This window comes from Antennarius striatus, chromosome 12 (assembly GCF_040054535.1).
Source record: "Antennarius striatus isolate MH-2024 chromosome 12, ASM4005453v1, whole genome shotgun sequence".
NCBI classification, from domain to species: domain Eukaryota; kingdom Metazoa; phylum Chordata; class Actinopteri; order Lophiiformes; family Antennariidae; genus Antennarius; species Antennarius striatus.
Genome location: NC_090787.1, coordinates 15,857,505 through 16,001,683, shown reverse-complemented (window position 1 = coordinate 16,001,683; position 144,179 = coordinate 15,857,505). Strand labels below are relative to the sequence as shown.

The 144,179-nt window shown below is 40.5% G+C and overlaps 4 protein-coding genes across 7 annotated transcripts in view; 1 reads left to right on the top strand and 3 right to left on the bottom strand.

The window, feature by feature from the left end:
- The window catches only part of myo16 (myosin XVI), a 64,866-nt gene extending 62,845 nt beyond the window's left edge, over positions 1-2,021 (bottom strand). Inside the window, exon 1 of the mRNA XM_068329845.1 lies at positions 1,958-2,021. Within this exon, the coding sequence (XP_068185946.1) occupies positions 1,958-1,985 (28 nt within the window). The 5' untranslated portion in view covers positions 1,986-2,021. The remainder of the gene's footprint in view (positions 1-1,957) is intronic.
- A 21,574-nt stretch (positions 2,022-23,595) lies between these two features.
- Positions 23,596-26,470, bottom strand: tnfsf13b (TNF superfamily member 13b). 2 transcript variants are annotated; one of them, XM_068329315.1, is made up of 6 exons: positions 26,070-26,470; positions 25,886-25,997; positions 25,393-25,449; positions 25,173-25,297; positions 24,762-24,912; positions 23,596-24,641 (listed from the first exon to the last, which is right to left on the bottom strand). In XM_068329315.1, exons 1-6 carry the CDS (start codon positions 26,292-26,294, stop codon positions 24,529-24,531), a joined length of 783 nt encoding a protein of 260 aa, XP_068185416.1. In that variant the 5' UTR covers positions 26,295-26,470; the 3' UTR covers positions 23,596-24,528. The 2 variants fall into 2 exon arrangements, with proteins under 2 accessions (XP_068185416.1, XP_068185415.1); XM_068329314.1 differs by having other exon boundaries at positions 25,886-26,470.
- A 303-nt stretch (positions 26,471-26,773) lies between these two features.
- Positions 26,774-32,164, bottom strand: abhd13 (abhydrolase domain containing 13). Of its 3 annotated transcripts, none has more exons than XM_068329491.1 (2): positions 32,001-32,164; positions 26,774-30,431 (listed from the first exon to the last, which is right to left on the bottom strand). In XM_068329491.1, exon 2 carries the CDS (start codon positions 30,395-30,397, stop codon positions 29,342-29,344), a length of 1,056 nt encoding a protein of 351 aa, XP_068185592.1. In that variant the 5' UTR covers positions 30,398-30,431; positions 32,001-32,164; the 3' UTR covers positions 26,774-29,341. The 3 variants fall into 3 exon arrangements, with proteins under 3 accessions (XP_068185592.1, XP_068185594.1, XP_068185593.1); XM_068329493.1 differs by lacking the exon at positions 32,001-32,164 and adding an exon at positions 31,901-31,979; XM_068329492.1 differs by lacking the exon at positions 32,001-32,164 and adding an exon at positions 31,897-31,957.
- A 16,618-nt stretch (positions 32,165-48,782) lies between these two features.
- Positions 48,783-124,090, top strand: LOC137605292 (NALCN channel auxiliary factor 1). Its single transcript, XM_068329853.1, has 3 exons — positions 48,783-49,511; positions 121,327-121,498; positions 123,440-124,090. Exons 1-3 carry the CDS (start codon positions 48,783-48,785, stop codon positions 123,739-123,741), a joined length of 1,203 nt encoding a protein of 400 aa, XP_068185954.1. The 3' UTR covers positions 123,742-124,090.
- The last annotated feature ends 20,089 nt before the right edge of the window (positions 124,091-144,179 follow it).

The following is a 144,179-nucleotide window of genomic DNA, read 5'->3' as shown; positions in this document are numbered from 1 at the left end:
TCAAGTCTACGGTCACACCAGCTTGTGAACTCCCAGCACATAAAACACACATAGACATATCTTAAGATGTTTATACCTTCAGGTATTGAAAATATATACATGAAGTGACTCAGATCTGCACCTCTAATTAAATAGATGATGGTAAATGCTGAAAGGGTTAAAGATCTGCTCTGCAGTCTGTGCAAGATTCTAAATATTGTGGCATGTTGTGAATATGAATCAGATCCTAATGACTCGTCAGATTCTCCAGGTTGAAGTTTCCTTTGTCTTTTGTGTTAAGATTAAAAAAAAATAACATCAACTATATTAACACGGCAGCAGCGGCAGCACAGATCAATAGGAGTTTGACCTCAATCAATAAACACCAGAATTTCCATTCATCACTAAATATATATAAATATTTAATTCTAATGATTTTTTTTAACATACATTTAAACCCAAATGACCATTTGGAAGAAGTAATATCACCTAATTTCCACAGCAAACAGTCATACATAATAATGTAGGTATTTGCTCCAGTGTGACAAATTGTTTCTGAGCAGATTGATGGAATGTGAACGAGAGAAGGAAATAACAGTAGGAGGGAGTCTGATGGGAAATAGACAGAATGAATCAGAGAGAGATGTATTAAATGGAGATGGAGGGAGAGAAAGGGAGGGAGAGAGAGAGAGAGAGAGTGAGAGGAGAATAAAAAGCAGGACTTTCTTCTCCTGTCATCCAATCTCTGGGCTATCAGTTATTGATTGACTGTGAAATATCCCATGCAGGCTCAAGCTAATAACACAGACTGCACTGCAGGAGATTGTAAATTAGACCAGGCTCATGGACGCCTCCACCAACCACTCACATTACAGTTTACATCCATGTCTGTCCAGACTTCCATTCTTCCATGCAAATTACCTTATCGACCACCATTTTTTAATGGGTCAAGTACATTTTCAACAGTTAACCATTGGCACCCCAGTTATGGCATTGGATGACGATTAGAAAAGTTTTTTGTTTTGTTTTTTATAACTGAATTGACCACATTGAAATAAAGTCATTACTGAGCATTCCTGAGGTGTATGCAGGGGAATGGGTGCGACATGTGTTTGTCATCACCCTTTTACCAATGGGATCGAAATCTCATAGTTCAAACAAAGTGGATGTCGGATCAGTTTTGAAGAAATCCCCTCAAGGCGTTCCTGCATTGCTTGGCTGAAGAGAATAAAACAGACAGTATCCATAAAAAAAATAGCACACAAAATAGACACACACACAGCCTCCAGACTGCAGACACCATATGTATACGCAGAATAACCGTAGAAAGGAAAGATTTGGAGAGAGACAGATGGGATTGGGAGACTCAAGGACAGACTTTATGACAGTCTGCATTGCCACTACATTATTCCACTATCTATCTATTTGCTGTTCTCTCCACAACATCAGCAACACAATCCCTCCTTCCTGCTCGACATTCTTTGCACCACTTCTGCATCCCTCATATGTCACTCATCCATCACCACCATCTTTACATTTCCCCATCACGCCATTCCCTCCATCTCTCCTAACGCTCCTCTAAAGAGCCTTCAGTTTCTCTCTCTGTCTGTGTCACTGTGTCACAAATATGCCAGATGCTCATGGGATCTGCATCCTAATATATGCTGTATCATTTTTCCCTCTTCCTTTGCTTGCTACCTGCCGCATTTACTGGTCAACTTCACACATCTGCAGCAAATCTCTGCAGCAAGCTCACACACCCACTTAATGCACACACACAGACACACACAAGGACAAAAAAAAAAAAAAAAAAAAGCACCTGAAGTTCATATTGTGTAGCTGTGTGCAGCTGGTGACCTGAATCCTTAAACATTCACAGTATGATGCAGCACATATGTAGTATAAATCCATTCCCAGGATAGAGGCGTTTCACACATGCTTGCATGCACAGATAAAGAGGTGATGGATGGTTACTTACAGCATTTGATGAAATGGTAGTGAGACATTTTCAGAGTAAATCAGACAGTCCTTAATCAGGCATAGAGGTGGACAAGGAGTCAGTGTCAGGCTGACAGGAGGCAGCCACAGGTTCCAGAATAAAAGAACTAACTAACGCAAAAGCTCACAACCCGACAGAGTGCATTATTGATCGGTCTCCCTCCATGCTATCCAAATTCCCTTGTCTGTATTATTCAGCAGCCGCTCCAGTTGCAGCCCCGTGCAGCATCTACACGCACACAGACTCGCATCCAGTCACACAAGCATACACACACACACACACGCGCACACACACACACACACCAGACACTCACTTCCCCTGATCAACCCTTCGGCGAGGAGAGCTGCAGCTCTTTGCAGCTCGCCTACAGTCAGACAGGAGCCACGCAACGGCTTCTCAGCCATGACCGGCGCACGTGTTCCAATGACGTCACTGACTGACAGCCAGCTCGGCCCACCTTCCACTCAACACACCCCCAATGACGCAATGCTGTTCACCTCCCCACACACACACATACACACACACACGGATGATTCATAGCTCTTGGAACATCCTTAACCTATCTGACAAAAAAGATTTTTACAAAATGTGATTCCCTGTGAATAAAATGGGGGGAGTCATACAGAAGGAGAGCGTAAAAGAGGTCACTGGGGGGGAAAAAAAGAGGGATGGAGATTGGGCTAGGAAAGGAGGGAATAAATTGCCAAAGTACAAAAAAGACGGTAAGAAAAAAGGAGAGGGGCAGCATTAAATTGGAAAGAAGGACATTTAGAGAGAGAAATAATGAGGAGATGGAGAGTGAAAGGGGAGAAAGGGAGAGAGGGAGAAGAAGAAAGAGACAGGGAAGCTGCTGCAGTGCGGCTTTTGGTGCGCTGACAGTTGTAGTGATCATTGAAGTCCATAAATTGACCACAGATAGGTGTAGATCACTAGAAAGATAAGGCTTCAGATTAACATTAATACATGCTAAAATGTGTTTGCATTTATACAGCACACACACACACACACACACACACACACACACACACACACACACACACACACACACACACACACACTCACACACACACACAGATGGGGTGTAACATGCAGCTTGTGTTTTGCAGTGGCAGTGTGTCTGTGGGGCAGCTTGTGTGATTTGCATATGGATACCTCAACTCTGCAAAGGGGAGAGTGGAGAGGGATGAAAGCAGCAGACTACCAGGGAAGAAAAAAAGATTAAGTGAGATAGAAGCTGCACACACATGTAAGAGCAAAACGGGGTGTGCGATGTGTGACTAAAGAAGGATTGTGACACACATTTAAGAAATGTACCACAGCACTCCTAGATCTGCTGCTTACATGCAGTGTGCAGATTTATCTGAGGGAGGTTTAGCGCTCTTATCTCACATCATTGTCAAATCTGTGGTGGTGGGATAAAGAAACATCAGAGGCAGGTGAGATTCATTTTGTGAGGGTATTGAATGATGAGCAGCAGAGAAAGTTGAAAGGGAAAGAGAGGAAGGCACAGATTGTGTGTGTATGAGTGTGTCGAGCTGAATGCTTGAGTAATGCCTGTCAAAGGAAATCAGGTCACTGAAATACCATGCTGCATATTCTGCAAAACACAGCAACCATCATCTACCCATAGGTAAACTATGATGCCAGGTCTGTGTCTGTATCTTTCTATATTAATGCAATGTGTTGCCTATTTAATAAATCAAACACACATTCACACTTCTGCTGTCTTCCATGGATGGATAGTGTATTGTTTTGTCAAGGACAACATAAGGTCTACCCCATTACCCCTATACCCATGACATCCAGACCTCATAGCAGTAGATCTGTCAGAGAAATGTCATGCTTTTTCATCCAAATGATGTGCAGCATTAATGGATTGTGCAAAATCTTGACTTTTCTGCCTGCAGCGGTAGATATGAAACAGGCTGTATCAGGGAGCAGCGATGCGCTGGAACATTGGAAAAGAAATAATACAAGTTGTCCATGTGGGACACCCTGCCAGAAGGTAAATGAACTCGTCTCCAGTAGAGCATTGACACAATAATGATTTAGAGGGTAGTCAATGAGGTCAAGCACCCGCACTTGAGGAGCCATGTACCTACGATGGATGTTCATCTATTGTAACAGAATAATGCTGGATAACATAAAAAAGTTTCAAGTTCAAATGCACCTAAAAATGTAAAAATATGCACACCTTTAGATGCCTACAAAGCATGTATGAAATTCAAATGCAAATAAAACTTTTGAGATGTGGACACCCGCCACAGCTGAAATAACCTTTGTTGCACTGATATGGACAGACCATGATCTCAATCAAATTAGATTGATAGCAGAATCAAATAAAAACAACTGATTTGACTGTATAGGGCAGCTTACTGTGTCCATTGGAGGCATTAAAATAAGCCCCTTCTGAAGAAATAACGATTTGAGAATCCTCTCAACTGTTTCTTATTGTGTTCCTTACGTGATCTACAAATTGACCAATACACATTCAAAAAATATCAGATATAACTGGACTCAACCCTCCCAGCTTCCATACACCAGTGACAAACTCTCATTATGACAGTATTTGTCCCCTTGGAGATGGAACATTTCATTCCCTTTGACAGAGTTGTCATCTTGCCACCATAATACCAAGAGTGTGTGCTCTGTCTGGTGATCTGAAGGATGTAGGAACTGCAGGAACTGCACCCAATTAAAGCAACGGTGATAAGATCTCCCTGGGTTAATTATTTATTATGTGATTATTTACACTTACTATTTATTTTACCAGATGACTGTGATAGTATTTATGTATGACGGATTCCTTAATGTTGCCATGCAAATGAAGAAGATGTGTATCGAATGCACCAGACGTGCAACAAAGGAGCCTTAACCAGAACCCAGATCCCTGAGTACCACTGTATTCTTTAGAAAGGCTTTGTCTCTGACACACACGCGCACACGCGCACACACGCACACGCACACTCCACACGCACACGCACACACACACACACACACACACACACACACACACACACACACACACACACACACACACACACACACACACACACACACACACACGATCACTCAAGTTAATCCTGTGCCTTTCAGTAGATTACTTTATCTCTCATACTCGTCTTTCATTCCCTCTCCTCAACACTTACATGTTCAAAGTCATTCGATCATCCTGCATTTTTCACAACACAACTTTACATTATATTGCTCTGCAGTGGGACTCATGTACTATGTGTACTGTAGTACCTTAGTTGTTTAGTTAAGGTTGCCGCTTGTGTGGGTTTAATTGTCACATTTCCACACGCTGTTATTTTCTTTTTTATTATTCATGCTAGTGATGAACCACTATTATAGGGTCCAGTATGTATTTTATATATATATTTTCTTTATAGACAACTTTATGCAGGTTTGTCTTTATTTATTAGGCTTTAATCAGTTTGAAAGGAACAAGAAGCTATATTGTGAATCATTACAACCACATGTTATCAAACTGGAATGCTGTGAGTCATTTCTGATGGCAGTAATATATTATGGCCTCTCCGTTTTGTAAGCTTCACTTAATACACATGTATGTCGTCAGCATTCATTTTACCACACTGTCAACCACATGACTGTTATTTTGTAGGAGGACTTTAACCATACTGTAAGTTAGGTCTCATAGCAACCAGTCATTACAAGGGCGTTGACAGCGTGCACGATGAGTTAGACCCCAGTGGATATTTAGTAAGCTATTGAGGAAGAGGAAATGCAAGAATCAACCGCAAGTGTGAAATATTAATGATCCAAATGCAGCGTTCCTTTGGCAATACAAATGCCGACATTACAATAAAGGCAGATTCTGTGTCCTATTTAATTGCTCTAGTGTACTATGTATTTAATCTAATGACTGTGAAGGAAATTAGCCTTCTGACTGCTATACTAATATCCTGCTGGTTTTCGTGATATGCTGAAGGTTTTTTGGGACCGGCATGCTGATGTCCCACCTGGCTGTTGCACAAGGTTGATTAACTGATTTATTCAAATTGATTCAGTGATATTTTTAACTCAAATGTTCCTGACATTTCCACAAAAATGCAATGAAAGGTAAAAAGTAAATTGAAATGCCATAAGTTGTGTTTGTTGGAGGATATTTGATCACATTCATCAGGAATAGATTTAATGCAATAAACCATGTGTTAAATCTATTTATAATCTGGTTATCAACATTTGAGCTGTGTAACATTTTAATACAAGCATTTTGCTTCCAAAACATCCTAGGTTAAAACTGAGCAGCACGGATTGTATTTAATATTCATAATACTAGTTAATGAGCCGCCAGCAGTATTGGTCAATTCCATGGTGGATAGTTGCCTGCAAGGGGAGGATTTAAATGATTTTCTGCAGTATTCTGCAAAGCAGTAAGCACTCCATTGAATCAAACATACTATAGGTTCACGTGCCTTTTGGTCAAGTCCACATAGTCAGTAACATCAGCTCCATCAGGTAATTCAAAAACATACAGAGGAAGACAAACTTCTAGCTAACAGCTCAATACGATAAGCCTTGACACATTATTATATGATGGAGTTATAATAAAAAATGTCTCCGACTTACAAAATCAGGCAAACAAAGAAACATTCATCACACTGGAGTCTGAAACTTCTGTGACTGCAAAATCAGTGGCATTCACAAAGAAAAAATTTAATGCATTAGTGATGAAACATGTTGTACAAAAGGTAGAGGGATAGCAAATACTAGCATCTATAAAATAAACCTCATTCTTTCCGTCTGTGCAAGGATAAAATCAAATAACAAGCTTTACTTTCAGCATCTTACAGGTTAAGGCAGAACAGGCATGGGTGATGCGTGACAAATGTTCTCTCATGATACGCGACGGGAGAAATCACTTCAGTTTTTGAAAGAAGAACAAGTTTGGATAAAAACCTCATGAGTATCTGATATCAAATACGTTTGTATCCTTATTTCATTTTTAAAATTGTATTTCCTGATTATTCACAATATTAGTGATTTCATACAGGATTTTTACTTGGCAATCATTTTTAATGGGTACCAGTGTCAAGACATTTAGGAGATAACTATTTCTTTTTAAAAATAGTTGAAAAAATTATTTTGAAGAAACTTGTTTTGGTATTGTACATGATAGAAAATGTCATGTGGTAAAATTGCTGAGAAATGTCACATTTTGTACTGACATAGGAGTATAAAACTACCTTTCAGCTTGTGCTGTTAGGAGTCGCCTGTCATCCTTTTCCCCTTCTAAATGAATGCTCATATTTGTTTGGTAGTTTTTTATGCTGGATTCCCTTTCTGCCATAACCTTTTACATTTATCCAGGCTTGGGACCGGCCTACAGTTGACACTAGCTTGTGCTCCCGTAGGGCTGCAGATGCTGGGGATTGAACCCGGGGCAACATACAGGAGAAGTGTGCATTCTACCACTGAACTACATCCCCGACACTGATATAAGAGTATCATGTGAGACTTTTCTTTTCTTGTTTTAGTGTGTTGAGTTTATCATAATATAAATCAGATTTCTTCTTGCTAGCACTGAGCATGGTATAAGTATTGTATTCTGTTAATTTATTATCAATTCCTGGAGTTCTGCAGAGATTCGAAAAATCTCTGCCGAAAATAGAGGTTGAGAGTTTAGAGACAAAAAAACCAGAATACGGACCATTTAACAAAGAATTAAATAAATTAGTCGATGACAAAGGAAACACACGATTGAGGAGAGCTATAATAATTAATAACTTATGAGCCAGTTTCTGTCTCCTCATACATTTCCATGCTGAAGGCATGGAAATGCCTATAATTATGTTCTGCCTCTCTATTGTAATCAGTTCCTTTCCTCTCATCAGCTCCAATCTACCTCAAACTATAAGTGATTGCACTCCTCTCCCTGCTTTTGTCTGTCTTTCCTTCCCTCTCCCCTAGGTCTCAGCTCCATAACGGACAACATAGAAACACAAGGATTGGATGCTAGCTTCAGCGAGAGACAATCAATAACCAGACAAAAGAGCAGAGCAGGCCACTGAACGGGGAGCACTCAATTTAAGAGGCGCCCTCCTCTCTTACTTTCTGTTATTGGCTGTCTAGACTGAAAACCAAGACTTCTGACTGACACACAGCATAAGAGACACTGAGAAAAAATATCCTGTCAATACATGTATCTAACTTGGACTGAAGTTGGAACAATACTCACATTGTTTGTGCACACATCAGCAAGTTTGGACAAACACACTGTGTACTTTGCAGATATTCCTAAATAGAGGGATTAGACGTAATTCATGTTTTTAGTCTAGCTAAAGACCTACAGTACAGTAGTAGTAGGCACACACACACACACACACACACACACACACACACACACACACACACACACACACACACACACACACACACACACACACACACACACACACACACACACACACACACACACACACACACACACACAGGAATGGTTCTTGGTCAACCTGACTGTGTTATCACCCACCTAACACCAGGAGGAGGAAGGACCGACTGCATGCTCATAAACACATAAGCCAATGTCACCTTGGTGTAAACTCCTCACGTTGCTAAGCAACATCCTTAAAAATCTTCCTCCTTCTTTATTTTATTTATTCAGTTTATTTTCTTCTTTCCAGACATGTTACTACAACAGATTTCACTTTCATCAGTGTTGAAACATCAGCAACAACATCCGAAAAGAAAAAAAAGGGTTGACGGGTGTAAGCCATTGGCTTATTGGTTTCCGTCCCCTAAATCACCAACATCTCTCTCATTGCAGCACATAGTCAACCAATTCATACTTAGCATGTCACAAATCGATTTCAATTATTTTATTCTGGTAAATTGTTGTTTTAATCCGTCCATTTAGTCCAATAGTCATGCATCTTTGCACACCTCTTTGTCACTTCTTAAGAAGAGTCCAAATTTTGTTACTGTTCATGTTGTTATCCTTTTCCAGTGTCATGAGTAGCAAAGACACACGTAGAATGAGGAGGGTAGCAGAATAAAACGCAGATGATTTTTAGATCCAATCACCCAATGAGGTGGAAGCAGATGCTCAGAATGAATAATTCTTCTTCAGAAAATTCACTTATAGCTTCTTCTTCTTCTCTTCTTCTTCTGAAGCGACTGGTCTCTTCTCATGGCCTGGTGGATGTGTGGAGGAGGATGCATCCAGACTGCCGACAGTACACTTGGTCCCACCTGACAGAAGGTAGGGTGTCTTTAGCCAGGCTGGATTGTTTTTACTGTTTTAAACACCACTTCAAAGTTTTTAGGGACTGTAATATAATGCCAGCTGTTTTTACTGATCATTCTTTGGTTTTATGTCACATTGTGATAAGAAATATTTTACCTAAGAGTGCTTACTGGCATTTTAATTCAACTTTAGCTTTAGACAGAGGCTTCAGAGAGACCTTCAGTTATTTTTGGAGCACTTTTAGACTTAGAAAAGCTGATTTTACTTCTCTTAGGCAGTGGTGGGACTATTGCAAAACGGAGATAAAACTCCTGTGCCAACAGTATACTCTGACGTCACACGTGACATCTGCCGGTCTATGAAAGACCTGGAGGCTGAGATTGTGGAGTTAGAGACAAGCGCTTCCACAGGAAATGAGAGGTGTATTGACATCCAAAAGAATGGCTTTAGCCAACCTGTTGGATACTAAATTACAGGGTGCACTGGTCCGATCCAGGGTGCAAAACATCACAGAGATGGATGCTCCCTCTAGCTTCTTCTTCGGCCTGGAGAGGAAGCATGGACAGACCAACGTGATCCACTCTGCTGTCAGGTCCATGATAGACAATGTCTACCTAATTCGAGATGTTTTGGAGGTTTCCAGATCATTGGGTATAAATGCTGGTCTTGTTTCATTAGATCAGGAAAAGGCATTTGACCGTGTTGAGCACAGCTTCCTCTGGAGAACTATGGAGAAGTTTGGGTTCAGCACCGGTTTTATTGCCAAGATCCGGGTGTTGTACAGTGATGTTGAGAGTATACTGAAGTTTAAGGGCAGTTTGTGTGCCCCCTTCAGGGTGCACCGGGGCATCCGGCAGGGCTGTGCTCTGTCTGGGATGCTCTATGCACTCTTTCTGGAACCCCTCTTCTGTGAAGTCCGCAAAAGCATCAACAGTTTGATTTTATGTGGTTTTAGAGAGAGCTTTATTTTATCTGCCTATGCCGATGATGTTGTTGTTCTTATCAAAAACCAGAGGGATGTTGATGTTTTAGTGGTTTCATCAAATTTATTCAATGTTTTAACTGCTGCAAAAGTAAACTGGAGCAAAAGTGAAGCCCTTGCTGTTGGTGAGTGGCATGGCAACCTCCCGGTTCTTCCTCAAAACTTGTGTTGGAAGACTGATGGTCTCAAATATCTCGGTGTGTACCTGGGAAATGAGACAACAACCAGGAAGAACTGGGAGGGCGTCATTGACAAAATAGAAGGGAAACTTAAAAAATGGAAATGGTTGCTTTGATATGGTTGCACTTTAGTTGACGATTAACTCACTCTTGCAAATTTCCTGATATAATGCACTGATTTTTAAATTTTATTTCTTTTTATTGGTTTTTAGTATTTTTGAAGCACTTTAGCACTTTTATCTAATGTAAAATTGTAAAATGTTTGAGTGCGATTTAAGTGTTTTTGCAAAAATCAAGAACAAAAAAATCTTCTTCTTCTTCATTTTTTAAAAGTTGCGTTTTTGTTCCGGATATCTGCGTTGTCGTGTGGACGGAAGGCATAAACGCAACATAAGAGTTGCGTTTTCAAAAATCCGTCATTGTGTGGACGAGGCCTTAATCACCCTAACCTGCTGCACGTCCTTCCCTCCTGTCTACTCCTGTCTACTCTCCTCAATCCTCTCAGTGTCCTACTTCTTAGCTAACCTCTTTCTCTGCATACACTCCTGTACCTCCTCATTCCACCACCAAGTCTCCTTATCTACTTTCCTTCCAGATGACACACCAAGTACTCTCCTAAACTGTCTCCCTGATCACATTAGCTGTAGTTGTCCAGTCATCTGGAAGCACCTCCTGACCACCCAAAGCCTGTCTTAACTCCTTCCTGAAAGTCATGCAACACTCTTCGTTTTTCAGCTTCCACCATTTCATCGTCTGCTCCGTCTTTGCCCTCTTCATCTTCCTCACCACCAGAGTCATCCTACACACCACCATTTTATGCTGTTTGGCTACACTCTTGCCCACCACTACTTTACAGTCACTGATCTCCTTCAGATTACACCGTCTGCACAAGATTTAGTCTATCTGTGTGCTCCTACCTCCATTCTTATAGGTCACCCTATGTTCCTGCCTCTTCTGGAAGAAAGCATTCACTACAGCCATTTCCATCCTTTTTGCAAAGTCAACCACCATCTGTCCTTCTGCATTCCTCTCCTGGATACCAAGCCTGCCCATCACCACCTCATCAGCTCTGTTTCCTGCACCAAAATGTCCATTGAAGTCTGCCCCAATGACAACTCTCTCACTTCTACGTAATCTCTGCATCATCAAAGTCCGACCAGAATTTCTCCTTCTCCTCCAGCTCACATCCTACCTGTGGAGCATATCCACTAACAACATTCAACATCACACCTTCGATTTCTAGCTTCAGACTCATCACTCAATCCGACGATCTTTTTACCTCCAGGACATTCCTAACAAACTCCTCCTTCAAGATAACTCCTACTCCATTTCTCTTCCCATTTACACCATGATAGCACAACTTGAACCCTGTTCCTAAACTTCTAGCCTTGCTACCTTTCCACCTGGTCTCTTAGACACACACTATGTCTACCTTCTTCCTCTGCATCATGTCAACCAACTCTCTATCTTTTGCTGTCATAGTTCCAACATTCAATGTCGCTACTCTCAATCCTATACTCTTCGCGTTCCTCTTCTCTGTCTTCCTACAAACACACATTTCTCCTCTCCGTCTTCGACCAACAGTAGGCCTATTTCCACCGACACCCTGTAGGTGAACAGCACTGATGGCAGTCGTTGTTAACCCAGGCCTCAACCTATCTGGCATGGAAGTCATAGATTGGATTCGCATGTTTGATTTAGCAAAAGTTTTTCATCGGATGCCCTTCCCGACACAACCCTCTATATTTATTCGGCCTTGGGACTGGCACAGTAAGACACTTGTGCCCTCTTGCGGCTACATTAGATTATTCACTTATAGCATTGTAGAAAATAACACAACACTTGTCTCGATTCACCTGTTCACTGCATGGACAGATCTGTTTTCAAAGCAGAGCCAGAGAGAGATTGGAGCTGGCATGGCTTTATACTACTGACCCAACTGTGACCCCAAACATGCCATCCAAAGAGATGGCAGACTCAGAGCATTCAGTCAGCTGAGCTTTTAAAAGATTTAAAGACACGTGAGCACTTGATCTTTCTACAGCCGGAAAGCGAACCATGTTGACGTCCTCACATAAGGCTGGAGTCACTCACTCTAAACATTTACCTTATTTAATAATATTTCAAATCTGAATCATGTCACTCTCATAAGTGTATTGAAGTCCAATGTCAGATTTATTCATGGCCATGCAACATGAATGTAATCAGAGTAAAGACCTGTCATCGTCACCCTGTACAGGGAAAACAAAATGACCAGAGAGGAGGGATGAGAACTTTATTAACTTATCAATGTATGCATGTCTGTCATCAGAGTATGAGCTCATATTGAGTTTTATACAGGTTGCTTGTAATTATGAACATAGACTACAAAAAAGCTATAAAAAAATCATATATGAATAAAGAGGTTCAAAGTGTAATGGGAGCCTTAGGACCTATTAATGCTCCCTCTATGTATGTGAATGGATACATCTGTATATGTATGTTTATCGGACAACGCCTTCATAGTTCCATATATCCTTCACATCAACATTGAACTTCAAGAGTGCAGCGAATTTTGTAAAAGTTCAACAACAGCAAATAGGGTGGTGGGGAGAGGGTGGGAAGCTGTACTCAGCAAATAGAAGACCAAACCAGATATACTGGCCGGTGGATTCTGAGGCCGTTGGGTACATTGGGACTGGAAGATGGAGTTTCTGTTTAGCAGTTTAATTTCTTATTTTTTTTCTATGTGTCCATAAACATTTTTCAAACCTTTCTAGAATGGTACATTACTACACTGCCCAAAACTATTAAAATATTGTTAGTCAGTTTCATTTATATCTCATATCTCTAAGCTTCTTTATAACATCCCCAATTTGCTTATAGAATTATTGCAGAAGACATACGGAATGCTCCACTCATGTCTGACTGAAATGGATATCATATATGGACCTTTCCTCCTTCGACCAAAATGTCACATTTGCTGATAAATGTGCTACACATAATGCCTTTACCATGCTAAATGACAACATTCAAATGTCAATTAAACTCTTGTCCACTTTCATATTTTCCCAGGAACCAGACAGCACTGCTCTCATGTGCCAGTCAAATGTTTCTCAGGACAGCTAGTGGTGCAGCATGCTTGGAAATGGAACGTTCTATTAGACGACACAGAAGTTTTGGATGTGGCTGCGAATGTGGAGCGAAAATAAACCAAGTGTGCTAATTGGCTGCACTTTGACCTCTAGCCCTAACTGTCTGGCCCTTGTGGGTCAGTGCAGGTCAACGTCATCATTAATCACGCAGCTAGATGAATGGCACGGGCTTTGCCAATGAACTCACAGCAGGGCAGCGCTTAGCAGAGGAAGACCACCATTTAACCAGCAAGCCACTTTTAAGCTTTGGTGTTGGTCTTCTGTGGCAAAGTCTACTAGTTTGAATGAAGCTTTTTATTAGGGTCCTTCATTATTCCTATGGACAGGCACAAGGGACAAAACAGCTACTCTAAGTTACCAGAGATCAGCACATGATAACTGGAACCACCGGCGCACCAAGTTGTTCACAGCAATGCTGGACTATAAGTGTGTCACTAACACACAAACACACTACACCAAAATAGTGTAACTATCCATAGATGGGTAAGAATTCAAATTACAGGAGGATATCTGACAGCACATTGAACTAATTCTTACACAACCAGCTGTTCATTCCTGCACTCTGAGCATCCGATGGTATATTTATACTCGCGACAACTGCACAGCACATCTGACTTTACGTTCCCAGTGGCAAGCCGGGAGCAACACATGACATCCATACACATTTCACACATGACTTCTCTCTACATTTTGCATGCTGTCAAGCTCTGAAAACATCCATGAGAGTGAAAATCACACCTAGACTTCTTGTCTTTCTCAGAAACAGCCTTCTGGGGGAGGAGGAAAGAGAAACAAGGCGAGCCTTACCGATGAGAGCTCCTCCACAGGAGACGCCAGGCTACGGAGGGGGAAGAAATGTGTCTGCCCAACCAAACCCCAACTACAGACGCCTCCCCGCGCTCCACCACCAAATCAATTTCACACTCTCTCACCTCGCCACCACTGTGATGTCACTCATTCATCCGTTTTCCCGTAACCATGGCAACTCTGCTGCTTGGAGCTGCTCATTCTTTTACAGCTGTCTTCCTCTCTCCCTCTGTGATCCTCCCCCTCTCCAGACCTGAGTGAACCCAGCCCACTTACTCCAATCTGAAGGGGTACAGTTACACCCCCAGCAGCCTCACAAGCATCCACCCCCCTCTCCTCTATTATTAGATTGTGGGGCAGTTGTATAAAATGAGTAGGAGGGCATAAAACACAACAAGGGGGAGGCGCCAGGATTCACCTCTTGTAGCAGAAACGCCCCCAGGACTTTGTGGTCAAACAGGCATACTTTTGTCAAGGTTACACATGAAGCCATCTGGTAGACAAAGAGATCTGGCAGACCAGCGATGCACAATCAGCCTGGATGTGTGTGCATAGTGATCTCTTGTTGGAGATGAGCCAGCTGTGTGATTTACACAGACATAACAAAACAATGCAAAACGGAGCCTAAATGTTCAGATGCTCAGATGTGTGTGTGTGTGTGTGTGTGTGTGTGTGTGTGTGTGTGTGTGTGTGTATGTGTGTGTGTCTGTGTGTGTGTATGTGTGTGTGTGAAACTCCTTGACATACTAACACACACAAATGTCTTGGCCCCATGGTGTGGTTTGAGGTGATAACCAGTTAATGACCACCATCATCACAACAGCGTGCAGCATTGACCTTGGTAAAAGGGGGAGGAAAATCTGATCACTGTGAGACAAATCAAACAAAGACCTACACAATCACCCTGTCTGAACCACCAGCTTTATTCATTTATGAGGCACTTTCTCCCCAAGTGCACATTTTTTTAGCTTCTCTTTGGAGATTCCAGCATCTTAAGACAATCATCATCTCCTCATATAGAGCATCTCATCCTGCACCTGCGACCAGGTGCAGGATGAGATGCCTTTTTCTTACTTCAAGTATTGCTTCAACATCTTCCCTTCCCTACCTCCAATTTTGCCCGCAGGACTGACAAAACTACAGTTTGAGGAAGAGAAGCAGACCAATAGATGTAAATCTATTAGGGGTAAAAAAGTTATGAGTGAATCACCCAGGATCTCCTCCTTATCATGTTTCCTCAAACATCATGATTTCTCAAACAGATCTCCCATTCTAATCCCTCTGCATTTAAAACCTTCATATGTCACACGACTGCAGGGATGATTCAAGGACAATTTTTTTTTTAAAATTTAAAAAGACCGTTATCCCACTGTTGCATTCATACAGTTTGTGCATTAATAAATCCAGGTGAGTTCAAGCCCCTGTCTTCATCAGGAACCAGGAAATATGAGATGAAGGAGTGGAAGTGTGAGGCGGGGAGAAAGTTAAAACAGGTGGGAGATGTTCATTGGTTAGACTGTATTGAATTTTCGGTTCGAGGTCCATCTATTCACACAGGGGGATATAACCTTCAATTTCCTTCATGCCTGCAAGTTAACCTTACCCAAACACTATCCCTCTCTTCAGACGCCTTATCTCTACTTAAAGAAATAAGCAGAGAATATGACAAAATGACAGGCCCATTCCGTTATCCTCCATTTCGCCTTACCTTCTCCTCACCATTTGGATTAATTTTCACCTTGGGTTCTCTCTTCTCCTTCACTATGCTCCATTAATCCTGCTATTGTATTCTTCCCAACTGTTTACTTCATACACATTGCCTTTTGCGTCACTCTCTCATCCATTTATCATTCATCTCTGCATTACTGTTGTCCACACGAGTTTGACTGGAGATTAGCATTACACTTACGTACATCAGCACACAGGAGCATCTCATAGGATCATCATGGGTATTTTGGCCCGTGAGACATTGAGCTAAATGATTTGGTTTGAATGTTAGTGGATATTATCCAAACCAAGAACAGCTAGATGTTATCTTTTATCTTTGCATCATTTGCACAGCCAGATCGTGGATTTATCAAAGCAGCTTACAAAATGAATGCTTAACTAATCATGCTCAATTGTTAGCATGCCTTGAATACTGGGATCAGATTATAATAGTCAATGTCTAGCTGCAGGCAAGAAAACCCTGCAGGTGAGCAAGAGTTAATATGTAATGGGGTCATATTTATGCATGTGCATGTAGCTCTCAGACATTGAGTTAGATATCCGAGGTGCTGTACTTGGTATCCACATGTGAACATTGCCTCCAAAAAAACCCCTGCATGATGGCCAACAGCTCTCATCAAGGACTGTACATTTACAAAAAAACCCACAATTGCTTAATGCACAAAAACTCTCTTTTTCTATCCCACTTGTTGTTTCTCCTCGCCCACATCTGTCCCCTTCCATAGAAAGACCTGCCTCATTTTCCTTTGTCCTCATTCTGTCGATGTTAAACAGTCTCAAAACCTGAAGCGGGGGGTTGTGTTTTATGGTTCAATTTTCAGGATCTCATTGCAATTCTGGGTAAAAAAGGTACAATCGTGTACGTGCCACACAAAGACACACAAATGTTGAAGAAGCAAGTCAAGCCCAGATCCCGACCCTGACATTGATGTTCCTTGCATAAAGGTCATCCAATAATAGCTTAGGAGAGGGAAACAAAGTCTAGAAGGCCACCAATTGTATGTCAGCAACAGTAGGCCTGCATTTACAAGAGGGAAACTATAGAGGGATGAGGTGACATCAGATGCTGACTCCCCCTTCACTGACTAACACTACTATTATTATGGGCTTGGCCAACCTTTGTGTCAGCGACTGTACAGGTTAACTCTGAACCCATGAATGCCATCTTACTACAGCCGTACTGTTCAATCAGATGTGGAAAAATTCCAACCAAAGGTTTGGATTGAATCACAGTCTGATGGCAGGGTTCCAGTCCCAGATAAGATGCTGCTGCCAGCAGTGCTTCCCCACCACCTGTCCTCAGCACTGACTAGCGTCTGAGTCGGCCAACTGTCCAGTCCCATGGGTCCCACTTATTAGAAAAGTCTACATCTCAGGATCTTTTTTATTTTTTTAACTCCGTGGATAACAGTGTTACAAAGGAAGGAGGAAGCAGATGGATAAGGTTATTGGATGAATATTATGCATATCATCCCTGTAAGTCTTGACAAATTTTAGAGGGATGATATTATGGATGTTGCACATTTCCAGTCATGAATAATCAACATCTCAATTTTAACATATATTGACGTGGATTCCAATATTCATTAATCAGCCTTGTGGTCTACCTCAGATGAAGAGGGAACCCCCCATCCCCCCTTTTAATTCCACCCCCCCATCTCTGTCTGCCCATTCAGCTGCCTGCCTCCTGATGTCAGCCACATGGAATGAATCTATATCTGCGTATGCATGGTTTTTTTTTTCTTTCTTAGGGGTTTAAAGGGTGGGGTGTCCACCAGATGAGATGCAAAGGAAATCCAGTAGGCTTGCTAACTAGTCGGACCCATCTAAGAATAGATCAGTTGGAGTTGACGGATTGGTGGGCAGGAATGTTCCGGATAACAGGTGTCAGCCACATTTTCTAGCTTTTCCCCTCTGAACCTTAAGCAGTTTTGACTTTTTGACCAAACCGTAAAACATGTATTCCCTGTAGACACCTCTGTGACAGCAGTAGATTCATCAAAAAGCTCTCTCGCAAAGAAATGACTTTACATCATCCTCCTCCTCTTACTCTTCATCATTTTCACCTCTTGCTCATAAATCAAACCATGATTTCGAGGGGAAGGGTGGTGACTAAGACTTGAGGCCTTGTGGCTCAACAGCTGAGTCCAGCACATGGACTGGGCTACGTCCTGCCACAGACCGACAGACCACAGCTTTCAATCATTAGTTCTTTGCTGGCTACACCCTCAGACCAAAGCAGCCTTGTTCCACAGAAGAGAAATATGAAAGTGGAAAGAAAACCAGAAGTGAGCTGATAAAAAGTGACCTGGTGGAGCAGTGGAGCTAACATCACCGCTTCTTACAGAGAATGATCCCTCCATGTCATGCTGGCAGACACAGAAGCTCACAATCTGGTTGAGCAGGAGGACAGATGGGTGTACACACACACACACACACACACACACACACACACACACACACACACACACACACACACACACACACACACACACACACACACACACACACACACACACACAAACACACACACCCTGTTGAAAGAAACACTGAAATGGCCGGTCCTTGGTGTACATGAAATTACTGTAATTTTTTATACCTCTCCTAACAGTTATTATTCACAGGTTTTACACACACACACACACACACACACACACACACACACACACACACACACACACACACACACACACACACACACACACAGACTCTCATGTACATGAATGAGTCCATCTGTGAGCCCCTGCGAAACAAAAGCAGACCTTTATGTCTTGACACAGGCAGAGTTATGTTCCTCTCTCGGCTACGTTTTGTTACAGCAAGTTCAAAAAGTTTCACAAAGAATAAAATTTATTTCCCTCCTGTCTCTTCGCTCCTTTCTGTCTACCCTTGACATGCTTCTATCGGTGTCACTGTTTCCACCCTGTCCTTATTTCTGTTACTTTCCTTTTTTTTTTTTTTTTGTCCCTCCTTGTTTGACTGTCTGTCTAAACACTGACACGCAGCCAGACACTGAACATAACACACATAAACACTACACACACATTTGAGTGAAAGCTGCTCTGAAACTAGAACGATTCCCAGCTGACGTCCCCTACCCCCAAAAGCTTTTTTTTTGGAGAAGTGTATTTGTGTATTTGTGTGTGGAGGGAACAAGCCAACAAACCTGTTTTCCTTCTTTCTGCATGGCCAGACGGCACACATGGAACATCTCAGGGCAAACAACGGCATAAAGGCAGAAAAAAAGAAAGAAACAAAGGCCGGTCCACAGGCAGTGAACAAAGACTTTTTGCTATTAACAAAGATAAAATGTCTTTTTGTTGGAAAATATACAAATCACAGTGGATACAGGAAGAGAGGTAGACAATTCACTGGTTTTGAAATGCATGTTCTGATCGACCACATACAAAAAGAATAAAGCATTCAAATCAGAGTGAAAAGAAAGTATAGAGTGACAGATTATTTTGCCAGCAGGCATGGTTGTAAACATACAAAGTCACACAATGACAAACAGGAGACAAGCAGAGCCATACCTCACGAAAAACATCTCCCTTCAGTTATTCATGCTGTATTAATATCATCCAGAGACAATCCGGTCTCAGCTGCAGAGATCACACACTCCAACAGAATCAGAGAGACTGAGGCAGAAATCAACTCCCAGCTCTGCCTACATCTGCACCCATAGGTTAGAATCCTCCACTGCCATCCCATCAGAGAGGCAGGGAGACGGGGAGACAGAGAGGGGAGTGTGCCAGTTTTGGATGAATAAGTGGGGGAGTAATAGGACGGGAGAGCGAGCTTGAGTCAGTGATAGAGAGAGAGAGAGATTTATGAGTTTGTCAGGGAGTGAGCATGTGTTTGTAAAAGAGGGAAACAGACAGCGAGTGAGACGAGAGTTGAAATCTCTAATTACGACAGCTTATCACAAGACTGCAAGCAGCTGGTGGGAATGACTTCATACGTGTCGCATGCTTGTGTGTGTGTGTGTTTGTGTGTGTGTGTGCTCTATTTGTGATCATGTGCAGTGTAATGCAGATGTGCAGAGCAGAAGACCAACTTCCGTTTACGTCTTTCACCCCTCTTTGCTTTGAATCCTTGAGCTCCAGGGATTGCAAAGTCAGGACAACACTTTGATCAGGATTAAAATACTTTTACAAAGATTCCTTTTCAAGAAAGTCTACAATATGATTTATGACATTTTAGTGGACGCAGGATTTAATGCTTAGGACCACTGAAAAGAATGTTCTTTGTTTAATTCTGATGAAGGCGTTGTTGACTGTTTAGACACCCCACCTAACTGGTAATTACTTAATCTGAAAAAAATTATCACACATGAGGAAAATCTTCATGAATGAATTGATAGTGTTTTTCTTGATGATCAATATGTAGCACAGGACAAAAATAAAAACAAACAAACAAACAAACAAACAGAAAGTTAAATTCCATTTGCAAAAGGTAGCATGCTAATCTGCTACAGTAAGTTCTGGCGTTAGCACTTTGCTTAGAATTTGTGGGTGTGTTCATTCTTTTGAAGATGGGTTCGGAGGTGTGTCCTGTGTATGTGTGTGTGTGTGTGTGTTTTTCTATGAGATGATAAAGGTGCTGTGGGCAAAAAGATTGCATGGGTATAAACATACAGCTTATATTATAAAAGTATTTTCAGTGTAAACTAAATATGTGTAGGGATGGTGGAGTGTCTCAGTATTCTGAATCAGCCCTGGATAAATGTTGCTGGTATTGTGTATATAAAAGCCCATCATAGAGTGTGGGAGTCAGGAGATGGGGAGAGGAAGAGAGGCCAAGGTGTGGCAAACCAAAAGCCTCCCTTCCTTCCAGTTTATTAGTTTTTCCCCTCTCCTCTGTAATAGATTTCCTTGAGAAAATGAAAAAAAAAAAAAGCAACAACATCCTCATCAAGATGACCTTGAACAGAAAAAAACAAGGAGTCTACCTTTTTTTCCCCTGCACTTTTGTTGTGGAGATGCAGATTTCAAACTGAGCATTTCATCATGATTTGATTCCAGACAGAAGCAGAACTGCATGAATTATAGATCAGCTTATATTCCTGCAGATCCTATGCAGTCAGGAGGAGAAAAAAACAACAACTGAATGTTGCTGCTTCTCTAAACAAACAGAGCTCTTCTTCTGTTGAGTCTGTGACATTTTTTCAGATCAAAAACAATTAATTTACTGTCTGAATCGATAAAGGATCTGCAGTAAAGCAGCACAGAAGGCGGTGTTTAGACTTTAGAGTAACGGGTGGCACAATCTGGTCTGTTGATCGACCAAATCCACGCTTAAATGACGAATCCACACGATGCTGCTGCCAGTTCGACTCTGGATCAGCCTGATTATTTGGGGCTGAGTGCGGCAGATCAGAGTAATCCCCAAACACTACAGAAAGACAGGGGAAAACAGTCCTCGAAGCATAAGGAGAATGAAAAGTTCCTGTCTTTATGAGTATCCAGGTTTCTATGCCTTCTTGCAAATGCTGCAGTGCATCCTGGGACGGTTTGCAGCAGAGCAGTCTGGGCTTTATAATCAGGCTTCAGGGATCACCTTTAACCCCCGTAATCTGTCAGACCTGTCCTAACAATCCCAAACCAGGCAAAGGAGGGAGAGGGGAGGAAATGAGAGGAAAGATGAAAACAAAGAGATGCAAAGATCTAAGTTTAAGAGAGGAAGACAGTGAGGCCCTCAGAACAAGAACTGGTAGTTCATCCCTTACTGATATCAAACAAAAATAGATGTTGAATCTTGCTGTGAAATTTTCCTGCTTGCTTTCTGTTTGAAAAATAAAGATTTAAAAATAATGTTTTAAATATCAAGAGTTTAAACCACGTCGTCACTTTTGCCATCAGAAAGCAAACTGATTCATTGTGAGTATTGTGCCTCAGTCTGTCCCTTTGTTGTGTGTATGTCTGCTTCTTTGTATGCTTAATAGTGTGACTGTGTGTGAATACAACATGTGTGTGTGTGTGTGTGTGTGTGTGTGTGTGTGTGTGTGTGTGTGTGTGTGTGTGTGTGTGTGTGTGTGTGTGTGTGTGTGTGTGTGTGTGTGTGTGTGTGTGTGTGTGTGTGTGTGAACTACACACAGTGCCAGCATGTGTACTCAGCAGGTCTCATTTCCTGATTCCCAGGTCAGATGCTGGTTTTTCTTTTGAGAGCCGAGCCCACAATGACATCAGCTTCCGCCAACACGCCAGCCGTCACCATGGCACCACACAAAGACATCTCTGGTCCAGAGGGAGGGGATGCATCACGCTTGACACATTTAAAGGAGAGGTCTCTGTTCCTCTCTTCTCTCCTGATGCCCTCCCCCCACTTTCTTTTTCCTTTCTCCGGTAGTGTTTGTACAGTCCCTTTCTCTGTTTACCAAATACTCTTAAAACTATTCTGTGGTTGTAGCGTTGTGGGTCTGCTTTCTGTATCAGCGTTAGTCACAGAGCTTCTCTCTCCTTCACAAGTTAATGACTGCCATCCACTAATTCTACTTTAAATATTTGTTTTTTTCAGCTTTCTATTTTAGGATTTCTTCCATCCTCATTTTGGTCTTTCTGCCTGTCGGATGGAGCCGTGAGGGCAAAAACCCTGGTGGCCAAATGACCACCCAGTGAGCTTTGTCTAACTCTTCACCCTTACTGACAGAGGGCCTCTGTGTGTGTGTGTGTGTGTGTGTGTGTGTGTGTGTGTGTGTGTGTGTGTGTGTGTGTGTGTGTGTGTGTGTGTGTGTGTGTGTGTGTGTGTGTGTGTGTGTGTGTGTATGTGTGCGTGTTGCAGGTACAGTACGTGGGAGAACACCAAACCCTTTAGAATATTGTCAGTTTAGTGGAGATCTTGTGATATTGAGAGACTCTGAGATTTCTATGTTTTAAACAGACAAAAATCTTTCTATAAAATATTTTATATGGATTTCATGCGGTTCAGCTTTAAAGGATTTCCGTTTCATATCCATACTAATGTTTGCCAAGGATGTCCTTTGACCATTTTGCTCCAAATCCCTCTGCCATGCTTTTTCCTTAATGGAATTATTTTACAATTCTACAATTTGAAAGCTTTGTATAATGAGAAAAAATCATTCTCCTGTTTTCAAATTATCACTACCCCTAGCAAATGTATGGAATCACCAGTCTTGGACGAGCACTCACTCTAACATTTTATTATGTAGAACAAATAAAAAGCATGAAAAAGTAATGATTATTTTCAAAAGTGCAACTCCTTGGCATTCAGAAACACTAAAATAAATGAAGAAAAAAACATTGTGGTGGTCAGTAAATGTTACTTTTATAGAGCAAGTGCAGTGAAATAAATATGGAATCACTCACTTCTGAGGAAAAAAATATGGAATCACTCCATTTTGAGTAGAAAATTAGGACACACCCAGTCAGTTTCCTTTCCTTAATTTGGCACCTACCTCAGATTACATCTGCTCATCAGTCAGCAGTGAAAAACAGTGCAGTTATCACACCTTGGAGGGCTGCTGGACCAAGTGGACTGGCAAGAATCATGGCTCCAACACAATGTTTTTTCTTCATTTCTTTTATTGTTTCTGAATGCCAAAGAGTTGCACTTTTGTAAAAAATTCATTATTTTTTCATGTTCTTTAGTTTGTTCTACATAGTAAAATGTCGGAGTGAGTGTTCATCCAAGACTGGTGATTCCATACTTTTTGCTAGGGGAAGTATAAATAAATGTACTATAACCATTCCAGTATCAGCTGTTGGTATCAGGCAGCACCCTGCCCTTTACTTGGTATGTTGAGGACTGTCTACACTCCTGAGATCAACAAATAAGATTAATATTTTATTGATAGCGGCGTAACGCTGCCTCTGCCTCTAGCCTGACGTAAAATCCCACACTGAGGACATTTCAGGTCTCCTCTTGGGTCCTCATCAGGCATTACAAATTCACTGAGCGGCGCTCCTCTGACTTCATCTACTTACACAATTTTGCTTCAGTCTAAAAATAGACACTTTCTCCTGATTGCCTGAGTTGCTGTTCAGCCTCAGCTCGATCTGTGCTGCGTGACGGGATGATCTGCCTCATGGGAATATTTCCTTGTTCCGGTCAACCAGGGAATAGCAATCACTCAGGTGATATCATTTCTTTTCTGCCACTGTATTACATTTGGACGTTCAAACAGTTCTACATATAGAGGTCAATTTATTTCAAATGATAGTGTCCAGATGACAAATCAGCCATTCAGATATCTAAAAAAATAAGCATAAGCGAAGCGCTGTTTCAGTGGTGTAATAATGCTCAAGGAAGGGTTGTTGATTCATACGGTTGGTAGCAGATTTTGTCTCAGTGCACCGGTAGAAGGGAATAACAGCTGTAGCAGGGAGGTGTTATTCCTATATTCAAAGACTTCTGGCTTCTGCTGCTCACGTCCCCTCTGGTTGCCTTCAAATATGGTTCTCACAACACCCAAAGTCAGACAAGGTCATCAGATCTGTGCTTCAATTAATCCCACAGAAACATCCCTCAGGTTCAGAATGTCGTCACACCCTTTAAGCCAGTTTGATGGCACCCAGGAAGGTGCAGTCTCCATCCAAGGACACGTTGGCTGCAGAACGAGGGATCAGCAGCTCCAGGTGATCCCCCACTTCCAGCTTCACAACGCCTAAAGTAATGAAACACACACACACACATGAATGAACAGGAAAATACATTGTCTGACCTTTCGTGACAGCTGCCGTGACATAAAGGTTGACATAGCCAGACAGATTGATGACAGGTTCACCTCCTGTGTAGCAAGTGTTATACGGGTAGACGGGGTTCATATTTTGGATGCAGCGGAAGAGAGTCACATCCGGAGCCTCATCTCCCACCACGTTCCTCTTCCTCCGTATCACCACATGACCCATTGCGAAGGTGCTGTCCCTGTAGTAGACCTGAGCACACCAGATATACTGGGTCAGATCAAGGAGGTATATACTGTATATGACAGGGCTTTGAGCTGAAATCAGTCAAGTGGCCTCTAAACACAATCCTCTTGATTTTTCCTTTCCTGGAGGACTGTTAAACATCTTCATCCTTTAATTTTTTTAAAGTCTGAAGACACCTTGCATGTAAGAATGTAAATTCTGGTGATCAGTAAATAAACGAACACTGCCCCCCTGTGGACAGACTGTGAAATGACAAACAGACCAACCTGGCTGTAGACGAAGTAGAAGCCCTCCTCTCGGACCAGCATGCTGTCTCCATCCACCTCTAGGGCAGAACCACTCTTCAACCCAGACTGCCAGGGGATGCCTGTGTGCGGCCCTGAGGGCAGTTCTGATTCAAGAGTCAGAAAGTATTAGAAAACACTTCAAAGCAGCGACAGAAACTAGCACACAAAGAAAAAATAACCCGAGCCAGACATAGTGTACCTTTCCTGAAGGGTTTCCTGCTACTGTTTGCCAGCATCTGCAGACACGGTTGAGAAACTGTGACAACACGAGAGAAATTTAGACATGTTTAAATTGGTCACATTCTCATACAATCAGGAAATAAAAATTTGGAGGGCTGTCTTTCGTTTTGTTTCTGTTACCTCAGAAATTTGGCTGAAATGGTGTAAACACGCTGTCTACTTTGAGCTGGTGGCAGCAACATTCACCAGCGATGACTAATAGATGGTAGCCTCAATGAAAAGCATCATAGTTTTCATTTTGTGAATCAGTTTTGTGATTTTAAGCTCTATTTAGAAACCCTGACTTGAGATGGTATGAAACATCTAACAGCATAACCTATCATAGACTTAATGGACATGACCCAGTCTTTCTACAACTGGATTGATTTGTCAACTGAGAGTTGGACTGCAAGCAGACACTAAGAACTAATAGCTGCATCTCGTGCATTAGCGGTAAGCCTGTCACGTCTTACCTGATGCATCTGATGAGACTTGTCTTCTCCTCCTTGTCAGGGGGAGAACTTGTCGAAACGTGGGCTGATGCAGCGGTTCTTGGCTGCTCCTCCTGCTGCAGATATTCTCAGTCTGAACACACACATTAAACTCCTTGATGAATACACACCTGCTGGTCAAATTCTGGTATGTTTTGTTCAGTACCTGGTCTCCATGCTTGACTGCTTGTCCTTCTTCTCTCCGGCGACAGACTTCTGATTTAAGTGTGTTTACCTCAGCTCTGAGAGCTACCAGTTGGTACAGGGACAACGCTGAAAGAGAGGAGGAGGTGACAGCAGCTAAGGTCAGCAGGAAAACAGGCCAGGACAACCTCCCTTCACCAGCTCCTTGTCCAGCCCCATGCTCCACGCTTTCCAAAACTACCATCATGGGTCCCACGCAAGCTCCAAAGAGCTCAAACTGGCAGCATGATGGGTCCCCCACCTGATCTATGCTCTAGATGTATGTTCAGACTGATGGATATCAGTTTTTCTCATCCGTATATTCCCTGGAGACCCCAGTTTTACCATCGTTCCTCTCGACAGTCTCCACTGACTTCCTTAACTTTCTCTTTCGTACTTTAAAAAGTTCCAGCATACTCTGAGGGATGACGCAGTGCATAAAGTAGAAAAAAAGGACAGTCTTGCTTCCTCTTTATTGTTCCGCTCAGCTAATAACAGTTACAGCTTCCTGTCTGGGTTCCTTGAAAACTATAAAATATTCACATTCTAATAAATAACCTGCATGGTTTTTTTTTTCAGAGCAGAAACAGGAAGAAGTGTCAGAGCATTGTGGTGTGAAAAGAGGAGAGGTGTCAGTAAGGACATTAACTCTGACAACAATTAATATATTATAAAATAAAGAGGGAACTGAGGCAATGCATACATATACCATATTTACACACATATTTGGAAGTGTAGAATTAAAAAAGTTGATAACTAAAACAGGACAGGATGAGAAAGATTAATGTATCAATTTATTGCATGTTACAGTACAGAAAATAGGAAGTGAAAATGTGTCCTTACAAAAGAAGTCCACTGTTAGAAAAGAAACATTAGAAATGGAAAATGCCTGAAACTGATCATACTAAAGACAGATACGAATCATTCAACTGTCTGAGTGTTCAGATATCCAGATTACTCTTCAAGCAGTGGTAGATGTACACAATTAATGTCAACACTGTGCAGGTTCATTCCAGAAACTTGACTCATTGTAATCACATGCCAGAATGCAAAAAAAAAGCCAATTTCAATCATGCCGACACTTTCACATCATTCAGCCCATTCTATGCGCAATCATGTGAACATATAAAACATTATACAGTGCATTTGAACAATACCTGGTAAATCAATTTCTTTATAGAAAAGAAAAATGAACATTCCGTTAGATTCCGCCTGCCTTCTTCAGCAGCGAAGTTGGACGGTGACAGAATAAAAAGCCGACATTCTAGTGGTTCATCTTACTTAAGATCAGCCACCGAAGCAGCAAATCAAGCGAATTGTGAGTTCCTGGATCTGTTCTTGAATGAAGAGATGACACAGTGTAATAAAAGGTTAAAAAAAAACAACAACTAAGAACCGACAGGTGCTCAATGAAGTGAATTGAGCTAAATGAGAGTATGGACTCAAAGGGTTCTACTAACATAGAATACAATTAATTAAACCACTTCCATCAAGTGAAGATGATGGAACTGATATCATTGCGATGTGTCTGGAAAAGTGACAGAAAAAAAAACAAACACAGGGAGAAAAAATATCCATACATTTCTTATAAAGCAAATCTTTACATTCATAGTAGCCTTTAGATATATATACTTTTTAATTCTAACATTAACATGAACAAATTTTGTCTTCAGATGTTTGTTAAATTTTGCCGACCACTGTTTCAGACAGTTTTAGTATGGCTGAGGACGTGTGTACTCTAATGGCTTTGACACCACTGCAGTGCAGCAGGCTGAATTTGGAAAGCAAGAGCAGATAAGAGTGTCATCTGCGTCTGGAAGACTTGCAGGAAAGGTTGATTAGATCCTGAAAAGCCCCCCCAGCTGACTAAAGGCATTTTACGAGGCAAGCAAAGGGCTGGACAAAAAAAAGTAGGATGGTAAAATAATCAATTATGTGGTGGGTGGTGATAGCTCAAAATATCACATTAGATTACTTATTTTTGGTTATTATAAGGTATTTTTTTGAGACTATCTTCATACGACACACGTCCATATAGATGTAAACTGGGTCATTAATGAAACCATTCTTCTTGTCTGTACTGTCACTGAGATATTTACCTAGTGCAAACACTGTATTAAGAGAATCCAGTCTTTAGCTTACTGGAACGTACAATGGATAACATTCAGAGTCATTTTCACACCAAATGTCTCCAGGAATGGGCCGGACCTTTCTTGTTGCAGGATGAGTAACAAAAAGGAACGTGATACTCAGTGCTGGGAAATATCTATTTGTTTTTCTCACAAATCTGTTGGCTTCAGCTCAACACTTGATGACTTATTTTTTTATTGCAGGGACTTTAATTTAATTTAACCTCCTAGATAACAATGGACATTATTCTTTCACATTATTGTGGTGTTGCACCAAGATGAAATCTGAAGCCACCCTTTGATAACAAGCACACAGCCCATTTAAAATTGAGGATTATCGTGTGCATCTCCCAATCAAACTGAAACAGGAGCAGTTTGAAAATGATTTCTTGATAATGTATCCTTAGTCAGAACAAAACAGAAATGTGAACGTCCTGTTTCGTCTCAGCAAACACGTTTTCTGGCTGGATGTGAGAATTCAGCACCACAATTTACAGTGATACTGTGTCAGATGTTCTTAATGGAATATTGATCAGTATGAAGTCATGTCAAGGAAAGCTGCTGCAAGAGCTCTAAATGTTACTCAAGAGGGGAGAGAAACAAATCTGTGTAAATCTGAACAAAAACATGCATTTATTAACAAAAACTAAAATATATATGTACAGTTTAGGCCTACATGCTGTCAAGATCTGACTTTGTAAATCACATGTCTGATTTTAAAGTTTCCACTGCAACAACGTTGATTCTCATATGGTCGTTACAATAGACAAACCTTCAATTCATTGATGAGAATTCATTCTTTGTGATTTTGATTTTCATGTGAGCATGAAAGCCCTGGCTTCATTCGTATAAAAGATCAGAATCACATTTATTCATCGCTGCAACATAAGACATAAAAAAAAGAAAACACAAGGGCATCCTTATCCTCTCTTCAAACACTGCAAAAGTGAAATAATCTATGTCAGATTTACAGAAAAGGGAAAACACTGGGGTAAAACCCCAGACAAAATATCATAACGATACATTTATTTTCAAAAATCAAATAATTCAACCCAATCAATTTCTGTGGTGTTTTTTCCCAATTTGTTCAGCCTACAAATTGCATCCAATCCCAGCATACTCTTTTTCAGATAATGGTGACGCTAGCTGAAGGCTGAGCGCTCTCCTCGTGGGCGTGGTTCTTCAGCAGGTCCTTCATGAACTGCTCCAAAGCGGCGAAGTAACCCTGACACTGCCACGTGTCGTTGTGCGTTCCCTCTGGAAAGATAGCCAGCCGTTTAGTCCGGGCAGGAGACAACTCGTACAGTTGTTTCATCATGACTGGTGGGATGAGCTGGTCCGAAAGACCGGACACGAATAGTGAGGGCATGCGGCACAGCGCCACCTGCCGATAGGAGAGGAACTGATTCCTGTAGCACCACAGGGGCAGCAGACGCATTGGCATGAAGGAGAAGAGAGTCGCTGCCATGTGGGGGATGCTGAGGAAGGTGTTTTCAACAATAATGGCTGCTACACGGTGCGGGTTCACTGATGCCAAGCGCACAGCCACAGCCCCCCCGAGTGAGCGACCAAATAGTACAACCTTTGTCTTATCCAGGTCAGGACGTGTCATGACGTAGTCCAGGGTGGCCTCGGCATCCAGGTACAGCCCATCCTCACTGGGCTCACCCTCACTCTTTCCATAGCCACGGTAGTCCACCAGCACCACGTTGGCTTTCAGATTGACCAGCATCAGGAGGGCGTTTGGCACTCTGTGTCCAATATTACCTGCATTACCATGAAAATATAGGATGGTAGGAGGGGCAGAAGAAGCAGGGTTACTTTGATTTCCGGGGGCCACGCTGGTAGGCATGTCCCCTCCTGTGTAGCGAAGCAGGATGAGGTTAAGCTTCACACCATCCTTTGTGCGAATGTACACATTCTCATGTGGGATCCCTGTTGGCATGGGAACGTACAGGCGAGAGGAAGAAGGCTGGTCAGGGAAGTAGAGGAGCACATCTTGAAATTTGTAGAGTATGCCTGCCACAGAGGCAAGGATGAGAGCGAGAAGAAAGAATCCTCCGTATAGATGAAAGGTGAGGATGAGGGCTAAAAGAGAAACTCGGCAGGCACCCCAGGACCAGGAGACCAGAGTCAGCGCACAGCGTTCCATTGCCCCCCACAGCCGCCAGGGCTTCTCCATGTCTGCACAAGAGCTGAGTCACACGACACACACACTGCGAGAACAGGAAACAAAAAGCAAAGTATGTTAATCTTATTAAATATTATCTACAATGTTCAACTAGTTAGCCGCGTTTTAGCTCAGTCACAAGCTGTGATACTACAGCAGGTTGTTTAAGTACTTATAGAGCAATTAGTACTTATCCACAAAAAGGATCAGCTGTAAACACAGAAAAATATGAAGAGTAGTATAACTTTAACTTAATTTATATCACATTTAAAACTTATTGATTACTTTTAAAAGCTAAAGTTCAGTAGTCCCTGAGTCACCACAGACAAAAAAAAATTGTGCAAAGCTTATTTATATTGAATTACCTTTTGATAATCTGATTTGCATGCATAACTCAAACACACAGTACTAGAGAAACTGGCTTGTGGTGCACAAATGGCTGATGCATGCATATTGCACCTTGTATGGGTCTTTAGGCTAGCCCGCTCTACGCCAGAGTAGAAGAACCTCTGTTGCCCTTTATGAGCAAGGTATAGTTAAATTTTAGTATCCTACAACTATGGAACCACATCCGCCCGTCAGCTTCTTTAACAAACCTCCAGGCTGCACACTGTGTTTGGGAAAACGTTTCCTTCTGTACTCACTGGGTTTGGAATTCGCAGCAGCATATAATCTCCTCAGATGAACTCCCTTCTCTGAATATGTTCAAATATCTTATACAAATATACTGGTCTGATGGAAACATGTGTCATACAGTACAGTATAACTCCGAGCTGTCAGACAGTGTAATATTTGTCATAGCCTGTTTGGTTCTCTTCTTTCATCATTAACATCTCTTAGCAATGCTGCCAGTTTGACCAGAATTCCCCCACAAGAAGAGACCCAGTATATCTGGAACCTTCCTGATGAACAAAAAAAAAGTGTAAATAAAATAAAATCTGTACTAAATTTTCACACACTTTGGTGAAAGGAGCTGGTGGTGGCCACTGCAGGTCCGGATAACCCCACTGAATCCTTACCAGCTTATACCTACTGAATGAAGTGGCTTCAGTTCAAAGGCAGGTGATCACCAGATGTTTATGTTAAAACCCTGATTTCACCTGATGCAGCGTGGACCGAGACAAACATGGGGCTCACATGTATGCAGTAGCACCAGTGGAATTACCACTACTGATGGAGGCAACCGATGTCAAATGAAGATTAACTCAAACTGATGATCAGCTGTCAAATATTGAACTTAGTTGACTGTTAGGTGTCTGGACCCCACCCATGAGGGAGGAACGATGACAACATCTGTTAGCCCGGCAAAACGCTCCCACGACTTCATAATGCTAGTGTTTTGACAGTTAGCATTAGCCTGCTAACGTTTTCTGATCAATCCTTAGTTATGTGCGAACACCATCTTTCTATACTGTCAGAACATGGCGTCAAACACGACAGTGCTCCACAAATTGTAGGTGTTACCGATAACAAAAGACTTTAAAGACAACGCCAGCAGGTTAGCTCCGTACATACGTGGCAGCCATCGACCTGTTGTTGTGCTGTCAGGACTGGAACACCGTTTTAAATTCGCTATCTCTGTCGTCAGACGTCGGGAATGAAGCCGCAAACTCACCCTTCTCTCATCTTCAGCACCTCAGCTGCACAAAATGTTGGTCTAACAGATGGGCAGCATAGATTTTGTCCTTTGTCTTTCAGTCCAGGTGGAGTTAACACCCGCTGAATTTGTTATGAATAATAAAAACTGTGGAGCAACTGTATGCAGGCACCGGTAAGGCTAGCTACTTAGCATTGCGAATGGTGTAACCAACAAAAGTTCCGTGTTGATTTCAATACAGGAAATAGTTCCGCATTAATGGACGGTATTACAGTACTGTATCGTTATTACAGGCAGACCTCAAACGATCTACTGGTCATATGTACAATTGGAAGCAACATTATTCAACCAACATTGATACATTTATTAGTTTGATTGGCAAATACAATATTTATTATCTTTTTGTAATAACTAAGTGAAAGCAGCATTTTGTATTGAAAGCAAAAAAATAGGACAAATGAAAAACAAACAAAAACAAAAAACTGAAAATTCACATCAGTTATCAAGGTTCATCAACAGCATTTTGCCAATTAATGATAGCTGAATAATTTTGTATTTAACAGTATATTAATGATGCAAAATCAGCTCCTAGTCCAAAATGATAGATGACTTTTTGTGTTTAATTAGTTCTTTGCTGTGATCGTCTGGAGTCAAAACATGATCAAAACTCAATTAGCTTTAAGTAGTACAACATAGAAGAAATATTGTGATCAAGAGAGCAGCAACCACTGCCAATATCTGCTGTAAATGACATGGTACTTTTAATGCTGTAAATACACAACATGGTACTGCTGTTGAAAATGAAATAGTAGAACTGGAGCAGCGGGATGTTAATAAAGTTAGATGTAGATTCAGGCCTGAGTAAGAATGCATGTATGGGATGAAGCTAAATGTAGAATAGGTTTGGTACACAGGCAAATAATCAAAATCTGTCATGTGAGATGGAAAAACCCTAAAACAAAACAAATCAGAAATAGAAAAAGCACTTGTCATAAACTTACAGAAAACAATAAAAAGACACTGGGAGCGCATAAAAAAACCCTGGAAAGCATGAATGGTGATGCTGAAATGAAGTACAGTACACCTTTCGAGTGTCTCTTTAGACTCACTGCCTACACATAGCGCTCGACAACACAAACCAGTGTTCACCCATTCACACAAACACAGAAAGGCCAGAGACTGTAGGGGCTGCTGATCCAATCACCACACTGTATGTAAGCAACACATTTAAGCAACAAGGAAGAGGAAACACACAAACCAGGGATCATGGGATAATGATCCACAGGTGGGAACTAAACACAGACAATCACATTCATGGGAAAACACAAAATGTAAAAGGACAACCAGGGGAAACAGGCTTTCACATATCAGACAGGAAACAATGAACAACAAAAAAATCATAAAAGACACGAGGTAATAAATAAGAGACAACAAAAAAAAAATCACAAATATGACACTGATCTCATTATGAGTGCTATTTGGGTTTCGCCCACCAGGTGCTGCTCTTAGAAAACAATCTGTTCATCCGTTTTCTGTAACTCCCCTCTGTGGTGTGATGTGGATGGAGTCACAGGTCCGCTCACCTGTATTACATGTTCACATGACCGAGAGAGCAGAGAAGGAACTCAAACAGAAAAGTCCTGAAACTGGTGAATGCAGATATGAGCAAATAGCTACGACTTAGAAAGAATATGAGGCAGATAATTAAAAAAAGTATTCAAAAAGTATTCAAAAAAAAATATATATATATATACAAAATTATATATATATACAAAATTTTATATATATATATAGGGGCGGCAGTGGCTCAGTGGTAAAGCAGGCGGTAGAGCGGGTCGTCCTATGATTTCAAGATCGGCGGTTCGATTCCCGCTCCCGCCCAAAAAAAATACCCGGAGGTGAGCTGACAGTGGGAGGTGTCAGCTCACCTCTGGAGCACTGCCGAGGCGCCCTTGAGCAAGGTGCCGTCCCCTTTACAAATTGCTCATTTAAGGCACACCAAGATGGAGCTGCCTGCCACTCTACCTCCCCTGCATGCCTACAGGCCCCCTTGTGTATGTGTGTGTGTGCTACAGGGGCCTGTACACACTAATATATATATGCATGCGTTTGAATCAGTAGCTAGAGTGTGCATTCTTAATTTCCCTTCGGGGATCAAAACAGTATATAAAATTAAAAATTAAAAAAATAAATATATATATATATAAAATTCATTTTTTAAATGTATTATATATGTACATATCAGAACTACCTGTTTGGTTTTAATATACACAAACTAGCAGAGACATTTAAACTCTGATATTTGAAACTAATTAATAAAATAAAAGCATGAAACACCATGAAAGGCCTGTAATTACACATTCCTTGGTTGTGTATTGATACTGCTCTATCTGACATCTTGCACACACTCAGGTCGACCTTGGAGGAAACAGACAGATAATTGCAGACTCCCCAGCTGTGGGTTGTTCAGGGTCTGTCCTTGAAGTGTGTTTGATTCTGTGTTGTCAAATATCAGAAAGATATCAAAGGTTACCAGAAGCCCATGAAAACCTCAAATATAATCACATGTCAACACATGTGTGTCACTGATTGAGTCAGAGCTGCTGACACTGCAAAAAAAGAACCTTACAACTGGAGGATGAAATTCCTGAAAGTGGCAACAGAAAACAACACAGTCCCCCTTTTTTAACTTAAACAGATTGACCTTAATAAAATGTCAACAATTAAACTCCATTATTACTTTTTCCAAAAAGAAAAAGAAACTAATAATGAAGAATCAAAGTGCTGTGACCTTTGCACCCTGCCTAGAAGAAAGTGCCCCTGGTTTACAACAAGTGACACACACACACACACACACACACACACACACACACACACACACACACACACACACACACACACACAGACACGCACGCACGCACGCGCATGCGCACGCACGCACACACACACACACACACACACACACACACACACACACACACACACACACAAACACAGGGTACAGTGAGCCCTGAATTCTGATGGATCGAAACTTAAAATAGCTGACGGCTGGCAAGTTCACTTTCTCACTTTCTCCTACCAACGACCCAATTACCTTTGACATGTCAGTCAAAACATCCACTACACACACACACACACACACACACACACACACACACACACACACACACACACACACACACACACACACACACACACACACACACATATACTAGCACACTCTGTGACTCCACTCTCGTATTCCCACACTCAATTACTTGATATATGGCTCTCTAAACAGCTGGAGGGCTTGAGCTGAATAATACAAAGTTGGAGTGGCAACAGGACGCGGCGTGACTGTGGTGACCCGACTGAGAATATCATATCATCAGACCGAGGGACACGTTTATCATTCCCCTCATGCCATGTGCCCAGTGGTCAAGCTATTGATATACTGTTGATTTTTCTGTCAGTCAGCATCTTTTATGACTGGTCATTGTGACTTAATCCCTTCCTGTGTAAAAGCTCTTATCATCACCAGGCTGATGAGAGACATGGCTGAGCTCATTTGACATCATCATGACTGATGCATCTCTCATTTGCATGTCACTGAAAGCGTGATAGATGTGGCATCCATGGCTACAATGTAAATGCGTTGTCACCTTGGAGACAGGGCTTTGCTTTTGAGTCAGAGAGGGGCAGTTTCTAATGGTAACTTTTTATTTTAAAACACATCACAGAGGAGGAGGCAAATACAGGCAGAAGTTACCTATCAGTCCAGTGAAACATCCGTAATTGCAACATAATAAAAGCCGGAGCTGCTGCGACTCTAACGGCTCCATTCTAGTGTCAATCATCAGGGTTTAATGAGATTGCATATTGTACAGTGATGGCCTAATTAGATAAGTGAAATAGGCAGGCCTATGTGGCATTATCCAGACACCAAAGGGTGCCCAGTACATGACGCCTGCCGGGAATGAACCGGGTGGAAACTGTTGCATTTCCCTGGCAGCAATTAGACGGCTTCCTGTGGGGAAGAGACACATTTTTAATAAAGGCTACATTTCCTTCATTTCTTCTGCAAATAGACCTGCTGTCACACCTATAATGATATCTATCACTTTAATTAAACTGCATATATAGGTTTGTGCCTACGTGGGTCTAAGTGTGTGTCCTCCCGTTTGAAATTTTTCATTGAAGATTCTAAGATTAAATTGTAAAAAAAAAAAAAAGTGAGCCAAAGGAGTAATTACATGTTGACTAGGTACGTTTTCATGTCGCATTGGATTTAAATGAGGTCCTGGGTTTTGTAAAATGATTTCGATTTTGCAAGACTAGTCGGCTCCTTCTGTTTATACCTCTCAGTTTAACAGCTCATGTTCACCATTTAAATATAGCGTAAATTTGACTGTAGGTGTAAATGAGCATGGATGGTTGATTTCCTCTGTACGCCTTCACGGGCGTCCAATGTAATCTGGGACAGGCTCTAACAAAACCCAGCAAAGGAGAAGTGGTTACAGGCAACTGATCGTCTTTCTAAAAATGATGTCTGGTCACCAATTTACTCTAAGATCCTCAAATTATATCAGCAGAAACATCATGAAGTACATTTTATTAAAATAAGGATCAAAACACAAAGAAGACTGCAATTAGCTCCTCACACACCAGTGCATCATTTACTGAATCTGCTACATCAAACAGACTTGTTCCTTTAAACCTGCTGCTACGTCATAGAAATTAAAGGACAAGTTTGATATTTATGAACTTTGCTTAGAATGAAAAGTCAGCTCATTGATTAACATGATGAGCATCACTTCTTCATTCGTTACCAACAGCAAACTACAAAACGAACTGCAATCAAAAGTGAAGTTAGTTTTTTAACCTCATGGTGAGAAATTATTTAATAACATCCTTTCTGATCCAGGACTCACTGGAGAAAGAGATCTTGTACGTATCTCACTTGTGCATTCCTAGATAAAGAAAGGATGAATAAAAATTAAAATATTGAACTGACCACTGATTAGTTAGAAATAGTAACACAGTAAAGCTACAAACAAACAACCCACAATGGGTTCATATCTGCATATGTGGATTATTGCATTGGAATAGAGGTAAGATAGCTCTTAATTCTAGTGGCAATGCTAGGCTAACCATATGCTTTTCCAGCTGCAGGTATGATTGGTATTGATCTTCTGATCCAACTCTTAACCTGATTGTAGAGTCATATGTCACATAATGTAAACTATTCTTCTGAGGCAATAAAAACTTCACATCCACGACCAGCGTGATCATAACGCTCACCCTTATTATCATGATGATCGCCATCATTTTTGTGGTTGCAGTCATTTATTAACATCTACTTGGTGCCCAGAGCTCATCACATTGAGATTAGTCAAAACATGTCTCTGTGAAGGTTAGTTCCTTTTTCAAAGTGGTAGAGCCATGAAATATCAAGGGCACGCTGTAATTACAATGTGTTCAATTTAGCCGGTGGAGACTTCAGCCTCTGCAGAGAACTAGTACCCAATATCCTTGAAGAATTCAGCCACGTTGCCCGAGTGAAGTCGAGACATGTCTAAAGGTGGGGTAAACTGTTGGAATGTGAGTGCTTTAAAGTTCATGATGGGCGACTCGCGGTTTTGTTTTGTTTTTTTGTCTTTCTTTTAAGAGCAGATCAACTCAGTTCAGAGAGAAGGATCACTTACTTTGTGAAGGTCAGTCCAACACAGAATAAGTAATTCTTTGATTTGTTTTGGGAGGTCACTCTAGACTGAGCGGATACCAAGGGAAAAGTAGATTCTATTCACCAGAAACATACAGGGTGGAGGTTTGGAAGAAAAGTGCCTGTTTTATTCTATTTGGACAGGAAAGCCATCTTTCACATCTCGTTTAATTTAGGTGTTTTGTATGTTTTGAGTTTTAAAGGTTCTGTATTTTCTGTTCCCTATTTTATTATGAAAATTGGGTTCTCCATGTAGTATTTTTGTATTGTTACATTTCCTGTTTTCTTATTTTGTGATCTATTTCGACCTTTTGTTTCCCATCTCAGAGTTTGTCTTCTGTTTTATGCTCTGGTTTGTTCCCACTCCCTCTGTCTTTGCAGGTCTCATCTCTCGCGTAGGTTCATCATTGTGTTTTCTCCTTGAACAGTGTGATCTTCTGATTTCCTCCTACTCCATGCAGCACAAGTGTCATTGTCCGGTTCCTTTGTACACACTTTGTGTGTTTTCCTGCTATCATTGTCAGGTTGTCTGCATTCCTTGATTATTTCCTTTTTTCTCACTTATAATTCTTCTCATGCTTCCTTGCCAGTTCACTCCTTTGACTCTCTTTGATTATTTGTATTTGGTTTATTTTGGCCTTACTGGACTTACTATTTATATTATTAGTATTAAAAGGAAATATTTGCATTGAAATTTCTGCTTTTCGCGTTTGGGTCCATTTTTGAACTTTAACCTAACAGTGTTAGCTTGTGTAGTTTTAGGAAAGACCAAAAATCATGTAATACTGTAGTAGATAATAGATAATTATAAACAGTCATGTTTGTCTTTAATATGAAGATTACAATTGGATTATGACTGATTATAAATTATGCACACACACATACACATACACACACACTGTCATGGACTATTTTTACACTTTGTTGTGACATAAGGCTTTAGTGGAAGAGGAAGATTCTTATTCATCAGAAAGTGTCAGTGAGTCATGTTTTAAACAGAGCCTGCAGCAGTGTGGTGCAAATAAAGACTAATAGCCCAGTTGAGGGCTAATAAGTCCCTTAACACCAACACACAGCTTCTAAGATACGACAGATATAAAACTATCTGTCCAATTAGGATCTTGTTATGAATACTGAACTGACTGACCCGTGCTGCCATTCATCCTGAACATCAGGCAGCTGCACAGCAGATTTTTTTGGTATAAAAAAGACCAAAGTGGTATGAGACTTTATACAATATGATATACTTTTTTTATTCATGCACACTCAGTACTCCAGGTCGAAACCATGGTGTAAAGAAAAGGGACCAAAATGAGGATGAGGGACCAGGAATAGTTAAGACGAAGAGCTACCGTACAGGTTAATGCATACAAAGCTCTAAGAATCTTTCCCTTTTTAGTCCTTTGACCCCGTGGCAAGTCAATGTGAGAGCCATCGCTCAAAGAACCTCATGATTTAAAGAGGATCATCAACCTGTGAGCCTACATGATATATCACTGCTTCCTCTCCTCGTCCTCCCATCTTTATCCACCCTTGGTTCTTAATTGTTGTGTAAAAACCAAGAGTCATTCTAAACACAGACAGGGAGACACGCTTCCTTCACTCCTCAGGCTTATACAGAAAGAACTTAATGAAGAGAGACTTTACACAGTCAGAAGTCCACAAGGGAGGATATCTTTAAAAGTCAACGTGAATTAGCAGAGAGCAAGGTGTTTGCATGTGAATGTATGTGGCCTGATGACACTGTATGATACATGGATAAATGATTTATAGCTCTGTGTGTGTCAGAGAGAGTGCACACATGCATGTTAGTCGACCAAACACCAGTGCATCATGGCCGTTCATGCGAGTGATTTATGCTCCCCGGGCCTTGGCTCTCTGGACCCTGGCTTCATCACAGTGTATGATTGCAGCTCTAGCCGTGACCTCACTCTGACCCTATAAGTTAGCCCTGCTGCATGACAGGAGCTTACGGAATCAGATGATACTGATCTCCCGGGGCTGACTGATTTAACTATAGCCATAATTTCAGCATATCATTTATTCTCCCCTAGTCTCCTCCCTGTAAATTGAGCATCACTGTGGTGCAATGCATCACAGCTTCAGCAAGCCCAGAGGACCACAGCAAAAAGGATTGATGTTTTTCCATGGTTCATTGCTGTGAGGGTCTGCCTAATGTTTGCAGCAATGGGTTAGATGCTCGAAGAAAGGTGTCTAAAAAAAACGAAGCCAGATCGGATCACATTGCTGCTGTCTTATAATCTCAGCTGATGAAATCGCTGATATAATGAGATGAAACACTGGCTGATGTCTCTAACTCTGGTTTTATGTTGGTACACAGGAGGCAGACTCAGTGCAAAAAATGGATCACTCTTGACCTTTCTCTGAACTTTTTTGGATGGCAGATACTCAGAGTCTCAAAGAAATGGGCATGACTGATGGAGAAAGAAAAGAAGACAAAAGAGAATGGTTGTTGAAGGAAGGAGGTCATGAGTGTGTGCTGTATCTTGCTGCCGGAGACGAGGCAAACCTCCCCTCACATCAAAGAGGCTTTTAGGGAGCAAGTGTCTGAGCTGCAAATAAGCGGATAACGCAATTAAGTGAGACACGATCTTTACATTCAACATGTTCACAGGTTAACTGAATATACACTGTGTCATCTAAAAAACACAACTTGTGAACATCCGCTAATGGATTTCACTCCTTCTTTGATTGTCTCACTTAAACACAGATTTTAGATTTCGAGGAGGAGCACAGACATGTGCTTTTATCAGAAGTAGAACAAGCTACCACAGGGAAAGAGGGAGAGATCTGCACGTGACTGGTAGACTGCAGAGAGTGTCTGCAAAGTCATCTGAGGTCAGTCGGTCTGTGTGATGAGATGGATGATGCAGAGTAAGGAGTACAGCACAGTGCCACACAGGCTCCATGTCAAACACAGAACACCCCACTTTGCATCGAGAGTGTGACGGAGCCTCGGCTTTATCTGCAAACAAGAAAAACACACAGAGAGTGTTAAGAGACTAACTGCTGTATGAAAACAGGGTTGCGACCCAAGACAGACGCCACTATGCTAACTTGGTCACATGGACAATGCTAGCATTAGCTGGGAGAATCTCTTCATAGCCCGAGCTGGTGGAGATGTGTATCATACTTTTTCTCCCCCTAAACTACAGCTTCATGAAGAGTAAAAAATAAATAAACAAATGATGATTGAATAAAATTATTTTTAATTTAGTTCTCTGGTCATTTATATTGATCTTCTTTTTGAATCCAATAATGTTCGTGAGTTCAAAATTGCTTAATTTGCATATTGAAGTGAGATAGCGAGCAGCCTTACCTCACCCTGGACTGAACAAGCCCTCACCAACTGGGCTGAGGCTTGGAATTAGCATGTGCTTGTTTCTGTCTCTCTTCACGTCTACAACATAAGGTTCAGAGACACTTTTAATAATATACACTCTAATTTTCCATTCAGGCTGAGGTGTGTTACATACTGTATTTCGTTTTGCTGATCGCTTAAAAACACAGAGAAAAGCGCAAGGTGGGGTAAACAGTGCACAGTTACAGTCCATTCATTGTAAAGATTTTGTTCTAAATGAAAGCCAAACATGAAAGATATTATATCTAACCTAAAAAATTTCTCAAACTAGACTATCAATTGGAATAGGATCTAATTGGACAAAGGAGACCAATCACTGAGCTTCAAGATTTGCTTCAAACTGACCCCTATGTCAGTTCCTCACCAGCCATGAACCTCACCGTACACTGACCCATATTTAAGGAGGAATAAATCAATGTAGATTGCATATATAACCTATATCATTCTGTGACATTCGATTTTATGAAACAATGACAAAGTGATGAAATGAGTTGGACAGAGCCTGGAGAGAAGACAATCCGATAGATCTGTGTGATTAGGCCTGTGAGCTGTGTTTTAACACACTTCCTGGTGTTATTTGAAGGATCACAATGAGCAGAAGCAAGGATGACAGGGAAGGAGAGATGAGGCTTGGAGACCCTGTTCTCTTTCCGACCCCATTCCAGCACACCCAAAGTAGTAGCTGCATCTTTATTCCTATCACCACATCGCTCCCACAGGATGAGAGGTGTCTGGATCTCAGGTTCCATATTAGCCGGGATTTGACTTCACTCCCAGCTCTTCAAAGGCTTCAGTTTGCATTTATCCCCCACTTTCCTGTTGGATCCAGGGGCAGACATATCCCTTTCATCAGGAGGTACTTTTCTCTGACAGTGCAGATTAGTGAGAGGCAAACACGTTTAGAAACGCCAGCTCATTTCCTATTGCTCAGACACTGAGCCTTTACCTTGCTTTGCTTTAATGGTTAATTCAAAATCTTCATTCTGTTGTCCCATTAAGTTAAGCATTAGGAGCTTTTTTTTTTAAAATAAGTCACATGAGGATATACCAAATTCAAACAGGAGCATGTAAGGACAGAGGATTCAGAGATGAGGACGGACAGAGGTAGGGAATAAAGTTCATCATGACACAGGGATGCTTGGTGACAAAATAAAAACCTGTGAGCTTGGTATTGGTACTGTCTGCTGCGGTGTGAAATCAACCCTGTACTTTTTACACCAAAGAATAGAAAGGGTAATACTGGGAATTCAGGAGCTTCCAACTGGAGAACGAAGGACCAGCTTCTGGTGCTGATGAAGACGGGCTTTGACTTCTAAACCTACAGACATGCGAACATACCACTGATTTCCTTGGGTCTTTTTCAGTCCATATTAGGAGTAAAGTTATTTTTTGTAGGCTTTTGTGACACAATTTGGATATCATCATCATTTTGGACACTGAACTCTGTGTAGCCTCCAATTTCTTGTCCCCCCACCAGGGAGAAACAGCGTTTCCAGAGAAGCATTCTCCATCTGCAACAAATTTGTAGAATATTTCCCCTTTCCTGCTGATGTGCTCTCCTGGCAGCGCCAAATTACATAAAAGACACTTTAAGGAACCTCTGAATGTTTATGAAAGTGTTTATTTTCTATTTTTTTGGTCCATATGACTGCGCCTGTCAAACCTTGACACTGAACATGTCAAGTCAAAGAGTGTTCAAGATAAAAAAAACAAAATTATTCTTTACAAACTCAGTGAATGCACTTGAACAACAACAGAATTGTTGGTTTGTGTGCCACCTTATGATTGGTTACTATGGCTTACTGTTGAGGTGAAGTCCAGTTAAAGCTTTCAAAAGCAGGGCTGCTTCTTCTATTACCACGTCTGCTATTTTGGGCATTCAAAATGAATACGCCAGGTTATTTCACCTCAATGCCCAATTTGAAATGACGCCTTAAATGTGATACATTTATATATTTTTTATTAGATGAATTTTAACAGAATTTTAAAAATTCTGACGAAATAGTCCCCTCTGCGGTTTAATGGACTAGACCATTCACCAACCTCCAGCCATATTAGCAGCACTGTGAGGCTCTCCTTTGACCTGGTTGGTCTTTTAGAGAGAAAGTTGTCAGAAAGAGAACAGTCAGAGTTATAAAAGTACCTCTCTTCTGGTCCTATTGATGTGTGAGAGATCACATTGAGGCTGCGAGAGCATCTGGATTCAGATTCAGGCCATCAGTGAGGTAACATCAGGGAAAGAGACAAGGCAAACACACCCTCACACACAAAACCCATGTAACAATTTTATGCCTGCATTCACAGCGTTTCATAAAACATGTAACGATTGTTGAATGTCAACACCTGTGACTGAAGGATATTCTCAACTAAAAAAAAAATTGTTATTTTGAATATTTAAAATTGTATGTGCATGATGAGAAGTAACATAAATCAGATGTTGAGGTTACAAATCAAACAAATAATTCTACTGCATATAATCACGTGTTTTGTTCTATGTTTTTGGATCCTGTTTGTTTTCTTGGCCGGGTAAACGCTGTCAGAAAACATTTTCCGTTCAAGCTAGAGGCTGGTTGAATGCATAGATCCAGATAGCACAGTGGGAAGGAACCCACGATCATGGGTACGGGAAAAGAAAATGTCCTTGGGAAAGTCAGCCATGTTGATAAGCTACTGAGGGATTCCTGGAATGGAAATGGGGTGAGTCGATCGATCATGAGAATAAACCCCTCAGGCAAAGCAGAGGTGGTGCTGGGTGGGGAGCTGAACTGCATGATGGTATCTCCATCATCCACCTAATCCCCCTTGATTCCAGTGGCCAACTGAGCACTGTGAACAGTACATCTGTTTCACTGCTCACCTTGTAGATACACAAGGACCACAGTGCATAGTTTCTTGTATTTAAAGTCATTTATGCTAAATGAATGGTACTTTATATTGTGCAGTGCTGACAAGCCTTTACATTGATTTTTTTTCCCCTTCCAGGAAGATATTGGTCTCCATTTCTTTCTGAGAGGTCAGTGAAAAATGATTGACAGACTCTTGGGTGTTTCTTATGAGCAGCTGCTTCCAAGGAAGAGCAGTCGTCAACGAAGAAGGTCGACACTGGCTCCAGAACAAAATGTCCTTGGGCAGGATACCGAACCCCAGACTGCCTACGGAGGCTCTTGAGTGTAGAATAGATCGCTCCTGATGATCAGACGGCATGCTGCATGCTAGTCATCGCTAGTAGCATGTGAATGTATGTGTGTTGTGAAGTGTTTTGAGTGAATGCATGTAAATACAGTGGATTGACAGTTTCCTCATTTAGATCTGTGGCAGTGATTAATCCCAGATGTTATTAAGACAAGAACAAGGTCAGCAAAACTTCAATTCAATTTCATGCCATCCATCAATCCATCTTCAATCGCTTATCCAGGGCGGGGGCAACAGTCTCAGGAGAGATGCCCATACTTCCCTCTCCCCAGACACTCTTCCAGCTCCTCCAGGGGGATCCCGAGGCGTTCCCAGACCAGCCGAGAGACATAATCCCTCATGTATGTCCTAGGTCTTCCCCCTGGTCTCCTCCCGGTATGACGTGCTCGGAAAACCCCCCCAGGAGGCATCCGGAACAGATGCCCGAGCCACCTCAGCCGGCTCCGCTCGAGGTGGAGGAGCAGTGGCTCTACTCCAAGCTCCTCCCTGATGACTGAGCTCCTCACCCTATCTCTAAAGGTACACCCAGCCATAGAGTGGCTGGGTGATTTGAAGCTCTTGATTTACCGGTCGGTCTACATCAATTTACCGGACAATATCAAGGACCGTGACGTCACCCAGTATGGCACAACCGGGGCCCCACTCTGGAGCCAGGCCAGAGTGGTGGGAGAGGGCCGGGCTCAGCCCGAAAGGACAATGTGGGCCCAACCTCCGGTGGGCTCACCACCTGCCGAGGAAACTGTAGGGGATGCGTGCTGTGTGGATTAGGTGACAGTCGTCAGCATGGGGCTCGACGACCCAATGCCCAGACAAAGAATTTCATACCATAAATGGATAAATACAAATCAGTCGCTGCCTGAAAAGTGACACAAATCATGTAATGTACTTAAATTCTAATACTATATAGAATAATTTGCAGACATTTGAAACTGACAAAAGACACACACACACACATATACTGTAGAAGCTATCATGTGTATATTCTAAATTGCTAACTGGAACAAGACCAAATTTCCATCTTATATTTTCATCTTATGTGATGACAACTGCGAAAACTCATTTACTGATGAGACTGTGAGATGTGTTTGAGTGCAAATCGACCTGGTGTTAATGTGATTTTGTCAAACTACCACGCCTAACGTCATGAATAAACTTTCACCTTTAAATAATAATTACATTAACACTGTAACACACACACATACACGCACGCACACACTCACGCACGCACACACACACACACACACGCACGCACGCATGCACGCACGCATGCACGCACGCACACACACACACACACAAACACACACATTAAGACATTAGCGTGTACACAGGCATGAGTTCACACCTGTTCACATGTGAATACTGGTTCCCTGCTGGGATAATGCATTCATCTTATACAGTATGATGCATTTATCTGAGAAGGGAAAACCAGAGCTGGGGTTGTCCTTCCTAACCAATCACAGACGCTGATCCCGTATGCCTGTCATCTCTGATATCAGAGGGTTGAAATCATACAAGAAGAGTGAGACTGAAATACAGAGGAAAACGTGGTGGTGGTGAGTGAAAGCTTAAGGTAGTATGATAAGAGTGAAGGAGGGTCAGCTCAGTGTGAGAGAAAGGGTAAAGAGTCAGCAGCTGTAAGAAAAAGCAAAAAATGATATAGAGAAAAAAAAATAAAGATTATATATCTTAAATCCAGCAAGATATGGAAGGAGATATTTTGTATTTTGACAGATTGACAAGAATAAGGGTAATTTGTACACTGACTCAGTGCGTAGGAAGTGTGAAGGTTCTGTATCTGACATTAGATGGCACAGTTGGATGATGTCACCTCTCGTTTCACCCCATTCTTCTCTTCCTCTTTTGGTAGGTCTAGTTTGGAAGCCACCAGTCTCATTGTCCTTGTCATTGATGAAACAGAGAATATTTAGGTGCATAAAGGTCTTGACATTATAACTAAAAATGCTCCTGATAATGGGCTTTTTAAAGAATTTTTTTTTAGAACCTACAAAGTCAGCATTGGTTAAAGCTTTTTGTATGACTCAGTAGAAACGATAAAGGACAAAATTTCTTTTTAGAAAATGAGTGATTTAAAGACTTCAACAGGACTGCAAACACAACAAACCCCTCACAGGGTTATTTTTGATTTGTTTATGAAGTTATTTTTATCAAGGTATTTATAAATAGTTGAGCTTTATCTGAATGAAACAAAGGCACTCTTTAAGTGCCTGTGACAATAAATGACAATGAGTGTAATGGGAAAAAAAAAAAAAAGTAAAAATAGAATTAAAGAGGTTTTTGATATTGAATGTCATACCTATTATGTGTTCCCTATTTCTTTTAGATGTTTAGCTAAACCTGCATTTCTGCAAGAGCTGCTGGAGCAGTACAGATAATATTAGCAATTGTACACATGCATGTAGAAATGGAGGACATTACTGTATGTTATGTTTCAGGAGCTGACTTTCAGCTCAGACTTTCAGACTTTCAGTTTGAAATATGCAAATTTATGCTGGTGTGGTATGAGGGTCCTGGTCAGGTTAGAGCATCCATGTGTCGACCAAAAGAGCCCAGCGGAGAAAGGGGGAGTACAGCTAGAGACAGACAAGACAATCCCAGCTGAAGTAGGACATCTATCACCGCGAGGCATTATCACAGCATCCCGCAGTGACATAATATGTTAGAACAATGAGTGATAAATGACGAGCATTCAAGCATCCCTAGCACTGACACAACAGATGTTTGTCAAAACACCGTCTGCGCTTTTAAATCCAGTTGATGCTTCCACTGAAATTTAGGTCCTCCACGGTAAACCTTCAGTCCCCATCAGTCATGATCAGGGATCAAGGGGGGGCGGGGAGGTTCAAAACAGCGAACTGGATTTCTGTCTGTGAGTACTTGCTGATATTTGGTGAAATTCAGCAATTTATATCACCGACCAGCCTTGTTCCTGGACAAACAACCAAATACAACTGGCACATGAGTGACTTTGTGTTTGCTTTAGCAAACAACGAAACACATTTCTTTCTGCTGCTTTTGAAGTTGGTTTACATTCAGAAGCTTTGCAGTCAGCTCTGATCAATCGGAGGATCCAAAATTAATGACATAATATATTTTTATGGTATAGAAGTCCTGGCTGCACAAAAAAAAATGTTTGACTGGAGTTCCATGAACATTTTCCCCCCTGCAACAACAAATTGCATAATAACCGGCCTTCAGCATAAATTAATCAGGTAATCATCTCCTGTTGTATCCCAATATGAAGTCTTTAATGCGAAACAATACTCTCATTGGTATCCCTCCAAGCCACACACGCTGACAATGATTAGTAGCTTTGAGAACGAGGATAAATGCTGTAATTTACTTCTACTACCCCAAAAGCCACTACCGCTTCCCCTTCTCTCTCTGTTTGTCTCTCTGATTCTAAGCGCTGTGCTTGTTTTAAACACGCTGTCCAAACGAACCACTAATGATTAGATAATACCCACTGACAGAGAACAGGTACGTGCGCACTGCTGGTAATCCTAAAAACACAAACCTTGTGTTCAACTGCTTTATTAATTTCAATTCTGGTATGATTAAAAAACTCTGATCTGTGACGATTTGTATTAGGCCTACAGTGGTGTATGAAACAGGCCATATCAATGACTTTTAATGTCTTAATGTCTCAGCTGCATTGATGTTGTGAATGGCAGATCGCATCTATCCTGCGCCAAAAAGCAAGATGTCGACTAGTGCGCCTTATCAAATATTTGTCGACTGTCATTCATTCAAAACACCTTTAACCACCTTTGTGCTCCCTCCCCCTCCCTGTATGTGAGAGTGTGTTCGTGTGTGTTTGTGTGTGTGTGTGTTCGTGCGTGTGTGTGTGTGTGTGTGTGTGTGTGTGTGCGCGCGAGTGTGCACCATTGGTAATAAGCTGCTCCGCCACTGCGCAACGATGGAGCTATCGCAGCGATGGAGATGACGCAAACAGACTCAGCTCTCCGAAAAAGTGTTTCAAGGCGAACATGGCGGCAACTTAACCGCGGTTCAAGATGACAATAGCCAAAGGGAGAAATTATTCTAGGCTTTTCGCCCAGCTACGAGACAGAGAAAGATGCACGGTTGCATCGAGAGGACTGGTTGCACTCCTTTAAGTAAATCTGCAAACTGAACGCGGCAGACGCGCAGCATCAGTACCGAGAGGCTCGCAACAGCTGGTCTCCCTGCGTCCCCCGACGAGAGAAACAAGCCCGGGGAGAGGGACGGTAGGGAAGAGGGAGTCATGCGGTCAAAGAGGACGCCGTTTCCTCCAGGAGAGCCATGGAGAACCGGGATGCGGCAGCGCGAAGCATAATCTGTACGGACGCGCTAATTGAATCGGAATAGCACCGACTGTTGCGGGCGCCCTGGACCGGCGAAGGTACGGCACCCCACCGTTACGGAGGAGGAGAACCAACCGGAGTCCATCTCCCCTCAAGTCAATGAGTATTGTGGCAAAGCAGCCCCTGCGGTGGAGTCGGCCAGGGCAGCACTTTCCTAAAATATGACCAGGGGTGCTTGGATGCGTCGGCAGCATGATGAAGGTTTAAAATTCTGGTTTGCACCCCGAGAGAACGAGAAGCCATTTACCGAGTCGGAGCGGGCCCAGAGATGGCGACTATCGCTGGCATCTCTCCTGTTCATCACCGTCCTGCTCTCTGATCACTTGTGGTTCTGCGCCGAGGCGAAACTGACGCGGACCCGAGACAAGCGATCGGACGAGGAGCCTGCAATTACGGACATGGCGGAGTACCTAAACTCCCTCCACCGACCACATATCCCAACATCACCCGACCCCCACCACCACCTCGCCAGAGAGCAAGATGTTATTTTTCTAGGGAATTCTACTCTATGGCGAATGGACACCTGTCACCCCGACAGCCTGTCCAAAGACTGCTTTACATTCACGGACGCGCACACCGTGTGCCTCGGCCTCTCCGGCGGATGGGACAAGGGGACGCAGTTGGCGTACGTGAATCTGAGCGATTTATACCTTTCTTTTTGTAATTCCTACTCACTTTTGGATTTGTTTTACGGGTTTACGAGTCCGGGCGTTTTGAATTGCACCCTGAATACGACCACGGGGGTGGATCAGCAAGGATGCAGGAAGTGCGTCCGGGCTTATCAGCATCTGGACCAGGATGCGGAAAAGAAGTACCGGGAGTTTGAATTGCTGGTTCAGAAATACGAGACGGATGCATACTCTGTTCGGACATGCATGGAGGAATGCAAGGTAAGACTGACGAGGCCGTGCCGCGCACGCGCACACACACACACACACACACACACACACACACGCATGCCAAGTGCATTCAAGAGGGTGGGTTCTCAGTCGTCATGGCAACCGTTGGGCATATCTGTCAGTCTATAGTATTTTTTTTTTTTTTTTTTTAGAATCCATACTAGAGGATAAAGCCTCTGTCATATCAGCTCCTCTTGTTGGTTTTGTAAGATGCTGGCACCTGTAGACCTTCATCACCCTCTTCTTAATCCTTCCCCTTCTTTCCCACTCTGATTCTAGCCCATCTGATATGAACTACTTCACCAACTGCGACTGTGGAGGTGATGTTTGGCATTTGGAGTAAGATCCAGGCTTGTGCTGCCGCTCTATGAAATGAAGGCAGAGAGGGCTCTGATTGGTGCTTATTTCAGTGTTATTAATAGCACAAGTGATTCCTGCACCTAATCCAGGCTTTGTATCGTCCCCAGTTTGCTTGTTGTTCAAAATGACATGGCAGCATTACTGAACAGACTGTGGAGTACACGTTGCGCATGTCAACAGCGTTGTATGCTCGAAGTCTACATCACCGATACACACAGAAGCATACACACACACACACACACACACACACACACACACACACACACACACACACACACAGACAGAAGACACTTCTTTTTTGTACTACCCATAGGCATAAAAAGTTACCTGTAAATTGCAACATGATGGGGATTCATCGGTTGGATTGCTCTTCAATCTGTTTGATTTGTTGTGCAGTGTACTGTTGCAGAGGCTTGCAGCTCTCCATGTGCTGCGTGGCTTCTGCTTGCTGTCCGTGGTGCTGAAAAGAAGGCCCCGTCCGAGGCCTCTCCGGAAGCACGTTCGTTCCTTCAGCCGTCTAAACTGTTATCTGTTATTTTTAATTACCGGTATTCTGATTTGACTAGTTGCATAGTGTGTTTCATTGAAACAAACACCATAACAACATGTCCTTCATTTTTCCTACCCTATTACTGAAATTCAGCTCAGCTCATGAAACCACCTGATGAAGTCAAGAAATGCAGAGTCGAGGTCTTTCAGCGTCAAACACATATATTTGCTGGTATGGAACTTGATTAATGACTCTGGGGATGTGAGACATGTGTTCAGGGATAATTTTAGTTTAACTTGCTAGATGTTCTCTATTTCGAGGCATTATTTTTGCTCAGCAGCTAAAATGTGAACTGCAGCACCATGAGTTTATTATCCTTATTGTCAATGATGTCAGACATTGTAAAGGCAGTTCTTATCAGACTAGTCTAAAGCAGGTGAACCTGCAGAATCACCATAACAGCAGTACAACACCTGCTACACAGTGACCCTCTCAAAGCAGGAAGTCTCTCCTTAGAACTGACCTCACGATGATACCGCAGCCCAAACTTATCTCTACAAGATATATGGTGCACACAGGCAGACAGCCAGCGTGCTGGGCGGTGAGTGCTGACCATCTATGTGCGTGTGAGGAAAAATAAAAACCAGTGGGAGGATATACTGAGGATAAACCTTCATCACAGTGGTATCATGTGTTTATTTAGTGTGAGTCACACCTTATTGCTATGCCTGTGTCAGAGACTGTATGCATTGTGTAGTTGCTTCCTTCTTGCTTCCATCTAATCAGTTGTGTGCATTTGCACTCCTACTCTTTGCTAATGTAATCAGACTCAGGCAGGGCTACAGTAGCCTTTTAGCCCCTTCAATCCAATCTGAATTGCTAATCTGCTTCAGCGTTCATATGACCTTTGTGAAAGCACAGCACCTCAGGCCTGCATCACAAACCAGTGCTCCTTGAAGAATCACTCTGTAGGACAATAAAAAAGACTTTAGACAGCCTGAAACAACAATTAGCGCCTTTCACGCTTATCTTTCTCATTCTTCTCACCTCAGACCACTCTGCTCCAGTAAATTCTTGATCCACAATTTCAACAACTGCTCAGGGTTTCAGTTCAAATGGTTTAAATGTAAATGTAACAAAGCCCGATCTTTGTGTATGCTGCAGCAGTCTGCCTTGTTGATGTTTGAGTGAGCAGATAAGCTTGTGAGATAATATGGATGAGGAAAGAATAATGGAAGATGTCAGGTAAGATTAACAAGTGAATTCAAAGTATGTGACAGACAAGGAGGAGACCAGTTCAGCACAGACATTCTTCTCATATTAAAAAAAAAACATAACTAGTCTTCTAATCTTTAGGGGAAAAGATGTAAACCATTGTTGTTTATATATTCCACTCAAGTCCTCCAGTTAGCTAAGGTCCATCCATCCATCCGTTCATCCGTCCATCCATCCATCCATCCATCCATCCATCCATCCATCCATCCATCCATCTATCCATCCATCCATCCATCCATCCATCCATCCATCCATCCATCCATCCATCCATCCATCCATCCATCCATCCAACAAATCATGGAGCAGAATACAGTTTATGAATTTGTGTATGGATTTGTAAGTGGGTTTTCATTAATTATATACTCTTAATGTTTTTTTTAACATACTTGAGAACAATATAAAAGTAATGAATCACAAAGTCATACAAAAACCATCATAAAAATAAATCCTACTCTACATTTCCTCTGTCAATAAGCCTTTGGGCTCAGTTTGACTGACTTTTCCCTATGTTGTTTATTCAAACATACATACTAAGAAGAAAAAGGCTCAGACAGAGACTATAATCAGGTGAGAGCTTTGTCTTCATCTGCAATTAGAAAATAATATGTATTGTGATGTGCTGTGAACCTGCCTGGATATCCTTAGGCAGAATGTTGTTGTCACACAGCTGGCTTCCCAAGGATCTTGGATGGAGAGGGAAGGTGAGATGCTAGAATGCTTTTTATTTTGTACATGTGGGAGTAAAAAAACAAACAAAAGACACTGAGAAGAAAACAAACAACACCGTGGAAAGTAGTCAAAATCACAATAATAGTCAAAACAATAATGACATGAATCTCACATGTCCAATAAGGAGTAAAGTGAAGCATAAGCTTTTAAACCTACCCTTTCTCATCTGGAGTACTTAGTTAACAATCAGTCATCCGGATCATATATAGTTACAGATAAATATTTACAAGAAAAGTAGAAAAACAGGTAGCGAAAATAAACAAATACTTAAATCATTTATGAAAAAACCTGTTTGTTAAAGCCCTCTTCCCTCCTGTACCTGCTGAACACCAGCTGATGTTGGTGAACTGTTGACTATAATGTATGACGGGTGTTTAAGAAGACGTGTTGTTACAGCGGATTGATGTATTCTAAAAGAGAACTGCTGACGAAAGGTAAACATTTTATACCTGCCCGATAGGGGTAGTATCTGAGAGATGATGGTTTACGTGAAGAAATTATTAGGGGGAAAAAATGATGATGGTCAGTGGATGAAAACCAGCCTACACATTAATTCTATCTTCAATCTGGTTACAAGGGTCCTGCTCTGTATTAAACAAATACAATTTTGTCATGAATTAAGGTAATATTTCAGTATGTGATATTTTCAAAAATACTGTGTTTAGCTTTTTAAATTATGAAATGGAAGAATGATGATGAATGTTTGTCATCTTTTTTTTAAACAACACACTGTGTGCATGAGCACAGGCTTGTCAGGACAAACAGAGAATAATTATATGCAAAGAGATATAAAACATTAACTAACAAACTGAAAAAAGCTGTTGTATGATAAAATTATTCGATGCGTATTTAGTAAAAATGAATACAACTAATGTGTCCCTCCTGTTCTGTTTTCTTTATTCTTTTCTATTTGTGTTCTTTACACGTTTTGATGTCAGTATGCACTTGTTTATAACACAAATACACGCACGTACGGACACACACACACACACACACACACACACACACACACACACACACACACACACACACACACACACACACACACACACACACACACACACACACACACACACACACACAAGGAGCCCCATGTGCAGTGTATCCTGCAGGTCCAGACCTGACTGTCCTTTCCGGTGTAATTTAATTTGCACTCCCATAATTCTCTTCTTCTCTGGTGGTTGTGTCTCTGGGGTTGTATCTCAACATGTTGATCTCCTCTATCCTTCCATCCGTCATTGTCTTTAGCTTCCTTTCACATCCTCTCTCTTTTGTCTTGATCCCATCTGTGTTGGTGAACCGAGGAACCAACATCCCACGAGCACGCGTCCACTATTTGCATCACCTCCACCGTCTTCCTCCTCCTTATGGACTTACTTCCCATCGGGGGCTTTGTTACCTCCCTTCTTTCCTAATTCTGGCTGTGTGGGTTTTGATCTCTCTTTTCCTACCGGAGTGATAGATACTGATCTAGGATAAGGCTGTTTCCTTCCCTTCAATTACAGGCCTGTCCACACAGATTCCTCTGTGTGCTCACCCAGCCAATCTGGCCCCTCTGCTAATACAATCACATTTCTCTTCTTTTACTCTCTATTTCCACAAGACGATTCAGTCCCTATTTAATCTGACTGTTAAGCTTTATGTTTTAACTCTACAGTGAAGATAAGCTGATTTTCTTTGCATTAAATGAAGCAGAATTAACAAATATACATGGTAAGGCAAGGAGGAACGGTAAACTAAATTATATACCAGCATGTTAACATGGTAACAATAACTATTCTAATGTGTTGGTATTTAGATTTACGCTATACTGATCTCCTTGTTCATTGTAGCACCATGCTAACATTGCCGGATAACACTAAACACAGGCACATGACTGAAGCTAATGGCAGTGTTGTTAAATATTTAAACATAAACCAAGCTATCAGACAAATTACAATTGTGATAACCTCAAGTGATTCTAATTATCCTGAAGTAACATTAAACTTTTATCTGATGTCACAGTAGTTTTTCCAACACTTAAAGCTGAATGTTCATTTTTGGTCCTAGAAACAACTGGACAATTACAATCCCACCACTTGTACTTGTAACAGTTGCGGGCCTCTCAATCGTGTTACACGTTCTTCCGTTTGGAAGTAGGTTGTCCAATTATAATGGAATTGTAAATGTTTAAATCTCTTTTTTCCGAGGTCATGTTGCTCATTTTCTCTTAAAAGCTGAGATTGTGTATTACTATTGAAAGTGCCAGATCAGCCACCACAGAAATGTTTTTTTTTTTTTTTCAGTACAATAAAATTGTGCAAATATTCCACTCACAACTATAAACCTGCTGGTGGCACTAGGTGCAAAAAGAGACAATCAGCATAGTCACTGGTAAACATATATGGAGACTATAAATGTCAGTGCAAAAGTTATTGCTGCCTTACCACGAGTTGTAGAGATAACAACAATCATCAGACTGACGTCATCCATAGAGACCTTCTGTTAAACTATCAATAGCAAATCCGAGCTTCATAAATGTAAAACAATAGATCCTCTTGTTTCAGCTCAAATGAACAATCAAATAAAATAGCATCTTTTACGTACGTTTTGACAGTAACATCATAAAGAAATGTACTCATGCTCGCATTTTACTTTACTACTAAACTTTGTTCTGTTAAGTTACTCATTTCTTGAAACTGATGCCTTTATTATTTAAATTAAATGGAATTATTCTTGTACATGGTACAGAATGTACAGATTGCTTTGCTATCAACACATACAGCATGGCCCTACTACCAGGCCTTTTCTCTCTCTCTCAAATTCAATTAGAGCTCTGTTGCTACTCTATGCAGATCAAATAGATCCAGGGAAACTCCCCTTCATATGAGCTGCCAGTGTTTGTTTCTCCGCAGGCAGGAGATAAGGGAATGTATCTGTTAGAGAAGAACACAGCAGCACTCCCATAGAAACGCCTTTTCGTCGTCCTCTATTACCAGTCTAAGCGGCACAATGAGACAGTGCAGCTTCCTTGTTTGCTGCCTTCAGCCTCGGATCTATCAACACATCCACACCCATTTCTTTCTCTCCATATAATTTCCGTCTTCCCTGTCGGCCACTACTCTTAACAAGAGCTATTTTCCTCATTTAGTTAATGTATTGTGAAGTACCATCCTGTTTGCTTATTGCCTGGTTTAGGTCAGCTGAGACAGTCTGACACAACATTACATGTTTGTGTTTGTGACTGTGTGCTAAATGAAACTGAAGTATCCTGCCATTCATCGTAGGCCACAGCTTCACTGAGAAACAGGTCCTTTAAATGCATCCAGTTCAACTAAAACATTCGACATTATCAAATTATTATTTTCACAAATGCATACTTGTTCTCTGTGTCATCGCTCCTCAGTCTCACTGCTACAGTGAGTTGAATGATTTGATGAGTGGGTGATGTGTGAGGTCAGACTTTCTAAGAGAAAGTGAGGAAAGAGCGGGCTAGAGAGACAGGAAATGGCTGCTCTTGATAACTGACTACTGAATTAAACACTGAAGATATCAAATTGGTTAACATGAGACTTTCATTTGTTTAAGGTATTGATTTAAGGTGGTAAACATGTGTTTAAAACACATGTTTACCACTTATCCACAGAAACCAGTAGATTCTTTACTTCTGTACAGAATTTAACCGACACCTGTCATTCCAGTTTTATGCATTATTACTTAATACACACACACACACACACACACACACACACACACACACACACACACACACACACACACACACACACACACACACACACACACACACACACACACACACATTCGTGGTTTTAAATCCTCTCTAGTGTTAAAACGCCTTCATTCACTTCTTTTTCTGCCATATTTGGAAGGAATAGAAAATTGCTTGTCAATAGAGTGCACCATTGATAAAAATGGAAACTACTTAAACAGAAGTTCACCGAAGCAGCTCTTTTGAAGCTATTTATATCGCAAAAGAGTGCATGCCTGTTATTTTGGGACTCCTTTCACTAAAAGCTGTAAACTATTTAATGGTGTTCATACTGAATGAAAAACGCCACGGACAGCACATCACATTTATTATAAGACTTCCCCTCAGAGGTGAAGACACCTGAATAATTAATTATTTTTAGCAAATAAATCCTCCAAAATAGTTCATTGAAGGAGAGTTAGAAAATAAAACTCAGTCATTATCACTGCAGGTGCAGTTACACAACTTTACAGGTTTTGGAGACCATTACGGACATTTTGATGTGACTACAACTTTTTCATCCCCTCAAGCATCAGTCACCAGATGATCATCTGAAATATGGATATTCTATCAGATCTTCACCCTGGTTTCATATATAAATAGCAGCGTAGCTAATTCCCTGAAGTTGGGTTTTCAGGCAGCACTAAGACTTATTACTTTTATTTTTTAGTGATGCTCATAGAAAATGCTGACCACCAAAAGTAGTCTCACTGAGGATTAGCATGGGAATTATCAAAGAAAATTCCCCAGATCTGATCTGAGCACAGCCCCTTTAATACCACAATGTTATTGTGGTCAGTGTTCTTTTTGTGCGAGATGGTTTCAGATGCAGTTGGTGATAATACTGGTTATACTGGAAGGAAAACACCCCAAAACCACAAACCAAAAAAGTCAAAGTGAAAGCATCAACAGCAGATTGAATATGTTGCTTAGGCAAAGTTTCCAAGACCAGCGCAATAAAGAGCTGTAATCTGTCACCAAGGTTAAACAGAATGTGACAAAATTATACGTGTTACTAAAAAGACTATTATCAAGATGATTTTCATCTCATCCTTGATGGATGGAGAAAAGCGCAGTCTGAAGAAATCTGGAAACAAAACCACTCATAATATAGTTTTCCAATTTGCTTAACTAATTGCAGTAATTTGAAAGCAGTGGTTCAGTCATTGAACCATTGGTGCTGATTTGGAGTTCTACTGGCTGCCCTGGTTTGAGAGTTCAGCGGTGAAGCGTGTGTGTGAGGTGTGTGTGTGTGTGTGTGTGTGTGTGTGTGTGTGTGTGTGTGTGTGCAGCATATGCTCTGAAATGTTTTTAATTTATTAATTAACATATCTACTACTAGAACTATTGCTAGTGCACCATACTACTATAGGTTTGTGTTTGCATGTAGATTGTTCTGTTTTATAGTATTCAAGCAAAGCCAGTTTCCTTTAGTCTATTCTATATGATCCTAGAGGTTCAGAATGCAGCGCTGCTGAGAGGCCCAAAGGTAAAGTCAAAGGTTATTGGAACTCAGAAGTCAAAAGTTTAACTTGTTTAACGTTGGTTTGTAACTTTTATATTTGACATGATTATAACATCTATAACATAAGATATTGAAATCGCAGCCATTTAAATTTGCAAAATTCCCATCTGGTGTGCACACACACATTCTGATTAGAATGTGATTAATGGGAAGGAACAACCGTCCCTTAATACAATCTATGAAAGAACCATTATCAAACATACACACAAAAATCCCATGGGAGCCCTCTCACATTTTATTCTTGGAATATGCACTATTACCTGCAGACATTACAGAGCCAGCAAATGTAAAGAGCAACCATTTTAAACTTTATTCCAACTCTTAACTCCAATTAACCAGCTCAGCCCTGACTCTTAAAGTGTCTACCACAGTGGATTGAGATCTACGATAATGATCTCACAATCCTTTTTTCATTACTTGTACTATTATAGTCATTACAACTGTTTATGCAATGTTAGTAGATAGTGGGCTATTATGCTAACATGCAATATGCAGTACAGACACACACACACACACACACAAACCCCTTGAATGTATGAATGTCTGCTGTATGTATGTTTTCATTTGATAGCTTAAAGGCACGTATTTATTTGACCGGTATATTGGTGTTGCCACAGGGCAATGCAAATAGGTAAATTTTCTTTCAGGCACTTGTGTATTTGTACGAGGGAACAGATGGTTCAACCAGAAGAGACTGATGAAGTAAAGACAGTATATTGTTGTATATTGCTGTTGATGATATGTGACAGTAATGCTAGAAGATCTTTCTAACACTGACTCTTCAGAAAATCTAGATTAAAGGACCTCTGAGCAGTAGCAAGACACCAGTGGCGGTGGTGGCTGATGACTCTGCTGAGACTCATGAGGATGAAGAGGCTAAAAAAAATTAAGAAGTTGGTGACCTGAGGTGACAGGAACTGAAGGACATATACAGTATACCAGCCACATGAATGAACAAGAGACACTGACAGAATCATATTTATAAAGACAGTACCAAGGCTGTGAAAGAATGTCACTGTGCTATTGGATAGATGTGACCAGCTGGTGCGAACAGCTGACATCTCAATTGACAGTTCAGATACTGACAGGGAATTAGGAATGAGTATGTGTGAGAGGTGTGAATGATGGTATGGTATAAGAAAAAATAATAATACAGGCCTCACCATGCAGTGGAACGGTCTCCCTGACTGACTTTAGCCCAAGCCTTAGTGCTCGGCTAGCTGCCTAGCTAATATATTAATGCTGGGACAACAGAAGTGAAGTGTATTTTCTTCCTCTGGTGTTTTTTGAGCAACTTTGGATCTGTTGCCAATGAGTGAACGGACACATCCCTCATTCTGCTTTAGCACATAGTCTGAGTAGTCCTGGAAATACAATCAGACTAGGGATCATTATAACAGTAACACACTGATGGAATATTCATTAAGTCGCACCTGCATTTTAGCCACATATAGAAGACACTTGAACTGGCAAGAAAATTGAAGAACACAAAGATACTGACAGCATCAGTACTCAAAGAAGTGTAGTTACAGCTTGAGCATCACTGGCAGAAGGACAAAAAACAGTTCCCAGACTGATGACATTCTCACATTCCTGAGTCATGAGCATCATCAGCTGCTCACAGCATGTCCTGATTCAGAGAGAGGTGAGCAGAAGAGCGAAGGCAGACACGTACACGGCGTCTACAGACGTACGCAGTTTACTTTGGCATAAGCAAGAGCACCACAGACATCAGAGAAACACACGCACAACAATCATGTGATGGATGTAAAGCAGAGGTGAAGAGGACAGGGAGATTGACAAACAAATACCCGGTAATGTGTTCAGCATGATAGGCTTTTGTCAGATCCCTCGACATACTGCATTTTGTTCTGCATTTTGTCATTTCATTTGAGCACCTTGTCTTAATCCCCTCATTTTTAATCAGGCTACTGTGTCTGCTTGTGTTTGTTGAGTGAAGGAAACTGCCTGCAATTGTAAGTGCAAGGATTGTTGGAATATTTCAGTCATTTTGTTTTTTATTTTTATTTTCAGGAGGCATGAAGAATAAGCAACAGTCTGACATTTAAGAAAAATCTTCTCGCTGAAAGTTCAGTGCCACTCTTAAGATCAATACCACTTTTATGTGTTCCCAAGAAATGATATAGCCAGGAGACTGAAAGCGGGGGGGGCATTTTTCCAGTAAAATGTTTTATTGTTTAAACAAATAACAAGTGAATTGTTATTTAAAATTTGGCCTAACAGTCTAAGCAAGGCTAACTGACTGACCGATGGGGATAGATTCATAATTATGTTTGCTGAATCATATTTTGTTTCCACTTTATCGGTCGCAAATAACAAGTATTTGTATTTTCAATTCTTCAATTAATTATTTGTTTATAAAATGTTGGAAAATAATGGAAAATGCCCATTATAATTACTGTCAGCCTAAGGCAAAATGATGATTTATTCTAATAGAAATACAAGCCGGAAGAAGTCAATTTATCATAATATATGCCAAGCAAACTGTTTCTTAATTAACCTAAATAAATATTTTTTTGTCAGTTGCACCATTAAACAAACTTTTATTAATTGTTTCTTCCCTTGTACAATGTCCTGACAGTCATTAAACCAATGATCATGTTCGGGGGAAAAAGTGCTGAGAGTTGCTGATGCAGCTTTATGTTTTTAGTCATGATGGATGGTTTCATCCCCATCTTGGACAGAAATCAAGTCCTCCACATTTCATTTTTTTCATGTGTGTATTCAGGGCTGCATGATGGAAAGTTGTACTGAGGGTACAGTGCGATACAGACTAAAATATATTATATATATGTTTTTATCCAATATATCCAAATATATCCTAAAAGAGCAGTCCACATCATTTCTCTATTGGCACTTTTAACTGAGGAGCCTTTCTTCCATACATGCTCAAAGCATTTCAGGCATCCAAAATTCATGTTAGTCCAAGAGAGGACATCCAATTTCTCAGTCTTCCTCCAGTCCATCACAGGGATGTGATTGTGGGCGGAGCATGAAGAGATGAGATAACGGTTATTGATGGCTACAGATAGAACATGGAAGAGAAACCATGTGAGACAGAAGAGAGACGAGGGTGAGCTTGAACTGGTGATGAGGGTCTTATCGGCCCCTCTTTTTCATAGCTTGTCACCTGTAATGTGTGTGTGTGTGTGCTTGTGTGTGTGTGTGTGTGTGCGCGCATATACTGTATATGTGTGGATGGATGGATGGTGGAGGGGCCAGTGTTGTTTTTCACCTGCTGAATTTTCCCCCTGAGTTGAAAACCAGTTTGTCCATTTGTCCTCATCCCCCCATCTGTCAACTGCAGCCGCATCATTCTTTCTTCATCCTTGAACTCCATCTTTGCGACTGTCTGACTTTCAGTCTTTTTATTCCACCCTTTCCCTCCTTGGAAACTACCCTTATATCATAGATGGTGCTCTATCTTGTCCAGTTCTGTCTCTTATTTTGTTATCTTTTTTTTGTGCAGCTTTGCAGTGAGTGGCGGCAATTCTTTCTAAATTATTCATCTGTCATTGAGTTTTGAAAAGCACTGAAGAAGAACTGGAAGACTCCTCTCCCTTGCTTCCACACCCCTGTGACACTGTTGCACCTTGCTTTTTGTCAAAGCAAATACACACAAGCACACACACACACACACACACACACACACACACACACACACACACACACACACACACACACACACACACACACACACACACACACACACACACACACACACACACACACACACACCAAACAGTGAACACAGGGAAAGTAGACATAAGGTTTCTTTCTTGGATATCCTCATAGGAGTCAGTTTAATTGTAGGAATTTTCTCTGGAACGTTTTCAGGCACTCAAAAACAATTTAGGCTATTCAGCATCAGCAGATTTGCTCTGAAAATCTTGATGTAATATTTCTTCATAACAAGAAAATCCTTGTGTTAAGTACTAATTCTTGCTGACAACTGCAGAATACCTACAGAGCATTCTCTAGATGGTGACATCAGCAGGACTCCTCCTTTATGGTCAGCACTATTGTTCTCTATGTCCGTTTGTTGTGGTTTGAATTGAAATCTTTGTATGATACAGTGTGTGCGTGTGCGTGCTTGTGTGTGTGTGTGTGTGTGTGTTGTATTGCCTATTTAGTAGGAAAGAATCAAATAGAGGTGTCAATTGAGAGATCTTCTAAATATTTAAGATAAAACATTTTACCATTTGCTTGTATTTTAATGTCAGTGTGTGTGGGATATGAGGAAGAGATATGATAGCGTGAATGAGCACAAAGAGTGAAACTATTCACAAGCTGAGTTCCCATTTGAAACCGGGGGCGAGGTTACAGATGAGAAGAATCAGGAGGTGGAGTACTCTAGAAAAAGACATAAGTGGGAAGAAATCAAAGAGAAGGGGGTGTGTGCCAAATGGACACATAATATTGATGATGTTTGTAAGCTGGAAACACATGTAATAGGAGACTGGACAAACAGGAGGTGTGACTGGGACTATGGGGGCATGACCTTACCCCCCGTCACCAAATGAGATTGATGCTTTCAGAGAAGGGACACAGATGCTGGTGGCACATCTTTGGCATGGGAAATGATGATTGATTTGTATGTGGTGCGATGAGGGTCATATCCTGTACAGAGGACAGCTGGACGGTCACTGACAGGATTACTTTGTCTATCTCGTTCTGTCTTTTATCACTTCCTCTGCCTTCATTAGCTCTGTGTTCACCACCCCCAACCTACCATTAACACGAGGTGTTCTTCCTGCACGCTGGGACAACTCAACCTTTCTCTCTCACTCAGTTCTACTTCCACTGATGATAACAAACTGTATTCCCAATTCCAATTCCTCTTTTTAAACTCACTCTTCATGTTTTGACAATGATTTATTTGTACCTCTTGTATTATTCTTATTATTATGGAATAAATTTAATATATATGCAAATCTTGTGTAGGTTCGTTCATTTGAGCTGCCTGTTCAAAAAGTTTCCTGGGATTTCGTACCACTATCTTCTACCCCTCAATTTTGAGTCAGCATCTAAAACCACTTCATTTGAAGTGTCCTCTGTAGGCCAAGTGGCCACCACCCCTTCATCCCCTATATGAGAGTGTTAAGTGGAAGCTAATGTGTACTGTCATTATGAATACCTTCAGAACAGCAGTAAAGATCATCAACATGGGTTTTGAGGTCTGATATATATTTTATTGATCCTGAAGGAAATTTGAGTCACAAATTTAGAAGACAGTAACAGAGGTAGTCACAAAAACCACAGATAGGGTAGAAAGAACAATAAAAATAAATATAACAAATCTCAGAATATCAACATTAAATGACTGTGGAGTCCTAACAAGGCTAGGTTACCACTTTCTTGTGGGGATTCTCAATTATGCAGATTATTGTAATCCATGAAGTTTGAATAGTTTGAATAGAATTGACTTTAAAAAAAAAAGTAAAGGGTTATGAAGAAAAGAGAAATGCCTAAAACATACACAGTTTATGCTGTAAAGTAACTGCTGCTCTGAGCAGCAGGGATCAGTGTTGGTGGCATGCTCAGTGTTTCTGTGTCCACACAGAAAAGTCTTCCCTCAGCATAATTACATAATCATAGCTTCTACATCTCCTTGACAAACCACTTCACCTTTAAGTGGCTTGCCTTTTCCTCCCCAGACTAGTTAGGTAACTCCTAGTTATTGTCAACAGTTCCAGTTTCACAATAAAACCACCCTGTTGTTAAAATACATGGGGAAGCCAGGGGTGACCATCAGTAGTATCCTTATGTGCTGTAGCTCATCCTCTAAACAAATCATGTGGATCATGATTTTTTGCCAATACCTGATCTGATCCAAATGTTCATAGAGAATCTTCACCTCACTGTGTGTCTTCATTCCCTCTCTCACTTCTGGCCTCTCTCTGTTCATCTTGGTCTTGCATGAAAGCGAAGGAATAAAAAGCAGAAAGAAGTTTGCGGTAGGAGCACACAATGCTTTTACAAGTCTTTGCTTGTGAAAGCTCAGCCCCATTTGTGTGTGTTTGCTGACGTGTGGGATCTGGCCATGTATGTGGTGTGTAACATGTGTGTGCTTATCATTGTGTTCCTGTGTGTTCTTGGGGCTCAGTGTAATCTCAGTTCTAATCTGTCTGCCAGGAATCTGTGTGGCTCATTAGCACTGTAACTCAGCACCAATGTCACTGTGAAGACACCAACGACACATCCACTGCAAGAAATCTACCCACCATGTTCAGTGTGTGTGTGTGTGTGTGTGTGTGTGTGTGTGTGTGTGTGTGTGTGTGTGTGTGTGTGTGTGTGTGTGTGTGTGTGTGAGAGAGAGAGAGAGAGAGAGATTTTCATGTTTTTTCATGAAAGCCAAATTACAAGATAATCACGTTGACACTAAATCAAAAAGGAATTCACATATCAAAAACAAACAGTACTGCGTGTTTCTGAAGAAATAAAACATCTAACTTTTAACATTTATAAAACTAAAAACAGAGGCACTTGTCTCCATGTCCCCTGCTCCATTCACATTCAAAGTATTTCTTTTGTCATTAGCTTCTTAAATCTAAAAATATCTTTGCCTGTAAAAACTGGTTGGTCACTTCCTTCTGAATTCTTTGAATAAAAACTGATGCTAATCAGAAACATGTTGATGTCAGGAAAGAAATTTTCAACTTTGGCCCTCGAACCTTTACAGGATTTTTAAAAAAATCTTTTGCGAATCATATTTTTCTGTTATGGCGTCTTTCAGACTGTTATAATTTTCCTTCTCAGTAGGTGTGTCAGGTGATTCTTTAGCAATTTTCTTCTTTTATTCATTCTTGTGGTAGTGTTTTTTCTTTTAGGAGCTGCCGTTAATAATTCCTCATCCATCACAACATCATCCTCTTCCTCCCTCTCCAGCTGAGACTCTACCATCCCGGCGGCTGTCTCTTTGGCCCCCTCATGTTCCACCAAATAACTGTTCATCCTTTGTGCTGTTTTCCGTGCCCTGCATGTTATTCTGTGGCTCTGGGTTGGTGGCCGGCAACTGTTTAGCCTTTGTCCTGTCACCCATGACCTCTGGGTTGATGGCCGGTGATTCAGCGGAGGATGGGGTTGGAACTTCACAAGGCTGCGTTTGTGAAATCAGGACCGCAGCACTGGAATCCACCACAGAGACTGACAGTTTGTGCGGTCACCTGTATCCTGAGTGATATTCTGTGGCTCTGGGTCTGCCGTCGGCGGCCCAGCGGGGAATGGAGTCGGAGGGCCACAACGATGCGGCCTCGGAGCCTGGGCCGCAGCATCATAGACTGCCACAGCCGCCTAAGAAGCTGCAACCACCGGCTCAAATGAGAGAGAGAGAGAGAGAGAGAGAGAGAGAGAGAGAGAGCAATAGAGAGAGAGAGAGAGAGAGAGAGAGAGAGAGAGAGAGAGAGAGAGAGAGAGAGAGAGAGAGAGAGCTCCTCCTGGGTTTAAGTTTGGCTCATTTCTTGCACACATTCTCCTCAGTGTTGAGTTTTGTTGTTCATGAAGGTAAAATTAGATAAAACTCTATGAGCGCTGAACTTAAAGGAAACACTACTAAAAAGTTGAGGAAGGATAAGGAATATGTGATTTCCATGATGACAGGAATGATGTGTTGCTGCACACATTTTCATTAAATAACCTCTTCATTCTATTTATAGACACACTATATGATGCATCTTATGCTGGAGGAAGGCAGGATGGATGAGAGAAAAAGGTGGAAATAAAGAATAGTTAGAAGGAAGGAAGAGACAAGTTGCCATGGTAACATGAAATGGGCTGAAATTGAATGAAAGATGTGATGTAGACTGTTTCACTGGGTGAAAGCCACAACAATACAGGGTCTACCACTGCCGTTGTAACCGCAGATGCTGGTGGTGTATAGCTGCATGCGTCTTTTCTCTCGTTCCTCTGATTTAATCGAATTGATCATATTTGTATTGCCATTTCTTAACCGAACTCTTGATGCTGTTTTGTCAAGCTAAGTCAATCTAAATTGTTTGCCACCACTATATTCAGAGAGCAGAATAAGAGCCAATGGGAGAAGTGGGTCAGAGGGGGATATGGTCTTCTGCAGCCAGACTACTTCTGTCTGATTTCTCATCTCAGCTAATCAGGTTGTAGCACATAGCATAATCATTTACTTTATGCTTACACAAAATAAAGGTGTTCTACCAGTTGTTTATCAGGGAGAGGACTGTTCGAAAGCAGTGTAAATCACCTCTGCTGTGCATAAAAATGAAGATATGGTAAGGCAATCCAACACAGCATTAGGACTGTTTCAAAGTCGGCCATGTTTCGCTACTGTCAGTTGCAGATCTTAAACAGACAAGATGTTGTAGGCCAGGATGATTTCCCCATGAATGGAATGTTTTTTATTGAAAAATTCAGCAGTGTTGAAAGATGTAGCAAAACGTGAAAGAAATAAAAAGACTGCAGACAGTGATAGCTGCATCAGAATTGTCTCTTGTGTCCTTGGTGACGCAGATCTGGCATTTTTCTGCAGAAGAACCAACAGAGACGGAGAGAGACAGAGACAGGGAGTACATTTGGTGGGTCAGAGGCTGAGACAAACCAATCAATGCTCAAGGAGCGAACATTTGGTACCTGGAATGGAATCTGGCTGCTATTGTAGTTCTTTTTTACTGGAGGAAAGGAGGTGTCTGATTTGTATTATGCAGCATTCTAGCTGTATTACCAGTTAAAAAATATCAGCCTCACCAGCTGAGTTTTAGTTGCAGTTGAAATGGATAGATTTTTAGGATTTTGCCTTTGGGTTGAGACAATGTTGTTTTTCTGTTGACTTTGTGAGCTTGTGTGCATAGAGAGGAGGAGATAGTGGGGATGGGGGGTGAAGCCAGGGGCTGAAGATTAAAGAATAAATGCAGAGAGATTAAGAAAGTTGATAAAGTCTGAAATGTGATGTGAAGCGCTGGGCTGCTGTAACTTTATTAACAGATGTCTTCTTGATATTTGGGTCCGGCTGTGGAGATTCAGTTGTCTCCTTTATGAAACAAAAACAATCTTATAGCCTCACCAGCCTGAGAGAGTTTTTGCTCACAGACACCTTAATGACATGAAATAATAGTTTTTTCCTCTCGTAGAGGTAAATGAAGGAGCAAGCAGGTTCACTTAGTCATGCAGAGTTAGCTTGATGATGATGTGTTTTTTACTATGCTCACCTGCTGAGTGGTGCACTTGTTACAGCAGCATACTGCCACGTCAGCTATGTATAAGCAGTCACTTTAGAATGTACTCAGTTTACATCCATTACAAATGGTCATTCATTCATTCATTCATTCATTCAGTCATTCATTCATTCATCCACTCATTCATGAGATGGATGTAATCCTCTTGTCTTCAATCACTTTTCAGCATCCAGGTCAAATTAAAAATTATATTTATTTTAGCCACTTTTACTGTGTGAGTTATAGTTATATAGGCAAGTTATGAGTTATAGCTGCATGAGTATGTGTGCGTGTGTGTGTGTGTGTGTGTGTGTGTGTGTGTGTGTGTGTGTGTGTGTGTGTATTTTTTATTTGCAAATACAAGTGCTCACAGCAGCAGTAGAAAAATGACATGTACAGTATGGCAGCATAAAATGTCCATGTAGTAATGTAGTTGATACAATTTGATTGCAGTCCACACACTTCTGTTCCCAATCCTATTGGCCATCATTCAGATACAGTACTGTAGTTCTAAAGAGGTTTATCTGATATGTTCATCTAAACTTTTACTATTACTTAGTAATAATAAGTATGTGACTTTGATGAAGTGATGCAGAACATGCCTAGAAGTGAGAGAGTTGTCATTGGAGCAGACTTCAATGGACATGTTGGTGCAGGAAACAGAGGTGATGGGCAGGTTTGGTATCCAGGAGAGGAACGCAGAAGGACAGATGGTAGTTGACTTTGCAAAAAGGATGGAAATGGCTGTAGTGAATACTTTCTTCCAGAAGAGGCAGGAACATAGAGTGACCTATAAGAATGGAGGTAGGAGCACACAGGTAGACTACATCTTGTGTAGACGGTGTAACCTGAAAGAGATCAGCGACTGCAAAGTAGTGGTAGGTGAGAGTGTAGCCAAACAGCATAGGATGGTGCTGTGTAGGATGACTCTGGTGATGAGGAAGATCAAGAGGGCAAAGGCAGAGCAGAAGACGAAATAGTGGAAGCTGAAAAAGGAAGAGTGTTGCATGACTTTTAGGAAGGAGTTAAGACAGGCTCTGGGTGGTCAGGAGGTGCTTCCAGATGACTGGACAACTACTGCTAATGTGATCAGGGAGACAGCTAAGAGAGTACTTGGTGTGTCATCTGGACGGAAAGTAGATAAGGAGACTTGGTGGTGGAATGAGGAGGTACAGGAGTGTATACAGAGAAAGAGGTTAGCCAAGAGGAAATGGGACACTGAGAGGACTGAGGAGAGTAGACAGGAGTACAGGGAGATGCAGCGTAAGGTGAAGGTAGAGGTAGCAAAGGCCAAACAAGAAGCTTATGATGACTTGTATGCTAGGTTGGACAGTAAGGAGGGAGAGACTGATCTATACCGGTTGGCAAGACAGAGAGACAGAGATGGGAAGGATGTGCAGCAGGTTAGGGTGATTAAGGATAGGGATGGAAGTCTATTGACAGGTGCCAGTAGTGTGATGGGAAGATGGAAAGAGTACTTTGAAGAGTTGATGAACGTGGAAAATGAGAGAGAACAAAGACTAGAAGAGGTGACTGTTGTGGACCAGGATGTAGCAAAGATTAGTCAAGATGAAGTGAGGAGGGCATTGAAAAGGATGAAGAGTGGAAAGGCAGTCGGTCCTGATGATATACCTGTAGAGGTATGAAAGTGTCTAGGAGAGGTGGCAGTAGAGTTTCTGACTGGGTTGTTCAACAGGATCTTAGATAGTGAGAAGATGCCTGAGGAATGGAGGAGAAGTGTGCTGGTGCCCATTTTTAAGAACAAGGGAGATGTGCAGAGTTGTGGCAACTACAGAGGAATAAAGCTGATGAGCCATACAATGAAGTTATGGGAGAGAGTAGTGGAAGCTAGACTAAGGGCAGAAGTGAACATTTGTGAGCAGCAGTATGGTTTCATGCCAAAAAAGAGTACTACAGATGCAGTATTTGCTTTGAGGATGTTGATAGAGAAGTACAGAGAAGGCCAGAGGGAGCTGCATTGTGTTTTTGTAGATCTGGAGAAAGCTTATGACAGGGTGCCCAGAGAGGAACTGTGGTATTGTATGAGGAAGTCTGGAGTGGCAGAGAAGTATGTTAGAGCAGTGCAGGACATGTATGAGGACTGTAAGACAGTGGTGAGGTGTGCTGTAGGTGTGACAGAGGAGTTCAAGGTGGAGGTGGGACTGCATCAGGGATCAGCTCTGAGCCCCTTCTTGTTCGCTATGGTGATGGACAGGCTGACAGACGAGGTTAGACAGGAATCTCCATGGACCATGATGTTTGCAGATGACATTGTGATCTGTAGTGAGAGCAGGGAACAGGTGGAGGAGAAGCTAGAGAGGTGGAGGTTTGTCCTGGAAAGGAGAGGAATGAAGGTTAGCCGCAGTAAGACAGAGTACATGTGTGTGAATGAGAGGGACCCAAGTGGAAGAGTGAGGTTACAGGGAGAAGAGATCAAGAAGGTGGAGGATTTTAAGTACCTTGGGTCAACAGTCCAGAGCAATGGAGAGTGTGGAAAAGAGGTGAAGAAGCGTGTACAGGCAGGATGGAACGGGTGGAGGAAAGTGTCAGGTGTGATGTGTGATAGAAGAGTTTCAGCTAAAATGAAGGGAAAGGTGTACAAAACTGTGGTGAGACCAGCGATGTTGTTTGGTCTAGAGACAGTGTCACTGAAGAAAAGACAGGAGACAGAGCTGGAGGTAGCAGAGATGAAGATGCTGAGGTTCTCTCTGGGAGTGACCAGGAAGGATAGGATCAGGAATGAGTACATCAGAGGGACAGCACATGTTAGAGGTTTTGGAGATTAAGTCAGAGAGGCCAGACTGAGATGGTTTGGACATGTCCAGAGGAGAGATAGTGAATATATTGGTAGAAGGATGCTGAGTTTTGAACTGCCAGGCAGGAGGCCTAGAGGAAGACCAAAGAGGAGGTTTATGGATGTAATGAGGGAAGACATGAAGGTAGTTGGTGTGAGAGAAGAGGATTCAAAGGACAGGGCTAGATGGAGGAAATTGATTCGCTGTGGCGACCCCTGAAGGGAAAAGCCGAAAGGAAAAGAAGACGAAGAAGTAATAATAAGTATGTATGCGAATATATGAGCGCAAATACTTGTTTTTTGAATGACTGGAATTGATAGGAGTGAATGAAAGGATGAACTATTACTCGTCAGGAATTGATGACTGAAATCGGGAATGATTCAAGATGTGGATGTCTCAATGAGGCTACAAGTTTCATCATTTCCCACTGCTTGTTCCAATGAGAGGGAATGAGGATAGAAGAAGATTAACCGTTGAGAAGAAGTGAGAAACTATAGTGAACTACATAATATATAGGGTAGGAAATTAAATGTAGTGCAAAGGGAGCCCTTTATGTCTAAACCTAAGTTATAAGACTCCGTGGGTAACTTTAAGTAGGATGCAAGTGTTATTACCATAGGGAAGATATTTGACTTTAAGCATGGACTGTGTTCATTAAATGTATGCTTTTCCTCCTCCTTTTTAAATTTTGAACAGCTGTCTTTAAGATAATTCAGTCAGAGAGGTTCTATAAATGGACCACTGAAAACTTTCACTTTCACTTAATTAACAAAGGTTAATGCATTCAAGATAGAATACTTAATCCTGCAGTACAAGGGAATTTGGAACATTCGTCTTCAGTATGTGTCATATCAGTTTCATCTATATTTAATGGAGAAAATTAAAATTATCTCTATCTATCTATCTACAGTGCGCCCTTGCGCATTCACGCATCAAAGCTTGCGACTTCACCTCATTGCAGATTTTTGGTAGGCAGTCACGTGATACCATACGCACACTCTATTGGCTGACGGCATCCGGGAGTGCACTTCGTTCCGTGAGTCTCGGACTTACGTGAGACACAAAAGTGCTTTAAACGGTCGATAAGAGTGTGGGAAAAGGTAATACAGATAGAAGCTGGTTTAATATCAGTATGGGGAGGGTTCATAAATGTTCAAATTACTGTAAATAATAAGATAAATAGTTTGTCGCTCTATTGTGGAATTCGTTATTCGCGTTTGATTCCTGGAACGCATTAACCCAAGCTATACTTATAGCTATAATTAAAAAAAAATAACAGGCACCAGTAACATTGCCTCACAAGCAAACATATAAACAAAAAAACAAACAAACAAACAGACAAATAAATGCAGATTTTTTTTTTAGTCTCTCTGTCTGTACTTCAGGGATGACACCTGTAAGAGTCTCTCTATACATCTCAGGTTTAATTTGTAAACTATGTTCTGATTGGTTCAGAGCAGTTACACTAATACTGCTATAATCTCTATACTCACTAGAATTAGTCTGAGGGTCACACTGTTCCACAATATATGCAGTGTTTTGTGAAAGATAATATTGGAACAGCTGTATTTAGTCACGTATCACACCTGCAGCTGCTGCAAGGCTTCCCACTTAGCTGCCGCCCGTGTATGTGTGTGTGTCGATGTGGAGCTCTACTTGGGAGTGTTCCTTTGAACTCTCTCTCTCTCGCTCTCTCTCTCTCTCTCTCTCTCTCTCTCTCTCTCTCTCTCTCTCTCTGTTACACACACACACACACACACACACACACGCATGCACGCACACACACACACAATCAGTGTCAGCTGTGCACCTGTGTATGTTATTTCCTATGTCAGTGTGTCCTCTCTGAAGCCTGATGCTATCAGCCTTTGTGATGAAAGGTAGATTTTGTTCATCCCAGGTGTTCCTTACTGAGTAACAGGGGAAAGCAGTGTCAGCCAGTCCTCCTTGGGTCTTGCTGGACTTTCTTGATTGGCTTGTTATTAAGCAATGTCATGCTAATGTGAGCTGGGTTTAAAGACTTGGCAAGGGTTTGAATCAAATGTTAAATCCCTTTGGATTTATTATTGCTCCTTTTGGATTATCTCTCACAAGGCTAAGTGCCTTAAACAGTCACCGTGATAATGAAGAGCCCTGCATTTGAAGCTTGAGTAATGCATTCTTAGGTGGCTAAATAGCATTGTTTTCTCAGCCTTTTTAAATTGCATCATAAATCTCTGATTAGAGTTTATGCAGTAAAACATATGGAATATAAACTCGGCTTCCTCTTTATTACACATACAAACCTAAAGCTATTGCAGTCCAATAGAAAAGCCCTGAACTAAATACTACCTGCAAGTACAAAACTTAGTTTTGTGTTCTTCTTTTTACCGTGCTGTTGTAGCATTAAGATGTTTCTATATGTAGTTTACCTCTGTTTTATATGTAGTTTACCTCTGTTGATATAAATAAGGATGAAATAGGTTTTTAGACAGATAGTTAAGAATGTATCATATTTGGATAGTCAAAGACAGTTTAACTTAACTGTTTAATTGGAGTAACATGAACAAACAATTCATGCAGAGCGGCATATTAAAAGATACACTTGATATAACTGATGTAACTTGAATGATATATGACATATAATATGACACGATATGATACAATATGATATGATATGATATGATAGGATATGACATGACATGACATGACATGACATGACATGATATGATATGATATGATATGATATGATATGATATGATGTCTGCTGTCGACGTAGAAGCTGGTATAAGTTTATAGTGCAGCCACACAAACTTCTCAAGTGGACTTTGTCAATAATGGTTAATAACAATTGCAACAACAATCAGATTTTATGGAGCTCATAGTCTGAAAAGTGTTTGACACAACAGCAGGGCACTGCTGTTCATTACTTTGCTGAAATGTTGAAGGTGTGCAGCTCTTCATCCATAACAGTTTAAACACAAATCAACTTAAATAAGCAAAAATGAATGCCGTCTGCTTTTATAAACACATTTTTTGATGAGCAGTCAGAGATTCAATAGCCTCAAAAGGGCTACATCAAACACAGTGTTTCCTCTCGTCATCAGATGCTTCATCCTGTGTTTATGGGTTTATCCTTAGATAAACATTCCTCTTTGGACGGCCCTCCCACTTCGTGCTGCATCTAAGAGGAATGTTGAGTACATCCAGTCAGGCCAGGGAGCACCACCATACACAATCTCTTCTACCTTCCAGGACACTGGCTTCACTGTGATTGTTCTTTTCTACTGTGAATAATTCTTTTTTGAGAACACTTAGGAAAAGAATGACAATATCTCACAATGTACATTTGAACAAAAACAGGAACTGGTACATTATTTGAAATCCATTACTAACATTCAATCATTCATTATCTACTGCTTGTTTCGCTTACGATGGGTTTTGGGATTGCTGGAGCCTAACAACCTGCGGTCGAGAGACGAGGTAAACCCCGAGCACAACGCCATTGCACTGCGGAGCTACATGGAAGACAAGCAACCACACACACGCACACCCTCACACCATCGGACAAATTGGATGGATCAATTCACCTGAAGTGCATGTTTTTGGAGGTGGATGGAAGCCGGAGAACCTGGAGAGAAGCCACGCAGAGACGGGGAGAACATGCAAACTCTGCTTAATTCTAACCATTGATGTAGATTCTGAAGGTCATAAAACCCTGTGTAATAATAGTGCTACTTTTTTTAAAACACTAATTTGTGTGGGCATTTTTAATGGAAAGGTCAGCTATAGCAGTGTCCCAGGACACAGAGTAGGGGGTAGGGTATTGTGGAACAATGTCTGTAAACTCATTTAAATAAAGACAACGAAACACAGACATGGTTAAAGTGAAGATATGTTTTATTTACAGAGGGAAACAAAGAAGTGCAAGGAATCAGCAAGTGTGTCAAAGATATGAATTAATGGTTTTAATTGTCTAGTTTCATTTTCTATTTTTCCTATCGCCCCATCTCTTCATCCACCTCTCTAACCTCATGTCTACCCTCTCTACATCCATCCACCTTCTCTTTGGTCTTCCTCTTGCCCTCCTGCTCCATCCTCAGCACATAATTTATATACATATTGGGCATTCTTTAAAGAACTTAAACCTTCTGTAGCAAAATAATAGTTAGAAGCATGTGTCCTCCACTTAGAAAAACTAATAGGACATTTGTTACTTTCCTATCAGAAAAGAACCTAAATAAATAAATAATGATGTAAGTGACCTTTCCTTCACAAGACAAGCCCACCAGCCTCTGTAGATGAGGTGTTCCCTAAACAGCTGCTTTAGCTACACCCCCGGCGAGGCTGTGTCTGACTGTAACTTCTGTTGCACAGCACCTGTTTGATGTGCCCTTGAATTGGCATTCAGCAAGTGGGAGAATGAATTGCTCCGCTGCTGAAATTAATGACAAGTATGGTGTTAACAAATATTTTGTGGTTTATGGTTTTGCCAAGTGTGTGACAGAAGACCAAACCGTGTTTTATTAAATTGTTTTAATGGCATTAAAATTTCAATAAAAACCTGTAGGTTAGGATAATATCAGTAAAAGTTTTAATGTGCGAACAGCGTAGTAACTACCTGTACTTAATGAAATATGCAGAAATTAATGTTATGAATTACTTATGAAATGAAGTACAGATAGAAATAGTGGCATGTCTCACAAAATAAAAATAAAACGTACAAAAAAGAACTAAAATAAATGCACTGAGTAGTGTAATGTGATAATAATACCAAAATACCTGTAACTTAATGCTTAAATCAACATTTACACTGCATATGTATGTTTCTGTTTGTAGAACCAATGTGTCGTAGTCATCAAATACTAATGTGTTATAGTCATACGTTTAACTTCATTCACTTTTCCATTCTTTTGTCTTGCTCTTGTCTGCTCTCTTCTTCTGTCTGCATTTTAGGGACGACAACCAGGAGCTCCGTCACTGAGTATCCTATGTAATGTGTATAATCATTATTTGAAATTGTGAGAAACAGCAATTAATGTTGAGCAACTTGCTCTCGAATCAATATCTGATCCCTAATTCGCATCACATCATTTAGAAATTGGCCACAAAAATATTCATACCCACCTGCCTCTTGTCAATAATTGAATAGAGGTCAAAAATACATGCAAGAAATCCATTTTAGTCAGCATTAAATCAGGAGAGGCTTGTGGTGGAAGTCAATGATATTTATTACATTAAATAATATACGTGACAATTGATATGTCTGGAAGTTGTAGGTGTCACAAAGTGTTTTGTGTTTGTTGGACTCTTCAGGGCTTCCATGCCCGCCCCCAGAGTTCAGACACTGGTGGTGGGGGCTGATGACCCATTGCTATGCAGAAGAATGAGGAAGTTGGTGAATCTTTGAAGACTTGTGGTAAAGGATGTCATGCAGCATTGAAGAACTACAGGACAAGTGAGTGGAAGGCAAAAAAGGCAGCAGCAACGTGATAGCCTGTCAGTGAAGGTGTGTCGCTGTGCTATTGGATAGTATTGACCAATTATTTCCCAAATCGCTCTTGAGCCTTCTGCCCATTCCCTCTCCTTGTGTATCTGTGTTTGTAGTTGTTATGCCATTCACCTGTATTCCCTCCACTGTGTCCTCTGCAGTCATAATTGTGTGCGTTGACTTTCACCAGCAACACTTTATCACGTCCTGCATTTTCTACATCTTCCCTGTCATTCCCCAGCATTACCTGGACCCCTTTGCACTGAGCTGCTCCAAAGAAGTAAAATGTGGGTAGAACTTTGGAGGGGAACCAAATATATACCTGGATCCATCAAATATTATTACAAATCCAGTAGCCTTAATATTTGTTTCCAGGGCTGAACTTGGACTGGGCTGAATCAAATTAAAGGGTAAAGAGTCTTAGAGCAGAAACTGCAGAAACTATGAACAGTTTTGGGTCACAAAAGGTCAGGTAAAATTATATTTTAGGTCAGTAATCTTAGGTATTATTTCTGTTCATTTACAAGTGTTAACAGAATGCATGATATGCTATTCAGAAAAAGCTAACTGGAATCATTATTTGTGCATTACCCACAGAGGTTTTATTATGGTACAGATCCACTGCCTTTAACATTGCATTTAAAAATCGAGATTTTTCCCAAATTATCCAAATGATTTATAACTTCTTCTTTTCCTTTCGGCTTTTCCCTTCAGGGGGCGCCACAGCGAATCAATTTCCTCCATCTAGCCCTGTCCTTTGAATCCTCTTCTCTCACACCAACTACCTTCATGTCTTCCCTCATTACATCCATAAACCTCCTCTTTGGTCTTCCTCTAGGCCTCCTGCCTGGCAGTTCAAAACTCAGCATCCTTCTACCAATATATTCACTATCTCTCCTCTGGACATGTCCAAACCATCTCAGTCTGGCCTCTCTGACTTTATCTCCAAGACCTCTAACATGTGCTGTCCCTCTGATGTACTCATTCCTGATCCTATCCTTCCTGGTCACTCCCAGAGAGAACCTCAGCATCTTCATCTCTGCTACCTCCAGCTCTGTCTCCTGTCTTTTCTTCAGTGACACTGTCTCTAGACCAAACAACATCGCTGGTCTAACCACAGTTTTGTACACCTTTCCTTTCATTTTAGCTGAAACTCTTCTATCACACATCACACCTGACACTTTCCTCCACCCGTTCCATCCTGCCTGTACACGCTTCTTCACCTTTTTTCCACACTCTCCATTGCTCTGGACTGTTGAGCCTAAGTACTTAAAATCCTGAACCTTCTTGATCTCTTCTCCCTCTAACCTCACTCTTCCACTTGGGTCCCTCTCATTCACACACATGTACTCTGTCTTACTGCGGCTAACCTTCATTCCTCTCCTTTCCAGGACAAACCTCCACCTCTCTAGCTTCTCCTCCACCTGTTCCCTGCTCTCACTACAGATCACAATGTCATCTGCAAACATCATAGTCCATGGAGATTCCTGTCTAACCTCGTCTGTCAGCCTGTCCATCACCATGGCAAACAAGAAGGGGCTCAGAGCTGATCCCTGATGCAGTCCCACCTCCACCTTGAACTCCTCTGTCACACCTACAGCACACCTCACCACTGTCTTACAGTCTTCATACATGTCCTGCACCGTTCTAACATACTTCTCTGCCACTCCAGACTTCCTCATACAATACCACAGTTCCTCTCTGGGCACCCTGTCATAAGCTTTCTCTAGATCTACAAAAACACAATGCAGCTCCCTCTGGCCTTCTCTGTACTTCTCTATCAACATCCTCAAAGCAAATACTGCATCTGTAGTACTCTTTTTTGGCATGAAACCATACTGCTGCTCACAAATGTTCACTTCTGCCCTTAGTCTAGCTTCCACTACTCTCTCCCATAACCTCATTGTATGGCTCATCAGCTTTATTCCTCTGTAGTTGCCACAACTCTGCACATCTCCCTTGTTCTTAAAAATGGGCACCAGCACACTTCTCCTCCATTCCTCAGGCATCTTCTCACTATCTAAGATCCTGTTGAACAACCCAGTCAGAAACTCTACTGCCACCTCTCCTAGACACTTCCATACCTCTACAGGTATATCATCAGGACCGACTGCCTTTCCACTCTTCATCCTCTTCAATGCCCTCCTCACTTCATCCTGACTAATCTTTGCTACATCCTGGTCCACAACAGTCACCTCTTCTAGTCTTTGTTCCCTCTCATTTTCCACGTTCATCAACTCTTCAAAGTACTCTTTCCATCTTCCCATCACACTACTGGCACCTGTCAATAGACTTCCATCCCTATCCTTAATCACCCTAACCTGCTGCACGTCCTTCCCATCTCTATCTCTCTGTCTTGCCAACCGGTATAGATCAGTCTCTCCCTCCTTACTGTCCAACCTAGCATACAAGTCATCATAAGCTTCTTGTTTGGCCTTTGCTACCTCTACCTTCACCTGACGCTGCATCTCCCTGTACTCCTGTCTACTCTCCTCAGTCCTCTCAGTGTCCCACTTCCTCTTGGCTAACCTCTTTCTCTGTATACACTCCTGTACCTCCTCATTCCACCACCAAGTCTCCTTATCTACTTTCCGTCCAGATGACACACCAAGTACTCTCCTACCTGTCTCCCTGATCTCATTAGCTGTAGTTGTCCAGTCATCTGGAAGCACCTCCTGACCACCCAGAGCCTGTCTTAACTCCTTCCTAAAAGTCATGCAACACTCTTCCTTTTTCAGCTTCCACCATTTTGTCTTCTGCTCTGCCTTTGCCCTCTTGATCTTCCTCACCACCAGAGTCATCCTACACATCACCATCCTATGCTGTTTGGCTACACTCTCACCTACCACTACTTTGCAGTCACTGATCTCTTTCAGGTTACACCGTCTACACAAGATGTAGTCTACCTGTGTGCTCCTACCGCCACTCTTATAGGTCACTCTATGTTCCTGCCTCTTCTGGAAGAAAGTATTCACTACAGCCATTTCCATCCTTTTTGCAAAGTCAACTACCATCTGTCCTTCTGCGTTCCTCTCCTGGATACCAAACCTGCCCATCACCTCCTCATCACCTCTGTTTCCTGCACCAACATGTCCATTGAAGTCTGCTCCAATGACAACTCTCTCACTTCTAGGCATGCTCTGCATCACTTCATCAAGGTCCGACCAGAATTTCTCCTTCTCCTCCAGCTCACATCCTACCTGTGGAGCATACCCGCTAACAACATTGAACATCACACCTTCTATTTCTAGCTTCAGACTCATCACTCTATCTGACACTCTTTTTACCTCCAGGACATTCCTAACAAACTCCTCCTTCAAGATAACTCCTACTCCATTTCTCTTCCCATCTACACCATGATAGAACAACTTGAACCCTGCTCCTAAAATTCTAGCCTTGCTACCTTTCCACCTGGTCTCCTGGACACACAGTATGTCTACCTTCCTCCTCTGCATCATGTCAACCAACTCTCTACCTTTTCCTGTCATAGTTCCAACATTCAACGTCCCTACTCTCAGTCCTATACTCTTGGTGTTCCTCTTCTCTTTCTTCGTGCGAACGCACTTTCCTCCTCTCCTTCTTCGACCAACAGTAATCCAATTTCCACCGGCGCCCTGTAGGTCAACAGCGCCGATGGCGGTCGTTGTTAACCCAGGCCTCGACCGATCCGGTATGGAAGTCATAGGTTTGATTCGCATCTTTGATTTGGCAAAAGTTTTACGCCGGATGCCCTTCCTGACGCAACCCTCTGTATTTATCCGGGCTTGGGACCGGCACAATAAGACACTGGCTTGTGTCCTCTTGCGGCTACATTATCCAAATGATTTATAACAATCAGGTGATATATCAAGAAATCAAGACTATGAAGATATGACAAGAGTGATCTGTCTGCACTAGTTTATGTTTGTGTATGTTGCTTTTAGCGACGTGACGTTTTATATTGATGTATATCACATAAATTATGAAGTTGAAATTTTTTCCAATGTAGTTAAAACTACTTTTTCCAAATATTTTTAGTTAGCTTAACTTCTACTGAGTGGAGTTTTGACAGTTTGGCATCACCGCTATGAGATGATTGATAGTTCGCTAAGCTATGTATTAAAACCAGCCCAGCTCTGCTGACCTGGAACTTTCTTTTGAGAGCGTTACAATAGAATGTAGTCTACTATTGTTCAGACCGCTTCATCAAATTGAGCCCCTGCTGGATCCAGTGGTCCAGAAGACAACCTCTGTATAGATCAGGCTCCTGGGAAACCAGCGTGGGGTCCTGGCCCTCTGGGCTGTTACAGAGCGTTATTGATAGAACCAAAGTAAAGATGCCAATATCACAGCAACATGTGGACCCAATGGTCGTTCAGTGTGGGTTTCTGTATGTACGTGTGTGATTATGTGTGTGTGTGTGTGTGTGTGTGTGTGTGTGTGTGTGTGTGTGTGTGTGTGTGTGTGTGTGTGTGTGTGTGTGTGTGTGTGTGTGTGTGTGTGTGTGTATGTATGTATGTCTGTGTGTGAACTGGGGGAGAGCGGGGGCGCACACACACACACACACACACCCACACACACACACACACACACACACACACATACACAAACATACACAATACCTTTTGTGCTCTAGCACTATTCATTTTAAACTGTTTCACATTTTTAAATGTCAGGATTTTGTCCCTCAAAGTAATGAAACTATGATGTTAAATGTCATGGAAATTGAGAACAGGGCACGCACACACGCAGCTTATATTTTTACCCTATGTAGCAGAGGTTTGATCTATTCATTCTCGGACATGAATAATCTGTGGAACATGGAAGTAGAGAGGATGGTTAATGGAAAACATGGAGGAAAAATGGAAAATGAGGCAGACAGAATGGAAGGAGAATGAGGAGGTGGTTAATATTTCATTAGTTAATTAGAGACTGTGCTATGCTCTGAGTGAGCACACTGTAGCTCAAGGCTCCTCGGTGTCATTGTGGTCGGCGCAGTCATTACTTACTGTACCAGCTTATTTCCGATGGTCTCCACCTCCCAACAAGTACAGTATCAAGACTAGTAAAGACTGGACTGGACTCATTCGCCACAAACCAAAACTGGATGCAGAAAGAGAGCATAGTTTTTTTTCTAGTATGTAATGTTAATGTGAAATATGGAGTTTGGGCATTTGTCAGACCAGTAGAATCCCACACACACAGGTAAAGTTTGATCCAGTGGAATATGAATTCACACACAGTAATACCCCACAATGCGAACATAGACAATAGATCATCTATAAACATACTGCACCTCAACTATACTTTTATCTCTCATGGTAGGACTTTTATATATAAATGAACATACGCTGCACTGAAGCTCATGTCAAACAAGTTTCCTCAATGCAGATGAACCCTATGAACTCTTAAATGTCACTGATTTTTACTTTTTTTTAAGGCTGGAGTCTGTGATTACTTTCTCACATAGGCACATTCATAGAGAGGCCTTTTACATCCCCCTGCAACGGTTCATTTGATGCCATAAATATATGGACCTTTTTGTTCATCATTTGTAGATTGTAATTTCTTATTATTATCATTTGATTTAATTCAGTGTAATCTAATTAAACCCTCGCTGCTATTTTGAGCAGAGAGTGTCTTCTCTCAATACCAAGCTTGTTAGCAGTCAATGACAAAAAAGAAAGATAGCTTGATGATGACTCATAACACAATAGAGGGAGTGTAAATTATGTAACCTTCTGTGAATTTGAGGGGTTATGCAAACACAGAAGATCCTGACCAGGTCTCTATACAGGTGACAATAGTTTTGATCCACAGTTTCGTCTGTAACACATTCTTGAAACAAATAACTACAAACACAAGCACGAAAATACACAGATGAAACACTTTGCCTTATTTTCTGCGTCCCCCATGTAACAATGTCTTGCCAGTCCATGAATAAAGTTTTCCACAGAGAGTGGAGTAGGGAGTTGACTGATGCACACAAGCTGTGATTGATGCTTTATTGAGCTTATCAACCCAAAGGGGAACATAAAACTCTTCTCTTCTCACTATAAGACCAGACGAAACAACAGAGTGAGCAGGGACCAAGGTCTGCATGTTGATTACACATGTATAGATAAACCCAAGTGCATTGTGTGTGTGAGTGATTGTTCTTCATAATTAGTGCTAACACTGTGTGAATTAAAGGCTTTAAGCCTGAGGACATCATTCATTCAAAATAAAAATCTTATCATAAAGACCTGCATGCTGCAGCTTTGAAAGAACATGTCATGATGAGTTAGTCATGAAAACATTGTAGGGAGCAATGTTTGGATGCATTTGTCTAAAGAAACACCATGAATATTAATATAAATAAATAAAAACAAGAGTAGGATATTTTCCAGACATGTTTGCCTAAGAAACAAATGTGCCTCAGTTCAGTTATTCATGTTCGTAGGAAATATCTTAGCTTCAGAATGCTTCTGCTAATCTCAAATTTGAAGTGGCTTGAGTGACGTTTGTTTTTGAAAATGCTGCTGTTTCATGTCTCTCATTATCAAGTATGTATTGCAGTGTAGCATAAAAGGCTTTCTTTACCATTCTAAAACAGCAAACTTGCGAATTTTGGTATCTTCAGTGAGCTTTGTTGTAGGGATTCTTTGTTTTTTTACTTAATTTATGTTGTACCTTTCAAAAATGTACTTACCTATTAGCAAATAACAGATTTTTCAATGTCTTACATTCATTGTTTCCATATAGTGAATGGTTTTATGCAGCCTAACACTTGTGTGTTTGACTGACTTAAAGGCATTTTTATGTCTTTTATTGCCTCACCTGTTATAGCTGTGTTTTAAGATTTTTCTGTTCATCTGTTCATCTATTTCATTCTTAGAACACAATTTCTCCGACAAGAGGATTTTTGTAAATTAGATAATAATGTCCGATTGATCTCAGTGATGAACCAATTATACTTTTGTTTCCAAAGACATTACATGTTTTTATACAAACATCTATTAGAATAAAGTAATTTTGTGCTGACACTACATATCCAAACGTTGGCTGTGACATCACATTGTGAGAAAACACTTTTCCGGCTATTATTTAATGTATAACTTAGACAGAAGAGGAGGTTGTGACTGTATTTCTCATTTTGTCACATGGTGACTCTAATCTGAAACGCCTACCTTGCAATTGTGCTGATTGCATAGATTTTCTGTGTTTCCAGGTTTAAGATGTGTGTGAATGTTTTTAATGTTTTGTACATTTTCATGTTCCCAGCTTTACTTTTCACACCAATGTCACTCGCTCATCATCTTAGACACGTGTACAAACAGCAGGTTGACATACGTAGATGTGACGTCAATGCTTAGTTTGCTATGTGAATTTCTAATACATTTGATGTGAGCCTACAGCACAGCTGCAGTCAAAGGAAAATGCTTGGTACAGCTCCTGAGAAGTTTGAGGGTATTATGCAACCAAGACACCGTACTGTTACAGTATCCAAGGCAACACTTTCATATATCATGCAATGGATGCAACCGTCTGAGATCTAGCCTCCTTCGCTTTCAATATGAATTTTCACTCAGATTCAGGATGGTGTGGTTACTGTTTTTTTTTTAAAATTTAAACGTTTTACTGAGCAGAATTTATTTCACACTGGAAAATTAGTATTCTACTGTAGGTTTCACCTTCACGTCAGGTTGTTGTTGCTGCTGTTTTTAGCAGCTTTCACTCCTACACTCCTGTTCTAGCCAGTAATGACTCAGGACTACTAATTGTCTTCATAGCATGAAGGAACCCTCTGGAGGATCAGGGAATAATTGAGTGACAACTGAAGTCTTTTGTTCCAGAGTATCATGATATAGATGATGTACATACATTACGTATATGACGATCTAGAGTGAGCATATACTGGAGATGTGTGTGCAAGTGTTTGCATGTGTTTCTCAACAGCAGACCGTACAGCTGATCAGATCTCCCCGAAAAGTCATTCATATGCACTGTGTGTGATTCTGGGGGATAGTGGTGTCACTGGGACAACTCCTTCTGGATGAGATGATGATGACCTGGCAGTAGTTCTGTTTGGCTGAACCCCCACCCCCAACCCCCGGCCTATGGCTGAGACACATCTCGGTCTCATCAGTTCAACAGTACATCCCATAATTGCTATTGATTACTGATAAACCAGTTAGGAGACAGAAAACTGCCTGTGGTTTGGCAATGAGAAGCTAAATCATAAGCTAAATGAGTTATTTTCAAACAGCTCCGCTGAGGCAGGAAGAAAGCAAACTGTATTCTGAAAAAGATCTCACTAGCATTTTAAATGGCTAAGTGTCATATGGGTGGCCCATAACTGATTGGATGGCAATCAATCTGGATATGCCTGGATCAAAAATGCAAATAAAATCACATTAAAGGTAGTTAACCCACCTCAGGTATATAATAAAAATAATTATATTGAAAGACATTGTATCTCTCAAAACACAAATTCTTTGACATGCATTCAGAATGATGGAAGGAGGAATTTTCTGAGCTGAGTGGTGTAATCCTAGCCATCAACCTACGCTCTGTGCATCTCCACAGCATGTAGCATCTACTGTCTGTCAACATTCTAATGCGAGCCAGACCGAGCACCACAGAGGGAAGGGTACAAGAACATGCACGCACAACACAGAGATAAATGGATACTGGGTCAGCATTTGACAGATTGGAGTAATGTGAATTGTGCTGATAATGGATCCTGCGTCAGGCAATCTGTTTTGGGCAACTGGAGTGGACATTTCCTTTTGTCACATTTCAGCATTATGTCCTCAGTGTTAAGAGACTGTATCAATTGTAATGGCTGCAGCTGAGCCACAGGAGGATGACCGGTAGAACATCATTAAATGGGAAACTACCAGTAGAGAATAACTAAACAAAACGTCAAGAGCAAAAACAAATAGCAGGCAGATAGCAGCTGTACGGTGACACATTGATAGAAAAATTGAGCAGCATCACCTTTTCTACCTCGGTCACAGTATGGTGGATCTAATAGTACTTGCATGAAACTGGAGGTAATTCAATTTTGGCAATGCACACATGGGGTCAATCACGAGAGTGATGTTGCAAAGTGCAGTTAGCAGTGTACAGCAGTGCAGGGCCGGCTCATGTCTTTCCTATCCATAAATATGGAGTCCTGTTGGAGTCTGATGGAAGGGATTACAGCTAAGTGGACTGATGTTGATTGATGTTCTCCTGCAAAGCTCTGCAGTCCCCATGCTCCACAACCTCCCCACTAAACCTCCTTTTCAGTCACCTGCATTGTACCAGTTATTTCTAACCTCCAACTTAACATCTCTCGCTGTCCTACATTGCTCTGGAGTCTTTCCTCTTTTCTCCTTCTGCCTGTCTTGGTAAACCCTACAGGGTTTCATTCGCTTGTGTTGAGGTGTGGGTTTTTCTTCGGAACAACTAATGTAATTCCCCCTGTTAGCAGCAAGTGAAGTTTAATGCTACATTCAATCATTGTCAGTAATACAACTAAAGATAGCTCAGATAGCAATGAGCTGATCAACTGTCACAAGACAGTTAAAGGGAAAAAAAAACCTGTGGTTATGTCACTAAATTAAATTTAAATGTAGTTATAGAATTATGAGTTTGATTTTGGATAAGACTTTATTTAATTAAAGGAGCCTTGGTCGAGATTTATGCTCTACTGAGTGGCAAGCTAGCTTTTTCTTATTAATATGTAAGGACTTTTAAGTTAACAAAATGCCCCTGCCCCTCCCATTGGTGGTAATATTTTTAACAGAATGTTTAAGCCAGGGCCCATTTTTCTGACTTTAGGGGTGAAGTAGCCTAAAAAAGCAAGAATCATTAGGAGATGATGGCTAAACCACTTAGAACCACTACTTTATGTTTTTATTATTGGTCTGGTTTTGCTGCCAGTGTCTATTTTAGTGTTAATAATAGACAAAATGAAGTACAGTAGTCTGCTTTTAGTTATCACATATAATATTCATTTAGTAACATTTATTTGACTTTAATTAGACCAAAACTAAAGTGATTTCCATGCACTCTACATTATGGAACAGTATTAGAGCTTCACGCCCCAAGTCCACAGGGATAGGCTCCAGCAACCCCGTGACCCACAACAGCGGAAAAAGTGGGTATTGATGATGAATGAAGGGATGAATGAATGAATTTAAAGTATAAGAGCTCTACAGTGTGTAGTTGTCACGATAGATATAAGTTGTGAGAATGCATTTAGTTTACATGATCAGCATGTGAACCTCTTTTGAGGTCAGTCAGAAAAGCTCTTTTGCCATGTTTGCTGTTACAGTGTGTTAGAACAGTGTTAGAACAGCAAAAAAGTAATTTGTGTTTTTATTGCTCTGAGCTGTTCTCTATATCTCTCTGTATTTCTTTTCATAAAGGTGCTAACCTGCCCATAGAGAACAATTTAAAGTTCAGTGTCTTGCTCAAGGACAGCTTATGTTTATGCCGGATTCTGAGTATCTGTCTAAACATATGTTCTCAGTAATTATCTACTTAAAAGCAAAAGATGATAAAATCCAGCTGTCATAGAATATGTTTAAGGTCAGTGTTGCTTCCTGAGCGGCAATGGAGATGTAATTCTACGAGTGCATCACCAAAGCCTGGTAAAGCAGTGGAAAACAACCTGTGACCCTGTTTTGTTAAACAGGACAAATTGAAAACATCACCAAGCTCCGGGGTCTTCAATTAAAATCGCAAGAGATCCAGTAAATCAACCCTTCTCCCCTGCTGAGGTCTGAGCAGTGAGATGTTTCTTTTCCCGAATGAAGAAATCAGTTCAGTTCACATTTTTAAACAAGGTATAAAATGTCAACAGTTTTAAAGTAACATACTATGGAGATAACTAATCTACAATAAATTGTGTCTGGCTTTAAGCACTACTCCTGTCTTCCACAAAGCCTTGGTAAACATCTAATCTGATAAAATCCATCCATTCATCCATTATCTTGAAGCTAAGACAACTGTATTGTCTCGCCTCGTCGTGTTGCTGAAGCCTATCCCAGCTGGTTACTGGTGAGAGGCAGGGTACACCCCGGACGTGTCACCAGCACCACACAAAAGACATACAACTACTCATACACACACTCACAACCATGGTCAATTTGGACTTATAAATTCAAATACATTGCATGTATTTGGAGGTGAGAAGAAGCCACAGAAACCAGAGAGAACCTTTTTTGTTGTGAGGTGACAGCGCTACCCACTACGCCATCATGCCACACTGATGAACTCAAACAGTTAAAACAGATATCTTCCTTTGACAATATATCTAAATGTATACTGTAAATGTCCTTTACATTCTTAGATATGGAAAATTCTCAAAGGATCAAATCTTTGCTATCTATCCCTTAAGATGGGAGCACAGACTTCAACATTAAAAAAATGTCAGAAAACTCCCCTTGCTCTGCTGATATCACTCTTGCTGCAGATCAATAGGTTCCTTCTGTAGACATCCAGTGTCTGTTTATAGTCCAGTATATGTAATGCTGTTAGGACATTTCATTAGAGCAGTGAAATGATTGGTTATTCGTTTGATACATTGTTTAGTGATCTGCACTGCGAGTGGTTCTTTGCTTTATTGTTTCACTGAATGTACCTGCCTTACCATTCGCGCTCCCTGCACGAGAAGTATACAGCAGTCCAGTTTGTCTGTCCATAGTTTTACACAACAGCATAGTATACGGTGACAAATTTGACCTGAGTTGAAGCTGAATGAAATTAAATGTGTAAGTTGAACAGGACAGGAAACATCTCTCTTTGTTTCCTTGCACCACAACGTGTGCAGCTCTCCACTAGATGCACTCCAGCATCCTCTGGAAAAACTGGTCCTCTGTTTTTGCCATGTGACTTTAAGTTCAATGTGTAGATGGCCTTTGAGTTAATTTATTTTCTGTGTTCAAAGAAGTGTATATGTTCTTGTCGAGCATTTAAAATTTCTATTTTTAAAAACTGTAGCCGATTTCATACAAAGTAGGCACACCTCCCACTGACCCCCTCATACAACCTGCTGCAGATAGAATTAATGTGCACTTTTCTCTCCAGTCTTGGGAGACTCAGTTTTAACTTTTTCCGGTTTTTTGATGATGTCATCTTCAATACATTTGTGTTCTCTATAAATCACCGTATATCATCCCCCTTCTATTTTCTGTCGCTATGGCAACGACTTCCTGATCCACTCAGGGATGATTTAATAGACCTCGGGGATCTCTAATACAGGCCATGGATGCTCAAGGCTCTGCACACCGGGCTTTGGCTGCCGTAAATTCAATCAGTGACCGGTTAGACCACCTGTGTGCACTTTGGTGATTATATGTTAATGTGTGCAGCACATCAGTGTGTGTGTTTCTGTATTTAAGTACTTAAATCCTGTAGTCAGGCTTGCAATATTCAAAAAAGAGACAGTCTTGTTATCTTATTATTGTCTTTTCAATTATGTTTTCCAACAGACAGAATTAAAAACCTTCACCAAGGAGGTTTTTTTTGTGTGTGTGTTTTTTTGTCTGTTTTTATCTATTTTTTTGTTATTGTCTGTTTGTCTGTCTAAGGAATAAAAAGATGTGTTTTGGAGAAATAAAAGTACAGTAATCTATTATAGATTGTAGTGGTGATCTGTATCAGGATCCAGGATTGATTTAAAAGATTCTTTACGACAGAGGGATGTGATCTATTCCTGTACTGGTTAGAAAATAAAATAAAGACATTCTTGTACAGATATGAAACTACAATCAAACTGAAGCTGGAACTATGCTGATCGGGTTTGAAGGGAATTTTTTCTATATAATTTTTGCATCTTCTAAATTTGCTGAATTCAGTCCTTAAGAAAACTGCCATTGTTGAAATATTGATTGATTGATTCACCTTCTGAACCACTTTATGTCACGGAATTAGGGAAATAATGTTTTGTTAAATATCTGTTAAATTCATAATTATACTCGTGAGACTTCATATTCTAGGAGAAGGTTTCCATTCACATTGTGAGAATCATTTCTGAGTTCTGTCTAATTTCGTACCTTCCATACAATTCAAATTTTTCTTTATTCAAACTTAAATTTTCCCCACAAATATTAGTCTAATTAGTGTCGCATAATCTGACAGTTTCCTTTTTCCTCTGAATTTTATGAACTAAATGCCTTTAAAAAATGTTTTAAGAAGTGGTGACAGTGATATTATGTCTGACTTGATTCTTATTACAGTGAAAGCATACTGTATTTTTAGAACTGAAACATGGGTGGGCATTTGTGTATGTGAGAGTCATAACAAGCAAGATGCCCCCCCCCACCCTCTCCCTCTGTCTTTCCTCCCTGAAGGCACATATTGGCATTAGTGGACACCAAGATAATGACATAGTGCATTTCTTTTTCAGTTTGTAATTAGAATAGACTTCAGTACAAGAATTAAGAAGTTTATTATTAGAGGACGTTGTTGGAAGACAAACAGGAATGGTGTTACATGTTTGCGTCTGTACTCCTGCTTTCAGATAAGCCTCACAAGCTCATTGATCACACATTTATGAATATCCCTCTGTCTATTTATCAGTAAGACCTGCTGTAGAGGTTCATGTGTATCTGGGCAGTAAAGCATATGATTAGTAAAAATCACAAATAATAACGCTAAGGGTATCTGCAAACAATAGCATTGTGGAGCTATCCTATGTAATGACAGTTGTCAATATTCAGCACAAGTATTTGGTATGTATAATGGGTAAGCAAAAGAAAGATAACCTACTAACTCAATAGTTATTAGAACAACAATAAAATGCTTTTTGCGTCACCTTTGCCTTTGTCACATCATATAGGACCTACAGTCGGACAAATGCTTTATTTTTTCATGCCAGTCCTAATTAGAAAAAAGAGCAGACTTTAAAATCTCAAACAGAGCGGTGGACATCTTTATTTAATAAATGCAGTCATAGAATACTTCCAAGCAATACATGGGGCCATAGTGACTATGGGAATTTAGAGTTGGGTCAATTGCCTTAATCTGCACACTCCACCTGCCCCCCCTCACCTGACAGCTAGCCACTTGCTCATCAGAACCAACTCTGCTCACGTGCTGCTACAACCTGCATCAGCTTTGCAATTAACTCTAAAATTACTCTTCCTGCCAGATTCTGCTCACAGTCATGCAAGACTTTCCAGTATTGTTTGATTGCCTTCCAGGTTTTGACCCTGCTTGCTTGTGAGTATCAGTTCTGTTTTCATCCCAAAAAACGAGTCTTCCATCCACGACAGTGGACTTGACCTTACCAAATAATGTCTACCTGTCTTCTGTCATGCATCTTACTGCTCCACTTGAGTGGGTAAATAAATGTGTTACGAATGTGACTATCAGAGAGTGCAGCTTTTGGGTCGAGCTTGTTATCAATAAATTCACCCATTGGATTTTTATTTTTTTTTGTCAGTCTGTTATCTAACGGTAATACTTTCACTACATTGATGTTTCTTGACAGAACAGAATTTGCATATTTTAGGCGTAATGAGGGTGTTGAATGTCTTTCATTCTGAATAATGAAATCTTTTTGGAGCCAATTATTTCCATATTTTGAATCCATCATTCATCTTTGTTAACTGATTTTACATTAGCTTGTAGTCTTCTCTCTATTTTGCGAGCTCTTTGCAATATTTCTCAGAATTTTATTTCTTTTATCATCTGATCGAATTCAAGAATTTGAGCATCATATTTAGATGCTCAAGATGAGATGTAAACAACCCTTTAAGTGTGAGCAAATACCTGATGATGATGATGATGATGATGATGATGATGATGATGATGATGATGATGATGATGATAATGATGATGATGATGATGATGATGATGATGATGATGATGATGATATCTGACTCAGGAGAAATTGGTGAATTCACATCTTCCAGGGTTCATATCTTCAGCAGTATATCCCAGGTGTCACTGGGTGTTTTCGGCCATTACTACTAGACACCTTTGACTTGTGCAACTGTGTGGGGCTGCTCCTGGCCACTTTTGGCCCCTCATGGACAAACATGACTTGTGGGTGGTTAAAGCACTGTTGGTGGTAGGGTGGCTGTAGCAGTTTGTTTGTTTTCCAGGGTGGTGGCAAGGCTTTTGAGGACTTGGTTATGACACCAGATGTAATGTCCTTAGGTAAGATTGATTTTAAACCCTGTCAATATTTGTCTGAGGGACGCTGGTTTGGAGCAGAGAGCACATCCTGGACCTTTCCCTACTCAGTGATGAAGATTTGTAGGTGCAGGAAGGACATCATAGGTAGCTGAACCACTTCTTTTCCATTCTCCATAAATCTTTTCAGCTGATCCTCCTCCTCTTTACACTCTTCCCTGGTGTCCTTTGACCCTGTTTACTATGGAAAACTGCCTTGGCCCACCTTGTCTGTTACTTTTTCCACCAATTTCCTTGGTTCTGGTGCCTTGGCTGTGGTCCAAAGCTGCCTGGTTGTTAGTCAGTGACCTCCTCTTCCTTACCCACTATGTCTGCATGCCTGAGAATCATTACTTTGCATCCACTAGACCTGCTGGTGTCCATTTGTGGCCCGTCACCAGTGTTACTCACTACTGCATTTCGAAATTCAGCCGGTGTCATCTGGACCCTTGCATTAGAGAACTTGAACTGTGAGACTGGTGAGGGACAGTTTGAGGCCTCAATCTCCATAGAGGCCCATGTTGCTAAGGCATTGTGGGTCACCAAGCCATTTCTGTGATTCCATGTTCCAGCTTCTCCACTGTTGAGATTATCTCTTTTATCATCACAAAGTTAGAATTAAGATTTTAATTAAATGTCTAGTAGGTCATTGTAATTTACAAATGCATGTGGGTCTGTGCACATTATGAAGCTTTACTAACAAATGCCATCCAATATGCTTCTAGAAAAGAGTAGATGGATATGAAAAAAAATCCTATCTGGGGTGGTAATGCTCCTGTCAGTCATGTCAAATGTGCTCCATGTCATAAAAAATATAGTGACTGACCTATAGTTTGCCATTGCTTTTTACCCTATTTTTCTTATCCTGTACCAACAACCTTCAGATTGCGTGCAGATCCACTTGCTTGATTTTCATTCAGTCTTTGCGCCAACAGTTATTTCTGGATATTCAGATGTTCTGAATTTAACTTGGCACATGGAAGCACCATATTGTGTTTACAATTTCCGGGATAAGACTATGTCACAAATGAATAAAAATCTTGAATATGTCGCTGAATCTACCACAGAACTGTTGAGTTGGAAGAATACTGATTCTGATGAGCAGTACAGCAGTAAATGAGAGGAGACCATTTAACTTTAAATTTGTTAAAACTCTTTTTAACTTTTATATGAACTATTATATGCTATCAGTTTATAAAGTTAGCCTGAAAAAGCTCAGAAAAACATTGCAACATTTTTCACCAGACTTGGTCACAAGTCTTTCTTCCTGTGATTGCTTCATGCTTGCTCTCCTGTTTGCTTTGAAAATATAAAGTACTAACCGTAAATTTATATACAGTACATGCACTTTTTGTTAAGCTCTTCTTCCTGTTACTGGGGAGGGCATACCTGGAAAAATTGCAGCTGTGTCGCCCCGCTTCTGACAGCGTTATGGTTTGTCTTTCCTTCCGTTCACTGTCTTTTATGGAGATAAAGGCATGTCTGCTTCTGCATTTGCAGTTTCAAAATAGCTACTGTCAGGTGTTAGTTCTGAAGTAGAGGATATGTTTTATACTGTAGAAATGAACACAAGCATATGCGGGACATGCAGGACAATGATGAGAAAGGTATTTCAGTCTGCATTTACTCCTATATAGCTCTTCTATTCCAGTAGCTGCTTTACATATGGGAGCTTTAGTCATTTGATTGGAAGAATTCCTCTGTAAAGTTATAGTTAGCTCAAGTTGTCGTCCTAGAAGCTTTGGAAAATGCTTTTAATTATGTAACTTGCAAAATCCATATGCATATACATATGTCTGTGCAAAAGCTGGATACTGAGGTGAAAAGACTTTTCAGAGTGAAAAACATGGGGACTTGACAGGAGTGAAGAAGTAACCATGAAAACCCAACACCAACAAAAACATCATACTGTGATTTGTGTCTAGTTTGACTATGCAGTAGTTTGGAAACCTTGTGTTTACTTAAATTGTGCTATATAAATAAAGTGGATTGGATTGGATTCGTTTTTGATACATAACAAAGTTGGTAGATTTTTCAAGCTTTTTGGTCCAAAATAATTAATGAGACCAGTGAGAGTAAAGGTTTTCTCTACTGTTGCATACAAACAAGGAGCTTATGGTCCTTATAAAACTCCATAAACTGAGGGATGTTGGATTGACCCACATTCTAATGAAATCTGTAGCCATACATATCAATAAATCCTGCAGCCTCTGTACTTAGAGGGAAATTTAAGAAGGGATCTTGTGGTTTAAGCAAATGTTAACATCCTCTCTTTAATGTTACAGAAAAACAACCGATGTGATTAATTTAGTCTACACATTTTAAAACTTGCATACTGAACAGGGGAATTCTATAAAGACATTACTCACAGTATGTGAAACATATTTGATCTGCATCACATTACATTGCCTTGGCAGATACAGTATTTATGGTCAAAAGTGTTTTCAAACTCTGAAACAAACACATGAGACATGAGCCAAACGTCAACAACCTTTTAAAGTCAAATCTCCATAATAAACAGCTGAAAATGTGCTCAGAGAATTGCTGCATCAGTGTGTGGGACAATTTCATTTTTTATTTATTCCACAACACCTGGTTGAGACTAAGAGTATACACTTGAATCTGAGTTATTCAAATATTTTAGAATCAGTTGTGCTCAAATATACAAATGCACTCGAGATTGACAATAGAATAGCATTGTAAATGTTACGTAGCTGTGATGTGCATAAAGTTTATAAAGCTGTCATATAGGCCTCATCAACACAATGTAGTTTTGAACAAGTGCTGTTGTTCTCTTGATAATGAATGCCTTTTTTAAACACATTTAAAAAGTAAACTATTCTTACAGCTGTCATTACTAATAAGGAAAAGTGTTATTTGTGCAGAAAAAAGTAGAACGAGTCTCCTTGTTCTCTACAGAGGTTACTATGTCACTTGTGTAAAAACTAAGCGAAGTCGGGAAAACTACATGAAGTAAGTCTTAAGAAAAATAAGTCATATCAATGAGTTCTAAAATTTCTTCTGGCATTGGCTGAGAATAACTAATTGATTGATTGATTCCTCTTTAAAGTAGGGCTTGTGGTCACCCTCTTGCTCCTGACATATGACCTCATCCCATGAGGCTGCTCTCCAATCACAGAAAAACAGGAAGAACATTGTGTCTGACAGCAGGCGTTACGAGTGTCCTCGTGGGAAATGTAGTGCTTGGCAATCTAAAGTGGGGTATGAGTCACCATCTGTCTCCCTCACTCAGTCATTACACAAGCACTGCACATGTGTGTTTAAGTGTATGTTTGTGTGTATTCGTCAATATAAATGTGATTGTTTACTGGTTATTTTTCACACTACCACTCAATCCCTTATGTTTGGGATGACAAAAAAATTGCCATTGTGACCTTGCAAGACTCTTGCCTGTCATTGTGTGTCTGGGAGGTGTTGGTAGCTGTTATACATACAGATAGCATACAATGCTATACATACAGATACATCACTTTAAGGCTAAGACTGTTCTACTGTGTCTCAACTTGGCACCATGTTTAGGCATTCCAAGCAATGCTCACAGGATATATTGACATTCCCATCTCATTGCTTGCTCCATTGTGCATTCTGTGAAAGCTAATCCCCTCCGTCTCTCTTTCTTTCTTTCTGATTCTCTTTCTTCATGTCTCTCTCTCATTCTGCAGAGCATCAGACTTATTATCCCCTCTCTAGTCAGCTTTTGAGCACGCCAACACAAATCATTCCAATGAAACACAAACAAACATACGATACAAACTGTGGTCACTGTGTACATACTGTATTTAAATACATGTACAGTATTTTCCGCATTATAAGGTGCACTGGACTATAAGGCGCACCCTCAATAATTTGTTTGTTTTATAATTTATTTCATATATAAGGCGCACCGGATTATAAGGCGCACACAATAAAAAATAAATAACATTTATTTGATAAACTGCAGCGGCTGTAGTTGCGCAATCTGTCCACTAGATAGAGCCGCGCTGCTCAGACAGTCATGATTGCATTCATGAGTTCCTGACTACCTTTGAATGGCCCCTATTGTTATGTCAATAAGCCATTCTATCAAGGAAAACCTGATCTCTTGATCACTTTGCCATCTTAGAAAGAAGTCAACACGCATATTAAAAAACTTGACATTAAAAACTGGTTAAATTCATTAAGAGTGCAGTCAGTGCGAACAGAGCGGATTATTTGCTGATCTGAAGTTCGAAGCAGATATTTAAGCTCCGATGGTCGTCTTCGTTTATTAATTAAATATTGTTTCGATCAATCGGTAGTCCAGTCGGAGGTGAGGTGCAGCTGTTTGCTGTTGTGTGTCATAAACAATTTTTTAACTAGTTTTTAATGTCAGGCTGCTAACTTACTGGTAAATTGACGCTGTTTTACTCCTAGAACTGACTTTAACGTCGGTGTCTCACCGCCGTGAATCTCACCGCACGTCGCTGCAGACTCTGCTCTTGAAATTTCAGAAAAGGCTGGAAGTTCAGCTTTGAGGGTCTTTCATTCACCTTTATGCCAGTTTCTCCGTGTGTTTCCACAGACTAATAGAATGGACCGTCACTAGATTCCAGATGACAGCACAATGACATTTTTTAAGACCAATTAAGTTTAAAGTGGGTTATTTCTGACGCCAAATAGTTAGGAAATACTGAGATCAGTCAGTCAGTCAAACTTTATTAATAGAATTGTTGAAAGTTCATTATGTTTTGCTCCTTTATCACCGGTACTCCTACAGTCTGCTCTACCGTCTGAGAGCAGCTCATTCAGAGCCGGGACTTCGGTGACGCCCCTTGACTACCGGTGTTAGGGGGCGTGGGCCTGAGTGCCTTGTGAGGGGGCTCCTCTAGTGGCGGAGTGTGGTATGACTGGCTGCCAGACTGCCGGCTTTTTTTCAGCGATCATGTTTTTAACCAATATTAATTTGAATATTAATCCATATGTAAGACGCACCGGATTATAAGGCGAACTACGGGTTTATGAGAAAATTTTAGTCTTTTAGGTGCGCCTTATAGTGCGGAAAATACGGTATATGTTATTAAGTGACCCTATTTGACCGGCACTATTTTGTTGATATGTTAATCATGATGTCAGTCTGCCCTGGTAGGTGGATGGATGGATGGATGGATGGATGGATGGACTGATGGATGGATCAAGGCTGAACTTAAGGTATAGTTTAGATGATGGTGCTACATGAACGAGGATCACTAACATGTTGTGTCCCTCGGAGGTTTTGAAATTGTTCTTTCTGAAAGTTTGGTAAAAATATGCACTGTTTGCAGTAAATGTTTGGAAATATTCTTCAACTAATTTCTTATAAATATGTTGTTACGGCCGGTTCGTGGACTGCAACAAAAACCTGGAGATGTACAGTGGGTGGCTCCCAAAATTAACTGAAGTTTATTTTACACTAGCTATTTAACGCAAATAGCAGTATGGCATTAGTCAGAGATCACAAAAATTCAGGCGTCGTCCACCTCTGCAACCAAAACATCTGCAACCAAAAGTGATGCGCCGCCAGAGAATTGGAAACACCGACCAGGTGTAACCTGGGAGGACCAAGGCCCTGGGGCTGTGACAATATATAATATAAACTTTAAGGAAAGGGGAATCTTTGGGAATACACAGAAGAATTGCTATCATGAGATTATTTACAAGAATTTGCTGTATTCTCAACTTTAGAAGATCACGGGAAGAAAAAAGTGTGGGCACTAAAATTTGAAAATGCACACTACAACCTACTCAGGCTTTTGACAGGTTGCCTTAACAATGGAAACTCTAATGAGTGATATATGTCACCATTTTTACTAAGGTCCCACCACAAGAGGTATACAGGGAAGTACACGAGGTTCCCTTGTCTGCAAATCCTCGTGTACATTTAAATCTCAAAAACTCCTGAACATTTCATTTCCATAAAGAAATAAAACAAGTCATTTTGACAGGACAGGAGTCTTGTCCTCTTTTCTACAGCACAATTTTTAACGAAAATCGAAAATTAGTTAAAATTTTTGTCTTAAAAATGGATTTCTCACTTGCATGAAACAGGGCTCTTATGCATTTTTACTACTGTCTTGCCACTTCAGCTGTTAAATCTTGGCAAACAGCTAAACTGGAATTGCTGGACTTAATGTGCTGGTTTCTCAGTTTTCTGTCCTCTCTCCTGCCATTGCCTTCAAGCCGGCTGAGCTCAGATGATTGACTGGTAACCGCTCCAAATTAATAATTTGTTATTTTAAAACAACATCAATCAGCTTCAGGGGACTTCGGTGTCTTTTTCTCTCAGCTTTTCAGCACCAACTCTTTCTATTTTCATACGTCCATCTGCCTGACGTCTAACTTTGAAGAAATTTACCAAAGTTTGCAATATTCATCTATTACAGTAATATTAATTTCAGTTACAGAAATGAGAAAAAAGGTGGGGTGCATGTAAAATTAAATGGACTGGACCAAAGGTAGCTAAATTGCCTGACAGGGAAGACCGACAGGGCAACATGGTGGTGCAGTAAGTAGTGCTGTTGGCTCACAGCAAGAAGGTTCGGGGTTTGATTTCGTTAAGTGCAGAGTTTCTATGTTCTCCCTGTCTGTGTAGGTTCTTTCTGGGTTCTCCAACTTCCTCCCACCTCCAAAAACATGCAATTTTGGTGAACTGATATATAGGTATGAGTGAGTGTTTTTTTTAAGAGTATTGGAAGAAGAATAGAGAAACCAATGGGGCTCAAGACATATGGAACCAAAGTGGAGAGATGGCTAGGGGCACTGCTCAGTGAGCAAACCGAGCATAAAACCATGCAATAGAAATGAAACATAATCAATTGTATGTCAAACTGATATTAACCTGTCAAGTGATCATGAGCCTGAGGCAAGATGAGCCACTGTAAATATAAAAACAAACACACACACATGCCCATCCATACAACTTACAGGCTGAGATCTGACCACTTGAAAATATAAACACCTGTGTTCTTGCCAAGAGAGATCAATCTATTCAATATGAAACCCTATTACAGTATAATAATTTGAAGTTAATGTGCATGCTTTAGGAAATAATGTTGAGAGTACAACATGACAGCAAATCCCTTTCTCTGGCATTTCTTCCTTTACTTGAGAACGCACCATATGTACACACAAGAAGAACAATGATTGGATGACATCTCTGGAAGGAATTGAACTGAACTGAATTGAATTCAATTGAATTAAATTGCATTGGATTGATTTGAATTGACCGTAGGTGTGAATGTGTGTGTGTGTGTGTGCGTGTGCGTGTGCGTGTGCGTGTGTGTGGCATCTCTGTGTGGCTCCATGGTCCACTGGCGTCGTGCCCGGAGTTTCCCCTGCCTCGTGCCCTAAGGCAGCTGGGATAGGCTCCGGCTCCCTGTGACCCGGGCGAGTGGATGAAGCGGGTAGAAAGATGAATAAATGAATGAATGAGGACAAGGTTGCACCTAATATGTTTGGTGTGGTTTTGAAAGGACTACCTGAAGATCTTGCCTGCAGCTCACCATCAGTTGTGTATGAAGCAGATGTTTTATGTTGGTGTAGGTTCTCATTCATGCAGGTCATCCTCAAAAGTTGAATTTGAAGCGACTGGCGGTATTTTCTGTTTCAGAAATGTATTTGCTTCAAACTCAATTTTCAAGGATGTGTTTCACGTCACTGTCATCAGTTGTAGTACTTCAACTTTAAAGACAGGTAACTACTGAATATTTTCAAGTTACCTGCCTCCATGCAGACGGTCTAACATTGTGAAAAGTCCTTTGATTGACAGTCTGTTCTCACCGCACATCTTTTTAATTGTTTTGTTCTTTTGCACTCCTTTCTGAAAATAAGAGCAAGACAATGTCAGAGCTGTGTGTTTTGTGACAGCCTGATTAAAATTCATTTTACAATTTTTCTTGTTCCTTTTGACAACTTGAAGGAGTCTTCAGTAACAAGTTGTGTTTTATTTCAATAAATAAAATGTAATTTAAAGATGGGTCAAACATTCTTCATCTGATTGATCGAGGATAGTTTTTTATGTTTTATTGTTTGCTTGTTTGTTTGTCTCTGTGGGGTTTTTTTAAATCTAGGACTCAAGTGAGTGATGTTATTGTACATGTTTACTATAGCACTGCCAATAACAGATAAGACTTCTTAAAAAATCTGGAGAGGTGGTTTTTGATTGGTGCAAATTGAGTTAGTAAACAATACTAGATTGAATGAAAAAAGCATGACCATTGTGCAGTTTTGGATATGATTCGGTTTCCTTTGTTAACGAAAAGTAATAAATGCAGTTCACAATCTTAAAATGAGATGGAAAGGATAGTAACAGGCAAACAGGCCTTTTGATTGTGCTGAGCAGAGCTCTGGGATTGTGTTTATTAATAGTTATTAGTTCTGAGAAACAATCTGTTCTTGTATCTTTGATTTTCTAATTCTACAATGTCAAAACCTCTTTAACATTTGGAACACAAACATTTAATCTGTGTTTTTTTACTCTTTTGCACCCAACTCTTCTGAAATCCTGCATACAATTACAGATAGCATCATTTATCCATCGGAATGATTTGGTGGCATCTCCTGACTCAATTGTGAACAGGTGCAGTGGCATCTCTCACACAAGACACTAAAGACATTTTTTTTAAAATATCAATCAAGTTTCAATCAAGCTTTATTTATATAGCGCTTAATCATGACAGCAGACATTTCAAAGCGCTTAATACGAAAGATTTATAAATGTACTGTTAGTGTAGTTGCCTGGATGTAGAAAAAAATAATTGTAATAACTCATTCATTCATTCATTTTCCCAACCGCTTTATCCACCTTAGCGGGTAACGGGGAGCTGGAGCCTATCCCAGCTGTCTTAGGGTGTGAGGCGGGGCAAACTCTGGGCGTGACGCCAGTGCAATGTGGAATGGCAATAATAGTATGATATAATAGTGAAAATAATAGAATTCACAAATGATCAGGTCAGTGAGAGAGATATGTTTCACTGGGTCAAAGAAATGCATAACCCTGAAGATTCAGTTTGTAATTTGTTTGGTTTTGGTGGCCGATACATTCAAATACATCAGACAGGGTTATTTTAAACATAAGCATTTTAAACACTCTAGTAATAGATGACGCATGGTGCAGAATTTGTCTAGTAAGGTGTTAAGGTGTTTTTTTGAATACATTTCAATGAAATATGTCAAACATGTCAAATAATGCTCTAAATACATGAAACCACAAATAGAATTTTAATGTTAAAGCGTTAAATAATTTAAATAAATATAAACAGCATTGTACATATTCTCATTCTTACATAAATTATGTAACCACCAGAAACAGCCTGCAATTTCTTTTCAAGATTAGAACTCACACATCCCCAAACCCCCAAAGTATTAAAGAACTGAAGGTTCTTTCCCTCTAAAGTGCAGTGAAACGCAGTGAGTTGTTCAGCTCACATGTCAGCACTGTCACTGCTGTAGCATGAGGGCACTGGGCTTTGTTAATATGTGTGAAATTTGCTGGCGTTACGTATCAGGCTAATTCTCCGGTCACTGAGACCATGGTAGTAGTGTACATCTGAACCCAGTGGATTGGCCGCATGGTGCTCCTCAGTAATCAAAGAAATCATGTAGCCCATGACTCAGGACACATTAAGTTTATTTGTTGTTGTTTTTTTGTTTGTTTGTTTGTTTGTTTGTTTGTTTGTTTGTTTGTTTGTTTGTTTTTAAGAGTGGTGCAGAACAGAACATGTCATTGCCTTACATCTGAACCCAGGACCATGTTGTTGTAAGGCTTAAACAACATGGTCCTGGGCCCTCTACCCCCACACACACACACACACACCGACTGGTGACTGTAAATTGGCTTTAAAGCAGGTAACATTTTTAAACACAGGTCAAGCACTCATAAAACAAGTTCATTGACTAACAAATCTAATCAAACATGTCTGACATTTATTTGCACCAGTTTGCTTGTACACACACATGCACACACACACACACACGCATCCATGACCACAGAACTACATTTAACATTTAACGATTCAGTATTGATCAGAACCCCAGAGAGTGAACCTCGTGGCTCTTTTATTAATAACTGATATGGGCTAGGAGAGCACTGGGGTGCTCATATTTACTTAGCATATTAAGGCAAGAACCTTTTCCTTCAAGGCTTAGAGGCAGAAGCCACTTATGGGAGGTTTGTGGCCACTGCATTCGCATGCTAATGACATTTAGCTGAGCATCGAGTCAGGGTACCTTATTTAGTTGAAGGAGACATTAAGACATGGCTGTAAGGCGGCAGACTTATGTCATAATATCAAACTAAATAATGTGGAGAAGTTCAGTGAGACCCCATGAGACGTGCTTGTTTGCTCTATTATTATACACATTTGTCATTACTGCCTCCTTCAGAGATATAGTCTTATGAGTAACAGAGCCAATTGTGTTTTTATATATTGATGCAAGTTGATGGAGGACTTTCATACCTGGTTGGTATTGAAAAATATGCAACTCCCTGTCATATGTCAGACAGGATAAACAGAGTTTGTAGTTTCTATTTAAATGAGAGGAGAAATGAAGCCTGCTGGTGTTGTTTTGGTAGATCTGCAGGTTAAAGCAAGTGGGTAGGCAGTCACGTACAGATGACACAATCTGTTATGATTATGATGCCACAATCCAGAAAGATCAGTGAGGCAGGCAGAACACACTCTAGAATTTCCATGTTATATAACCACGACACTGTGGAAAATTTAAGGCCAAGCTGCACTTGAGGCTGTAGCTTTTTAACACAGTAAATGTTTTCTGTTTTTTTGTGTGTGTTTTTTTAGTGGGACAATGTGCAGTGAACACGTAGTGTTACATGCACTGTAAAGGAAACACATGTTCGTTTCAGAGCACACACTAAATATGTTGCAAGTCTCCAGGGTAATCTTTCAAGTCACAGATCCACTTTTCCAAATTTAGTTAACCCTTGACACACAGTCACCGAACCAGTCAGTGCTTTTCTTTTTCTTTTGTTGCTCATTTGAAAGCTATGCTACTGCTATAAGCAACTGCAGCCTCAGATGCTGCTGCTGTCCATGCAGATTTTCTAAAGCCCCACCACACAACCAACATTCACCTGTAAGCTCTATCTACCTTCTGCTAGAGGAGGAATCTCCCCATTCATCCCTGGCGTGCCAACCTTGATGTTCCTCCTTAGGGAGCTACGGGATCAGACAGTAGATGGCAAATAGTAATACTGCTCATATTGTACTTCCACAATCCTTTTCATGTGATTTTTTTGGTGAAATATGAACAATAGCTTTGCGCACCTAGTTATCCCTATGTATCACATTGTTGAAATGCAGGTAACAGAATCAATGCTTGTTCAAAGGACACATTTAAAAAAGTGTGGCTGTGGTCAAGTTTCATAAATGTAATCAATTTAATGTTAAATTATCAGTTGGTTTTACAATCTGAGAGCAGATATCAGCCCAGAAAAGGTCACACTGGTAGTGACAGTTCATATGAGGATAAGCAGAGGCGATACGCATACATACTGTATGTTTCAGAAAATGTCAAAAATACGAGCCAGACAAAGTAAGTCTGTTGTGAGCCACCACTGATTCATTCAAAAGGATGTCTCTGTGGTAGAAAGGAACTCCTCTACATTTGGTTTCTGGTTATTGTGTCATCCCAAATATCCTCTTACTGGTTGATGACAGTCAGTAGACAAAGTATGTCTTCAGACCAAAGCTGCCGCCCACGTTACAAACTTATCACTAAGTAACATAAAACCTCATCAGTCCTTTTCTGAAGCTGTCATGCCTTTGTGAAAATACAGGTATGAAAGTCTTCAGGCTATTTGTTCATATGTGCATTCATGCATATGTACACTAGGTACACCCTTTTGTGTATGTGGGGGAGGATGAAGAGGTGTCAAGCACATACTGGGTTCCGGGAAGAGATCTTTCTGTTCTTTTAGGTGTGTGTAGGAGGACATTTTGGAGTGGGGTCATGTGGGACTGTGGATACTCAGGGAATTAAGAATTTACATAGTGTTTTCACTTTCAATGTTACTATTATGGATGTTAGCTCCTTGAAGACTGCACAGATACCAGGAGAGGAAGAGAATGTGCTCCTCAAATGTTTAGAGGCCTGTTATGTGTGAAGCTCTATGAGGACAGGATCTAGAGGAAGAATGATCTGCATGATCTTGTCCTGAAAAAGGTCATCACGTGTTGCTTTGTCACATTTTCAAAAGCTTTACTGTTAATTCATAATGTCACACTTAACTCTGTAAGCTGCAAGCCCTCTGCAGCCAGTACCGTAGAGGGCATGCCATATGCAAGAGACTAAGAAATATCTACCCCACTTTCATGGGTTCCCAGGAGTTTCTCTCACAGACTCATTTAAATAATGGAATAGAACAGACTAGGTTGGGATTGTGACTCTGCAGAAATTTGCTCCAAATATTCACTTTCATGAAATAAAGCACATTGTTGTGGATCAGCAAGCTATGTCTCCATACTCTAATACTGTGATATTCAGAGTCATCACCTCTCTTACTCCTGGTTTTATGAGCAGTAGCAAATTAGGGGCAATAAATGAGTATAGAAAAGATGCCAGTTTATGAAGGAAGATGGCAAAGAGACAAAAGTTGAATGGAAATTTTCAGGGGAAAAGTGCTAATAATAGTGGTTGTGGTGTATTATCATATATTGGAAGATCCATCACCCATGGATGGCTTTTCTTACCCTTACAGTATCTGAAACACTACAGTGAGTGTCCATTGGTGCCAAAAAAGTTTTTGAACAGCGAGAGCCTCAACACCAAAACAAATCTAAACAATATATCAAATCTGAATGATTTCCAACACCCCCCCAAAAAACATGGACTACTACACATAAAAATATATGCAAACGGTTTTAATCCAGCAATGTTTTTGCTTTTTGCTTTTGTTTATTTTTTATAGACACTGTTTGAGTAATTTTCCCCAAATGTGTAACAAATCTAGCCTGCAGTATTTTAATTCTCTAAAAACATCAGGTTAAAATCAGCTTAACAAAAACAATATGCATGGACTCCTTCTTATAATGGCAGGCCTGTACTGTAATTAGAAGACCTTGGTCAATATTATTCTTTGTTTTGACATTTTTATGCAATTTGGCCTTTGTAGCTAATGTATGATATGCATTAATCTCTGTACCTACAGTACAGTACATACAAGGTCCTGCTGTGAACTGTCTTTTGTTTATGTAAATACAAGTGATTACACTACTTCTACAACTCCATTATAATTAGCAGTATAATTTTCTGAGAACTACATTTTTTTAATATTATGCATTCTATTTCTTCATTTGAGACGGATGTCTTTCAAGACTAAGAAGTCAAGTCCGAAAACTTTGAGACTTTGGCCTTTTCATTGGGTTCTATGAGAAACAGGATATTCCCAACATCATCATTTACAGTCCATCCCAAAGCAATGTGGTCATGTGACCTAATCTGTGATCCAGATTAGCAGGAACTATTCTAGGAGAACATCTGTGAGAGGAAACCAAGCTGTAATGTCCTGCTGAGTGAACCCTGAGCAGAAAGCGGATATAGGCTATCAATAATTGAAGTGAGATATGGGTTATCTATTATTACTGTAGGCAGAAAGGAGTTTTGTACTTTCATCACAGCAGACAGTTGGTGAGACTTTTCCTCATTAAGTGAGCCCTCCGTGAGTGGGTGACAGTGATTAGTGCCAAAGAGGACACGTATACTTGATGAGGCTGAAGTTTAGCCTTTGTTACATGAAGTGTGTTTGCAAGTGGAGCGGAGTGCACCAAGAGTTTCTGTGTTCTCGTCTCACAATGGAGGCAGCAGAGTGGAAAATCTGTGGATTACAAAGAGCTTGACCCAGGGAGATGCACACACACACACACACACACACACACACACACACACACACACACACACACACACACACACACACACACACACACACACACACACACACACACACACACACACAACTCTCACCTTATTTATGTAAAACTCCACTATGTCTGCACACCTGCACAAAACACGCAACATAATAATCATGGGTATTGCAGGTATTGCAGTGTTACTATTATGGGAAACCACCATTGCCCCTAAGCTGATCTCTTCCCTCCCCCCTGCTCTCCTCTCATCCTTTCATATATCAACTCCCCCAAGCAGTGGTGAACTGGGCCCTGAGGCAAGCTCTCTTCCAGCCAGTGATGCTATTAGATGGTCCATGTTGTCATCACAACCCAATGGGAGTACAGCCAAGCCCCTGTTTGGTTAAATATTGGATATGAGAACAGGAGCCTTCATGGAGTCTGCTTTAGCGTACCCTTGTCCTTTATTTGCATTATTCTATAGTGAGTGAGTCAATGTGAGTGTATTTTCCCACTACATATAATACCTTTGCATAGACTGATGATATGACATGAAAAACCAGGAGGTTTGAGAGGGTCCTTGAGAAGTAATAAGGGATACAGGTCATAGTATGCAGCCATGTTCCTGCTCAGCCTCTTGTAATGAAATTCATTGCATAGTTTAATGGAACTGCGTTTTCTTCACTACACGTGATATTCAATCCAAAAATACATTGAATCATAGAGCATACACACTTCACTTCTGTACTATACCATGTGCCATACCTCTCTCTGTCTCTGCTTACATTTGCAGTATGTTAATAATAATAATATAATAATATCTGTAATGGATTTAATCTTATTATCTGCCACAGCGAATATGCAGTTAAAACTGATGAAATGAAAAATAATATGCGATTTTATATGTGTGTATTTTATGTTTTGATATAATCAGTCCTTGATTTCAAGTCAAAATGTACTAAAAATGTAAGTTTCATATGGTAGTTGTTGAGACAACAGCAGCGCCAAAATCAACTGAATGATGCAAAAATGACATGGTTAAGGGTCTCATTTTATCATCATCAAACTCACTATGGATGGAGCAAAACTTTAGAATTTTTGATGTGAAAATGGAGCATTATGAGGTCACATGAAGCGAAAATATTGTTTCTGTTTCATTTCTCCGATCAATCCTCAGATTGTCCGGATCTTGCTTTCAGTGACATCTTAGCAGTATAATGTATTTTCTTTTACCCCAGACAGCCCTCCGCTTTTGTACATGCAGTGCCCGAATGAAAGGTCACAATAATGTTAAAGTCTCATTCAAAGTTAGATAAAATCTAACCAGCACAAAGACAAGATGGTGCAGCAGAACAAAGGGTAACAACACCCATGCCGTTCAAATGATTGGTTCTGTTTGCTTCTTTCATTGTTTGCAGGGTTACACAAAAACGTAATGGATGATTTTGTATGAAATTTTAGAGTATTACATAATCACTTTTTGGTGATGATCTAGCTCTGGAACCAATTGTTTTCTTTTCTTTTCTTTTCTTTTTTTTAATCCTTTAACACTGTGAGATGCGTCAATTTTTATCATTTTGGCTCCTAACTTTAGAATTATGCAAAATTCTATGTCAAACATTAGAATAAACTTCTCCCCAGTCCTCCCAAATGTTACAACCTCAGAGCTAGAGAAATTATACCAGGCACATGGTTTACTGGTGTAATATATTTCTTCACAACAACTAATTTAAGGTGAAATACATGTTGTCTTGTTGCCTAACAAATGACAAAAACAGGTACAGTAATTCAGCAGTGTCCATGCCAGAAGTAAGAGGGTCCTGCTCTCTATAATAAAAATTCATGTCATAAATGTGTACGAGATTGCAGAGCTAGTTAGCCTGCAGAAATACGATGGTTTGATGAACAAGATTACCGTAGATGAATATTTTATTGTTTCACATAATACTGGTCACAAACACAAGACAGGCCTTTCAAGACTCACTGATGAATCGGTAAAAGCAGTAAATAAACCCAGTGAAGCATAAAACTTACTGCTGCCACTTAAACTCACTAATTTTGTTGTGCTGTTGCTACAGAGTTCCATTACAGCTGATAATAGAATGATTATTTCATTCCTTTGGTGCCATCAAAAACTTTGCTTCATCTCATCGTTCTTTGAATCCCATGTTTAACTGGTCCGGTGAGTCTAGTTATCATTACGTTCAGATAAATGCTGTGTGGGGGCAGGTTATAGGAAACAGTCCGATACTTTGTATAACACTAAAATATCATCTTTTTATTAATTGCAGTAATGGTCTCCAAATAGATCCACAAAATTTGCAATTATGACTGTGAGAGTGCGCATTTGGGTACATGTCCTCCAGGACTTTGAATTCTTAATCTCTCCAAGCTATCTTTATAACTGAGTATAAACTTGAAGCTTATCCCTGCAGTAGACCTGCTAGTGTGTGTATGTGTGTGTGTGTTTGTGTGTGTGTGTGGGGGGGGGGTCCTCTCTGCTCTTCTTTCGCTCCTTGCACAAACTCTCTTCTAAATGATAGATACTAGAGCTGCAGTTTAATATGGTAGCAGCAATCAGATTAATAAATAAACAAGCTAGTAATTGTACTTAATGATGATGTGCTGTTTACTTGAAGGATACCCTTCCTGTAATCTCAAGCATTAGCCACCCATGATGAGGACACATGTCATTACAACTTCCTCGTTCCCATCTTTTGCCTGTGAGTGCATGCTAAGCTTGTTCATATAACATCCATGTTCATTCCCCACAGCTGTGGCATTTATTTGGATACTGAACAGCAACAGATGTGTGACTTATACTGATTGAATGTGTAAACCAAGTGTGCTTTTCAAAATAAAGTGTCAGCTCACTTGTGAAGCATCAGCATGTGTTGCTGCATGCATTAATCTCTGTCCCCATCATTTCATCTTGCAGTGCACGTGTGTATGAGTGTTCATATATACCTCTGTGTCACTGTGATCTTGCTTTCTGTCCGACACAGCATTGCAGAGCACAAGTTGCATACTAAACCAATCATTAAGACATAAATGAGAACATCAGAATCTATCTGCAGTCTTGCACACAGCAGTCCCGAGAGTGAGACGGAAGGAAGGAGAGAAAAAGGTGGGGGGAAACGTTGACCAATTTATCTTCAGTCTTTCCTGTCTCCTCTTCTAATGTTGGCATCCCCTATTTCTTTCTCAACCTCCCAATTTCTTTCTTTTCTGACTGGAAGAAGCAGAGGGGCAGAATGTGGCCTGGTTGAATATATTAGACTCTCCGCCTGTAGTTTGTAGTCTAATTGGGAGCAGCAAAGACAGCTACATCTCAAGCTTGGCCCAGACGATGTGACCCCACTGGATTTTCCCATTCCCTTCTAATTTTGTCCTGCATTTCAAACACTGGCCAATCCTGGCCCACTTTCCTGTCCATATGTATGATGAAAAAAGGAATTTCTGAGCAGAGCACAAAGAGACAGATATAGGGCCAGAATTGCTATACACTATAAAGAGTCAAAAATGTAGTCTCCATGTACATTGATGAGAGTCAGTGATGTCATTGATGGGTCTTTTTGGGACCATGATGAATACGTAAAATAATGAGATCAGTTTATCTTTCAGATTATGCCACATAAAGCAAGGTTAAGGTGAGAGTGTGAGGGTATGTAGTCAGGTAGACAAGAAAAGACAGGCTGGAGGATGGAGTGCGGTTTGACTCAGGTTAATGATTCATTTAGGTCCTAACAGGGACTGATGGCTTCTCAAGTTTTGGAAGCGATTCCAGTAGGTTGAGTTGCATCTTCCTTTATGGAAATGGAAAGCTGACTTTGATCAGCACAGTGATTTGAAAGTTCCAGATTGCAAGGTGATGATTCAAATTACAACATCTGCAAAACGGAGAGCGGGAATTTACAGCAGTGACTTGTCCAACATTGGGTGAAGGTGAAGCATTACCCTGGAGATGGCTCCTTTTTATGGGAATGATTTCATCAGAACAATTGCTGACAAATCATATTTACGTTCAACCTCAAACATATATCACACGCCACCTGTCAGGATGTAGAGTATGTTAAATGACACATGTTCCGAGGCATTTCCTGTCTTACCCATCCATGACGTCAGACTATACTCTTGGTGAAATCTCCAGTAAAGGAGCAGCTTCCCACGTATGAGCCATCTCATGGTATCATCTCAGTTTACCTTTGATCACGAGCTGTTTTTCCAGAAGCGTCACACTTCTTTTTAGCCTCCGCATAGAGAGAAGCATGGGCTGACTGAGCTTAGGAAGTATTTGGAATGTTTATATAATGTAGGGCAGGTGAATTATATGTAAGACTCTAGCAAAGCTATGATTCTGCTGTTTGTGTGTAATTATCCTCTTGATGATATAATAATCCATCTGTCTGCCCATAGCAATTTTTTAACAATAACACATTTCTTTACACATGGCACATATTTAACTTTGATAAATAATTGCGTGGAATTGACAGTTATCTAAAGTTTAATGCATTCTTGGGAAGATTGCTTAAGCTGTTTTATTAATCAAATGGTCACATTGTTTAAGTGAACTTATCTCTATAGCATTTCAGTCCAATTTCTGCTTGCCAACCCAAAAGATCCACACAGTCAACAAATGATGAATTGCAGATGTTTGCCCAGTTTCATTGGATCTGTCAGACACATCACAATCCTCCGTGGCCCATGCAAGTGCACATACGTGAACAATCCCACCGAGATGACATTTCCGATGGTGAGATATTGTATGTTGCATATCAAGTACATTCACATTCCTTGGTGGTGAAATGTCAGCTTGACTGACACACACATAAACTGACATTGAATGAAATGCAGGTGGTGCCGGGAAGAGAATGGATTTAATTGTCAGAGTTCAAAAAATCAGTTGCAAGTAAAATGATGGTAATGATAAATAAATGTCAGGTTGGTAGAATATCGTCATTAGTAATTATAGATGACCACAGTAAAATCATGTAATTTTGGGCTACTGATTCTGTAATTCTGTAACACTTCTGTATTTAATTTTCTTAAATGTTCTTGTATTTAATGTCACTGGATATGAAAGATGGAAAAAAATCTATTAAGTAAAGTGTCACTATGAGTGTTCGATACAATACCACTATATCTATGACACTGTGACCCTCTCTGTGCAATAAAATCGATTTTATTGCAAGATTGATGCAAAAATCATAAATGATTGTATTGATTACCCGGTTACTGATTACAGTGTGTGTGTGTGTGTGTGTGTGTGTGTGTGTGTGTGTGTGTGTGTGCGTGCGTGCGTGCGTGCGTGCGTGCGTGCGTGCGTGCGTGTGTGTTATACCTAAACAGCTAGCCCTGTGTGAATAGCTGACAGAGCCTGGACCAGTCCAGACAGGATCTACATTATCAATAGCTCCTCAGTTCTGGATGCTGCTCATCTGATAATTAAACAGCTTATGGCTCATTTGCTGCTGTTTACCAAGAGATTGTGCATGTCCATGTGTGTGTTTGCTTTGTGTGTCCGTGTACTGTACGAGCAATAAGAACAATTCTGTTTGCTTTTGTCTCTTGGTCCTGGCTGTACATTGGCTGCACCTTATTCATATTCATATAAAACTAAACCTAAAACAATATTTGCAGTATCACAGGTTCTAATTCCAGCCTCGTACTGATATTGTTTATACTTGTTAAACAAGTGAAAGTATAAATCTTAACTAATATGGCAGGTACTTTTAACAGGTTCACTGGGTCTTACATTAGGTGAACAAGTTGTTGTAAATTGAACAAACATTGCACAAAATTACCTTTTTTATTGATTAATTGTATAGTTCTTCAATTGTTTTTGATGTCAGTGTTGTTCTGAAAACCAAATTTGTCTGTACCTTTTTTTTTTTCAAGTTAAAGCAATAGGGGTCAACCAGCAAAAGCATTGGAGGGTGTCAAATAGAGGTGAAGAGAATATAATCAGGGTGGACCGGATGAAGAGTAGAGTCAGGAGTGATCTGTAACAGAACGGTCCCAGCTAGGTTGACATTGAAGGTTCTACAGGATGGTAGTGAGACCAGCAGTGGTGTCTGGTTTAAAGATAGTGGCTCTGACCAGCAGACAGGAGGATAAACTGGAGCTGTCAGAGCTGAGGATGTTGAGGTTTTCACTGGGAGTGAACAGAATGGACAGGATTCAGAACGAGAACATGAGAGAACAGCTCATGTTGGACAGTTTGGTTGGAAAATGAGAGAAGAGGTCTAGATAGTTTGGACATGTATGAACGAGAGATCATATCTATATGAGAAATGGATGCTGAGGGTGGCGCCGCCAGGCATGAGAAGAGGAAGAGGAGGACTGGCGAGTAAGGGAGGACATGAGGGTGAGGACAGTGAAAGTTTCCATGATACTGACAATAACAAATATGTAGACATTTATAAGAGGGTATGATAATGTCCAAGTAAATAAAAACTGATAAAAGTGAAGATAATGTAATCCCTAGTGGACATTTTCACATTTTCACTGAACTGCGGTGCTTGGTTTTTTACTCACACTGCCCTCAGCTATTTCCAGTGGATGTTTCATCTGTCATATCTGTATTTGTAGGCTTTACATCAGTACAGGCATACGTATCTTCTGCTTTAACTTCTTCTGACAAAATGCTAAGCCAAACAAACAGGTTAAGGATGTAACTCAAGATCAACAAACAAGTAAATGTATAACTCGTATCCAAATTCCCACTCACCTGTCAGTTTGCGAGATGTTCTGTTAGAACAATTTAATATGAAATATTTGTTATTTTTTTGGTAAAGTGTGTTATAAAAACCACATACTGGACAGAAGAATGTGATCCCTGGTAAACAAGTCAGGTGTTTGAGATACATAAGTATATAAACATAAGCAGTATTCATAGCAATTCTCATATTAACATGCAAAGGAAGAAGATCCGGATTTTTCTGCAAATCGGCTCTGTTGGTTACCTTTTCCTCTCTGTTCTTTGATTTTTGTTGCTTTCAACTTTACATCATCTTTTAATTAAGAGATCAAACTTTTTTCATCCTGTATCACACTGAAGAAATATTTCAATCACTCCCCCCACCAAAATCAAGAGATAAACTTCAGTCATAACCTTTGTATATTCCTTAATCTCCTGACTTGAAGCATGAGCATGGATGGAAGGATTTTTTTCAGCTGCAAAGAACAAAACATCTAAGTGATGGTAGCTAAAGGAAAAGTGTTGCGGGTGTGTATGCATATATGTTTCTTGTTGAATGGTGTGTCAGTCAGGTGTGTACTATACTCTTTCCATCTCATTTGGCTTTGTGCTAGCTAACACTGCTACAAACACTTTGTGTACTTTTAAAAGAGAAAAGGTGAAAGGTTAAAAGAAAGAAACTAGGAGTCATGACTTTTGAGTGGCATGACAAGAATAGGAATAATATGTTAGATGGATGGATGGATGGATGGATGGATGGATGGATGGATGGATGGATGGATAGATACTTTATTAATTCCAGGGAAATGGAACATAACCTCCTGGTTATTAATATAGTAAAACCCTGTGGGCATTAACAAACTTCTTCTGTCTCAGGTTCTTCCTCTTCTTCACACTTGTCATACATTGTGTGTGCTTCCCTTACATGTAAGAGAGACTGTAAGAGAGACAGAAAGAGGACAGGCTAGAGATACAGTAGAGCAAAGCCAGAAAGTGAGCACAATGTGTCTGAAGGTGAGTGTGTATATCTGTTATGTCTCTGCTGGCAACCTTGCACCAGCTCCCCCTTTGCAGGCCATTTTTCATCCAACTGCTGCAGTACACACTGCAGAGGGAGACAGGGCTGGTGGAGAGGGGTGGAGGTGTGGGTGGGGGTGGAGGTGGCATGGATAGCAGTGGCAGAGATGGCGGTTAGATAGCAAAGAGAAAGAGGTTTAGCAATGCTACTTCCGTACGACTGTGTTGGAAAGCTGTTGGTTGCTAGGATCATGTGCATTGTTTAACAGGTTTGCATATCTGGGGATGAAGGCTCGACACCTCAGAGGTGTAGTTGTAGGTACAGGCACATGCATACCAGCATACCCCGGCAGATCGAACAGATGACTGTGTGCCTGCAATGGGTGTTGATTCATGACTCTCATTCTGCAGTCACCCCATCTTGCTGATAATTATCTTTGTCAAATTAATTATCAGTGTAAGTGTCAGCATGACAGTGGCAATGAACTGCATCCAGATAACCTTGATAAATCAACAAAATGAGTTTTAGAGTAAATGTTTTTAGCAAGTGAATGGGATCCCACAGACAATGTCACATGTTTTCTTCATCCATCTCTATCCTCCCACCTATTGTTTCTCGTTGAAATCTGTTTCTTTGACACTCGATCTGCAGTCTGTGTTCCAGTTCAACTTTAAAAGCAAAGCAGTTTGTACACAGAAGGTGGAATCAGCGTGAGATGTCACTAAGTTAATAACACAGCGTCTACATTTTTCTCTTCACTGTTGCTATATTTTCAGCTGAATTTCTTACCATTTTGGGCTGGTCCTAACTGGGATTCAGACTATGAATTTATTATTACACAGGTGTTGATATTACTGTTAAGCTACACAACTGAGAGTCTATGAACAACATAAGAAAGAAAGGTGTCAGATCCGTGATAATCAATGATGCTGACGGCAGGTCAGGTTATCACACCCATGAACTTGGTGTTGCTGACTTTTTGGTTTCTTCAGACATCAGGCCGGTGTGTCCTCTACAGTGTGGCTTCATCTGGACCCAATGACCTACTTTGTCTGTTCTACATTAAGGGAGAGCCGTTGCTTCACCGTCTGTTTGTCGTGCATTTCCTTGTTGTTCACAACAATACCCAGCATTACTAGAACTGAATATAAACAGGACTGGACTGAGCACACCTTCCTGGATAGAACTGGTGCTCCAAGCGGCAGTATTTGAAGGATCCTTTTCCATTTTGACTGTCTGGAGTTTTTCAAGGCCAGGATCCAGTTGAACAGACATGCTGAAGCGTGTGTTGAAGTGTGCTGTGCATCTCTCAGCTGTCATGGTATGATGGTGAAAGCTGAGGTGTAGCTTTCATTCTGATGTGAGCATCTGCAGCATCTTTAGTGCTAGACTGAGTTGCCTGATATGCAAATAGGTGGGGGCCAAAAACGTTGGGGGGGGGGGAGTCTGACGTGTTTTTTCACTAACCTCTCAAAGCACTTCATTCAAGGGGCTGTTGTTGCTCAGGCATAATACAGATGGTGGTGAGATGGTGGGAGGCTTGGAGCACTAAAAACAACAGCGTGACTCAAAGGGGTGCTGAAGAAGAAATCTATGCAGAAATCTCTCAGCTGCTCCCCAGAGTCCTTGAGTCAGCGTCCAGATATGTTGTCTGGGGCCTGGAACCTTGCGAGGATCAATCCAGGGCAGGAATCTCTTCTTATTTGGCGTTATGAAAAGAGGCAGCCTAGGAGGCGGGTTCATGTGGCATCACAGAGCACCACCTAACACAGTGTCACAGACAAATTCATTCTTTCATTATTAATTCAGACAGTCATGGCTGTGTCTTTCATTTATCATTTTTTCATGTTACCCTGTGCCACCCCTATTTTGCAATTCAGAGCATACACTTTTTTTTCTATTCTTCCTCTTCTTCTTTTTCTTCTTCTTCTTGTATTTCCCTTTGTTTCTTGGTGTTTAATGTTTTTGAGTGTTTAGTGTTTTTGAAATTTCATCTAATGAAAAATTGTAAAATGTTCTAAATGTTCTAAATGTTCTAAATGTTCTAAATGTTAAATGTGATTGAAGTTTGTTTGGAAAAGATCTTCTGAGGCACTTAAATGCTTTCATCTAATGTAAAACTGCAAAATGTTTGAATGAGATTAAAGTGTTTTTGCAAAAATCAAAAAAAAACAACTTCTTCTTCTTCTTCTTCTTCTTCTTCTTCTTCTTCTTCTTCTTCTTCTTCTTCGTCTTCTTCTTTGTCTTCTTCTTCTTCTTCTTCTTCAGGAGAGTCACACTACATTGAAACATAACTTGTCAAATGTCTGAACGTTTTGTTTTTTTTACCAAATATATCAGGAAGATTTATTTAAAGGTTATGTTATTTTTACAGTTATTCTATTTTTACATTCACCGATCATCTGTCAGTTATTTCTGCTATTCTTCATAATATACAATGTGATCTTGCTTAAGGACAACGCGGCTGCTTTCCTTTGCTTTGTGGTAATAGCATACGGTGTCTGCAAAACGTGTTCTGCATTTAAAAAGCTGTCAGCGGTCGCATGTGTTTGAATATTCGTATATAGTGAGGGTGAAAGTGTTCCGTGTGCATCGACAACATCTGTTGTGTCATCATTGACAGATCAGGCCTGTGTGTCCACATAAAAGTCCATGTGTAACATGAATTTAATTAAATAAGGCATATCCCAGGTTGCTGAGTGTTTTCTGAATCAAATCACTTTCCATTAATTTATTGTGTTGAGGCTTCAGTCTGCCAGACGCCTTATCCTTTTGTTTTACTATTAATTTCCCAATGTTTTTACAACCATGTTGGCTTTCCCTCGCTGTTTATTCTATGTGTGTCTTTTCGTTTTGATAATTATCTATGATTCGTTCTGCTTATATAATTGCTAGGTGCTGGTGCCCTAGGGTAGTCAATAAACACATGCACTTTCAAACTACACACACAAGGAAATGCGTGTAAATACATCATAGCCAATTAAATGTTAAACATGCAGGGTAGCTCTGCAATGACACTGAACTGATTAGACAGGCACTTTCCTTGCAGAGACCAGTGTACGTGTGTTTGAGTTCACAATTAATTACATGCTTGATACAGTCATTGAATTACTGAAGTGTTCAGCCTTGCACACTCATTTGTTTGCACTTGTGAATGTTGTTTTTCAGATTATATTGGTGTAACCTTTAGTATTCGACCGTTGAGCCACATCCTGCAGAGGAACTCCCATGGGTCTTTGCTGCTGCTGTTGCTGCTGCTGCTGCTGCTGTAGGATTTAACATGATGGTTTACATTCTGGTTTCTACTAAACTACACCCTTTATTTGACCTCCTACATTTTCAACTGCCTTAGTGTCACAGCTTGAATGGACTGCCTGTCTCAGCCAGCACTGTGAGAGGATGCAGACTGATCAGCTGTGTTTCTGTACTACAGGGTATAGAAATTAAAATGTTTGGCAAGTTATTATACAGGGAGAAGATGGAGTTAAAACATTACAGTACTCTTTGAATGCACTAGAAAATTTCACAGACATAAGTCCATTAGCACTTTCTATTTTGATCATTTCGCCATTTTACATACCCAAGGGAGGTGTGGTGCCTATAGAGCAGTAGATATTTTGGTTTATGAAGAAATAAATCTGGATCCTAATTAAAAGTGCAAAACAGAGCAGAATATATATGTGTACACACACACACACACACACACACACACACACACACACACACACACACACACACACACACACACACACACAGTATTTTTATACAGTATATTGGAGTGGTTTGTACAGTCAACAAGCAGCTCATGAGCTTCTGCACAGTGTTTTATTGTGTCTTCTGTGTGTCTGTGATTCGCTGTAGTGCGTCTGTGCTGTATTGCATTGATCTGGTTGCTACCAGCTCCATCGGCCTCTGTCAGCAGTTTAGCCACGAATACAAATCCAGATAAAAACATTTAAGAGGAGTCCCTGACTAGCCAAGGCCATCCAGGGCCAGTTGAAACCAATACCACAGGGCAGGATAGGCCCTCCATCAATTACAATGTTATTAGCCTAATCATTGAGAAACAATGGGAGAAGGCTGGATCTCAACTCAAAGGCAGGCAAACCAGTGGACAGCAGTAATGCAGATCCAAATGTGGCATTATATTTTCTCTTTTCATTTGACTGTTTTTAATTTTAAAAGTAAGCTTGTCCCAATGAGATTTGGTCTTTGTCATGTCAAGAACATTAGTCATTAATTTATACATATTACATTCATATGTGTTATCTTAATTACTTTTCATTTCAGCATTCGTTCTTCACTGCATAGCGATTTTGTCGTTCAGCTCTCATGCTATCCTTTTTCTGCTGTTTTAAATAATATCTGTCATAAAAACTGAAAAACAATTCATGTCTCTTTAGTGGTAAAAAAACAACAACTTTAGAATACAGTGGTACCTCTACTTACAAAATTTTCTACTGAAGAAATTTCTGCCGGAACCAATTAATTTTGTAAGTAGAGACACGTTTTCCATGCAAATGCCCCAATCCCTTCCAAGCCCCCCAAAATTCAGACATAAATGTTTTATAAGCATAAAAATGCATCAAAACATGTAACAAATACATGTTATGATTAGATTATTACACAATAAATAAGAGCTGTGCATAATGTAAAAAACAAGAATAGAGTAAAGAATAAAAATGATGGTAATTTACCTTTTAACTGCTGTCCCCATTGTTTTTTGCCCTCTTTGGGTCATGCGCTCTTGCCTCACCATGCTAAACAACAGAGTGAATTCCACTCCTCCTTTTGAACTTCTCGAACCACTGATGCCTTAAACTAACAGTGGTCTTTCGCCGACTTTCCCTTGCCTGAATCCTCCTTCACGAGGTCATTAAAAATGACAGTTGCCTTTTCACAAATTATTTACATAAAACTATCAGAACACCCCATGGGTCAAGGGCCAAATGACGAGGATGCTACATTCACACCTATCTAGCTACACATAGATGTCCCTCTTAGCCAATGGCATGCCAGGAAGATAATAGGTAATAGCGCATGGCAGAGCAGCTACAAGAATGTTGCGTTCAGTAACCTTTGGGAGCTGCGAGCAGCAGCCCATACTGTATTTTTACCTTTCGTATCCTGAAATTGCTTTTGTAACAAGAAGCAATATTTTCCTGTTGAGGCGTTTCGTAACTTGAAAATTTCGACGTTCGTAAGTAGAGGTACCACTGTATCTTTCTACCTATCAGGTCAATTATATTTCAGTAAGATAAGTTTTACATCAAGCAGCACAGTGGCTTAGTGGGTAGCGCTGTCGCTGGACAGCAAAGCAGTTCCAGGTTCACGTCCCGCTGTGTGCAGAGTTTGCCTGTTCTCCCCATGTCTGCGTGGGTTCTCTCCGTGTTCTCCGTCTTCCTCCTACCTCCATAAACATGCCCTTCAGGTGAATTGGCTGGTATCAAATTGTCCGTAGGTGTGAGGGTGTGCGTGCGTGTTTGTCTTCACATAGCTCCGCAATGCACTGGCGCCGTGTTTGGAGTGTACCCTGCCTCACACCTAAAGTCCGCTGGGATAGGCTACAGAAACCCTATGACATCTGAAAAAGCAGGTACTGAAGATTAGATGTATGTATATGTATGTTTCATATCTTTTATCAAAGGATATTATATTGTAATTCTTTTAGATCAGTGTTTATTAACCTGTCATACTGATGTTTCCTGTTGGCATTATCTCTGAACACTTCCATCCATCATCCATCTATCCATTAATAGATTACATATTAAAAGCATACGTAACTACTCAGAGTAAGAACACAGTTATAAAGTATTGAGATGTTGCTTTTGCTTGATCATATATTTGAAAGCTTTTTCTTGTGTTCTTCCCTTTGGGAATTCTTAGTAAATGCAGGGCAGATTAGATCATGTGACTGGTTCACATTGGCACACTCGGTGGGAAAGATGACAGGCTGACAGGAGTTAAGACAGCAAAAGGGAATTAATATGTAAAAGGAAGTGAAAGGTGACAAGGAAAAGTGGATAAATTTTTGAAACCAGCTGGCTGACCTCTAACTAATTGAGTTGGCAATCAGGCAAAGGCAGCATTTCACTCTCTCCCCAAAGGGTGCGAGAGAACACAAGCAGATTGGACAAAGTTATATAAGGAAAGAAGGAGTCCATCCTACCACCATCTCTGTCATGGCACTCCTCTATCTGTCTATCCCACTCACTGTCTCCATCTCCCTCTCCAAGATACGACAGCAAAATGATAAACAACCAGTCGTGGGTCTTCAGTAGATTGATGATTTAGGGAGAGGAGAGCGTACATGCAGCAGCGGCAGGGACGTGTGGGACAGAGTGATTGTGGAAAAGGACCAAAAAAGGCTGCAGCTTCTCACAACATGATGCACTTCAGACAGCTGTTGTGCTGACTGACAGACTCAGAAGACACACTGGGCTATCTTCCACAGGCTCGGTATCGCCTACATGTAATCGATGTTCGATAGAATTACAATTGACCGACTTGCGGATCTTTTCTATTAGACCATGTTAAATAAAAATAAGGAGCATCTTCAGGTGTTTTAGGATAATCCCTTCATTTTTGATGCTCTTGATTATTCAGATCTTGTTTTTTTATTTCTGCCTGAGCCTCATTGCTGATGAGAAGACAGACATCAGCTCTATTAGATTATGCTGAGCTGGGGTAATGTCTAATAAAATACCAAAACCCTTGACGGTACTTGACGTTCATTGTCATTGACATTGTTTGTGTAATGTGATACATTGCTGAATTTGGGCTGAACTCTCCCAAATGACGAGACATTGTGTGGCACAAGAGAAATGCTAAAGGAAAACGATATGTGGCCATTAGTATTCTCACGCACATACATGTTACTTTTTACTATATTCAATGAAGGTTATACAAGATGTGACATTAGATCATGTGTGCATGGATTCACACAGTGACTGATTAGAGAGGGAGCAAGAGAGAAAGAAAGAGAATGTGTGTGTATAATTGTTACAGCTCAACAATTATCTTTAATATCTAATTATCTAAGTATCTGTGAATGATCCATAACATATGTACTGCATGTGTATGTGTTAAGTCATGCATAAGGCATTTTTCTCACAGCTTATAATAATTCTGACAGATGATTAAACCCAACAATGTCATTTTGAATCAGTATTTAAGTACTGAAATTTCAATGAAGAGAGACAAGTGAATGAAGTAACGATAATTGTTTATTGCAGCAGATGATATGTGATAATTAGTCTGTCAGAAAGACTTTAGTATTTAGACTCTACGGGGAAGCTGTGATTGAAGCACATATGCTGTAAATAGTCGCAAGATATATCTCCCACTGTGTCCAGACTGGTGGTGGCGGCTGATGACTCTGCTGGTACTGATGAGGCTGAAGAGGCTGATGAAATTATGATGTTGTTGCACAAATCAAAAAAGCATCTCTTCAAAAATCAGTAGCAAAACAATTGACTGACCGTGAAGGTGTTCTTGTGTGTCGTTGGTTAGATGTGATCAGCTGATGTGATCAACAGATATCTGAATTTACAATCCAGGACAATGACTGCAGAAAACCTAGACTGAAGCGGTCAAGTGGTGTAACACCCCACAGTTCTATCTGCAATATCTATTAAGCTGAATATGTGATCACCATACAAAATGAGGCCATGATGTCATCATTTTCAGAAGAATCAGTTTTTTCCAGTAATGTCGATGGTAATGGTGTCATTCTCAACTGGTTTTCAAGCATTTGTGCCATTAGCTCCTGAAAGACTGTTGTTTCGTATAAAAACAGGCTAACAGCAACAAAGATTTATAAATTTATTCAAGAACCTCTTGTGCGCGAATAAAAAGAATATATTAGTGATATAATGGAAAAGCGTAAAAGTAAAAATCTTTTTAAATGAACCTCAAAAAATATATCTAGGATGCCCCAAAATGGAACAAGCAAGAAAATTGATATGGTTGGTTCATTTATGTGTTTATGTGTACTTATTCAGCTACTCGGGTTAGTTAGTGAAACAAATGTATTATCGCTGAATATAAAACTATTAGTAATAATTCATTAATTATTCTAATTATTCTATGTTAACATTTTTACTTCTTCCCATACATATAATTAATAACATTTCCTCATTATGATGAAACACAAGTTCATTGGTTGACATTGTAGGTCCATCCAAATCGTGTTGCCGTTCCAGTCTAGATATAAACATCCTTTTGAGGACACAGCGTTGTCTTCTAGGTGTATGGATTCGCTAACAGGCACCAGCTTGTCTCATAGTCCCTTGGGTGTTTGACAGGAAATTCCATCTAATTGCTGCAGGTGATAATACCACACAATGTGGAAACTACATTAATGCATGAGAAAAAGCAAAGTAAGGTGTTAAGTAAATTGTGTGTCTCCACTTGTGCACTTGTAGACTTGATAAAATAGGTGAGAAAAAAATTAGCAAATTACCACACACAGCCATCGGCATTGTGTAGTACAAACTCCCTTTTGAAGATCTACTGATGATAAGTCACAGCATGTCTGAAACGAGGCTGTGTGATTATGTCTGTAAATATGATGTAATTCAGCCTCATATATCTGTTACCATTCATAACTTCTTCTTTTTTTTTTATGTTTTCCGATATTGTGGTAAAACACCTGCCAATCTCAAGAGCAGTGTGAGAAGATCCGACTTGTGTTTTGGTTCCTGATGATGGTGCTACACTAACATTATCATTTAGAGCTCAAATTGTACCTTATCCAATAAAGTCCTTGTAAATTTAATAATATTTCATCCAGTATTTGAGCTATTTCTGTCCTGCCTTTTTTCAGGACTAGCCATTCAATTTATTTTTGCAACCTATAAATGGCTCTCTTTATAGCTTTTATTGTTATGACCTCTCCTTTGCGGCTTTAAACCTGCATTTTCACGAGCACGAAATTTATGAGAAAGTAACCAAGTCCATACAATGTGGAAATTTGCATTTGAATATAAGTTTAGTATTAGCTTTAACTTTTTTAATGTGATGCAATGAATCCTCTTAGTTGAATTTGGTTGAACTGTGAACTGTTGTATAAGCTGGCTGCTCAAAACATGTTTGTTATTTTTGTATCTCGTTTTTTCTAACAGTAAAGGCCCATTAGTTGAGATTAGGAAACTAACATTTGTAAATGGTACAGTAGAATTTACCCAAGCTATGTTCTCTGCCATTTAAGGATCACTGTGTATAAAACCAGGGGGGGAAAGTGATGATGTCCCTGTAAAAGGCAGAATCATATAACACTGGCAATTAGCATCGCTGGGATGTTGATCTGCTCAGCCTTGTGTGAATCAATGGCTGTAGAGGTCATGGATGATGCACATGTGAGACTGTGCATGTGTGTATGTGTATGCACATTATTCAATGAAACCCTGCCTAACCCTAATATCATCTTTCTGCACCCTCCCCACCTGTCTGTCTCTCCCCACCTCTGTCTCTCATCTAGATGGTTTATAAGGCCTGGCTGTGTTCTCAGTACTTCCAGACCACCCAGGTGCATTGCAGTAACCGAATCCCCTGTGGTCAATACTGCCTGGAGGTGCAGCAGCGGTGTCCCTTTGTCCTGCCTGACAACGATGATCTCATTCATGGAGGCAGCCCCAGTTTTATATGCACAGGTAAAAAAAAATTTAAAAATTGTGTTTTTGAGAACAGCATCAGAGTACAGGAGGGGCGGCTGTGGTATAACTGAGTTAGTAACTAGTTAGGCTAAAGTGATTTTACTATTTCAAAGAAGAAGAAAAAAGCATGACTCTGGCTTCAACTGTATATGCTCACCCAGTGTATTGCAGATCACACTCTTGACCTGGGTAACACACTACATGCTGAGCTCACAAATTATGAGCACAAAGTCAACATGATGTCTCGTTGAGTGACACTTCAGTAGGACACACAACCTCTGATGGACACACAGCGAACACTTGTGAACTAACAGTTACATGATGTTCTGTCTAATCACCCAGCTAACAGGATGATACACCATAACACGGAATTGTTGCCAATTATTCACAGCACCAAGAGGCAGCTGCAAAGTACATCACTGTGATGATAAGTCTGTATATTGTGCTTTAATTGTAACAGTTTATCACAGAAACACACACACATACGTGGGCATACACAGACACACACACACACGCACACGCACACACACACACACACACTTGTCTGGATCACATATGTGGAAGGTGAGTCCCCAGGTTTTACTGAGTGAGCAGAAAATGAGCATTACAAGCTCTTAGACACATGTGGGTGCTGCCCCCTTGTGGTCAAAGGAAACTGGGTATGTTCTTGTATTGCAGGATAAAAAAGACTCATTCATGTAGATCTTAAAGAGATTTTTAAAAATAGCTTACAGATATATTACGTGGCTTCATTATCTGCTTAAACAGCTGAACACTATTTTCAGTGGGATTATTTACAGATGGGGAACTTTACACATTTGTTGCCCTCGAGAGTATTGGCAGGAGCAGGATGTTTGTGGGATTCAAAATAAGTGCCAATGTTCATCTTAATGATGGAACTTTTCACCCAGTGCACCAGCAAGGCTCATTAATGTGTTTGAAGAAGTTCCTGGATATTTATTGAGGACTATGGCACAGGAGAAGAATCATCTCAATGTTGGTGTTGTTCAGAGAATGACTTTTGTGGCCAGTAAAAATGCTGAATGTCAACTTTTTAGCACTTTATAAAGAGTAGACATGACTTACCTGAGAGCAATCATTCAACAGGGTGCATTACCATTCACAGAGTCTGTGATAACCACCCTTTGATAATAATGTTGTAGATAGTGATATTAGTCCTTCGGTCCAGTATGTTTTGGCGCATAATAGTTTTGTTTTGTATAATATATATCCCGTAAATATTTCTTAAAATGAAACATAATGCTCTGTATTTTATTTACACATTTAGTACAGTCTTTATAGATCCAAAGAAACTCTGTGTCATCTTGAGTCCTAGTTGAAAAGGCTAATATGAATCATCCTAATGCATTGCTAATCAGAAAAAAACAATGAAAATGCAGCAGGTAAAATACAAAAATAATTTTTTTTATGATGATTGCAACCTAGCTGGATTGTGTTCAAAACATTTTGTTGTAAGAAAACACATGAAGATTACCCACATCTAAAATAAAGTACATCGTGAACAACAAAGGGATCCATGTCTGCTGTAACAGTTTTTACTGAACGATCAATAAATCATTGCTTCTGTTATAATTGAGAATGCTACAAAGAATAAAAGCATAAAAATGAAAATGTTTTGACATTGTAAAAGGCATAAACATTTCATATTTTCCAGATTACAACTGTCAATATATTTTCTGTTGATTGTGTGCTTGAATGACTCTAAACTCTCTAGCTGTTAATAAATAAAACATAAATGAAGAATACTGTGAGTCCAACAAAAGAGTACCAACCGATGTTTTTATGAGGTCCTTTAAACTGAGGACTATATGCTGATGCATGAATTTAAAAAAGAAATCAATGTTAAATGCAGTGTTAATATTCTGATAGCGTAATACGATCCCTTTTTCAACCCTCTCTCACCAAAATGACCCCCAGGGCTGTTGGAGGACCATCCATCAGGTGTGGACCCGTATGCAGAGTGCTGTGATGTGCGGTGGGACCTAAAAGTGGATAATCGTTCACGGGGGACACTGAAAAGAACTCATCCGCCCTGCCAGCACCGTACCTCCCTCAGCTCCTCAGCAGCCTGCAGACTGTGTAACAGCCGGCTCAAACTCTGCCTGCTGGTCCTTGTCCTCCTACACACTGTTGCCAGCCTCACTGCATCCCACAATGCAACAGAACTAGGCCTCCCCACCATCACGCCTCTGGAGGAGAGCCCTGCCAACGAGGAGTGATAGAGCTGCCAGGAGGAGATGAGGTTGCTGGGGTGGGGGATTCCCTCACCATGGCAACCTGATGGAAAAATACAGCCACAGTCGTGCTGTAGCTGTGTGCCTGTGGACATTCTGCAACGCCTTCTGGTAAACGGAGAATGTGGGACGCTTTGAGACGAAAGACACACAAATCAATCAAAACAAATAAATAAGTTAACAAACAGACTTACTAAGGGACTCCCTCAGATAGATAGGGGGGCAATGCCACAGCCTTTGTTGAGTGGGAAGGTCGGCTTCCTCATGGCTGAGTTTCTCTCACTACGCTTTTTTACACTGTGTTCCAATTATTGGTTTCTGTTGCACTGGCTGACTATGGAATTACACGATCATATTCTCTTCTCTAATGTTCATCCTTTATGTTTGTTTCTGGATCTCATACAGGAATATAATGTGTTCTCTAAATAAGACAGAAGTTGTTTAAAAAAAATATAATTAGCTGCAAGTTTGTGAGCATGTTTGTGTTTCAAGATTTAATGTGTGCGAGCATTCGTGGGTGTGTGGATGTGTGTGTGTTCAAGTGCATGTCTTTACGTGTGTGTGTGCGTGTGTGTGTGTGTGTGTGTGTGTGTGTGTGCGTGCGTGCGTGCTCGTGTGTGTGTGAGAGGAGAGCATATGTTGCTGACATATACCTTAAAAGTCTACCTATGAGGCGCAGTGATGATGTTTTGTGGAGCCACCCCCTCCCGCCCCCACAGATGTCACTTAGCTTTGCGATGCTGGTTTTGGAGGCCACAGTCCCAATATATGACCTCACTGGTTTTTGAATGTGGTTCTGATGTCCATAGTAAGCACTGTGTTTAACACAGGTTTATGGAATTCTCCCACTTTGTTTTGTGAGATAACAATGGCCAGTTGAAAGAAAGCAATTCTGTAGCGAACATCAGTAAAAAGTTAACACCTGGCTAAACTAGAAAAACCTGGGAATACCAACAACCACTGTTTGATTTATTGTAATGTGCATCTTCTATTCTCCTTCTATTATCCTACTGAAGCACTGTATTTATTTGTTGTTAAATGGGACAATGCTAGCAGGGAGTCTGGTAAGGGAAAAGACTCAAGTTGTCATAAGACAATTAAAAATTATTCATTCATTCATTCATCGTCTAGCTGCTCTATGTGCTGTAGCAGGCCATGGGGAGTCGGAGCCTATCCCAGCTGGTTTAGGGTTTGAGGTGGGGGAAACTCTGGGCATGACGCCAGTGCACCGCGGAGCTACACATAGACAAACAAACACACGCGTACACACTCATGTGTGTTTTTTGGAGGTTTGAGGAAGCCGGAGAACCCAGAGAGAATCCACACAGACACGGATATTGAGTTCAGATATTATTACGTATCAAATGATTAGAGTTTGAACTGGAGTATTAGGAACAGAAGTCCTCATGGTGATCTCTGATATATTTTAAATGAACCAATCAGAAAGAGTCACATGACGGGAAGCCAAAGAACCTGTAGATCATTTTTAGTGACCATATCGTTCGGAGTCATTTTACAGTAATTATGATACATTATTGGTTCATTGCTCTTGCTGTTCATTATTATGATCAGGGGAACAATGTGATCACTTTTTTAATCTCCTTGCATCTTGGTTTTTAAAGAGTTAGCCACTTGTTAGCAACTCAGTTAATTAGTGGACACAAAACTAGAAAAGGAGGGGGGGAAAGCACATAAGAAGAATTTATCTCACAGAACAAAACATGAAACTGTGTTAAGCTTGTCTTAACCAAAGATTTAATTTCAGGCATTTTTTAGCAAAACCTCATTCAGATTCGGGTCACTTCTCAGCAGCGTCGCTCAGCAAAGTTAACTGACATCAGGATTACAGCACTGGAACAAGAACTAAGCTCAGTGTTCGCCCCTCAACCAATACTGGCTTCTGTTTGAGTGGTGTCATTTAAACCTCAGGCCTTTTTATTCACAGGAAACCTGAAGACTGGATGTTACATTACAGAGTTTTTATGATGATTGGTGAACTGTTATTCCTGTGCATTTATGATCAAGCTAAAGTATCTGCATCTTGTTTGAAAAGGTAGCATTCTACCTGCAATAGGGTGAAGAAAAGTCCCCTAACCATGAATAGAATATTACAATGGCCACATAATACATATAGAAGGACATTTACATATCACAGGCGCAGTTTGTTCAAAATCCTCACTTTGTTTCTATTGAAAAAATTTACTGTGTAATCTATTTTCATGAATTGCATGTGAAAGCTCTCTGCAAGTTTACGACAGCCTCTTTTTTTTTCTTTCTTTTTTTTAACTTAGTCCCCAATCCACATCCCATATTTTCCCAAATCAGTTCCTGTAGCATGCCCACTGTCTTGTACATCAAACTAATGTCTCATTAAACAAAGGGCTTATTACAATATACAGTACAAACACAGTCATCAACATGTCAAAAACACCCAACACCGTGCAACTGCAAATTATCACCAGGCGCAATGTAAAACGTGGCTCATTTTGCAACTGCTGTTCGAGCAGAAGGAGAAACGAACCCACAGAGGAGTGGAACATCATTGTTTTTGTAAACACTAATAACCTGACATTGTCTTAGTCAGCTCATGCTGGGGTTTATTTTACAAATATTGACCAGCGTTTGAACAGAAAAAACTGGTGTGACCTTAAGGGCTGATTTCTTCTTTTAGTTTGTAAAATTTTATTTATGGGTTTTTGTTGTGTTTTGTTTTATTTTATTTTATTTTGGTCTCTTCGATGAACAAGGCTGTGAGATCAGGTATTTTGAAGTTACACAGATGTTGCTGAATGCTTTCTTTCCCACTCTTAAGTATGTTAAATGAGATGTCCAATCCAATTTCTGATGTCAAGAATTTTATTACACAGCTTATATGAGGATTTAAAATTCATTATTAATCATGCCATGTCTTTGTAATCAATATGTTGGAATGCTTTTATGCTTTGAAAAACCTGCCCCAATCTAAACACTTCCACTTGCATGAACTCCACTCATTGTCATTCAGCATACAGTACATACCCATGTCCATGTATGAGAACATGTAGTTATCTTGGCCCCCAGTAGATGGCGATATAGCCACTCTTTTATTGCTACTATAGGCAAGAACCAGGAGAGCTGAGCTGTGGAAAAAGAGGTGGGCCTGTAAGAAAAAGTGTGTGTGTGTGTGTGTGTGTGTGTGTGTGTGTGTGTGTGTGTGTGTGTGTGTGTGTGTGTGTGTGTGTGTGTGTGTGTGTGTGTGTGTGTGTGTGTGTGTGTGTGTGTGTGTGTGTGTCCGTTGCTGTTTGCTCTGTGTTATCTGGAGAGCTCATTAGCATTGCCACAACCTTGGAAACTGCAGGACAGGTGTGGCGAACCGCCCGTGTTTTGTGCCCCTGCAGGGACCTGCTACATTAGTGGTTGTTTTATTCAACACAGCCCTCAAGCTGTATGAACTTTAGTATGAAACTTTTGCACTGTACCATGTGTAATAGCTGCGTCAGTGCTGCAAGACTCACAACAGGATAAATTAGATAGGTGCACCTGTCTAATGGAAGATCCTGCCAAACCCTACTCTGACATTACACATATCAGGTGTGGGCAGCACCCTGAAACTGGTGCCAAAGCAAAGAGTAAATTAAACTAATTCAAATCTGACTTGACGCTGCTTTTCATGGTCAAAAAATATTGGGTAACAGATGGAAAACAGGGTCTGTCAATGTAGTAGAAATGTGCCATGTTAGCAATATATGGATTCCACCTCATCACCCTCGCCCAACCCTCAACATCAGCACATACATATAAGGGATTTCTCAAAGACATACATGTGAATTCATTACACCTGTCATGCTTGTGCCGTGATGTATGATTCATCACAAGCTAGCTGTTGGACATGTGTTCATACAATAAATCTGCCTTTGAAGGCATGCAGAGGTCATGTCTTGGATTTTCTAGGCAGAAATGCATCCTTACAGTGGTTGCATGGGTGCAGTTGCTGTACACATGTGTTGTCCTTCATCTTACTTCAGACATTCTTGGACCAAGGACAGACTTTTTTTTTTATGTGAGTTTTCTCCCAAACAATACTAGCGATAGATCTGTCTTCAATTTGACTTTTATTGGTAATGCAGGCATGCGCACAACAGTTAATCTGCTGTGATGATTTTATGTTTTGTGTGTTCTGGTTTGTCATCTTTTAGTGCATTATGCCGAGAAGAAATTGTGTAAGATCCTACAGATTCAGTCAAGATTCTTGACAAAGGTCTGTCGCAGCTGTAGGGTATGGTCACATTCCATAACATGCCAACCAACTGAACTAATTTTGTGTTTTAGCCCTGCACATGTAGACTACGTATGCCTTTTGCACCTAACCCCCTGTGCACCCACCACCAAATGGTATGTACACAAATGTTGCTCTCTTTTGCTCAATGTCAGACCCTCTGTTTTCACAATAGTTCCATCTTTATCTTGTGGATCTATGCAGAAGCCCATTCCTTTTTTTCGTTGTAAATATGTTTACTTGTATGCTGAACAATGTATGTCTTTGCGTCAAGGTTTCCCTGAGTTGATATCATATTGTTGCTTCCTTCTTCTTCTTCTTCTTCTTCTCCTTTGCTTATTCTTCTGCTTATTTGTCTCCTCTTCTTCTTCTTCTTTTTCTTCTTCTTTATCTTGTTCTTCTTCTATTTTTTCATTTTGAACGTCTGAAATCATTGATGTTAAAAGAGAATGTGGTGACGTTTAACCAATAGACTTGTCCTCAGCTTTGCAACCTTAATGTGAAAGGTTGTGGTCCTGTGTGTGTGAAAGCGAAAGATTAATGATTATAGAAATGAAAAAGGTTCAAAGTCATATAGAAGTATCATTGCGATTATGACTATTATGATTACTATTATACTACCAGTATATTGTAATATTATAGATGCTTTAGTTCAAGTAACTTCTTTAATTTTTTTACAAACAACTTTGATGAAATGATTTATAAGACAGTCTCACAAGTCATGATCTTTTCAAAAGTATGAAAATTACTGCTACAATGAAATTAAATTGTGTTCTGATGAAAATAAATACAGACATATAATCTGTTTCTCTGTTGTGTTTTGTGATTTGCTGTAAAAATTTTCAAATTCAGACGCCAAAAGCACCTTAAAAATAATGGGGCATGCAGAGGCTGTAAGTTATTTGCTAAACATTGACTTTATTGAGCACGATGAGAGTCAGATTCCACGTAGTCAGTGTCGGATGGAGTATTCAGATACATCACCTCGACATTTGTAGACATGTGTTCACATCACATATCACTATTTGGTTACACAGAATTTATGACACGGAACTGATGCAATTCTACTAAACATCTATTTATTGTTATTATTGTTGTTTAAATGAATCTGTTCAAATGAATACTCAAACACGGCTTGATTAGTAGTTTAATGTTTTTTTCATCTAATTCATGAAAGTTTCAAACCTCAAAAGGAACTATTAACTAAGTGTTAGATAAACCAGGAACGGAATGTAAAGTACCAATTCCTTAACGTTTCAGCACAGTATTTGTTAAATGCAGTCAGAAAGTCTACAGGTCAGAAAGTCTAGTCTAAAAATGCTTTTTTCCCCCCATCTTTAACCAGAAGATGGCAGTATGAGTGTTTTTTTCTCATTATTGGGACTGAAATATTTTTACATGTAAATATCATATAGTACAACTAATACAAAAAACTAAAAGTAAATAGAAAAACGCTATAATAATAAAAACAATATTTTTTTTATTATTATAAAAGTATTCACAGCAAATGATGGTGTTACCCTAAGATAGATATGCATTTACTTAAATCAACATAAAGACCATCTATATATGTTTGTGTGTGTCTTTCAAGCAGTGAAAGTCTCTCATTCAGGACAGGTGTACAAGAATGTTTTATTTAGATCAGAGTATCCAAATACAGTAAATGTACATTCAGTATGTGGAGCTTTAATGAACGGATTTGCACGTTTCCACTTTAAACCAGAGGATGGCAGTATGAGAATAAAAGAATGAATGTGCTGGCACAAACTCAAGAGTAAAGAAACAGCATAAAAATATGGTCAGTTTAAGGATCATGAATAAGTGCTCTATGGGCATTTATTGACTCAGTTTTGTGCTTAGTCTGTAAATCTTCCCATCAGTAGATTTAATAGTTTACAATATTCAGTTTTAAGTGTTTACTCAATTAAATGTAGTCCATAACACTTGCTTAAAATATTTACATTCATGCAGAGCTGAGATAAGCCAGAGTATCTTCCTATCAAATATTATGGAACTGCTGACCAAGACTTGTCAAGGCCATTCAGCTGCATCCATGCCTGCCTTTAAATATTAAATATCACTGCAAATGCAGTTATTGAGGTGTTTACTAAGCATCAGAAAGATAATGTAGCAGATCCCGAGTCTGCATTTATAAACTCTGGAAATTGAAACGGTGCTGTTTTCATTCATAATTTTGTGTGGATCATTTACTGTGTCACCCTGCAGGAATGAAATGATTGTGGTACCCATGATGGTATACCTGAGAATTATGTGTGTATTCTGGTTCAAGATTCAGTGCTGTTGTCATGTCAGATTACAAAACTGAAGCACAATGACAAATTGCATATTCTCTTTCTCCTTCCACTTTGTGCCAATGGCTCTTCCACTTCGGATTAAAGCCCTCATTTCTATTTCGGCTTGTCGGGGGATGATGTGCTCATCTGACTAATCCTCAAATAGCCTGCCAATAGTCAGCATCCAATATCCCACCTGTCATTCAGACTTCAGACTGTTTGTGTGTATGTTTGCTTATGTGCTGTTAAAATGTCATGTGTTAGTAGAAGGAAGCTCTGACATTACCATGCAACAGCACTGTCTAAAAGAGAATGTTTGTCAGTGTCAGCTCTACAGTACTGTAGGTAATTTTACTTTCAGAAATTTATGCAAGATTTTTTTTTGTGTGCTGTGGGTCAAAACTGAGCTGCCACGTACTAAGCAATAGAAGTCAGCATGGATATTAAGAAAAGTTAACATTGCATTGAAATTTATATTGGCCTCAGTTCTTAAAAAGAAAAAAAGGCCTTGGAAGAAGTTGTTAAATAAGCCTATACCTGTGTGTACCCAATAGAATCTGTTAGGTTGTATGGAACACTGAAAAAAGAGTTCAGTTTGCATGAACTGAGGCATGTTTTTGTTCAGTGCACACTACTGACTAGTAATATGGTGATCCTTCAAAGAACAGCCATTTGTCAGTTCTGCTGGTGTGAGTAAAAATTCACAATTATTAGCATTTTACAGAAGCTTCAAATCACTTTCACCACACAGGTAGTTTTTGTATCGCTCACAGAGGTGTTAATGCGTCTGAGAAATGTCAGCCTGGTTTAATGTCTGACAAGTTAAAGCCTCTGAAGTCCTTATGTAACCATCCCTCGTAACAGATTCTAACTAGGTCTTTAGCGTGTCCCCCTGTTGTTGTTTTTTTCCCCATCTTGTTTAGTAGTGGAGTTTGTGCAGTGTGTATGTTTCGGTTTTAATAAGACAAGAAGAGTCGAGCAATATTAGGAAAGGATTAAAGAAATTTAGCACAGTGGGTACACATTATCCAGAGTATCCGGTAAAAATGAAACGCAATAGATGGGTTGTACTGATTCTGATCCATGGGCCACAGTGTGAGACCCCTGTTAAGGGTCAAATGTATGAGATGTAATTAAACAGAAGCTTATGAGCTGCTGATTAGACGAGAAGGGTTGGCTGCTAGCTTGTAACTGCTGCTTAGGAGCGTGTGAGTGGCGTCGCAGGAAGTGCCAGTCAAAGGCGGAGAAGCCCAATTATATACTGATTGTGTCTCATCATCTGATGGTAACTGATGAGTTACGCCCAATCTGTAGGTCTCCTTGGATTTCAGTCAGGAAGTAGAGAGACACCACCGCTGGCAGTCAACTTCATGACAGCATTAAAGGGCTAGCTTCAGTGTCTTTGTGATTTTCTCTGGAACACCAGCAGATATGAGAAGACATGTGTGTATTGTTATGACTGGGAAAACAGTTTTCAAATGGCCTTGAGTGTCAAATAGGATTTTGCAGAATATATTTACATGCTTTTGAATTCTGCTGCATAATGCAAAAGCAATAGACTCAATATTGTTCAGCTGGACCCCGACACCTTAATTCCTCAGGCAGAGCTGCTGTGAGTCGCTCAAAATGTGAAAATTACATGACAGGCTCTCAGGTGGATATCTGGATGGAGAATGGAAATGATAATTCATTTGAAGTGAAAAAATATCTCTAAATCACCGAATACAGTGGGACACACTCTATATGATGATCAGGCCAAAGCAGGTACTCCAGCCTACTGTTACATACTGTATATTGATTATATATTGAAGAGACAACACTGAAGAAAAGAAATATGGAGAGAACAATGGACATGATGAATGGCATGAACTTTCAAACATGAAAAGAAAGGGTGAAATCAGCCCTCATTACATAACTTCTGTATTAGTGACATGGGTTTATAAATTGATCTGAAGCTTTAATTAAGTTATTTGTGAATTTGAGCCAAATACTGAAGCTTGGTAGTTGAATCTTCACGTCAATCAACAGAGTGTTTCCCCTCTTTCAGTTTTGATGTAACCTTTATCAGTTAATCTTATTGTTGCTCTCAAACTTTCATCTGCTGCTGTCATGTGAAACTTCAGCGTCAGATCGATACAGCTGCCCCTCAGCCTACAGTTTTCGTCACATCCTTCCTCTGAGCTCATGTGGTCCTGCTCCATGTCACATCCATCCATCCGTCAGGTATCGACTCTCATCACTGGAGTCCTCTTGATTTTCATTTTGTGCATTAAATCAAACTTTTTGGACCATCCTTATCAAAGAAGTGTTGTCTGATTGAAAAGATGACAGTTAACAGGAAATTGCAACTCCAGATTCACAGCAACACACTTATCTTCACATCTGTCAGTCAAGATGGAGCAGATTCTTTTAGTAATAGTTGTTCAAAGCAGGGATGCATTTGTCACAAGTTTACTTTGACATTAGGTGATCAGATCTGTGCTCTTCTGTGCTCTCTTCAATGCTTCAATGGCAGGATGACCAACATGAAGCCTGTTAAGTTCCCAGCAGAAGGTAACAGTGTTGAAACCAGAACAAACGGAATCAGTCAACCGTTACAGCAAACAGCTGCATGTGTTTTGGGTAACATCAGCAGCGGGTAGTGGCAAATCATCGCTTCGTATTTGTAATTTTCACTCAAACAAATATTTGGTCCATTTATAACACCACACAAAAAAAACGTGGACCACCTTTCTTTTTAGTAATGTCGCCTTGTTGGCATAATACAAGATCTGAGGTACAGGTGATTTCACCTGACAACAAGCTGACTGGATTCTACCACTGATAGAATCAAGATAGGATTCTATCGCCGTGGTAACTTATAAGTCTTATATATTTCCAGGGTAATTTAAGTCTTGTTCCAAGGTATTACAACCATTCGTGCAGTGCTAAATCTTATGATAGCCCTTTAAATGTCCAGGGGAAACAGTGTTACAGTCTGAATATGCTCAATGCGACTCACCTGAAGTTCATGTAAAATGAGTTTAGCTCAATCGGGGTTTAATGCCAACTTTTTGTTATTAATTTTAAACTGATTTGCCTTTGCATGTGTGATGGCTGTTTACAGAAAAAGCAGCATGTATGGCTAATATTTAATGCCACAGATCTAAGGTCCTGCATTTCAAGTCTTTGTCAGAGCTGCTACGAATGAGTAACACGGTGAAAAGAAGAGTTAGCAGGGAGCACGCACACACACACGCATGCACGCACGCACTCACACACACACACACACACACACACACACACACACACACACACACACACACACACATTCTTTCTATCTGGAGCACTGAAATAATTGAAAGCATTTTTCTCATGTTGTCCATCACTAATGTTGCTGTGATTAATACGAATATAATAATGATGTAAATAACGAAATGCTACATCATAGTTTAAATTATTCTTGTCCTTCTCACCTCTGAAGTCAATTTCACGTGTCCAAATGATTTATTCAATTCAAGGATGTTTAAACAAGGCACAGAGGACATTGTTGCACAGGTTCTGTCAAAAGTAGGTTGTATTTCTTTGTATTGTGCACACGAATGTTCCTTTCAATAACTTACTTTATTCAAAGAGGAACACTTGAGTCCATCTTCTTGAGTCCAAAGTCTTTTAAACAGAGAATTTTTTTTGCCCTTCTTCATAACTTCCACAACTGTAAACACAGCAGGAGTACAACATCATGAAAAGATTACTATTGTGTTCCATTTATTATCAAGCATCAGCTGGTCTGTGGGCAGGGAATCTGTTTCATAACTGGATAACTCAGTCGTTTTGATGGGATTATCACAAGATGACATACAGCCAATGGGTATCGGTGGCATTATTGATAGCTTGACATGTCATTTGAGCACTGTATTGATGAAAGCTAGGAAATACATCATGCATCATACTATACGTACTGTAGTGTAAGCAGCTCAGGAGTGCATATAAAAAAGATTCCATGGAATCCAACAACAAGATATCATGCTTTTCAAACACACACAGACACACACGCACACACGCACACACGCACACACACACACACACACACACACACACACACAAAAACAAACTGTTGAAGCCACATATTTCTTTTCTGTACTAGGCAATCATGGGGCCTGATCATTTCTGTCACCAAACACACCTGCATGTAAGCACACAAACAGATCCTCATTACCATCATCTCGTCACCATGGTAGCACTTCAAAGCTGGTCTGGAGCTTTATCGTGGAAACTCTAGATAGACATGCAAACACTCAGTCTTTACATCGGCCTGTTCTACATGTATGTATTTTTGTTTCAGACATGAAAGCTTTTTTGACCACAGACAGGAATGTAAATGTCTTTCCAGATCAAGTGATCCCACTCAGAGGTTGGCGTGCTTACCATGGCATCTGATGCAGTATTGCCGCCTATCTGCATTGGAAACCATCCAGGAAGAATATATAAAGACAGCAATAGCTATACATAATACTGCCTCTACGCTTGACTAAATTCTTTCAGATTGCACATTTCCTAGACTCTGATGGGCAGTAAACTCATCAGATTCGGAGGTCCCTTCCACGTAACTGACAGTCATACTCCACATAATCTTATAGGTCAGTGACTATGTTGTCAGGTGGCAACATACCAACTGGCCAATCAGCTCAGAGAATAAATGTGTTGTTATGGCTAAAAGACTGTAACTTCTGGGTTGCTGGACATTTATGTGTCCATCTCTCTAGAATCTGAACACATACAATATTCACAATTTACATTGTGCCCTGTGATACACTGGCAATTTATACAGGGTGTACCCGGCCTTCTTCAAGAAAATAAATGCATAAATAATTCTTCTTTATTTGAGCTTTGTATTTTCTTAAATTCTCTTTAAAGTCATATTGATGCAAATAAATGTTACAAATCACTGAGCCAGACTTCTTTCATCAGCGCTCATCACTAAAAGGCATTTTTACATCAATGCAGTACATTTTCACTGTGACTGCCTTTATAGCTGAGCTAGTGTGCATACTGTACCACTGAAGGACTCACAGAACACACAGATGGGATGGGCAGAAGATTTAAAAGTTCATGGTTAATGGAATAAAATAACGTTTCTGTCTGATGGACACATATTTGTTTTAAACAGTCTAATCCTGGACAAATAGACTGCCATGCTGATATCACATGCAGTGTTCAGTTCCCTGAACATGACCTCAAAGATTCAGTTCACACACACACACACAGGCATATACTGTATATGCACACATTAGAAATAGCACACACATAAAGAGGTTTCATTGAGTGATTAGATCCAAATGAAGCTCAGCTCTGGCTGAGAGCATCTGTTTTAAAGCCATCTGTCATGGCCATTGGTCACTGGCTGATGATGGGCTGTCTATATTAAACACAAAATGCACATGGAGTTTTCAACAACATAATTTTTGTTGTGCAAAAAATTGATAAAAGACTCGTAAACTGTGATCTTGGCAGCTACTAGATTGGTTCCTTCAAGATAAGGATGGATTTGCAAAAGTCACTGACCTTTAGCACAGACAGCACTTTATTTATGTATTTATTTAATTATGCATTAATTTATTAATTCTATCGGGGTGGCAGTGGCTCAGTGGTAGAGCAGGCGGTAGAGCCGGTCGTCCAATGCTACCGGCGGTTCGATTCCAGCTCCCACCCAGCCACCTCAGAGTGTGACCTGACAGTGGGAGGTGTCAGCTCACCTCCGAAGCACTGCTGAGGTGCCCTTGAGCAAGGCGCTGTCCCCCTTTACATGTTGCTCATTTTGGGCGCACCAGGAAGGGGCTGCTCGCCACTCTACCTCCCATTGCATGCCTACAGGCCCCTTTTTGTGCGTGTGTGTGCTTGTGCTACAGGGTTTGTACACACTAACATATGTGCATGCGTTTGATTGAAGAATTGCTTACTAGAGTGTGCTCTTAATTTCCCTTCGGGGATCAAACTAGTAAACAGAACAAATAAAAAACAACTGGGGATACTGTCTTCATATATACATTCTGATCAGTTCTTGTTTGGTAAACCTATAGTCAGAAGAACTGTTAAACCTCCATGTATGTGGAGAATTTGATTTGAACAGCTTTAATAAACTGTTGGAATAAATCTATTTTGCAGATACTCAGTTATATGTACTGCTTTTCCAATGGTTAACTCTGCACCAACTAAATATTGTATCCGCCATTCTGAATGTCTGCGACTGCGACCGAGAGCTTTTGGGAAAAAAGACTATGCAGGGAGAAAGATGGGGAAAAATGTAAAGTTAACATTATCACTTTAACCATTCATTGCCAAAACAACCACTGAAGTCATGGCTTGTTCTTTCATTTCCTATTATGATGGTTGCTTACGCTTTCTGTTGTATGTTATTTATAGGATGTGATTCATTGTAAGAACCATTTCCCCTGAGGCCTCAGAAGCTGATTACATCTGTGGCAGCCATCCCTTAGGTGTGCTGACGGCCAGACACACAGAATAGCTTTCAAAGTTTGGGCACTGTGTCTCATCTAATCAACACCAAGCACACATTCAAACTCTCTGCTCATGGGGATTTCAGTGCCATTAGGTATGATGATAAATGTTAGGTGTTGGCCATAACATGGATTCAAATATAAGAATTTATACAGTTGATAGGAAGGTAATCATCTCCTCCTCTGGTTTTCACATCTATACCTCTGCTGAATTAATTTTATTTTTGAGGGGTGGACAGGGGCTATGCTAAGCTTTAAGCCACTGAGGTGTTCCACTGCATTTACGTGAATGACGCGCCTGTCCTGATAATCAAAAGTCTGACACGCCCCTTTATGTTTGATTACTCTGTTTTATTTTCATTAAGTTTTTCAGTTAACTGAACAAATATTTAAGATCAAATAGCAAAACATTCAGAGTTCAGTGTTCAGCAGTCAAAAAACTGCTAATGCTTCTGGACAGAAACTTAACCCAGTCGTTATTGGTTCCTACTTATACCTGAGCAACAATTATCCCCAGGAGACCCTTAGTTCCTACAGGTCGACAACCCCATAAATAGTTTTAAAAAAATAAATGAAATAACACAAACACTTTTGAACAGTCTTTATTTCATCACTGTTAATTGGGCGAGATGCACATTTGTTCCCTGCTCTGAAGTTCACAGAGATGTGGATAAAAGAAGGGCGAAACGCTCCAACAGGAAAATAAAGGAGACCACATGAAGTCCAAAGTCAGAGTAAACTGTTCACTTAGTCTGACATTTGTTGAGTTATTTTGACATGACATGAAATCTGAATCTATTGGGTGTTAATGTTATGTTTTACGGAGCGTTAGGCTAAATCCTCCTGCCATGTTGACGTGATTGGCCCTTATCCATGGTCCCATTTAGGATGTCAACTAGGGATGAGAAAGTACACCACTATATGTATCTGTATCTGTTCAACCATCTAAATTATCTGTGTCCGTATCTGTACTCGGAATGAGCGGGACTTAAACTGGAAGTGGGTGTGGTTTGATCGTAAATGGGTGGGGCTTAAATCTGTACATTATTTTAAGTCTGAAATTGATCTGGATTGATCAGAAGTTCTTATATTTATTGTTTATTTTTAAACTATTTATAGAACAGCCTCAAAATTAAGATTCAAATCAATGTTTCAAATCAAATCCAACAATTTTCAGAACAAGTGTGTGCGTGTGTGTCTGCAAGCGCTACGCAACAGTTAAAATATCCATACAGTATATGAATTATTAGTTTGAACTGAAGTGAGAAAGTGTCAAACTAAGAACAAGCAGGTAAAAAAAAAAAAAAAAAAAGACTGGAGTGGAGGCGGTGCCCGATGCGACGCGAGCAGTTTTCAGCTCTATCTGGTCTGATGCACCGTGTTCGTGCAACTAAACAAAACAAGAAACAAGTTCACCAAATAACCTTAAATAAACCAAAATAGAGGCAAGCTGAAGAAAACCTAAGGACAGCTCTGGCTGCGTGATGCCTCTGTAGGGAGGGGCAGACGCTGTGTGTGTGACCAATCACAGAGCGTGAAGACAGACAGTTCTGAGGTTTTTCCTTCAGCTATCCCAGCTGGGATAGGCTCCAGCTCCCCGTGACCTGTGCAAGCGGATGAAGCGGACAGGAAAATGAATGAATGAATGAGGACGAGCATTAAAGAGTTTTACTCTTATTGTGCTCGTACTCGTCAAAAATATGTTATCTGTACCGGATACTCGTCTGAAACGAGTACCCAGCTCAACCCCAATGTCAGCCCTTTGGAATTTAGGCTCATAGGCCTACAATTAACCTAAAATATAATAAGGCCTTTTGATTACTGTTTTTTTAAGGATTAAACACCCCCAGCCCCCTTTTTTTCTTTGAAAATTTCACCCTGTCTTTACTTGCAGTGTTCTGGATATGTCCATCCACCTGTAGTGGCAGAATCATAAAAATGCAGTATGACAGTGGAGGTCGAGCAATATCAGAGGGTTAAATGTGATAAAAATAAATTGAACATAAGAGAACAAGTTGTTTTCCCTTACATTAAATTAAAAAAAAAAAATTTCATTATACCAACCTGCAGAATAAAAACGGACCACAACATTAATGGATGGTTTGACATGTTCTTGCTGGAGAAAGCAGCCTCATGCTGTTAGCCCCATGCTGAGCCGCTGCTGATGTTGAAACAGGACGCTCTGTGCCATATTACTCAACCATATGTGTAAAAAAAAAAAGCTATAAACAGATGATGAATACAAGCTAGATTCCAAAAAAAAAAAAACAAGTCAGGATCCCAAACAGATTTTACTTGTTTGCAAATGAACAGCATGATACACCGATGTGAAACATTGCTCACAAAATGTTTTATTTCCATTCATTTTATTTATGTAGTTTATATTTTACTTTCCGGACATGTTATCACATCAGACTTCACCTCCATCACATGGCAACATCAACAACAACATCCGAAAAAAAATAAATGGGTTGATGGGTAGAAGTCATTTGACTTTTAAAATTTCCATCCCCAGAATCAACAACATCTCTAATTGCAATACTTTGTCAACCAAATTCATACATTAAATTTCACATTTAGATTTTTTTTACTTTGGTACATTGCTGTTTTGAACCATCCATTCAGTCCCAATAGACGTGCGTGTTTGCACGTCTTTATCAAGTCTTTATCAGTTCTTGGAGTGACTTCAAGTCCCATGGTCACAATGACATTTTCCACAGGATTGCATATGTCATCATTGGTGTTAGCCAGTATTCTTTCACACTCTTTGTATAATATTATGATTGTAATAAGACATAATAATATGAGATATTAACCAGATAATTTCATTGATAATCAACCTCTTCCTGACCCAAGCTGTCATCCCACCCTGTCTAAAATCCGCAACAATTATCTCGCTACCCAAAAAGACTCCAGCCACCACACTAAACGACTATTGCCCTGTAGCCCTCACCCCTGTAATCACAAAGTGCTTCGAGAAATTGGTCCTCCAGCACATCAAGGACTTTCTCCCATCTGGATTCAACACACACCAGTTTGCTTACCAGGCTAACAGATCCACTGAGGACGCCATCGCCATAGCCCTCCATTCAGTGCTGTCACACCTGGAGCAGCAGCAGAGCTATGTCCGCATGCTGTTTGTGGATTATAGTTCTGCATTCAACACTATAATCCCGTACATTCTCAACAATAAACTCTTCACCCTCGGTCTCCCCCCTCTCACATGTGCCTGGATAAAGGATTTCCTCACAAACCGACTCCAGACTGTGAGACTCGGCCTCCACCTCTCCACCACACGAGCACTGAGCACCGGCTCCCCACAGGGCTGCGTGCTGAGCCCCCTCTTGTACTGTCTCTACACCCGCGACTGCCGCCCGACCCACGACAGCAACTTGATAGTCAAGTTTGCTGACGACACCAAAGTAGTCGGTCTCATCTCCTGAGGTGACAAGACAGCCTACAGAGAGGAGGTGCGGAAGTTGGTAGCCTGGTGTTCAGAGCATAACCTGGCTCTGAACACCAGCAAAACAAAATAACTCATCATCGACTTCAGGAGGATCAGCACTGACCCAGCCCTGCTTTACATCGACGGTGAGTGTGTAGAGAGGATCCAAACCTTCCGGTTCCTTGGCGTCCTCATCTACTCCGATGTCTCCTGGTCGGACAACACCAATGCCATCATCAAGAAGGCACAGCAGCGGCTCCACCTCCTAAAGGTTCTAAAAAAATCAACCTAAACCCCACCCTGCTGCTGGCCTTCTACAGCGCATCAGTCCAAAGCCTGCCGACCTACTGCATCACAGTATGGTATGGCAGCTGCAGCATGGCGGACAGGAAGAGGCTCCAGAGAGTCGTGAAGGCAGCTGAGAAGATCATTGGCTGCTCTCTGCCCTTCCTGTCGGAGATCTACTCCTCCCGCTGCCTCAGCAGAGCGATGAACATTGTAAAGGACAAATCCCACCCCGCTTCAGGCCTGTTTGACCTTCTGCCCTCAGGCAGACGATACAGGTCCATCAAATCAAGGACTAACAGATTCCACAACAGCTTCATCCCGAAAGCCATCACACATCTACTGTAAACTCAAACACCCACTGATACCCCACCCCTCTAACACACACACATACATACTTTGAAATTCCTCAATCGGGTACATGCAATACGCTGTGTTGGGCATGGCGGTTCTTGTTAATTCGATGTATACACCTGTAAACAATCAGAAGCGTAACAACTGTATATACTTGGATTTGTATTTATTTTTTCTCTTTTCTCTTTTCTACTGTAAATTATTGCACTGCAAGGAATTGCCCAAATCTCATTATACCATGTACAGTATAGTGACAATAAAGGCTTCCTATTTCTATTTCTATTAATGGGATCATCTTGTTGATCGGCTTTCCAGAAAACATCATAATAATGTCACCTGCTATAAATAACAACAACAATGTTCATACATGGATCAAGTGTTTTTGAGCTTTCAAGTAGTTTACCAATGTTTTGATGCCTCTGTCCCATCTTACTAAACATGTGGTTGGCATCAAGTATATATTTACAAAGTTAAGTTTGGGATGAGGTCAAATATTGAATGCATTGTCGTAGTAATGTTTAAAGTTGAGCAAATTTCAAGAACGTGATCAAATTTGTAGTTTTATTTATGCTTTGCAAAATCTCCCAGTTTTTCGGGACTCAGATCTGTAATGACACAGCAATAAATGCTAACCATTATCATGGATTAAAAGTTATCTACTGTGTATACTGCACATATGATGTAAAGTCATTGCTGTTAAAGGCAGTGCCTGCATCTCTGATGGGGTCTCCTCTAATAAGCCTCACACTCAGAGGGTCACCGATAGGTTAGTTGGAAAGAGACAGAAGTGTCTCCGTCCTGGCTGTCACCCTGTACTTCACTGAGGGAGACAGAGACACTGAAGGCAGCAGTGGTTGGGCGAGAGTGAATTACCACAAACAAAGCAGTGAATCAGAGAAATAAAACACATTCATTTCTTTGTTTCATGGTGGTTATGTTCTACAGCACAAAGCAGTCCTGTGGGACAATGTTGGACTGCAGTACTGTATTTTAAATGAATTCAACCAAAATGCATGCTTTACACTGTCAGAGTGTGTGTGTGTGTGTGTGTGTGTGTGTGTGTGTGTGTGTGTGTGTGTGTGTGTGTGTGTGTGTGTGTGTGTGTGTGTGCGTGCGTGCATGCGTGCGTGCATGCGTGTGTGCGTGTGTGTGTTTGCTTGTCCATGGACCCATTCAGGCTCAGTTGGAGGTTTATAGATATCAGTGCCCTCATGCAGAAAATGTCATGTATGCATCCAATGCCTGCCATTAGTAGTAGTAGTAGTAGTAGTAGTAGTAGTAGTAGTAGTAGTAGTAGTAGTAGTAGTAGTAGTAGTAGTAGTATAAATTCTTCTTTTTCAAGCCGCTTTTTGACCTTACAGGTCATGGGTTTTGCTGGAGTCTATCTCAGCTGTTTATCTGCAAGAGGAGGGGTGCACCCCAAACGAGTTGCCAGCGCATCATGGAACCCCACATAGACGGACTAGCATTCAGTAATCAATTCACCAACTGTGCCACTATGCTCCCTATTATTATTATTATTATTATTATTATTATTATTATTATTATTATTATTATTATTATTTATTCAAAGCCTCATACCAGTTACCAGTTTCAGAACCTAGATTATACCTGAAAAATTTTATTTTCACTGTTTTCTCATTAATATCAACAGCTATTCCGTGGACTTTAAAAAAGTTGTGAAACTCTAAACATCCTTCATCTAGATTGTATTCGTCTCTGTACTCTAGCCAAATGGTAGTGCTAGATTGCTGTTTTCTGAATGGAAAGAAAATCTAATACAGAGAAAGCAGAGAACGTCACTTTTACTTTTTTCTTCCCATACATCACCTTGGCAGGCCTGCAGTCATTGGTATTTTTTCCTGCTCTATGATGTTATATGGATGTTTTTACTGCCATTACCCAATGGTTATGCTTTGGTAATTAGAGGAACAGGATTATGTCATTCCATCAGGTATGATGTCTCTAAGGCTAGTCTGTTCCATCCTTTATATTCAGCTGCATTTGAAAAAGCTATTTTTAGATCCCAAAATGTGTGAACCACAATGTGCCTATGAATATCTGCAAGCCTGCTGGCCTCTTATGGGAAATCATCAGTGTACACAGCTGCTATCAAATACCAAAAAGAAAAAGAACATGATGCTTGATGAAGATTGGTGAAATACAGATCAAAATATGATGCAGAAGGCTGATGCATTCTGTGAGCAGAGAGCACAGCATCCTTGAGTGGCTTGGAGTAAACACACAGACAGCTAAGTGCAAAAAACGTGCCACATCACTCACAAGGGGTTTGCAAGACAGACATGGTCGGCTTTAATCAAGAGGCAACTGCTAATACCCTTGACACCATTCAAGTTGATGTTGGAGCCATTAAACAGTGATAAATGATGGCAATGAACTATTCTTGATGTAGTCTTTTCATTTCATCATTATATCTCCCATTTTCATGTATGTAATCATTTGCCACAGAAATGACTGGAAATGTCTCACTATCTAGTTAAATATACTTGAATTTGTTACCATGGAGACAACAGCAAAATGGCCTGGCATTTATTGAAAGTTCCTGCTTTTATCCATTGAGAGAGGAATGCTGGTCAGGGGTTTTTGCAAAGCAGCCATTTTGCCTTGATGTCGCTGTAGGATCTTCCTCTTCCTTCCTAATGAGAAACTCAGTTCATTTATTTGTAATGTTACAGGAACACTTAATGTACTGTACTGCACTGTGGATTCGGGAATATCTTTCTTAAACACTGCCCCAAGTGCCTGCTGAAGAGGGATTGTTGGGTCTCAGTAAAATAAAGTGTGAGTCTTGCAGACTGTTGTTTGAAGTGTTTTGACTCTATATATTCAGTCCATCCATCCATCTTCAACCGCTTATCCAGCGCCGGGTCGCGGGGGCAACAGTCTCAGGAGGGATGCCCATACTCCTTTCTCCCCAGACACCTCCTCCAGCTCCTCCAGAGGGATCCTGAGACTTAGTCCCTCGAAGGTCTTCCCCAAAGTCTCCTCCTGCTAGGACATGTCCGGAACACCTTCCTAAGGAGGTGTCCAGGAGACATCCGGAACAAATGCCTGGATGCCTCCTGGACGCTTTGACTCTATATAAATTACTTTAATTGAAAATGAATTGGTCAGCACAGTGGCGCAGTGGGTAGCGCTGTCGCAGCACAGCAAGGCGGTTCCGGGTTCGAGTCCCGCTCTGTGCGGAATTTGCATGTTCTCCCCGTGTTCTCCCCGCATGTTCTCCCCGTGTTGCATGTTCTCCCCGTGGGTTCTCTCCAGATTCCTCGTTC

Excerpts from the sequence above, each read along its gene's own strand:
- tnfsf13b (XM_068329314.1), bottom strand. The coding sequence starts at position 26,294 with ATGATGGTAGTTTTGGAAAGCGTGGAGCATGGGGCTGGACAAGGAGCT. Across the intron at positions 25,298-25,392 it reads CAGGAAACCCTTCAGGAAAG|AACTGCCCTCAGGGCCGCAC; the intron begins GTACACTATGTC and ends CTCTTGAATCAG. Across the intron at positions 24,642-24,761 it reads TAACACTTGCTACACAGGAG|GCGTTGTGAAGCTGGAAGTG; the intron begins GTGAACCTGTCA and ends TCATTACTTTAG.
- LOC137605292 (XM_068329853.1), top strand. The coding sequence starts at position 48,783 with ATGACCAGGGGTGCTTGGATGCGTCGGCAGCATGATGAAGGTTTAAAA. Across the intron at positions 49,512-121,326 it reads CATGCATGGAGGAATGCAAG|ATGGTTTATAAGGCCTGGCT; the intron begins GTAAGACTGACG and ends TCTCTCATCTAG. Across the intron at positions 121,499-123,439 it reads CCCCAGTTTTATATGCACAG|GGCTGTTGGAGGACCATCCA; the intron begins GTAAAAAAAAAT and ends AATGACCCCCAG.
- abhd13 (XM_068329491.1), bottom strand. The coding sequence starts at position 30,397 with ATGGAGAAGCCCTGGCGGCTGTGGGGGGCAATGGAACGCTGTGCGCTG.